At 41.8% G+C, this 142450-nt stretch overlaps 2 protein-coding genes and 1 non-coding gene across 4 annotated transcripts; 1 reads left to right on the top strand and 2 right to left on the bottom strand.

Moving 5' to 3' along the window:
* Positions 1 to 38444: 38444 nt before the first annotated feature.
* On the top strand, positions 38445 to 72380 carry SBSPON (somatomedin B and thrombospondin type 1 domain containing). Its single transcript, XM_055432475.2, has 5 exons — positions 38445 to 38982; positions 51280 to 51474; positions 62722 to 62812; positions 64461 to 64637; positions 68955 to 72380. The coding sequence occupies exons 1-5, from the start codon at positions 38445 to 38447 to the stop codon at positions 69070 to 69072; spliced, it is 1119 nt and encodes a 372-aa protein (XP_055288450.2). The 3' UTR covers positions 69073 to 72380.
* A 6411-nt stretch (positions 72381 to 78791) lies between these two features.
* Positions 78792 to 120653, bottom strand: TERF1 (telomeric repeat binding factor 1). 2 transcript variants are annotated; one of them, XM_055432013.2, is made up of 10 exons: positions 120301 to 120653; positions 113758 to 113853; positions 107699 to 107820; positions 103995 to 104081; positions 99698 to 99847; positions 98721 to 98833; positions 95621 to 95680; positions 93832 to 93920; positions 86743 to 86849; positions 78792 to 79964 (listed from the first exon to the last, which is right to left on the bottom strand). In XM_055432013.2, exons 1-10 carry the CDS (start codon positions 120605 to 120607, stop codon positions 79788 to 79790), a joined length of 1308 nt encoding a protein of 435 aa, XP_055287988.2. In that variant the 5' UTR covers positions 120608 to 120653; the 3' UTR covers positions 78792 to 79787. The 2 variants fall into 2 exon arrangements, with proteins under 2 accessions (XP_055287988.2, XP_088700923.1); XM_088844797.1 differs by lacking the exon at positions 95621 to 95680.
* An 8695-nt stretch (positions 120654 to 129348) lies between these two features.
* On the bottom strand, positions 129349 to 129459 carry LOC129560564 (U6 spliceosomal RNA). The gene has a single exon (XR_008686797.2). It is a non-coding gene; the product is annotated as a U6 spliceosomal RNA (small nuclear RNA).
* Between the last annotated feature and the right edge of the window lie 12991 nt (positions 129460 to 142450).

Here is a 142450-nt window from a genome sequence, read left to right on the forward strand (position 1 = left end):
CTTCACAGTTGTGTCAATTCAAACTGTTTTCCTAACAGTATGTTTGAATGCTGACGGCAGTTTTCTAGTGAAGAGGAGAAAACTGATGATTCGGGGTCGGGGGAGGGATGATTTCTGGAGAAATGTCCCTGAGAGGCAAGAAGGTGTGTGATTAATCCAGGGCCATCGACTCAGAGAGACCTTTGGACCCAGGCCAGTCTACAAAGTGTTTGTTAACAAGGTAAGTGAAGAAGTTGAAAGTATACATTCTGAAATAGCAATTTGAGAGAGTAATTTGATGCCCACTGACTCTAATCATTTTAAAATGAGGCTTATAAAAAAGATGGGTTTTCTGTTACTTATAACTGATGTAATATTTCTTACTTTGCCATCACTCTTTCTGCGCTTCTTAACCCAAGTCTTAGATGGGTTATATCTAAGACAACCATTATTGAACAAGGGAGTTGCCCACAAATATACACATAAATATATTCATGCATGTATCATACACGTGTCACACACATCTGAAGACAGCTTTCATCAGATGCCTGTAGTGGTCCATGACCCACGAAACGCTGAAGCAGCCTTGCCCCGGGTTGCCTTGGACGAATCCTCTGTACTCTCCTTTGACTTGCAAGTGTGGATACTTTCTTTCCCAGATTTCCAAGTCTTAAACTTAAATGCCATTTCCCAGTCCTACATATTTGTGTGGCCCCATCACTGATAGTCATTTAAGCACAAATGTCTTTGGTTGTCCCCTCCTTACTCTGCCAAAAGGGAGCTTTGAGGCTGCACATTACAAGAAAACCAAGTTTCCCCCATGTTGGTCAAGCTCCCTCCTACCCACGGTAGGGGAAGGGGCACTGGGAGAGCCCTTCTAAATCCTCAGGCTCTCACCCATCTTGGTCCTTGGGACACAATTCTTTTTGGCTTGGCTGCTCACCACACGATTCACTGTTTAAACAAATTCCAGAAAGCACATCAATTATTACTAATGAATTCCAAATCAAATCATCCAGAACTACAAAGGGCCGCCAGATGTTTAGGGCAAGGAGTAAAGAGCGGGTGGGAGGCGTGGGGAGAGAGAGAATTCTTTCCCACCGCTCTATTAACTTGGATCTGAAAGCTATAATTTATCAGGCACCTGACATAAAGAAGGATCACACACATTTTAAAATATTTCTTGGAGATTGTCCAAACATTAATTTTATTGTGGAATATTGCTTTGTATTGATGTCGTGTCTAGCAAAAACTTTTCAGATCTCTTTTTGTATTTAGGTCTAATTTTATCCTTATAGTGTCTGAGTGAAGAAGCAAGGGTATGACAAGTTCTTGTTTTTCCAGATGAGCAAATTACAGCAAAGGTTTTGGGGGGTTTGTTTTATAGTAGGACTTTGTTTAGAAACCAGATGTTCTGAGAATAGGACACTGCCATTTCCAAACAACCGGTGAGCTAATAGACATGAAAACTTTGCAAGGTAGAAAGTCGCTAGGGCTCATGTGAAAGGCTCCCGACAGGTTTCAAGGTGTGTATCTGAATGAGATATAACCAGAAATAGGGGTCAGCTCTGCAGTGGTGAGTCTGAGGTTCAAAGTTGGAAAGTGGGGTGGCCATGGGCAGTTGAAGGTCTCTGAGGTTGGGGCCCCTGACAGGGGGAGAAGGAGCAGAGTTTCTTTAAACACTAGGATACCCATCAGCAAAGACATGGGAAGGTTTTTCCCTAGTGCACCTAAGGTCAGCTGGTCAGCAGTAAAGCGTTCCTAAGCTGGTCCCTCTCTGAGCAGTTTAATTTCCCCCAGAAGCTTCTTCCATCATCAGGCTGATGTCAAGATTTCCAGTGGCATCCTTGGGTCTCAAACAAAACCCTTCAAATGGCTGTAATCAGTCTACTGCAAAATATGGATGACTTTTGAGGTGGTTAATGGACTTCAGAGTGAGAAAGAGGGAATCATGGTGTGTGAGATGAAGAAGGGAGGTTTTTCCAGGTGAAGGACCTGGGACGCAGAGAGGATCAGGGATTCACCGAGGACCTACGCTTTCTTTCTGGATGTTGAGGTGATTGTCGGTTTATGAATTGCTTTATTCTGCTTTAGCTTCATTTTTATGCTCATTCAAAATACTTTTACCTCCAGTGGGTTTTATGGGCTTCCCTGGCGGCTCAGATGGTAAAGAATCTACCTGCACTGCAGCAGACTAGGGTTCGATCCCTGGGTTGGGAAGATCCCCTGGAGAAGGGAATGGCTACCCACTCCAGTATTCTTGCCTGGAGAATCCCATGGACAGAGGAGCCTGGCAGGGCTATAGTCCATAGGGTTGCAAAGAGTCAGACATGACTGAACAATTGACAATTTCACTTCCAGTGGGTATTACATATTTAAAACTCGTGGTCTCAATTGTTGGAATGAATAAGAATAAAGTTTTGGTTTTTGCCTTTCCTGCTACATATTAGTTCAAATAACCAAATTTTCTTTAAAAGTAGATTTCTTTCTTCCTCTTCTTCCCCTTCCTCCTGCTCCTCCTCCTCCTCTTCTTTTTACAATAACAAATGTTAACTATCTCAAGAAGTGTTCATAGTTACAGCCTCGTGGAGAGAGAAGTCACAGTGGCTGCACTTTGGTTTCTGCTGAAAGGACTGCTGAATAAGACCGGGGTTTTGTTTGCAAGTGCATTTCATGCTGCATTCCATCTCGACAATACATTTGATTTATCAACTCTAAAAAATAAGACATGCTTTAGAGAAAAGATGTGGGCTTGGTCGGGGTAAAGTAATGAAATAAACAATCTCTTGCAATCACTAACATTCCCAAATCATTTTCCATGGTGACCATCAAGCCAAGAGCTACCGAAACCATTTTCTTTCATTTGCACTGTACATATCAATGCAAAACAAAAAAGAAAAGAAAAACCCTACTTATAGAGTCAAAGATGTATTTGTTTGTCTTTTAACTCTAAGATCAACTTTCTAATCATCCATTTCTTTTAGAAACAATGGGATGATCATATAGTTAGAGCAACACCTTCCTTCTTTCTCTTCCTTCTCTCCTCTTCTTGACTAGATTTTATTTTTATTTGTTAATTTCTAAAAGTTTTTGGCTACACTGTGTGACTTGCAGAATCTTAGTTCCCCAGCCAGGGAGCGAACATAGGCCCTCCACAGTGAAAGTGTAAAGTCCTAACCACTGGACCACCAGGGAATTCCCTTGACTGAATTTTAAATTAACTCTTACTTTAAAATAATACATAAACATGTTCATTAAAAATTTTAAGTTTTTGAGGCAAGTATCATATGATATTTCTTATATGTGGAATCTAAAAAAACACACAAATGAACTTATTTACAAAACTGAAATAGACCTACAGACGTAGAAAATAAACTCATGGTTACTAAAGGGGAAAAGGCAATTAAAATAAATTAGGAGGTTGGTATTAACACATACACACGACTGTCTATAGAATAGATAACCAACAAGGGCCTACCATATAGCACAGGGAACAATACTCAGTATCTTATAATAATCTATAATGGAAGAGAGTATAAAATATATGTATTTATATGTATATGTGTAACTGAATCACTTTGCTATGTCCCTGAAACTGCTACATCGTAAATTAACTATATTTCAATAAAAATTGGAAAATAAATGTTTACTTAAAGCTGAAAAAATGTAAAAAAATTTTAAAGTGCTTAACATGTAGATTATTATTTTGAATTTTAAAAATAGAAACATATCAAAGGGCAGAGAAAATTGTCTCTCCCTCAAGTTCTCTTCTGACAAGTATCACGACTCTCTTCATTTCCGTTGGTGCCAGTCGCCAAGTTCCATGCCCGAAGTAACCAAAACCTGATGTTTCGGCAGAGTGATGGCTTTGAAGAACTGTGCCAGCCCTTTTGAGAAACAGAAGTGCTGAGTGGAAGCCCCCACCAGACCTTCTGAATCATCAAAACCTTGTGTTGGAGGCCGACTTTCCAACAGAGTAGTCATTCAACAAACATTTATTGGGTGTCAACCCATGTGCCAGGAGTTGAATTTTAGAGACGAGGGAGATGTGGTCCCTGTCTTACAGGAGTTTACAGTCTCGGTTTCTTCCCCTGTGAAAGTGAACTGCAAGTTCCTAACCAGCAAGGCTGCTGCTGGAATTAAATGAGAGATGTGTCAAGATTGGCAACCAGCACGTAATAGTCAAAATGGGTAGCTATTTTTTGTTGTCATTATTCAGTCACTCTCTGGCCTCCAGATGACAGCCCAACACCCTGACATCTGGGGCTCAGAGTGGATTCCTGTATTCAGCGTGTATATACGTGTGTGTGAGTGTGTGTGTGTCCATGCATGTGGAGCATTGGGAAGAAAGAAAAAGACACGTCAGTCTCTTCCAGAGATTCTCAGTCTTGGTCCAATTGGCATTTTAGACTGGATGAACCTTTGCTGGGGTGTCCTGAGCATTGGAGGGTGGTTAGCGGCATCCCCATTCTCTACTGACTAGACTCCAATAGCATTGCCCCCCACTCATCAATAGTTCCCATCAGAACTATTCCCAGACACTGCCAAGTGTCCTCTGGGAGGGGCAGAAGACCCACTGCTCTACCTGGTGGTCTTTAACCCCTCTTGTTGCCAACCAAATACATCACAGAGAAGGGGATGATAATTAACCTGTGTCGATTACTGTTGCATTGAAGTTTTCCAACATGTGCTGACTTAAACAGAGACCTGCTTCAAAGGGCAGACCTTGTCGAGGTTATCTGCAGGATTTCACTCACACTGTTAGCAGCACAATGCTCTTGACTTTTTGAGTCCAAAATGCTGCTCCGGAATATCTCACTCTGCAGGCTTCCTGACCCAGGCACACCTCTCTTTTCCTGCTCACAAGTCCGCTATCTTCTCTGCATCTGTGCACGTGACATTGTGATGCTCTCGTCAAGCTCCCTTTCTCATTTTTCCCAAGCAGACACATTCTTGACCTCCCCCTGGTTCCTCAGGATGTCTCTGTTCTTACCCCCACCGTGGCTGGAAGAGCCTCCCACATCCTTCCTGCCTGATCACCCCTGTCTCTTCCTTACAGATCCTTTTCCAGACCATACTCCTCAGGGACGGCTTTCCTAACTCTCTGTCTAGCAATCTCTCTTCCCTCCAGCAGCTTTCCCATGGATCATATCTATCCACCCGTCGATGAAACAGGCTCTGAAAAGAGCATCATTTGACATACCTAATGGAATAACAGGTGATTTCATTAAAGACAAGGAAACTTTCACTGCTCTCTGCCCTTTTTCCTGAGCTGTATTTGCTTGGGTAGTTGTGAATTTCATAGTTGTCTCTAACATGTATCTTGGTCAAACATCCACTTGTTATAGGCCTACTGATATTTCAAAAATGGAAGTCTCTATGCTAGATGCCTGGCTGTTTACAAAGTCCATTTAATATCAGGCATGAACCACAGACTCAAACTCCTGAACAATTTGCTCTCAACCTGTTCTGTGCCAGTTTTACTCTCTGCTTTGCTCCAAATCAATGTTGTTTTCCAAACTCCTTTCTATTTCCTGGCATTTAGTTCTCTAGTTTATGACAGTTTCTTATAGACTTCAATTCTTGCTAAAAAGTTATAAGTAATTTTTAATGAGAGGAAAAAACTTAAAAGAAAGGGGTTGGGAGGAAGTATAAGGCATGGAAGTGGGTGGGAGAAAGATGGCTTTGGGGTGAATAAGGTGTATCTCATGCTGATGACTCACTCATATTAAAACATATTAAAGTTTTTAGGTTTATTAATAAATTTCATTGAGCCAATAATATCCTCAAAGGCTACTTAGCATACTTTTGGGAACAAGTTTGGGCACATCCTGTGCTTAATGAATCTAGTCACAAAAAACTTTTCTCCGTGTAATTGGATTGACTTTTTGACTTTTTCTTCTGGGTTAAGTATAGAGCAGATTGATGAGCTTTCTTTTTTTTTTAAATCCCTGGTGAACAAATTTGGTGCTCTGGTTTTCTTTAGGTTATACCTGATGACTTTTTATTTTTTTCTCAATTTATTTATTGTTCAGTTCAGTTCAGTCGCTCAGTCGTGTCCGACTCTCCGCGACCCCATGAATCACAGCACGCCAGGCCTCCCTGTCCATCACCAACTCCCGGAGTTCACTCAAACTCATGTCCATCGAGCTGATGATGCCATCCAGCCATCTCATTCTCTGTTGTCCCCTTCTCCTCCCGCTCCCAATCCCTCCCAGCATCAGATCCAGTGACTTGAAAGATAATTATTCTGTTGATTTCTGTCATACATCAACATGGATCAATCACAGGTATACGTATGTCCCCTCTTCCTTGAGCCTCCCTCCCACCCCATCCCACCCCTCTAGGTTGTCACAGAGTCCCAGTTTGAGCTCCCTGAGTCAAACAGCAAATCCCCACTGACTATCCATTTTGCATATGGTAGTGTGTGTGTTTCCACGCTCCTCCCTCCTTTCACCCCACCCTTTCCTTCCTAGCCCGTGCACTGGGCCCACAAGTCTGTTCTCTACGTCTGTGTCTCCACTACTGCCCTGTAAACAGATTCCTCAGTACCATCTTTCTACTGACGACCTTTGAAAGATTTATCTATTTGGCTGTGCTGGGTCTTAGTGGTGGCATGTGGGATCTATTCATAGTTCACTGACCAGGGATGGAACCTGGGCCACCAGCGTTGGGAGCACAGAGTCTTAGCTCCTGACCACCAGGGAAGTCCCTATACCCAATGACTTTTTTACGAGGCATTTAGTAGGTTCACCTATTTTCCCAATGACAGTGGAAAGAACAGTCATAGTTCTTTTCATGGAGTAGCTGGTTTTAGTCCTCCAAAAGCTGCACCCCTATTCTTCATATGTCCTCTATCACTAATCCCATTCATTACTGAAAATTCTTCATTTTTCACTAAAATTTGTCCATTTTACCTGCAGGGGTGCTTATTTTTGCTCACACCTATTTTTGTAGATAAAATGTAAAGGCTCTCACATGCTGGCTGCTGTCTTGAGAAAGTTTAGTTCTGTACAAAGTAGCTCATCTTCCTGTCCTCATAACCTTCAAAAATTCTGGAGTAAAAACCGACCTGGAAACCACCTTTTAGAAACAGCAAAAATTTGAGCTGAGGACTGACTTAGTCTAACATTGTCCCTCTCCTGATGCCTGTCATCTGAATTGGGTTTAAATCCCAGCTCCACCACTTTCTAGCTAGAGGATCTGAAGCAAAGTCACTTAATGCTTTTTAAATCTTTGTTTTCTCCTCTATGGAATGTATTGCATTGAATTTTCATGATGATTAGATGAGTTAATAAAGGTTGTTGTTGTTTAGTTGCTGTGTCGTGTCTGACTCTGCAACCCCATGGACTATATAGCCTGCCAGGCTCCTCTGTCCATGGAATTTCCCAGGCAAGAATACTAGAGTGGGTTGCCATTTCCTCCTCCAGGGGATCTTCCTGATCCAGGGACTGAACTCGTGTCTCTTGCATTGGCAGGTGGATTCTTTACAACTCAGCCACCAAGAAAGCCTGTTAATGAAGGTAAAAGCACTTAAAACAGTGTCTAGCACATAGGAAACACACAGGGGGCTTCCCTGGTGGCTCAGATGGTTAAGAATATGCCTGAAATGCAGGAGACCTGCGTTCAATCCCTGGGTTGGGAAGATCCCCTGGAGAAGGAAATGGCAACCCACTCCACTATTCTTGCCTGGGAAATCCCAGGGACAGAAGAGCTTCAGTTCAGTTCAGTTCAGTTGCTCAGTCGTGTCCAACTCTTTGCGACCCCATGAATCACAGCATGCCAGGCCTCCCTGTCCATCACCAATGCCCGGAGCTCACTCAAACTCATGTCCATCGAGCTGGTGATGCCATCCAGCCATCTCATCCTCTGTCATCCCCTTCTCCTCCTGCCCCCAATCCCTCCCAGCATCAGGGTCTTTTCCAGTGAGTCAACTCTTCACATGAGGTGGCCAAAGTATTGGAGTTTCAGCTTGAGCATCAGTCCTTCCAATGAACACCCAGGACTGATCTCCATTCGTCATCAGGGAAAGGCAAATTACAACCACAGCGAGACATCACTTCACATTCACTAGGATGGCTATAACCGAACTAAAACAAAGAAGCAAACGAAAACCAACACTGAACAAAAGGGGAAATAACAGGTATCAGTGAGGCTGTGAAGGAATTGAGACATGGTGGGATGTAAGATGGTGCAGCTCCTGTGAAAAATGTTTTGGCAATTCCTCAACAAGTTAGCGTAGAATTACCACGTGATTCTATAATTCCACTCCCAAGGTATATACCCAAAAGAATTGAAACTAGGCATTCAAACAAATACACGTGTCTATGTGTGTTCACAGCAGTGTTACTCACAATGGCCCAAACAGCCTAAATGTCCATCAACAGATGAATAGACAAACAAAATACAGTATCTCCATACAATAGAACATTATTCAATCATTAAAAAAGAATGAACTATGCAAACATACTTTTATATAACCTGGATGAACTGTGAAAATACTATGATACGGGAAAGAAACTAGACCCCTAAAAGTCTCACATAGCATGATTCCATTTACATGAAATACTCAGAATAGGTAAATCCACTGAGACAGAAGGCAGGTTGGTCTTGGTCAAGAGCTAGAGGTAGGCAGATTTCGGAGTACCTGCTTAATAGGTCAGACTCGACTTCACTTTCAAGCATTGGAGAAGGAAATGGCAACCCACTCCAGTGTTCTTGCCTGGAGAATCCCAGGGACGGGGGAGCCTGGTGGGCTGCCGTCTATGGGGTCGCACAGAGTCGGACACGACTGAAGTGACTTAGCAGCAGCTTAATAGGTACAGGGTTTCCTTTAGAGATTATGAAAATGTTTTGGAACTAGATAGAAGTGATGATCTCACAATATCATGACTGTGCTAAGTACCACTGCTGCTACTGCTACTGCTGCTAAGTCACTTCAGTCGTGTCCGACTCTGTGTGACCCCATAGACGGAAGCCCATCAGGCTCCCCCATCCCTGGGATTCTCCAGGCAAGAACACTGGAGTGGGTTGCCATTTCCTTCTCCAATGTGTGAACGTGAAAAGTGAAAGTGAAGTCACTCAGTCATGTCTGACTCGTAGCGACCCCATGGACTGCAGCCTACCAGGCTCCTCTGTCCATGGGATTTTCTAGGCAAGAGTACTGGAGTGGCTTGCCATTGCCTTCTCCGAAGTAACACTACAGTCTAGCTTTTATTATTCCCGTGACAGCCTCAAATATTCTGGTGGTAACTAAATATTGTTTTTTTTCTTCATCATCTGTCCAGCTGCATAAAACCAAATTGCATTGAGTCTTGGGTTGAGTTAGCCAACAGTTTAGTTGGCTGAATTGTTCATGTTAAAGTGGTTGATTTTATGTTATGTGATTTTCACCTACATTTTAAAAAACTGGAGTGAGTTACTCACTTGCCAGTGAGGGTGATTTTTGTAGGGGATTTAATACGACATTGAGATGGAAGATGTATTTTCTAATGTATTTCAGTCAACATTAGAAAAGTTTGCAGAAATATTTTCTTTAAAAAGTGAAAATCCAAAACAAAACTGGTAGTAAACTGTGGACTTTAAGTGACTTTGCTATTCTCTTTGCCATGGCACAACAGTACTGAGTATGTGGCCTCTCTTGCTGTGAGAGCTGTCATAGCACTGAAATCTTCCAAGATGTTCTGAAGGTGTGCATTGTAATAGACACATTGAGTGCTCTAATCCAGAAGGGAAACTAACTGGTGGGGAGAATTTGGTTGTGCATTTGTGAGGATAGGGCTTTCCACTCATTTCATGATGCCCTATTGGAACAGAACTGATTTCAGAACAATCATTAGCATCAATAGATGGAAGGATAAAGAAGACATGGCACATGTATACAATGGACCAGTTCAGTTCAGTTCAGTCGCTCAGTCGTGTCCGACTCTCCGTGACCCCATGAATCAGAGCACGCCAGGCCTCCCTGTCCATCACCAACTCCCGGAGTTCACTCAAACTCATGTCCACAGAGTCGGTGATGCCATCCAGCCATCTCATTCTCTGTCGTCCCCTTCTCCTCCCGCCCCCAACCTTTCCCAGCATCAGAGTCTTTTCCAGTGAGTCAGCTCGTTGCATGAGGTGGCCAACAGTAATTAGCCATAAAAAGAAACGAAGTTGTGTCAACTGCAGAAATGTGGATGAACCAAAAGTCTGTCAAACCAAACGAAGTATGTCAGAAAGAGAAAAATACCGTATATTAACATGTGTATATGGAATCTAGAAAAATGGTACAGATGAACCTATTTGCAGGTCATGAATAGAGATGCAGATGCAGAGATCGGACGTGTGGATGTGAGGAGGGAAGGGGGTGAGTTGGGAGACTGGGATTAACATATATATGCACTATCACGTATAAAATAGCCAGTGGGAACCTGCCATGTAGCACAGGGAGCTCAGCTTGCTGCTTTGTGATGACCTAATTGGGTGGGATGGGGATGGAGTGGGAGGGAGGTCCAAGAGGGAGGGCATATGTGTTTATTTATAGCTGATTCACTTTGTTGTACAGGAGAAACTAACACAACATTGTAAACCAACTATACCCCAATTTAAAAAAAAAAAAAGAACAATTGTTAGCTAATCCAAATGCCCCTTTTGACTGCCAACATAGAACCTATGAAAGCTCAGTGAGATCTGTGATTTTAACCACATAAAGCCTCCCACTGTCCGCAGGCCACACCGTATTTCCCACTATGTCCCACCTCCAATTTATGTGTTGCTTCAGCTTAGCTGTCCTTGTTCACATTGAGATTTGCACTTTCCTATCTCCTATCTTTGGTTATTGTCCAGATTTTATGACTACGCTAAAGCCCAAATACTCCAGTGATGACTAAATGTTCTTTTCTTTATTATTTGTCCAGCTCAATGAAACCAAATTACACTGAGTCTGGCTTTGATGCCAGTTGACTGGCTCCTTTCCAGGTGATAATTATTGAAGAATTTGTCTTACTATTCGATATTAATTACTCTGTGTGGGTTTCAGTGGAAAAAATAGTCCAGAGATGGAATGTGACATTGGAAACAGGCCCAAATCTTGAATATTCTTCCCACCACACCAGGGTGTGCTGAGATTTTTAACCCTGGGAGGAATGATGGAACGCTCACGGGTGGCTTTAGAAGACTTAAGAACTTAAAGAAAAAAATGGGAAGAGCAAACAGAGAAGGTACAAAGAAGTGGATGGGTGTGGAGGACACAGGAAGGCAATGACTCTTGGAACATCACATGGGCAATAAATGGTTACTTTACACGTATTTGCTTTTAGGAGGCATAATGATTAACATGAACTTGGGAATCAGAACATTATGGGTTATAACTGAAGCCCTACTAGATACTCGCATAAAGGCAGGCTATCTAACCCCTTAGATCCCTAGTTTTCTCATATGTGAGATGAGGATAAAATTGACAATAGCGTATTTTAAAAAATTTTTTGGCTGCACCCCATAGTATGTGGGATCTTAGTTCCCCGACCATGGATTGAACTCATACCCCTTGAATTGAAAGGTGGAGCCTTAACCACTGAATTGCTGGGGGAGTCCTCAGCATATCTTTATTATGAGGGATGTTTCAGCTAATGCATGCAGGATCTCACCACATGATAGGTAATCAATAACTGATGCCTCTTACTATAATTACTGTAGCAGTTGCTGTTTGTGCAGCCATTTACCTTTTTTCTCCCGCTTTATGGATAACTTTATAGAAAAGGAGCCTTGCTGAGGTACTTAAGATGACCTCTTTATTTAATTTTGAGCTATTAATACTGAGCTAAGCAAGTATTCTTTTTTACATATTATTTATTTTTGGTTGTGCTGTGTCTTTGTTGCTAGCCACTGGTTTCTCTAGTTGCGGTGAGTGGGGGCTACTCTTCATTACAGTCCATGGGTTTATTGCAGTGGCTTCTCTTGTGAAGCAGGGGCTCTAGGCCCCCTAACTTCAGTCTGCAGCACCTAGGCTCAGTAGTTGAGGTTCCTGGGCTCTAGAACACAGGCTCAGTAGTTGTGGCACATAGCTTAGTTGTTCTGCAGCATGTGAAATCTTCCCGGAAGAGGGCTCGAACCCTTGTCCCCTGCATTGGCAGCTGGATTCTTATCCACTGGATCACCAGTGGAATCCTATGCAAGTATTCTTAAAACAAATGTTTGTTTTTGGTGTGCTGATTCTTTTTTTTTTTTTGGTTTTGCTCTAAACTCAGTCTGAGTTCGAAGATGCTTGTCTGGAAAAGAGGGAAGGGATGAAACTGAACCTTGGAGAGTCACTGTGGAGCCAAGAGGCCACACAGGAGACTGGACAGCAGACAGGTGCCCCAGAAGGTGCCATGGAGGAGAAACAAGAGGGAACAGCATGGAGAAGCGGGAAGAATGTTGGCACCTGAAAGACCCCCTGGGCCGTGGTCTTCAGGCTGGAACACGGTAATAGAAAAGCTCAATTTTTCCTCTGTGTGTTTCTTCCCTGTGTGTCTTCTTTCTTGCTCACACAAGACATTTCATTTCTGACACTTTGGTCACGAAATATGTGGAGGGTTTTCTCCACAAGAAGAAGCAAGTCTTCATGACACCAGCTGAGTGTCCCACAATTGAATCAATTCTGACACTATCTGCCCAGATACGGCATCATATTCCACAGGGTGAGGGTTCAGTCCTACAAGACTGTCTGTCCCACCCCCTACAACACACACATACACACCCACACACTTCAGATGCCAGTTGAAAGCCAAAAGTTGTTATCTGGGCTTCTGACCACCCAGCTGTAGATGGGAGGTTCTAATAATCCCGTCCTTGGGTTTGATTACTTTGCTAGAGACAGTTCACAGAATCCAGAAAAAGAGTTTACTTGACTCTTACCAGTTTATTATCAAAGAATATGATAAAGGATATAGGTGAACCTCCAGATGGAAGAGGTATATGTGGCAATCTAGGAGGGAAGTGTGTGTGCAGCATCCATGTTCTGTCTGGGTACCACTCTCTCAGCTCTAAAACCTGTTCACCAACCCAGAACCTTCTTGGAACCTGTGATTTGGGGATTTTATGGAGGCTTCATCACAGAAGCATGATCAGTTGTCAACTTTATCTGCAGCCCTTCTCCTTTCTCAAGAGAAGGGGGAGCGGAGCGGCACTCCTCTCACCCAGGAAACGACAAGGGTTTCAGGGCCTCTGTGCCAGGACCTGGGGGCAGAGACAAATGTACATTTTTCCATTATTTCATAAACACATTACCCTGGAATATGCAAAATCTTTCCAAGAGGCTAACAGATATCTCTTAAAAAAATATTTATTTTGGCTGTGTGGGGTCTTAGTTGTGGCATGTGAGTTCTTTTAGTTGGCACTCGAACTCTTAGTTGCAGCATGTGGGACCCAGTTCCCTGACCAGGGATAAAACCCGGGACCCTTGCATTGGGAGTACGGAGTCTTAGCCACTAGACCAACAGGGAAGTCCCGCAAATAGCTAAAGCTATCAAATTCAGTCATCAACAGCCACTCCAGTAACTCTTGCTTAGAAAATCCCATGGATGGAGGAGCCTGGTAGGCTACAGTCCATGGGATTGCTATGAGTTGGACATGACTGAGTGACTTCACTTTCACTTTTCACTTTCACACATTAGAGAAGGAAATGGCAACCCACTTCAGTGTTCTTGCCTGGAGAATCCCAGGGACAGGGGAGCCTGGTGGGCTGCCGTCTGTGGGGTCACACAGAGTCGGACACTACTGAAGTGACTTAGCAGCAGCAGCAGCAACATTCACATATATACTTCTTCGTATGTCTTTGTGAGCAAGGGACCTGTAGGCCAGAAGATGCTCAGGCTACCTCCACTGAGCATCTGTCCTTCATCCATTTTACAAAGTAAAGATATCATCCATCTCTAACCTAGCAACACTGCACTGTCCTGCGTCTGACAACCTCTAGAATCTCTAACAAAGGACCTTTCGATGTATCGTATTGGCAATCATGGACTTCCCAGGTGGATCAGTGGTCAAGAATCCACTTCCCAATGCAGGAGATACGGGTTCGATCCCTGGGTCAGGAATTTCGGCTGGGGAAAGAAATGGCAACCCACTCCAGTGTTCTTGCCTGGGAAATCCCATGGACAGAGGAACCTGGAGGGCTACAGTCCATGGGGTTGCAAAAGAGTCAAACATGACCTAGCGACTAAAGAACAATGATTGGCAATGGTGTGGAGAAAGTGAGTGATTCTAACAATCAAGGGACATACATTTTTCCAACTCAGATGGTTTCCAAATACTTACTTTCAACAAAATTGAAGGATGACTTTTTCAGTTGTAAGCTGATGATAAAAAGACTCTAAAGGAGTTCAAAGAGTTGAGGGACTTTGCTATAACAATCTTTCATTTTCATATACTTATTTATATGAACATTTTCCCAGTTCTCACATAAAAACAAGAATAAAATATATACCAAGCCCATCTCATTATAGCAATATGGCTACATGAATGAATTTAAAAAAAACCGAGCTAAGTCATTATCAAGTGATATATTTAGGCTGCCTTAATTTACAGGCAACCCACTCTGGTTCTCCTTAGCTCTTTCACACAGCTCAGTTGAGTTAATTAAAGGAAGAGTTCTGCTTTTTCAGTGGAAAGATGTTATGTAAGTGGTCTCTTGAACAGTCAGAACTCGGTTAATTACAAACACAAAATAGTTCAATTTTTCTTACCTAATTGTTGCCTTTAAAAATACTCTGTCAAATCCCCTACCCTCACAGCTTTTGGGTCATCTTCAGCTTTTAAAAAGTTGGATCAAGTTCAGTCCAAAATGAAGCCTCATATCCAAATTGGCTTTGTTCTGTGCTACTCCACTGAAAGTGTCTCTTTCCCATTAAATAATTCATTAAGAAACATACCCTTCACGGCGTCTTCCATCCTCAGATGAGGCCTTGGGTACTCTGATGCATTGGTTTTCAAAATGTTTGTTTATGCACCACCCCCCTCCAAAGGATGTTTTAAACTTGGGGTAAACCCTCATGAGGGTTTATCTATAAACCCTCGTGTGTGTGTGTGTCAGTCACTCAGTCGTGTTCGACTCTTTGTGACCCCATGGACTATAGCCCACCAGGCTCCTTTGTCCATGGAATTCTCCAGGCAACACTACTGGAGTGGGTTGCATTTCTTTCTCCATTAAACCCTCATGGTTCAAGATAATTTGACTTTTAAAATTTTTTCTCAGTGATACAATTTGTTGTAACTGATACAATTTCTATTGTAGTATAAATATTGGTACTCAAACATACACTATTGTATTACTCTTTTAAATATATTCATTGAACTATGAATACCATAGTTATTTTATAACCACTGTGATTCATTTGTAAAACTGGAAAAATCCTTCTCTCATCATGGGAAAGTTTGCAATGTTCCTTTGCTTCTGTGAACTTGTATTTCCATTCCGCTTCTCCCATAGAATTTTATCTTATTATCTTGTTATGCTTGAAAGTTTATGCTTGATAGTTCCACCCTATCACAATGTTTTATAATAAAAATATGTGTATAAACTTAAATGTCTAGGGCTCTTATGTCTCTAAGACAGTATTTAACTTTTATTCGACAGTGAGTTTTCAAATATTATAAGGATTGATCAAAATGACATATACATGTTAAAATATTTAAATAAATAATATTGTTAAAACATAAAACATACAATTTTATTAGAAATATATTTTGTTTATTTTTTCTTTTACTCCCCTAGCCCTATATTGCCCCACCCCCATCACTGATGACCACTGGTGTTTTCTTTACATGTGGAGTCTGCTTTTTTTTTATATCCACTAATTTGTTGTAATTTTTTAGATTTCACACGTAAGTGATATCATATAGTATTTGTCTTTGTCTGACTGGTTTTACTCAGCATTGTTCTGTTCTGTTCTGTTCAGTCGCTCAGTCGTGTCCGACTCTTTGCGACCCCGTGGACTGTAGCCTACCAGGCTTCTCCGTCCATGGGATTCTCCAGGCAAGAATACTGGAGTGGGTTACCATTTCCTTCTCCAGGGTATCTTCCCGACCCAGGGATCGAACCCGGGTCTCCTGCATTGGAGGCAGACGCTTTAACCTCTGAGCCACCAGGGAAGCCCACTCAGCATAATGCCCTCCAAATCCCTCCATGTTTGTTGTAAATGGCAAAATTCTATTCTTTTATATATTCCCAGGTGGCACTAGTGGTAAAGAATCTGCCTGCCAATGCAGGAGACATGAGACTCAGGTTTGATCCATGGGTCAGGAAGATCCCCTGCAGGAGGGCACGGCAACCCACTCCAGTATTCTTGCCTAGAGAATCCCATGGACAGAAGAGCCTGGAAGGCTGCAGTCCAGTTCAGTTCAGTTCAGTTCAGTCGCTCAGTCGTGTCCGACTCTTTGCGACCCCATGAATCACAGCATGCCAGGCCTCCCTGTCCATCATGGGGTCACAAAAAGTTGGACATGACTGAAGCAAATTTGCACTCATGCACACAAATATATACCACATCTTAATCCATTCATCTGATGAACACTTAGGTTGGTTTCATATCTTGGCTATTATAAATAATACTGCTATGAACATTAGGGTTCATGCAATCTTTTTGAATTAGTGGGTTTTTTTTTTATTTTAGATTCCTGGGAGTGGAGCATCTGGGTCTTATGGTGGTTCTAATTTAGTTTTTTGAGAGCCCTCTGTAAGATTTTCCACAGTGGCTGCAATTTACATTCCCACCAACAGTGTACAGGGGTTTCCTTTTCTCCACATCCTCACCAATATTTATTAGTTGTATTCTTTTTGATAATAGTCATTCTGACAGGTGTGAGGTGATTTCTCATTGTGGTTTTTGATTTACATTTCCTTGATGTGATGTTGAGCATCTTTTCATGTGCCTGTTGGCCATCTGCATTTCCTCTTTGGAAAAAAAACATGAAACACACAATTTTATTGGAAATATGTTTTAGAGAGCTTCCAGCTTCTTTCCCAGCACCATCCTGATCATGATGATCTGCAGACAGTGAAACAAATTCCAGGAGAAGAGCTTCTTTCTTTCTAAGAACAGGGCTGAGTGGTGGTGGGCATGAAAAACCATGCCCAGTCATGTCCCAGAAGTTACCTTCTCCCATGGGTCATTAAACTTTTTAAAATTTCTGTTTCCCATCTTTGTAAGCTGAAGGTAAAACAATACAGGCCCTGTTTCCTGCTCAGGATCATAGAAAGGTTCACTTAAGATAATGTAGAAATGCCTTGTATGCAAACAAAACACAATTTCTAATGACTGTTATTAGTAAAGGAGAGAAATGCCCATCTCTGAAATGCTGGCCTCTGAGGCCTGGAATTTAAATTGCAGTTTTGATCACTATAATGCTCACTTAAGCTTGACCTGTTTGAAGTTTATCAGTATACAAGATATTAAAATAAATTAATTTTTCTAAGAAAACGACAAGAGTCCTTTAGAGATCTTTGAAATAATCTTAAAAATAAAATTTAAAGGATTCCTGTAAGCGGAAGAAAAAAAAAAGAACCAAAAAGCCTGGTGAACTGCAGTCCACGGAGTCGCAAAGAGTCGGTCATGACGTAGCAACTGAACAACAACAAAAAGCCAAAATGACTCAGGGTGCATGCTAGTGAGAAGCTGGCTCTGGGTTAGCCCCCAGCTAGGGCCTGGGACCCAGAGAAGCCACCCACTCCTCAATCGGGAATGAACTGTGAGTCACAGACTCAACACCCTGTGTGCACACAGCCCTGCAGCTTCTGGTTTGAAGGACCTTTCATCCTAGGCTCTTGGATGTGAGAGAAAGAGAGGGATCTCTGAAGAGTAAACAGACAAGGAAATAAGCAAGTGAGGGAAAGAAAAGGAAAAGAAAAATACAGACAAGCAGCACGTTTGAAGTCTCCCATCTTGATTCCATCAGTGAAATCCCCCAGAGAACCTACAAAGTGACTGGGAAGGCTGGGGGAGGAGGTGGAGGTGAGCTGGGGCCCGCACTCCGCTGACAGATCCCCCATCCCAGCTCCGCTTTGAAGTTGACCTGAACGATCCTTTCATCGGGTTCTCAATATCGCCATGGCTATAATTTAAACTTGAAACAGGAACAAAGTGTTTGCACTATTGAGTAAAGCCTCTGCTCCAAGAGCAGCTCCTCCGGTGCACATGGCTTCTCTCTGCTCTTCTCGGGGGTGCATTTTGCCTCCACGCTTCACACACACAGCTTGAGGAAGCTTCACTCTGCAGAGCAAGGGGACACATACTTTACGACTGAACATGGCTACAAACGGCGAATAATTAATAGTAATTTTCAGAAGTTTTTCTTCCTCCTCCCTCCTTTCTTTCTTCTTTCCTTCTTCCCTTCCTTTTTTTCTTAGAAAAAAATTGTTCTCAGTCTTTTGTTTTCCTTCCATACTGCTGCTGCTGCTGCTCCTAAGTCGCTTCAGTCGTGTCCAACTCTGTGCAACCCCATAGACGGCAGCCCACCAGGCTCCGCCGTCCCTGGGATTCTCCAGGCAAGAACACTGGAGCGGGCTGCCATTTCCTTCTCCAATGTGTGCAAGTGAAAAGTGAAAGTGAAGTCACTCAGTCGTGTCCAACTAGTAGCGACCCCATGGACTGCAGCCCATCAGCACACTGCTATTACAAATGTAATGCTCCTTACAAAATATTAGGAAAAATACAAACAAGCAAATGCAAAAAGATCAAAACAAAACCGTAGACTACCCCATGCTAAAGTAATCTCAATTAACATTCTGGTGAAAATTCTTCTAGACCATCCATCTCCCTGTGTCTCTCTAACAGTGTGTGTCTGTCTGTATGTGTGTGTATGCTTAGTTGCTTCAGTCATGTCTGACTCTTTGTGACCCCATGGACTGTAGCCCGCCAGGCTCCTCTGTCTGTGGGATTCTCCAGGCAAGAATATTGGAGTGGGGTGTCGTGCCTTCCTCCAGGGGATCTTCCTGACTCAGGGATCGAACCTATGTCTCTTACATCTCCTGCATTGATAGGGGGATTCTCCACTAATGCCAGCTGGGAAGCCCTTGTATGTGTGTATTCACCTATTAATGATTCCTTGACTAGAAATGAAGTTTCTTGGGGCTGATAACTTTTCTTCCCCTCATTTTGAGCCTTTAAAAAATATTTTATTTATTTATTTGGGTTCCCTGGGTCTTAGTTGTTGCAGGATTTTTATTTGTGGTATTCAGGATTGTAGTTGTGACATGTGGGACCTTTGGCTAACTCTTGGACCGCATAATTTTCACATGATTTTCAGATTAAATGATCTGAATAGATATGGAAATCAGAACTTTCTGAACAGGGTTTGTCTGATTTCATCTATGTGGTATGATTTAAAAGTGTGAAGTAAGGGAGCCCCCAGCGAGGCCATCATAAATAGCCCCCTCCCTAGCCCTCTCTGGTCGCTGCACTTTCCAAGAGCCTGTCATTTTTGTGCTACAGGAATCCTGGGAAGATTCTCAAAGAGAAATATGCCTGCTTATAGATAGTACACCAAACTCTTATCAGGCTTTTAGTAACCATCAGTTTCTGGGAGGAGAGGAAGGCTTTGATCAAGGTCTGTGTTGGGGCGGAAGAAATGAGGAAGAAAAGAGAGTTAAGGGAGGGGAAGGTTAGGGAAGAGGCTGAGTCTAGAGACCTCCTCCAGTGTGATGGATGTTACAACAGCAAGGAAACACACAAATGCACGCATGCATGCGTGCGCATGCACACACACGCACACACACAGGACATTGGAAGGAAGGATTAGTATAAAGATCCAATATTATTAGAACTATGGGGAAATAGCTCAGCTGGTAAAGAATCTGCCTGCAATGCAGGAGACCTGGGTTCGATCCCCTGGGTTGGGAAGATCCCCTGGAGAAGGGAAAGGCTACCCACTCCAGTATTCTGGCCTGGAGAATTCCATGGACTGTATAGTCCATGGGGTCGCAAAGAGTCAGACATGACTGAGTGACTTTCACTTTCATGAGGAAATGAAATGAAATATAATAGATCTTGAGCAGATGGAAATTCAAGAACAGAGGTCCCTCTTTTCTTCTGCGTCTCTTGTTCCTCTACCCCTCAAGCGATGTCTTCTAATCACTCACTTGGCATTTGGCCCCAGATGGTCTCAGGCCCTAACATCATGACCATCCTGGTCTGGTACCCACTACCACTGACAGTTGTTTCTGAGTCTCTCAGTTCAAATTCCACAGGGTGGTGGCTCTGAAATCTAGCCGACCATTGAAATCATTTGAGGCTTTGTAAACATAGATTCCTAGAGGTCTGTCCCAGGCACTCAGACAGGATCTCTGAGGAGAGAATAGGAGACTTACTGCTCTGACTCTGTCAGAACTGCTGATGGTTGCCCTGGGTCAAGTGTTCATCCAAGGACACTGAACTGTGGCCAGGGGGGTGGGCTTCAGGACGAATGTGGGGCCATTTCAGGGTTGAGATCAAGGAAAACACAATAACACTTCTTTGTGACTCTGTTCCTTCCGATCCATCTTCTACTTGCCACTGGGAGTTTTTTTTTTTTTTAATTTATATATCAGGTCATGCTCACAATCCTTCAGTGGATTTCTTATCTTTTTAAGATAAGGATCAAAATCCTTAATATGGCTCACATAGACAGAGAGGTGAGGGTGGAACAGAAACAAACAAAACCCAGGAAACACTAACTGCAAAACTGAATATCTTGGGACCTAAATTCTGCCTTGGATTCTGCCTAATCTTGTCAGTCCTATAACTTCTCTGGCCTTAGTTTTCTCACTGTAAGAGGGTGTGGTTGGATAAGATAATCTCTAACTTTCAACTTCAACATTTTGATATTTCTTGAGTCTGCACCACTGTTTGGGGGATAAGAAACCATTCTAGGGTTGGAGATAGGATTTGGTTGATGGGGTAACATGGCTTGTGAATACTTTCACATCATATTAACTGGGGAGAAGTAACAGTGAGAAGTCAGTGGTAATAGAGGACTCTGTTTACAAGACACTGACCAAGTCAAAGACAACAAACAAAACAAGCATATTCTTTCTGGCTTTGAGGACACAGTCAAATGACGAAGGTGAAAAATTATGATTCTGAGACTGCTTTTGCAGAAGACTCACTCTAAAGCCTGCTTACTAGTGTGTCCAGGTTTTAGCTCCGACAGTACATGGTAAATGCTGAAACAATTTAGTTCCAAACAAACTGAAGAATTGGTCCAGGAGGAAATGATGTGAAACTAACTACTAAGAGAAAATTAAAAGTCTCTAAGGATGACTGGTCACATTGCCGCTCATAATAGTCATCTGTAGAGTAGATGAATTAGTGTGTCAACAATTCATTGGTTGAATGATTATAATGACTCTTGTAAGCTGATGAAGAGGCTTGAGTTGCAATTTTTTAAGCAAGTTCAGAAGTACTTCATTCATTTCCACTGGTCAATGTCCGTGTCCCTGAGGTCAAAGATGGCATCCATCACTTTAACATACTTGGGCCTTCAATAAATTCCAACAAATCCATAGCAGTAGATGGAGACCAGTGGTTGGGTGGAAGATGCTCAAAGACTCTTTCATCCAATATCCCACTTTCCAATCTTCCATCTACTTTTGAGATTGCACCCAACGGTTCCCCAGTTTTGAGGAATGCCCTTTTCTTCTGTAGGCCAGCCTTTCTCTCTCATCATTCAACCTGCTATGAAGTTTTACCTTCATCCTGAATGCTGTCCTTGACACTTCCCTGGTAGTCCAGCGGCTAAGACACTGCACTCCCAATGTAGGGGGCCTGGGTTCAATTTCTGGTCAGAGAACTGGATCCTGAATACTACAGCGACTAAGAGTTCCCATGCTGCAACTAAAATCCCGTGTGCTGCAACCGAGAACTGGAACATTCAAATAAATAAATATTCTTTAAAAAAAGAAAAAATGTGGTCCTTTACTAGATAGGTTGGGGATGATGCCTTCTGATTCTTAATGTTTAATTGGTGGCGCTAGTGGTGAAGAACTTTCCTGCCAATGCAGGGGACGTAAGAGATGCAGGTTCCATCCCTAGGCTGGGAAGATTCCCCTGGAAGAGAGCATGGCAACCCACTCCAGTGTTCTTGCCTGGAGAATCCCATGGACAGAGGAGCCTGGAGGGCTACAGTCCATAGTGTCGCTAAGAGTCTGACACAACTGAAGCGGCTGAGCACACATGCACGTGCCATCTTGTGTGCTGCCACAGCATCTTATCAATACTGTAAGGCTTAGAGTGTGTTATGTCCATCTGCTCCTCTCGATTGGATGGCTCTTTGTAGCAGACATCATGACCGCCTATGTTTGTACTTCCCACACCTACCACAGTGTGTGCTTCGTGCTGAGTCACTTCAGTCGGGTCCGACTCTTGGCGACCCCGTCAGGCTGCTCTGTCCACAGGAGTCTCCAAGCAAAGATACTGGAGTGGGCTGCCATTTCCTCCTCCAGGGTATCTTCCCAACCCAGGGATCAAACCCACATCTCTTACGTCTCCTGCGTTAGCAGACAGGTTCTTTACCACTAGTGCCACCAGGGAAACCCTGCCACAGTGGCCAGCAGACACTTTGAGAAGGAGAGCTGGAGCCAGAAAGGGGCGGTGGCGAGGAGGAGTTTCCATCTCAAACGGACTTTTCTACCAACTTAGTTTATACCAGTTAACACGCTACACACTGACGGTGAAAATAGAGCAGAATACAATATCGTCTGAACACAGCGATTCAAGCAGAAAAACTCTGTGTGGGAAATATCTATTTTGAACGTTGGTGCTAGGAAAAGAGAACAAACTGATTTAAATAAATGAGAGTGAGGAAGTGAGGAGGCTCTGGAGAGAGATCCTGAGTGTCCTAGGGAGTCGCTCACATCTCCCCCCAGGTCAGGCTTCAAATCACATGGCCTTCTTTTCCCTAGACATGCCCATTCTTTTTTAGATAAACATATCCTTACATTTTAATGCTTACTGCATTTTATTTATTTATTTTAGGCCTCACCCCAAGCCATGTTTTCCAACCTGGGATCTAACCTGTACCCCCTTCACTAGGAATGCAGAGTCTTAACCACTGGACTTGCCCAATCTTACGTGTTTCCATCATATAAGATAATTTTCAGATTGACAAGGCAGGTAGAAGGAAGAACAGAGGAGAAAATGAGAGTTTAAAAAAAATGCCTGAAGGGATCTGAGCAAGTTGGAAGGAAAGAGGAGGGAAGTTGCTACGGGTTGAATTCTGTCCCTACCCCTACCCCCAAATTCATGCACTGAAGTCCTAGTCCCCAGAACCTCAGCATGTGCCCTTATTTGGAAATAAGGTCATTTCAGATATAACTAGTTAAGTTGAAGTCATGAGGGGGGGACCCGAGCCAATATGACTGGTGTCATTATAAAAAGCAGAAATTTGGACACAGAGACCCCCCAACAAGAAGAACATCATGTGACTATGGAGACGACCGTCCACAAGCCAAGGAGAGAGGCCTGGCACAGATCTTTCCCTCACAGCCTCAGAAGGAACCAACCCACTGACACCTTGATTTCTGACTTCTGGCCCCCAGAACAGTGAGAGATGATAGATGATAAATTTCTGTTGTTTAAACCACCCAGTTTGTGGTATTTTGTTATGGGAAGCCCTAGAAAATCAATCTAGGGATGAAAGAGAACGTATGTATACACATAAAAGAATGATTTCTTGGGAGGGAATGAACAGAATTGTGAACTGTGAAATACAGAGGCAGAGAAGGACTGCTGCTGAAAGCCAGGTCTGATGAAGAAAAGGAAACATTTCCCAGAGATAGCCAGCAGATGGCGATGTTGATCGGAACAGCTCATGGTGCTGGGAAGAGAAACCCTGTCTTTACTATTTGTTGGACTTTTGCCAAGTGAAGTAGCCCAGACCCGTAATTGCTGGACATGCAGACTGCTGCCAAGCTGTGCCCAGCATCTTCTGTGATTCTTGGAAGGCTGTGAACAAGGAATTTTGGGAAATATTTCTGATGGCTCTAATTTAGACGGGCTGCGCAGAGTGGTATGTGTGCATGGAATTTAAACTTTTGCTGTATCTGACAAAAATGCAAACTCCTAGAGGCTTTGAGACAGTGGCTGCACCATTCTCTTTGCACAGAATCTTACACAAAATTAGAACATGGATGTTCGTGGTGGTAATAATTTTATCCTTTTGAGTTTACTAAAAGGATCTTTTTTTCCTTAAAAAATTACATTTTTAAGTCAATAGTATTTACATCTCGGAGAAGGCAATGGCAAGCCACTCCAGTACTATCGCCTAGAAAATCCCATGGATGGAGGAGCCTGGTAGGCTGCAGTCCGTGGGGTCGCTAAGGGTCAGACACGACTGAGCGACTTCACTTTCACACATTGGAGAAGGAAATGGCAACCACTCCAGTGTTCTTGCCTGGAGAGTCCCAGGGAAGGGGGAGCCTGGTGGGCTTCCATCTATGGGGTCACACAGAGTCGGACATGACTGAAGTGACTTAGCAACAGCAGCAGCATTTACATCTACTTAAATCTCTGAGGCATGCTTTCCAGTTTACTTCTAAGAATATTAACAGCTAACATTTTAATATAAATGTTATATATGTGAGGACTTCCCTGGTGGCTCAGTGGTTAAGATTCTGGGCTTCCAGTGCAAAGGGTATGGGTTCCATCCCTGGTCAGGGAACTAAGAGCCCACATGCTGTGTGACATAACCAAAAATGATAATAAATAGATAAAAGTTATTTATATGATGAATCCCACAGTGACCAAGTAAAAACAGTAAGTGCTTACCAAGCTCTTTCATCCAAGAGCTTTGTTATCAAGGTAGATCTTATGGTTCCTGAGACTCATGGAGTTTAAGTACACGTAGGGGCAAGGAGCAACAAAACAAAAGACTCAGTTCTTCCAACTCCGAATTCAGTATTCTGTTTATCTTTAATTAAATGTTTAAGAATTTTAGAAACGGCTGGAAATATAAATCAAAACCACAATGGGATATGACACTTGTCAGAATGGTTGTTATCAAGAAGAAAGAAGTGTGGGTGAGAAGGAGGAGGAAAGATGCCCTTGTCCACTGTTGGTGGGAATGTAAATTGGTGCAGCCACTACAGAAAGCAGTATGGAGGTTTCTTGAATTAAAACTAGAACAGCCATAGAGTCCAGCAAGTCCACTTCTGGGTATTTATCCAGAGGAAATGGAAAGATTAACTAGAAAAGATATCTGTAGTTCCATGTTCATTGCAGTTATTTACAATAACCAAGACAGGGAGTCTTCGTAGGTGTCCATTAATGGATGAACGAATAAAGAACCATGCATTCATGCTAAGTCACTTTAATTGTGTCTGACTCTTTGTGATCCTATGGACCAGGGCCTGCCAGGCTCCTCTGTCAATCGGTTTCTCCAGGCAAGAATACTGGAGTGCAGAAAAATAAATGACCCAATCAAAAAATGGGCCAAAGAACTAAACAGACATTTCTCCAAAGAAGACATAAAGATGGCTAACAAACACATGAAAAAATGCTCAACATCCCTCATAATCAGAGAAATGCAAATCAAAACCACAATGAGATACCATTTCACACCAGTCAGAATGGCTGCTATCCAAAAGTCTACATGCAATAAATGCTGGAGAGGGTGTGGAGAAAAGGGAACCCTCTTACACTGTTGGTGGGAATGCAAACTAGTACAGCCACTATGGACAAAGTGTGGAGATTCCTCAAAAAACTGGAGATAGAACTGCCATATGATCCAGCAATTGCCCTCCTGGGCATACACACTGAGGAAACCAGAATTGAAAGAGACACATGTACTCCAATGTTCATTGCAGCACTGTTTATAATAGCCAGGACATGGAAGCAACCTAGATGTCCATCTGCAGACGAATGGATAAGAAAGCTTTGGTACATATACACAATGGAGTATTTTTCAGCCATCAAAAAGAATGCATTTGAATCAGTTCTAAAGAGATGGATGAAATTGGAGCCTATTATACAGAGTGAAGTAAACCAGAAAGAAAAACATCAATACAGTATACTAATGCATATATATGGAATTTAGAAAGATGGTAACCTTAACCCTGTATATAAGACTGCAAAAGAGACACAGGTATATAGAACAGTCTTTGGGACTCTGTGGGAGAGGGTGAAGGTGGGATGATTTGGGAGAATGGCATTGTAGCATGTATATTATCATATGTGAAATGAATCACCAGTCCAGGTTCGATGCATGATACAGGATGCTTGGGGCTGGTGCACGGGAATGACCTGGAGGGAGGATATGGGGAAGAGGGAGGTGGGAGGGGGGTTCAAGATAGGGAACACATGTACACCCTGGGCGGATTCGTGTCAATGTATGGCAAAACCAACCAATATATTAATGTAAGGTAACTTGCCTCCAATAAGATAAAAAAAAAAAAAAGAATACTGGAGTGGATTGCCATGCCCTCCTCCAGGGGATCTTGACCCAGAAATTGAACCTGTGGCTCTTGTCTCCTGCATCAGCAGGTGGGTTCTTTACCACTAGGGCCACCTGGGAAGCCTGAATAAAGAATATGTAGTATATATTATATATACAGTGGAATACTACTCAGACATGAAAAAGAGGAAATGCCTGCCATTTGCAATAGCTTGGGTGGACCCTGAGGGCATTATGCTAAGTGAAATAAATCAGGCAGAGAAAGACAAATACTATGTAATCTCACTTATATGTGGCTTCCCTGATGGATCAGACAGTAAAGGATTCGCCTGCCGTGCAGGAGACCTGGGCTCGATCCCTGGGTCAGAAAGATCCCCTGGAGAAGGAAGTGGCAACCCACTCCAGTATTCCTCCATGGAAAATCCTATGGGTTGAAGAGCCTGGTGGGCAGTTCATGGTGTCACAAAGAGTCAGACATGACTGAGTGACAAAGCACTCACAGACATCCCTGGTAGTCCAGCAATTAAGAATCCATCTTCCCATGTGGGAGACACAGATTCTATCCCTGGATGGGAACTAAGATCCCACAAGCCTCAGGGCAACCAAGCCCATGCGCTCTGGAGTCCACGCTGCAATGAAGGAAGATCCTTTATGCTGCAACTAAGACCTGATGCAGCCAAATATATAAATTAAAAAAACAAAAGAAACTGAGCTCATCACTACAGATGATGGTTCCCAAAGGTGGAGTGTGGGAGGTGGGCAAAATGAGTAAACATGGGCAAAAGGTATAAATTTCCAGATATAAAATAAATAAGCCATGTAAATAAGGCATAGAATGTACTGAATGGTGACTATAATTAGTAATACCATATGTACATTCAAACTTGCTAAGGGAGCGACTGAACTGAACTGAACTGAAGGGAGTAAATCTTAAAAGATCTCATCACAGGAAAAAAAAATTATAACTAAAAAAAAGAGAATTTAAGGAACTGATAATTGAAAATAATACCATAGGGTTCAATGTCTTCAGTTATCTCATAGTCTAAGTATGCACCCTCTGTCAAGATATTTATCATAAAGAACCTATGAAATTGTAATAGAAATCCGGTGTTGATTATATAATTAGTTCTCTGAGTAGAAAAAAATGTAGACTCTTGAAATTGCACAAAACAGGTTTGAACATCTCAAGTTTGGGCAAGTTCTTTAACACCATCAATCTTCAGTTTCTTTAACTGTCAAAAATAAGTAGTAATACTTTCCTCATAAGAGTCAAAAAACTAAGATACAATTAAGTACGTAATATGGTGTGGAGAAGGCAATGGCAAGCCACTCCAGTACTCTTGCCTAGAAAATCGCATGGACAGAGGAGCCTGGTGGGCTGCAGTCCATGGGGTTGCTACTAGTCGGACGCGACTGAGTGACTTCACTTTCACACATTGGAGAAGGAAATGGCAACCCACTCCAGTGTTCTTGCCTGGAGAATCCCAGGGACGGTGGAGCCTGGTCGGCTGCCGTCTATGGGGTCGCACAGAGTCGGACACGACTGAAGCGACTTAGCAGCAGCAGCAGCAGCATGGTGTGGTGTGCTTCCCAGGTGGCGCTAGTTGGAAAGAACCTGCCTGCCAATGCAGGAGCCATATGAGAAGTGGGTTTGATCCCTGGGTCTGGAAGACTCCCTGGAGGAGGAAATGGCAACCCACTTCAGTATTCTTGCCTGAAGAATCCCATGGACAGAGGAGCCTAGTGGGCTACAGTCCATAGGGTCCCAAAGAGTGGGAAATGTCCAAGGTGACTTAGCACATGTGCACACGTAGTTTGTGGAACCGAGTAGGCCTTAATAAATGGTGGTTCCTTTATTCTCTGTGAAGAAGTGAGTATCTGGAGGATTAGCGTGCAAAGAACACATTTTCTCTGTAGCAAACTTCTAGGATCATAGTCAAAGTCATAGGTCAAAGCCATAATATGCAGCATGGACTGCCTCACACCCACACAGGGCTCCAGACATGGCAGTGAGCACACTGGTTTCCCACTTGCCTCTTAGAACAAGTGGAGTAGGAACATTCTTCTCCCTTGAATGGGGCACGTTTCTCTCTGGCTTATAGGGCAGGAACTTCTGGGGACTTTGTGCTTTTGCTGACTTAGTGGGAGTTGTACACGTAGAAAGAAAAAACAATCCACTATAAAAATCCCCACTGTGGCTCAGAGAAGGTAATTTTACCGTAAAAGGAGTAAATTACTTGACTTCTTTAATGTTATCCAGATGATTTTTTCCTCTTCATTTTTTAAGCTTTGCTTATAATTCCACACTATTTCCTCACAGCTCGGGCCCAACTTGGGCACAAGCCAGAGCTTCAACCCTTGTCCTAAACAAGTAGTGCCGAGCAGAAGTTTTCTGGCTGTGCCTTTTAGATTTCAGAATACCATTTTACATGAACCCGTTTCATGTGGAGGAATGCTATGTAGTTTCCAAAGTGTTTAAGGTATATTAATTCATAAGTTTTAGAGCTGGGGGTACTGAGTAGGAGTCAGACAGACATTTTCTGTAAATACTCAGGTAATAAATACTTCCGGGCTTCCCAGTAAAGAACCCACCTGCCAATGCAAGAGACATAAAGGATCTGGGTTTGATCCCTGGGTGGGGAAGATCCCCTGAAGAAAGAAACAGTTACCCCCTCCAGTATTCTTGCTGGAGAATCCCACATACAGAGAAGCCTGGCGGGCTACGGTCCATAGGGTCTCAAAGAGTCTGACACAACTAAAGCGACTTAGTAGGCACGCAGTAAATATTTCAGACTTTGCGGGCAGTACAGTTTCTATCGTCTGCAACTGCTCTGCCCTTGAAAGTGAAAAAAGCTATAAACAATGGGTGTGGTCATGTCCCCATAAAATTTTTAGGGACACTGAAGAGTGAGATTCATTTGATTTTCATGTGATACCAAAAAGTCTCTACAAACATTTTCCCCTCACTTCACAAGCTGTACAAAAATCGACATAATTTGTCTAGCCCTGAACTAGATGATTATAGTTCACAGAATCAGTGTTGGAGCCATGGAAGATTTTAAAGTTTCTAAAAGCCTTTCATTTGATAGCTGAGATTCTGGAACACAGAAAAATAGTTTCCTCAGAGTCATACCTTAGAGATTTATGGGCCAAAATTCCCATTATGGGCCATAATTCCCATCTCCTAATTCCTAAATAAGATTTTTTTTTTTTTTTTTGACTGTACCTTGTGGCATGTGGGATCTTAGTTGCCCAGCCAGGGATCGAACCCATGTTGCTTGCATTGGAAAGCAGAGTCTTAATCTTTGAACCTCTGGAGAAGACCCTAAATCAGATTTTTTAAAGTATTTTTAAAATTTTATTTCATTTTTTAAATATTTTGATTGCACTGTAAGGCATGCAGGATCTTAGTTCCCTGACCAAGGATTGAATCCCTGCCCCCTGCAATGGAAGCTCGGAGTCTTAACCACTGGACCACCAGGGAAGTCCCTAGATCAGATTTTTCAAAACCATATCATTCTACAATAATCTCTATGACTCATACACATTCATGCAAGCATCTGCAATGAATCCGTAATTAGTCTGTGGACATAAATGTCTGTTTCCAAATAAGCCGTTCTGATTTCAACTTGGAGAGTTTTGGACTCTGCAAAAGGACTCCTTCAACTGTGTTACTTGCAGCCTAGTATTAGGGGTAATGAAAGCATACGAGACCTCTCTGTCATGACTTATATCTCTACTTAAGTTGAATATTAGTATTTTTGAGCTAAAAGGGTCACTGGAGATTTTCTTGGCTCACACCTTCAGATTCTTTAATAGAAATCAAGGTCCGGAGAGCCTAAATGAGCTGCCCAAGGTCATTCAGTGACAAGATTTAGAAGCCAGGTCTTTGGATTCCCCATGAAGAGCTGTTGCAATTGTACTTTATAGTCTGACAGCTTATGAATATGAAATGGTTTATGAAAAGCAATTTTATTGCTTATAATTAAAGCATGTCTTGTGTTAAAGTCCAGAGAACACGTATAATAATCATTGATTACCAAATTGTTCTTATATATCAGGAACTAAACTAGACATTATATAATCCTTTCCTTCTTTATCTCTTTATTTAATTTTGCAGATCAGGAAGCGGAAGCTTAAAGTGTTTGCATCTATCTATTTCGTATTATGTAGCCAGTAAGTGACAGAACCACAGTTCAAATTCACTCTTCTATTTAAAACCTGAACTCTTCACTTTCCAGGTCACCTCTGTTGGGTGCTGTTGTTTTAAGCCACAATTTCTTCTTTTAAGAAATTGCAACAAACTGGTATAAATATAAGGGGGATTTATTGGGGCAGGGAATTGCAAGATGAAAATGTGACTTCAAATGTCATTCAGTCAGAGCCCTGTAAGCCCTGGCTTTCTCTTCCCTGGCTTGTTGGCTAAGATCTCAGGTGGCTTCACATAGGTCACATCTGTTCCTCAGGCATATCCAGTGAGGGTAAAGGTGAAACTAAATCATCTACAGGCCAAACAAGCATCCCAGTCCTGAGCCTCTGATTGCACAATCCCATGACTGGTCCATAGGTTGAGGATGAAATTAACCTCAGAACTCATCACTAGTACTCCAGGTGAGGTTAAGCCACCCAAAATGAATTGCTGTCGCATAAGAGAGGGAAGAGGTACTCCTTCTGGAAGGGAAAACCTGGGGGCTGTTAAAAAAGAAGTGAAGAATGAATATTTTATAGGCAACCAGTGAATTTACCACCTTTACAGCCACTCTACATTTATTTAGTTGATAAGGTCAAAGATACAAAATTGGCAGCATAAACCTTGATGATGGTAACCTTGACTGCTTTCTATAAGGTGGTAGGGGAGGAACTGCTCAAGGTCCATGAAGCACACCAATCTTTAGCAAGCATCTTTGGATTCTTGCCTGCACTTTAGGCATTATTGAACAAATAGGTATCAGCCGATTCAGTCATACCTCCCAGGTATGTGAGGTTTTCCTGGGGACTAAGTCTGCACTTTGCAGACAGACAGAAAGGAAATAATAGTGACCCAATTCAATCTCCCCTTGCCTGCCCAGCTCCCCTGTCAGTCATCTCAGACACTCCCATCACCTCTTTTTAGAATAGTCCTCATCACAACATGCTGTGATGAACTGTTATAAGTCTACTCTTTCCATGAGATCTCAGTCTCCTTAGGGAAGGGCCAGCTTTTGCCTATCTCTGTCCATCAGTCCGGAGTAACATCACACCCACAGGAAGGGAATGACTGCACAGCTAGAATGACTACAGTGCCAGCCATGAAGGAAGGCTCGACTTGAGCCCTGGAGTGCTGGGGAGGTCACTTAGCTCCTCTGAGCCTGCTGTGCTGTGTGTGTGCTCAGCGTGTCTAACTCTTTGGAACTCCATGGACTGTAGCCCTCCAGTCCATGGAATTTCCAGGCAAGAACACTGTAGTGGGTTGCCATTTTCTACTCCAGGGGATCTTCCCGACCCAGGGATCAATCCCGTGTCTCCTGTCTCTCCTGCATTGTCAGGCAGATTCTTTTCTACTGCTCCACCTAGGAAGCCTCCCCTCTGAGTCTCTTCTCCAACAAAATGAGAAAATTACCAATACCTGCTCCATAGGGTTTCCTGCTAAGCACATTATAAAATGTAAAGTGATGAAAGTGCTGTTTTTTTAGATTTTTCATTAATTCTCAGATGCATATTTTCACATTTTACCAACTCTGAAACTGAGATCCATTCTTGCTGTGTACTGAATGCATATGTTTCCCCTGTATTCATATGTTGAAATCTATGGATTTCCCTGGTGGTCCAGTGGCTAAGACTCTGTGCTCCCAGTGCATGAGGCCTGGGTTCCATCCTTGGTCAGGGAACATAACTAAAAGTTCACATGCTGCAACTAAAAATCCTGCATGCCACAGAAAAAATCGAAGACCCAAGTGCCACAACTAAGACTTGGGGTAGTCAAACAAATAAACAAATAAAAATTAAAGTATTTTTAAAAAAGAAATCTAATGCCCAAAGCAATGGTATTAGGAAACAGGGCCTTTGGGAGGTTATAGGTCCTTGGGAGGGAAATGAGTGCCCTCATGGAAGAGACCCCAGAGATCCTAGTCCTTTGCCATGTGAGGGTACAGCTAGAAGGCACTATCTATGAACTAAAAAGCAGGCTCTCACCATACACGGAGAAGGCAATGGCAAGCCACTCCAGTACTCTTGCCTGGAGAATCCCATGGATGGAGGAGCCTGGTAGGCTGCAGTCCGTGGGGTCGCTAAGGGTTGGACACGACTGAGCGACTTCACTTTCACTTTTCACTTTCACACATTGGAGAAGGAAATGGCAACCCACTCCAGTGTTCTTGCCTGGAGAATCCCAGGGATCGGGGAGCCTGGTGGGCTTCTGTCTATGGGGTCACACAGAGTCGGACACGACTGAAGTGACTTAGCAGCAGCAGCAGCAGTACCATACACTGATCTTGGGCCCACAGACAGGTGAGGGATAAATTTTTGTGGTTTATAAGCCACCTGAAAAGAAAGTAAAAGTGAAAGTCACTCAGTTGTGTCTGACTCTTTGAACCCTATGGACTATAGAGTTCATGGAATTCTCCAGGCCAGAATACTGGAGTGGGTAGCCTTTCCCTTCTTCAGGGGATCTTCCCAACCCAAGGATCAAACCCAGGTCTCCCAGATTGCAGGTGGATTTTTTTTTACCAGCTGAGCCACAAGGGAAGTCCAAGAATACTGGAGTGGGTAGCCTGTCCCTTCTCCAGGGGATCTTCCCGACCCAGGAATCAAACCAGGGTCTCCTACATTGCAGGTGGATTCTTTACGAAGTGAGCTATCAAGGACCACAACAGTCGATGGTAAGCCACCTAGTTGACAGTATTTTGTTATGGCAGCTTGAATATACTGAGACAATATGGCAATCCACGAATAAGTACGCACCACACTTTAATCAACAGTGTTTTGTCTTGTATATTATATCTTAGTAGTATAACATAAAGTAATGGTGAATCTTGCTTCCCTGGTGGCTCAGAGGTTAAAGCGTCTGCCTCCAATGCGGGAGACCCGGGTTCGATCCCTGGGTCGGGAAGATCCCGTGGAGAAGGAAACGGTAACCCACTCCAGTATTCTTGCCTGGAGAATCCCATGGACGGAGAAGCCTGGTAGGCTACAGTCCACGGGGTCTCAAAGAGTCGGAGACGACTGAGCGACGGAACGGAACGGAACGGAATGGTGAATCTTACAATTAACTATGTCTGACTGTCAATAAAATATGGGTTTTCCTGGTGACTCAGATGGTAAGGAATCTGCCTGCAGTGCAGGAGACCAGGTTTGATCCCTGGGTCAGGAAGTTCCCCTGGAGAAGGGAATGGCACCCCACTCCAGTATTATCTGGGAAGTCCCATGTGCAGAGGAGCCTGGTGAGCTATGGTCCACGGGGTCACAAAAGTCAGAGACAACTGAACAGCTAACACTTTCACTTTCAGATATCCATGAAGTACGTTGCCTCTGACAAATGCCCCAAAACCTGCCTAAGAATCAACTATTCAATTTCATGTGTAATCTAAAACAAAAACAAAAACACACCAAACAAAGGGCTTCCTTGGTGACAGTGAGTAGGAATCCTCCTACCAATACAGGGGATGTGGGTTTGATCCCTGGTCCAGGAAGATCCAATGTGCTGCAGGGCAACTAAGCCCCTGAGTCACGATTACTGAGTCTGTGCTCTCGAACCCCAGAGCTGCAATGACTGAAGCCCTTAGGCCTGGAGCCTGTGCTCCCCAGCAAGAGAAGCTACTGCAATGAGCCCACACATCATAAGGAAGAGTAACCCCCCCACTCACTACAACTAGAGAAAGCCCATACACAACAACAAAGACCATTACAACCAAAAATAAATAATTTTAAAGGGCAAATAAATAAACATAAGTGAATAGGAACAGAGACACAGATTACAGAGAACAAACAGGTGGTTGCTAGAGGCAAGAGGGCTTTGGGGAGGATATGAAATGGTGAGGGAAATTAAAAGGTGCAAACTTTCAGTTATGAAATAAATGAGTCATGGATATGAAATGTACAATGTGGAGAATACAGTCAATACTTGTGTGATAGCATTGTAGGGTGACAGATGACAACTAGACTTACAATGGTGATGATTTTGAGATGTATAGAAATACTGAACCATTATGTTGAATACCAGGAACTAACATAGTGTTTCAGTCAATTATAATTAAAAAAAAAACAGATGAAACTATTTGCAAAGCAGAAATAGAGACACAGATTCAGAGAACAAATGTATGGACACCAGGAGGGGAAAGTGGGGTTGGGATAAACTGGGAGATTGGGATTGACATCTATACACTGCTTTGTATAAAATGGGCTTCCCTGGTGGCTCAGACGATGAAGAATCACTTGCAGTGCGGGAGACCTGGAACAGGTAACTAATGAGAGCCTACTGTACAGTATAGGGAAAAACAAATTCATAGAAAAAGAGATCAGATTTGTGGCTACTGGAGGCAGGGGATGAGGCGGGGTGGGAAATTGACAGGCAAAAGCTACAAACTTCCAGTTATAAGATAAATAAGTACTTGGGATGTAATGTACAATATGATAAAGATAATTAACACTGCTCTTCATTACATATTAAAGAGAGTAAACACCTTGAGTCCTCATCACAAGGAAAATTTGTTGTTCTATTTTGTAAATGTTGCATCTGTATGAGATGATGGGTGTTCACGAAATCTGTTGTGATGATCAGGTGATGACGTGTGTGGTCACATCGTTACGTTGTACACCTTAAACCTATCCACTGCTCTATCTTAATTGTTGTTTAGCTGCTAAGTTGTGTTCGACTCCTTTTTGACCCCATGGACTGTAGCTCATCAGACTCATCTGTCCATGGAATTTCTCAAGCAAGAATACTGGAGTGGGTTGCCATTTCTTCCTCCAGAGGATCTTCCCGACTCAGGGATTAAACCCATATCTCCTGCATTGGCAGGCAGATTTTTTTTACCACTGCACTACCAGGAAAGCCCTGTATGTCAATTATATCTCAGTAAAACTGGAAGGAAGAAAAAAAGAATCAATTCTTCTATTTATCAACCTCAAGAGATTGCCTCCATAGCTCTCATAGCATCCTGGATGCCTTTTATGACTCCCTGTCCACCCATCTGACATATATCCAAACCTTTCTGGAAATTATTCAGATTTTCATTTCCACATATTTAGTGCAGCGCTTAATCTTACTTGTTCCTCTGTTCCATTACCCTCTCACCATCACCACTATCCAGCTTTAAGTAATGGGAAGAACTCTTCAATATTTTGGAAATATTTAGTTCAGGTCTAGTTTTGTCACTAATTAGCTAGATGTCTAATCTCTGTCATCTGTGGCACAGGGGTGCCAAAATTTTCCTCACAGTTGTGCAAGGTTGAATGAGATCATATATGTGGACGTCCTTTAAAATGACTGCCTTCTGAAATCCACTGAACAGAAAGGCCTCCCTCCCCGTCTGTAATTTTACCAGTCTTGGGCAACTTCCAAAAACAACACTTTAGAAGAAAGTGTTTTTTAAGGTGAGTTTCGTGAATTCCTATACTCACCACACATTCACTGGGATGATTTCTGTTCTCCCAAGATCTACAGGACATGGAAAACAAAGTGACTGATTGTTGCATTCGACTGCACCCAGTTTCCAGTAAGAATGTGAACTCCACAGCTTTAAATGTCAGTGTCCCCTCGACTCTGCCTTCCCGCGAGAACTGCTTCCCTTGCAGGGGCCGGCTGGAGAATCTTATCTTGATGGTTTCAAGGACAAGATATAACTTGAAATTGTGAGTTTTCTTTCAACATCACCTACCACAGACAACCTCCTTTTTATGTTTGGTAATAGGAAGTAATCATTTACATCCAGCTCTATGGACAGAGGAGCCTGGTGGGCTGTCATCCCTGGGGTCGCAAAGAGTTGGATGAATGCATGCACCCACAGTACTCGACTGACTAGTGGTTGGTTGAATCTGTGGATGCAGAATCCATGGATACTGGGGTGGGGCGACTGTACTATCCCATTGTATTTAAGACACTCAAACACCTGTGTATTTTGATGTCTGCGGGAGAGAAGCGGGGGCGGTGTCAGTCATGGAACCAATTCCCTCACCACTGGCAGACAGAGGGATGGCTATATTTGCAGTTTCTTCTTTTTAACTTTGTGCTTCCCCCTACTTTGTGTGCTAGTTTCTCAGTCGTGTCCAACTCTTTGCGACCCCACTAACTGTAGCCTGCCAGGCTTCTGTCTATGGATTTCTCCAGACAAGAATACTAGAGTATCGGATTGCCATTCCTCTTCTGAAGAGGATCTTCCTGACCCAGGGATGGAACCCTGGTCTCCTGCATCGCAGGCAGATTTTTTACTGTGTAAAGAAGTCCTTCCCCCTACTTTGCACACAGTTAAAATGGAAGTTTGTCTCTTACTTGGTTGGTTTTAGGCTTTAAAAGACATAGTGGGAGTGGCCTGGGCATTAGGACACGATATAATTGATACTTAATGACCACTTTGTTCTCAATTTACCCACATCACCTCATTTCTATAGACAACACACAGCGATCTTAAAAGTTAGTATTCTTTATTTGAGATGAGAACACTGGAGGCTAACTGTCCAAGATCATAGTCAGAACTGGACCCAACCTTTCTGAACACAGACTCCCAACTTCCTGTTTTTGATTTTAGATTTTGGGTTTTGTCTGGGTATAAGGAGAAAGGGATGATAAAAAGTATTTGAGGAAGCATTGGGCATTGTATTCTTAATTCTCTTAAACCGGAGGTCATCTTCTTCTACTTTCTGTATCTGAAAATGAATTTGTCAGTGGAGCATTTATGTTTTCCTGGAACAAGTCCAGATTCTTAAGACATTACAGAACAAGTCTCTAGCTAAAGGCATTCCATAAAGCAGACAGCCTTAGGGAAGATGTGGAGATAAATTACATGAATGAGTTAGTATGAAGATGCTAATAAAATGTACACACACAGGTAAAAGCAAAGGGTATAATTTGCTGCCAAAGTTATTTAATATCAACTACCAAGAACTAAAATATTAAAAAGTAAATCTTTTTAAATTAAATTGCAAAAAGAGAGACTTACCTAAAGAGGAAAACAAGATTATTTCCAAGCCTGAGATTTATTAGTATAAATAACCACAGAGAAAAGATTTCTTTTTTATTTTAGAGTGTGTTTTCTTTGGACAGGGGGGAAAAATTGCTTTGTACCCTTGTCAAACTTCATCTGTGATTTCAGTTTATAAGATACAATTCTTATAAAAGATTCAATCTTTTTCATGTCACAGCTTTTTTGCTTAATTTTTTATGTGTGATTATTGTATTGTTTATTTTCACAGCCAAGTTTTTTTTTTTTCCTTTTGTTACCTTTCTAGTCTCTGAAGAGTAATGGGAATTCTTTGAGAAGTCTTCATATGAGAAAGGAAAAAAATTATTCTGAAATTAATTAGATTTCTCAGATACAACTTTATGGTCTCAGTTTCTTACAAAAACCATGAATAGTTTAAATGTTTGAAAACATAAAAGAAAATGAAACTTCCAGAACTTTTTGGTTAACAAAAGGAATACAGAAAATATATTTGGAGAAAAAGGTGGAAGAAAATGTCTATGCGAAGTCAGGCTGGTGCTTGATTAAAGCGGAAATTAATTCTACGATACCATTAATCTGAATTTCTTTGGGGAAATCTGCTTTAACAGAAAGCCAGGCACCGTTGGTAGTCTATGTATCACTAATTGATTCTTCGGTGAAACAAAGTGCCATTTTCCTGGGGCAGGAAAAACCCATTAGAAAATGCTGCAGAAAGAAAGGACGTTTCTTCTGTCTTATCTCTCGATTCAGTGGCCTGGGGAGGTTGTGGAGGGGAACTGGGTGTCCTGGGAAAAGCACATCGTGGCTTTCTGGGCTAAGTCTGGGCGAGCCGTGCGACTGAGCCCGGCTCGTGCCCATAGAGTGCTATCCGGCTCCTGGCTTCGGAGTCAAGCTGCCCACTGGCTAACCTGTCCCCAGACGTCAGGAAGCAGAGTCTGGAGCCAGGAGATGCGGCCGCCCTGGCGGGGCGGCTGGCGGGCCCGGTCGCTCCCTGAGATCCCAGAGCACCTGCTTTTCCGCTGCCTCCGGGCCGTCCGCGCGGGCTGGGCCGTGGGCGCCGCGGGCAGGGGGCCGGTGTCGCGCGCGTCGGTCGCGGGCGCCCCGGGCGGAGGCGCCCTCCCCGCCGGTCCCCGCCCGGCTCCCGACGGGCGCGCCGCCAGGGCCGGGGAGGGGCGGGGGCCGGCGCGGGGCAGGGCCGGGCCGGGCTGCTCCGGGGCCGGCGCTCTCCGAGGAGCCCCGGCACTTGCCCCGAAGGTGTGCGGAGCGCGCGCCATGGGGCCGCTGTGGATGGCGCTGTGCGTGTTGGCGCGGCTGTGGCCTGGGGCCCTGGCCGGCTGCGCCGACGCCGGCCGCTGCTGCCCCGGCCGGGACCCCTCCTGCTTCGCCAGCGGCTGGAGGCAGGACCGGGTCTACGGGACGTGCTTCTGCGACCAAGCCTGCCGCCTCACCGGGGACTGCTGCTTCGACTATGCCAGGGCGTGCCCAGGTGGGTGGCGGGCCCGAGGGTGGGCAGCTGGCAGTTCGCCCGCAGCAGAGGGGCTTAGGTCCCACACCCGGGACCGCTATCCTGGAGCCAGGTTTTCCCGGGCTTGTCTATTCCACCCTAGACCCCCCGCCCCGCCTCGCCCCGAGCATTCTGGTCCACCCAACTCTCTTCAGGCTAGGGTCCTCCAGCCCCTAGCATCCAGGTCCACCCAGCTCTCTTTGTCCTAGGTTTCTCAGCCCCCTCTCTCTAGGTGCTCCCCAGACTCGCCATCCTAGGGTCCCCCTGCCCCCTCCATCCAGGGATCTCCAGTCTTCTGGACATACAGTTCCAAAGCACCCCTTCCCACCAGGGCCTGGCCATAGGGACAAGAGCCTGTGTTCTGGAAGGGTACAGGCCATCTCTGCCTACTGAGGCCCTCCACTTGGGAGCTCCAGGCCTGGTCCTGCCACCTCCTGCCTGGAGACATGATGCTGACAGTTGCCAGGGGAACGCCCCAGGCCAGGTTCCACAGGGGTGCTTTCTGTTAACCCTTAGCTTTCAATCAAGAGGGGATGAGGGGAGGAATGTGGCACCAAGGCCTGGCTCTGGGAGGGTGCTTTCTTCTGGAGAAGGAGTCCCTGGAGGACCACAGTTGTCCTCACCTGCACTCTGGCCTGTTGCACAGCCCCTTCCTCCTACGAGTTGTTCCATATATTCTTTAAATTCAGTTGTATCCATATAACATGATTAAGGGTTTTATCTCAGGGTTCCTAGTATGTTTCATTCTTGCTGGTTTTCCTTTAGAGGTTCAGTCCTTTTGATCTTTATAAACCACACACAGTATAGGCTCCTGATATAGATGGAATAAATGCCAACTTAATTAAAAGGTTAAGGAAGATGTGGTGAGAATAATCCTGAAGAACAAGGCATACTTGAGAAGAAGCTCCTGGAAAAGGAACCTGCAGGGCTGTTATTCCCCAGGTACTTGGATGCCTGGTAGAGAGTAGCACTCTTTCTGCCTCTTTTTAGGCAGGGAGAGGCCACGGGCTCATGGCAGGATGGTCACCCAGGCCTGCTGCTGAAAGAACACAGTTGAAAAAACATGAAGATTTTTTTTTATCTTGACTGAAAGCTAATGATACATCTGAGAATATATATATATATATTTTTTGGATAAACTGCTTTCCTGCTTCTGCACCAAAGCCAGGGCACTTTACTACCCAAGTAAGGTGAAGAGTCAATTACTTAGGAAATGTGGTAGCCTCTGGCCAGGTGCCCCTGCTCCTCACAGCATCCCTCCCAAACTCCTGTTTGTCTCGGTTCCCTGGATCACTCGAGCGAAGCCTTCCCACTATGGCAGTCTCTCTTTCCAAATCTTTTTTCTCTCTTGAGCATTCTACCTACATTTTAAAGGGCAATACAGAATTCCTACAGTTCAGATAATGGGACCCAGTCTGTGGTAAGCACAGTGACACAAAAACCATGAAGACACAGTTTCTGCCCTCCTGAAAGTTCAGAGTCCAGCAGGCAAACACACATACAAAACCATCTGCAACAAGCTCAGTGCCAAAATAATGGATCAGGGGGCCAGAGAGGAAAAGCTCAGAAGACCGGAGGAATTCAAGGAAGGCTTCTCAGAGGAAGTAATGGGCAAGCCTACTCACAGAGAATGAACGAGAAGCCTCTAGAAGGGGAATGGGGGTTCTAGAAGGAAAGCATCCATGGCTGTTCAGTGTTACCTGTGGGCAGCAGCCTTTTGTGCCAGTGCTAGGCCAGGCCCTGACAGTCACCTGGTGAACAGGACAGACAGTGAACACAGCTAGAAAGGTGAGTGTCAGGAGGAAAACTGGCCTTTTCATGAGCCCTAACAATGCTGTGAGGAATTCCAGAATCCTCCAAGTCTCTATTTGGTCAAAAATAAATCCCTCCTTTTTAGTCTAGGAAGTAGAAATACTAAAACAAAGTCCTGTCATTTCAGAGTAAAGATTTTTTGGGAAGGTGATAGCAGAAGAGCGAAGACTTTACCATCTCCCAGAGAACTCAAAAAAAAAAAAAAAAAAAAATCCTGGGCTCTTTGTGCTTAGGGAGGGCTGGGGTGGCAGACAAAGAAACCCAAACCAGAAAAGGGAATGGGGCCTGATAGGATTTTTAAAGGAGTATTTTCAGGAACCTTAAATGCCCTTCCCAAGGGAGTTAGCAGAGGCTCTCCCAGGCCTAAGGCAGAAACAGACTTGGGATGGAAAAGGCTCCTCCGTGATAGATTCTCTGCATCTGGAGTTTTGGGGACAAGGCAGCAAGAAAACAGACAACTGGGACTTCCCTGGTGGTCCAATGGCTAAGCATCCTCCCGCCCAGTGCTGGGGGCCTGGGTTCCATTCCTAGTTTGGGAACTAGATCTCGGAGAATGCTGCAACTACAACCTGGTACAGCCAAATAAATAAATAAAACTATTTTTTTTTAAAAAAAGAAGAAAGAAAATAGAGACAGTTGGAAGGCAGCCACTCTGTGAGCCTGAGCCTTCTCAGGCCTCAGAGCTGAGGGACAGCGAGGGGCAGGACGGAGCTGAGATGCTCGGTTCGCTCAGCCCTGGACCAGCATCAGAACCATGCTGTGTGTTTGGGGGAAAGGTGAGGTGGGCTTGTATTGGTGTTTCTCAGCTGTAGGAGCTGCGGCTTTCAGAGGGCTCTCCCATCACCAAGTTAACACTAGTGGCGAACAGAATGAGGTCAGAACCCATGACTGCCTGCTTTCAAGCTGCCATCAGCCCCATCTGTCTGTGCCAACTCATCGCTATGATTTACTCCTGGATAAATCAAGGTGCAGCAGCTCAGAGCTCTCAGTGACTTGGTGTACATAGAACTGCTCTGCCTCTGAGAATCTTGTTTACTTCTTATCTAAGGATATATTACCTGCCGATGCTGCTGGAAGCAGTTTTGACTGAAATGACATTACATGTGAATGAAAAAGGTAACTGTGTCAATGGAACTTACCTCTAGCCCTTCTGATTTTTTCATCTTGATAAGTGCATTATTATTATTATTATTTTGATTTGGCTAAGAGATGAAGTACTGGAAATTTTTTTCTAAATAGAAAGTTATTTTTTTACTCAGTAAAAATAAGTTGACTCTAAAGACTGACTAAACTTTCAGGACTTTCCTGGCAGCACAGAGGTTAAGCCTCTATCCTACCAATGCAGGAGGTGCAGGTTTGATCCCTGGGCAGGAAACTAAGATCTCACATGCCCCACAGCACAGCCAAGAAAAACACACACACACACACAAACCCAGAATGACTAAGCTTTCCAACAAAAAATAAGTTCTGAAACTAATCATCTCAGAAAATCTCATTAGGGTGATGGCATGGGTTTCAACACCAATAATGTATGTCCGTAACCACTCCACATCCCCAAATGATAGAAAATTCACCATTGGCTGAGCCTGATCAGATATGAGAAAAGGCCGAGGAGGGGGCAGATCCAAGTTACCCTGCCCTGAAAGAACTTCCTGGAAGATTTGCTTATCAGGCTTCTAATGCCCAGGCTCCAGCTCATCAGCTGTGTTCACAGAGTCTGCCTTTTAAGACCATAGAAGCAATAAGTTGCACTAGATCTTGGATGAGCAACTTCAGAAAGAGTAATCATAAACTCAAGTGAAGCAGGACAAAAAAATGAGTAGCCTATATAGGCCAGTCTCTTCTGCCAGATTGATGGGAATCTAGGAAACCAACTAGGGCTTCCCAGGTGGTGCTAGTGGTAAAGAACCTGCCTGCCAATGTAAGGAGATGTAAGAGACCACGTTGGATCCCTGGGTCTGGAAGATCCCCCTGGAGGAGGAAATGGCAGCCCACTCCAGTATACTGGCCTGGAGAATCCCATGGACAGAGGAACCTAGCAGGTTACAGTCTGTGGGTTCCAGAGAGTCAGACACAACTAAAACGGCTTAGCACGCAGCACTAGGAAATCAAGTAGCCAAAATCTGCTGACATCTTAACTGGAGGGAGCAGGGGCACCATGCTGGAAAATACATGCTCCCAAACTCACCCCCCAAAAAGGATGGCACAGTCCACGATGATTTAGAAAGTCAAGACTTCACTGGAGCCGTCATGGCCTGAGAGACAGTGTGTGGCTTCCCCTGCCTTTGTCCCTGCGGAAATAACGAGCAGGGACCGGCGCCAGAATTTGACATGATTTGGCTGCAGCCCTGGGTGTGCAGTCCAGGAGGGGAAAGTCATCCGTGCTTACCCAGCACTTACTCTGTGCCAGGCCCTCCTCTCTAAGGAGCCTCACAGCTCTCAATTTACTTAGGTCTCACAACCCACCAAGGGATTCTCCTTTTTGACCTCGTTCTATGAATGAGCTAAACAAGCACAGAAAGGTCAAGCAGTTTGTCCAAAGTCACATAGCTAAAAAGTGATGAAGTGAGATTTGAACCCAGGGGCTCTGGATCCAGAGCCCACAGGTTTAAACATTAGGTTTTCACTGCCTCAGGGAAATGAGGCTTTATGAGAAGCTGTGGACTTCGAGAGCAGGCATCATATAAATACTGGTAGAGTCTTTTTTTCTCCATCAACTCTGTGCCTTTCAAGGGCAAGAAAATGTGTCCTGCTCCTCTTTGCAATCCCCTAAGAGTTATTGCAGGGCTTCCCAGGTGGCACTAGAGGTAAAGAACTTGCCTGCCAATGCAGGAGACATAAGAGACAGCCGGTTCAATCCCTGGGTTGGGAAGATCCCCTAGAGGAGAGCATGGCAACCCACTCCAGTATTCTTGCCTGGAGAATCCCCTGGACAGAGGAGCCTCGCAGGTTACACTCCATAGAATCACAAAGAGTCAGACACGACTGAATCAACTGAACATGCACACACTCAAGAGCTATTGCAGTGTTGCTAACAAACAATTGTCCAAAAAAAATGAGACCACTCAGTGCCTCTGAGGCATATCCACATGTCCTTTTAAAAAATGATATTTTCCTTCCTTATCACAAAATATATGTTTGTTGCAGAAATTGTGGGAATGCACAAAAGAAGAAAAGAACTCACCTTAGAAACTTAACTACCTAGAAAAGTATCATTATCTTTATTATGTTTATCCCCTTCCCCCACCCCCAGGTTTGCATGGTGTCTACAATCCTGTTTTTCTAAGGTGACGGTTCATTTCACTGTCTTGCTAGCATTTCATAGACTTGTCCAGTTAATATCTCAAAAGAGAGAAAAAAAAAAAACCTATCAGGGACCAATAACATGGTTTCTGCAAGAGGAAACAAAATACTTGATCATTTTATTTATGCTTTTTGAGGGGCTCCATAGGCACTTGGGCAATTTTTATGGTCCTGTTTGACTTTCAGAGAAGTTGTGATAAGTTTCCTGGGAAAGGGGCACATAAGCATAAGGAGAGAGAAAAAGGCAGATGACATAAATTTAAAATTGTGTCACCCAGGGGCTTCCCTGGCAGTCAGTGGTTAAGACTTCATCTTCCAATGCAGGGGGTGTGGGTTCGGTCCCTGCTCAGGGAGCTAAGATTCCCACATACTTTGCAGCCAAAAAATTGAAACATAAAACGGAAGTACTATTGTAACAAATTCAATAAAAACTTTAAAAGTGGTCCACATAAAAGAAAAAGATCTTTAAAAAAATAAATAAAATTGTGTCACCCTGAGGAGTGTGTGTGTGTGTGTGTGTGTGTAAGGGACTGTTTTATTTTTCCTTCATAGACCTTTTTTTTCAGTTTTTGGCTGTGCTGTGCAGCTCGTGGGATTTTAGTTCTCCATCCAGGGATCAAACCCAGACCCTCAGCAGTGAGAGTATGGAGTCCTAACCACAAGCACCAGGGAAAGAAAAAGATCTTTAAAAAAATAAATAAAATTGTGTCACCCTGAGGAGTGTGTGTGTGTGTGTGTGTAAGGGACTGTTTTATTTTTCCTTCATAGACCTTTTTTTTCAGTTTTTGGCTGTGCTGTGCAGCTCGTGGGATTTTAGTTCTCCATCCAGGGATCAAACCCAGATTCTTAGCAGTGAGAGTATGGAGTCCTAACCACAACCACCAGGGAATTCCCTTCCGTAGACTGTCAAGAAACAGAAGCCAAGCGTCAATGCTGCTCCTGTGCATAAAGTGCAAAAAAGAATATTTCCTTAGAAATGGTTAGGGCTAAGAACTGATTGGAACTTAACAAAGTGAGGGAGAAAGTGCTTGATCGTGGGTGGCCTTCACCTTTTAGGTGGCAAAGAGCCAGACAGGCAGGGCCGGATTGCAGAGAGGAAAGTTTGAGTGTCTGATTAACCAAGGAGAGGCTACAGGAAGATAACCAGGCCTTACATTAAGAAGAAATAATCCAGACTGTATTCATGAAATGAAGGCGCTTGCCTTTCAGCTCAGTTTGCTGCTGCTGCTGCTCCTGCTGCGGTGTGTGTGTATTTGGCATCGTCAAAGAAAAGCATTAGAAAAAATATTTTAGATTACCCTTTAATAGCTATAGGACTTCCCTGGTGGCTCGGATGGTAAAGAATCTGTCTGCAGAGCAGCAGACCTGGGTTCAGTCCCTGGGTGGGGAAGATCCCCTGCAGAAGGGAATGGCAACCCAATCCAGTATTCTTGCCTGGAGAATCCTATGGACAGAGGAGCCTGGCAGGACACAATCCATGGGGTCACAAAGAGTCCGACACAGCTGAGTGACTAACACTTGATACTTACAGTTGAAAATGGTGTGTGTAATTCTGGTTTCCACCTTTCTGGACTGGGAATGGGCCTGGAGAAAGTTGAGTGGGAAATCTGAGAGGGAAAGCGTCTATAGAAAGATGCGTCCAAACGCTGCAGGGCAGGGGTCTACTGGAACATTAAGTCCATGAGTGGCTCAGATGAGATACACACAGGGGTTTTCCCACCATATTCTGAAATTCTTGAGTGAGGGAAATCAGGCTCAAATAAAAGGAAACACCACTTCACTCCATAGATATTAATGCTGAAAGAGCTTGTTACTTTCAAGATGTGGTAATGCCAGGAGATATAAATGGATTAAGAAGGACTTGAGGGACTGTGGCTGCTGGGAGAAACTGGACTCTACTTAACCTTAAGGAGCAGAGAAGCAGTGCTCCTTCCAGGGGGCACTTTTTGGGGCCACCGTTGCCAGGAGACCCCAGGCAACTCTGGCCCAGGTTAGGAATTTCTTCTGTGTTTGGCTCTGGGAGTTTCTGACTTTGTTCTTCTATCAGCTTTCCTTCACACCCTGGAGCCTCTGTCAGTCCTTTGGCTTCTTGTTGGGTTGGGCAAAAAGTTCATTACAGAAAAACCCAAATGAACTTTTAACCCAACACAATACTTATGATGTGGGTAGGCCAGAGTCTGTTTCAATGTAGAATTTAATTTAGGGAGGAGGAGGACCTGGTCTAATGCCATTTCATTCATCCATCCAACAATTTATGGAGCACCTGCCATCTGCCAAGTGCTAGGGATGAAATACAAAATTAACAATAAACAAAATAAATACATATGTATTCTGAATTATCGGCTTCCCTGGTGGCTTAGAAGGTAAAGAGTCTGCCTGTAATGCGGGAGACCCAGGTTCAATCCCTAGGTCAGGAAGATCCCCTGGAGAAGAGAATGGCAACCCACTCTACTACAGTATTCTTGCCTGGAAAAATCCCATGGGCTGAGGAGCCTGGCAAGCTACAGTCTATGGGGTTGCAAAGAGTCAGACACAGCGGAGCGACTTCATTTGGTTGGTATTCTGAATTATGGAGATTGCTAGAAGGCAGGAAACACTGAGCTCTGAGAGGAAATAATTTTGTGGGGTGTGTGTATGTGTGTGTGTGATAAGCCGGTCAGGGAAGGTCTCCCTGGAAAGGAAATAGTTCAGCTGGGACCTCAAAGATGAGCCGAACCCAGCCATGCCCAGTGTGGGAGGAACATTCCAGCAGAGGGAACGCACAGCCAAAGGTCCTGAAAAAGCACGAGTGGGTGTGGCCAGGGGCAAAGGGGCCACTGTGGGCAGAGCTTGGAAAGAGATGGTGGGGAGTGGGGGCTGGCTCCCAGTGGGAGTGACAGGCAGGCACAGGCAGGTCACCCAGGACCTGGTGGGCCACTCAGGGAGTTTGAACTCTATTCCAAATTCAATGGCGAAACCTTGGAAGGAGTTTTCAAAGCCATTGAGAGAGAAAAAAGTAATTCTACTTGGATCCTACTTGAGTTCAGTCACTCGGTGGTGTCCAACTCTTTGCGACTCGATGGACTGTAGCCCGCCTGGCTCTTTTGTCCATGGGATTTTCCAGGCAAGAATACTGGAGTCGGTTCTCATTTCCTTCTCCAGGGAATCTTTCTGATCCAGGGATCAAACCCGCATCTCTTGAGTCTCCTGCATTGGCAGGCAGATTCTTTACCACTGAGCTACCCAGGAAGCTCAATTTTACTTTGATATGACTGGCTGTTCCCCTTAGAACATGGGGAAATATCCCCTACTCTTGTGTGAAGATTCATTACCGAATTGTTTAACTTACTTTTCTGCTCTTGGCCATTCTCCCTGTGGCTGTGGTGGGGATGTCTAATAACCAGAAGGCTCCAGAGGAAGGGACATGAGCTGGCGTATGGGGAAAGGCTTGACGGTTCCTTGCAGTCCGGATCTGTCCACTTGCCACTCCCCAGTGACCCCAGAGCCAGAGGCGTTCACCGCACTCAAAGTAGAAGCTTAGACATCTGCTTCCTACCTCTATTCTCTTCCATGTCTGATTCTGTCTCCGTTTCCCATTCCCTTATACTTCCTGGGATCACCTCCCAAATAAATTGCTCTCAGTCAGATCCATGTCTCAAGGTCCCCTTCTGGGGAAACTCAACCTGAATGTTATGTGGAGTTGAAACAAAGGAGAAGAAAAAGGCTTGCAGTGCTTCTAGGCACCCATTAAATCTAGGCTTCTTTCCTTTAAAACGGGTAGGACAGTTCCATTAAATTCGAACAAAGACCCGGGAAAGCTGCAGTGAGCTTGGAGTCAGGAGCTCTTTCTGCTGGCTAGGTGAGAGTCTGCCAGCCCCCAGTGACAGCCAGTGAAATGTGAAGGATGAGAAAGTCATATGAAGAAAGACTGTTTTGTTATGCTGTATACAGATGTGAGTTAGGTGAGCTTTAGTGGGAAGGGAACAAGAACACTAATGGAAGAGTTCAAAAGGAAGCCTGTGTCAAGCAGCTGAGATATATGACTTGTGGTAATAAATCTGTCAGAAGTTTCTGTTCTCCCAACCTCTGTGACCAGAGATTGCTTGTGATCTGTGACAAATTGCAATCCAAAGAATCAAAAGTTCATGTTAATCAAGATGAGAATCTCTTGTGCAGAACAGGAATAAATACTTCAGACTCATCTTCCAACTCAAAATATTTTGTGGAACACCTGTCTACTGGTGAAACTCTACATGAACTTTTTTCACTTTGTCTGACAATGAAGACCCCAAGATGTTCTTGTTTGGGGTCCAGAACTTTCTGATTCTCTTTATGAGGCTGTTAAAATCCTAAATTGGGCTTCTCAGGTAGCGCTAGTGGTAAAGAACCCTGACTGCCAATGCAAGAGACTTAAGAAATGTGGGTCCAATGCCTGGGTTGGGAACATGCCCTGGAGGAGGCATGGCAACCCACTCCAGTATTCCTGCCTGGAGAATCCCATGGACAGAGGATCCTGGCAGTAGGGTGACAAAGAGTTGGACATGATGGAAGCCACTTAGCACATACATACAAAGTCATAGATTAGGAAGAAAGGGCATAGCATTTTGCCAAGGACAAATATTAACCAGTTGATTCAATGACTCTGTGATTTGAGGACTTTACCTACGATTCAAACCAAATAAAATAAATAAAGATTTATGAGACAAGACATAAATGTTGAAGAAGTACTGGGAGACTAAATTCATCCTCCTGTGTCAACTGTTACCCTATGGATAACATATTGCTGTCCTGGTTCAGTCACACAGTAGTGTCCAACTCTGCGACCCCGTGGAGTGCAGCACACCAGGCTTCCCTGTCTTTCGCCATCTCCCGGACCTCTGCTCAAACTCATGTCCATTGAGTCGGTGATGGATAGGGTACAACCAAGGCCATATAACTAAATTTTGGGTTAAAGCCATGGCAAAATTGTATTTTATAGTGCCTCCAAATGTTTAATCTTTGAAACAAATGTATATTTTTAAAGGTGTATTATTAAGTGTAGTTCAAGCATACTGCTGCTGCTGCTAAGTTGCTTCAGTCGTGTCCGACTCTGTGCGACCCCACAGACGGCAGCCCACCAGGCTCCCCCCGTCCCTGGGATTCTCCTGGCAAGAATACTGGAGTGGGTTGACATTTCCTTCAAGCATAGGACTAACTAAACTCAGGGATGAAGAGATTTGGGGAAGAAAAAGAGTTATTAAAGGAATTAAGGACAGGAGGTGTCCTTCTCAACCAGTTCCTAACCTGAAATCTCCTTAAATGCCTTCTGGTTCGATGGGCCAGTTGAATCAAAGGGCTGTGAAAATAAAAAGGGAAGGTTAACAAGAGAGATAATGAGCAGGAAGTGACCTGTTATTGATTTTCCAAAGGCTGTGTGCATGGCAGATATTGGAAATGAATTCTGGTGTGGCTCATTCTTGCTTCCTTAGGTTGTTGACATGTGATACCTATAAGGTTTTTTGTCTGTTTTGTTTTTAGGTTCACAGGATTTTATTTATTTGCCACATTGCAAGGCATATATGATCTTAGTTTCCTGACCAAGGATCAAATCTGGAACCCCTGCAGTGGAAGCACAGAGTCTTAACCACTGGACCATCAGGGAAGTCCTACCTATAAGTTTTTAGATGATTAATAAAAGCAGTTTTAGAGCAGTTTGACACTCTTAGTTACTGACCGAACTTTATGTTGTATGTGACCCTTTTCATGTCATGGGTAGTGCTACCGAATGATGTGGCTTCCAGATACCATGAACCCTAAACTAGAGTGTGCTGAGAGGCAAAATGTGTTTTCAAGTACAAATTGTGAGAAGTCTCATCAGATTTCAAAGAAGTTTGGGTGTTTTCTTGGTGAAGACTTTGAAAACTTGAGCGTATGAGGGTGATTGGAAAAAGTGGGTCACATTTTGTGGGAAAGGAATTTTGGCATCCAGTTCAGGGTACATCTTCTGTTTCTTTGTTTTTCTCTTTTCTTATATCCAGTTTCAAGTCTTCAAGTAATTCAATTTGAAAACTCAGTAGAGTCCTTTTAAAAGACTCATTAGGATTTTAAATGAAAAAGTTAAATATGCAACCACATTGATTTTTACAGTCATGGGCAGAGAATTGAGAACCAAATTCATCCCCTGACTCTGCCTCCATGCCTGACCATGGATATTCTTACCCTCTGTGGGCCCTGCTTGCTGATCTCTAAATGTCACCTCGTGTAGTGTATGAGTCCCTGAGCCATGGAAGGTGAGAATAGGGCACCAGGAGAAACCTACCGGATGGGGTCATTGGTGCGGCCCTATGCCATGTCTTAAGGAGGCACACTTCCTGATAAGAATTGGCTTGGGTAAGTGATGGGATGGTGGGGAAGTGACTGGTGGGGGAAACACCCGTTTTTTTTTTTTTTCCTGGCTGCACTGGGTCTTTGTTGCTGCATATTGGCTTTTTCTAGTCTCAGGGAGCAGGGGCTATCTCTGGTGCGGGGTCTTCTCATTCTGATGGCTTCTGTTGTTACTGAGCAGGGTTCTAGGGCCACTAGGCTTCAGTAGTTGCCAGCTAGGGCTTAGCTGCTCTGCAGTATGTGGAATTTTCCCAGACCAGGGGTGGAACCTGTGACCCCTCCATTGACAGACAGATTCTTAACCGCCAGACCACCAGGGAAGTCCCACCTTTTCTTTTTAAGAATTTATTTCCTTTATGTTTTCTACAATGAAGGTGTATTACTGTTGTTGTTTAGTCGCTACCTTGTGTCCAACTCTTGGCGACCCCATGAACTGCAGCGCGTCAGACTTCCCTCTCCTCCACCAATGAGTGTGTATTACTGTTGCCCTAAAAATATTCTGGACAGAGGAGGATAAAGTTACAATCAAAGGGAAACAAGGGCAAAGAGCTGATCTAACACCGGACTGTAAGAGGAAGTACCTTGAAGGCATCAGTCTCTTACTTGGGTGGGTCCTGGCTTAGACCCACCTTCCTGATCCGGGAACGTCCGCCCTTCTCTAAGGGATACCCATTTATCAGTTCACCATCAGGGCGGGTGGCGTCAATGTCAACGTTGTGCGTTCCTCCTGATCCACCTGAACTTGAATGTGTGTCTTGGCGGGAACGACCTGGCAGGCGCTGGCTGTGCTCAGGTGTGCGTCCCCGTCGTGCTGTTTTTCAGCTCGCCCGTGCATCGTTGGGGAGTGGAGCCCTTGGAGCGGTTGTGCCGGCCAGTGTCGGCCCACGGCGCGCGTGCGGAGGCGCGCGGTGCAGCAGGAGCCTCAGAACGGCGGCGCGCCCTGCCCGGCCCTGGAGGAGAGAGCCGGCTGCCTGGAGTACGCGACTCCGCAGGGCCAGGACTGCGGGCATGCCTTCGGTACTGCGCTTTCCTTAATTGCTGTCCCTGGGTGGTGAGCATCCAAGCCAGGCACTGCAGGGAGGGGGGTGGGCCAGGCTGCGCAGAGGAGACAGGAAGCTCAGGAAGTGTTAGATAATGCCTTTATCCATTGGCTGCATTAAAGCCCTCCCCAACACCCGACCCAGCCCTTCCCATTTATAGCTTGTAGGTGGGCCTCTCCCGCACTGCAGGCGCCAGCTGTAAGGGATGTGCACTGTGGTGTTTAGCAAACTCTGTCAAGCTGACCACAAAGGACTTAAGGTAGGATGAGGCTATTGCACACAGGATAAGATGCGTCCAGTAAGGATAACTGGATTTCACCTTTCACCGCCATCCCTGTTTAATCAGGGACACTCGCATACCTGTGAAAATAATAGAAAAATTAGAAATTCCTGTTGTTGTTTAGTTGCTCAGTCGTGTCTGACTCTTTGTGACCACATGGACTGTAGCCCCTGAGGCTGCCCTGTCCATGGGGTTCTCCAGGCAAGAATACTGGAGTGGGTTGCCATGCCCTCCTCCAGGGGATCTTCCCAAGCCAGAGGTGGAACCTGTGTCTCTTGCATTGCCCTCGGATTCTTCACCACTGAGCCACCTGGGAAGCTCAACAAATTCCTAAAGCATGATAAAATGATTCTCTTAAAAAACCTGTTTCTCCTCCCAAACCAACTGGATTGGGGCTGATGTGATGAGATTTGTGATTTGGGAAGATTGTTTTGGTTGTGGGTTGGCCCAGGAGACCCAGAGTCATATCCTTCATGAGTCGGGAGCCATAGGAAACTCACAAAGAAATAAACAAAAAGGCCAAAACCGGTGTGTTGGTAGGGGTTGAATCTGATAGAGCAAAACACTGACTTCTCAGGGTAGCAGAGATCATGTTTTTTCGTAGGAACCTAGAAAATTCCATGTCAACGTGATCCTCCCTGAGTCATTTTGCTCCTTTGTTCTTTCCACACACAAGTGTTTATTGAGAATCTCCTGGATGCCAGGCACTGGGCTGGGTGCCCGTTACAGTGGGGAGAAAAGTTGCTGTGGAACCTGCTGTCAGGTAGATCACAGTGTAGCGGGAGGGGAAGATGATAAGCAGATCATCCTAGGAAACTAGTCCCAGAAAATTACCACTGCAATTTGATCAAATGGGGTATGGAACAAGGGCTTCTCCATTGGCTCAGTGGGTAAAAATCTGCCTGCAATGCAGGAGACACAGGACATGCGGGTTCGATCCCTGGATCGGTAAGATACCCTGGAGGAGGAAAATGGCAACCCACTCCAGTATTCCTGCTTGGAGAAACCCACGGACAGAGGAGCTTGGCAGGCTACAGTCCGTGGCGTCACAAAGTCAGATGCGACTGAGTGACTAAGCATTGCAAGCATAGGATATCATGTATGGAACAAGGGAGAGGTGTAGTGAGCTGTGAGTGTGTGTTGTAAATACACAAGGAGGTCCCATGTGTGTTGTAAATAGATTCCTTGGTGGAGGAGGGGATCCATAGAGTCTAGGAGAGGAGGGACTTCCCTGAGGATATGATGAGGCTGAAAAATGCAGAACCATCCAGGTAGAGGGAACAGCGTGGTGAGCCAGACACTCATGTGTAGTGGGGTTTGAGGATCTGGGGACCAGTCTAGGAAAAACTCATGACCGCAAGAGGCAGTAACACACGGGTCATGTGAGAGAGGATGATCGAAGATTGCGATATGGCGACCACCATCCAGAGGGGGAACAGAAGAGTCTGCCAGGAGCTCGTGTATCCAGCTAATGTCAACTAAGCAGCATGGTTTGGAGTCCCTGGGTGAAAGGGCTTCAGAGGGCAGGTGTCATGGCGGCTTGGGGTCTTGCAACCATAAAGATTTACCTAATCATTGGCCAGCAGACGTTGGGTATATTTCACAGGATATGCAAAATAAGTAGGATCTAAATGGCTAAAAATCTGCTTGTTTGGCTATTTTAAAAACAATTGAATGTATAACAATTTTAGTTTAGTGCCAGTAGGGTTTTGTCTCATTTTTATTTTTGGCTGTGCTCAGGCTTTCTCTAGTTGCAGAGATTGGGGGCTACTCTCTTGTTGTGGAGCACGGGCCCTAGGGTGCAGGCTCAGTAGTTGTGGCACATAGGCTTAGTTGCTCTGTGGCATGTGGAATCTTCCCTGACTGAGGATCAAACCCATGTTCCCTGCACTGGCTGCTGCTGCTGCTGCTAAGTCGCTTCAGTCGTGTCCGACTCTGTGTGACCCCACAGACGGCAGCCCACCAGGCTCCCCCATCCATGCGATTCTCAAGGCAAGAACACTGGAGTGGGTTGCCATTTCCTTCTCCAATGCATGAAAGTGAAAAGTGAAAGTGAAGTTGCTCAGTTGTGTCCAACTCTTAGCGACTGCAGCCTACCAGGCTCCTCTGTCCATGGGATTTTCCAGGCAAGAGTACTGGAGTGGGGTGCCATTGCCTTCTCTGCCCTGCACTGGCAGCTGGATCCATTAGAAAAAACAACGGCACCGCTTAGTTACAGGGATGGGCTGCTAGAACGTATTCCTGCAGCACAGGCTGAGCCTTCAGCGTGGCACCAGGGTGCTCAGCCCCCTTCCCAGGCCTGGGTCTGTTCAAAGCGGGACGATAATGCGTATCCTTCCATCTGTTTGTATTGTCTTCAGTTTCTTCATCAGTGTCTTACAGTTTTCAGACTTTCACTTCCTTGGTTCATTTATTCTTAGGCATTAGATTCTTTTTGAGGCAGTTGTAAGTGAGATTGTTATGTTAATTCCTCTTATAGTTTGTTACTGGCCACAATGTATTTTTGTGTATTGAATTTTTGGGTTGTACTGGGTCTCCATTGCTCTGTGGGCTCTTTTTCTAGTTACCTCAAGCAGGGGCTACTCTAGTTGTGATCTGTGGGCTTCTCGCTGTGGTAGCTTCTCTCGTTGTCAAGCGTGGGCTCGTGGGCTTGTGGGCTTCAGTAGCTGCATCATGTGGGCTCAGTAGTTGTGTCTCCCAGGCTCTGGAGCACAGGCTCAACAATTGTGGCACACGGGCTTAGTTGCCCCACACTGTATGGGATGTTCTCAGATCAGGGGAACCTGTGTCTTCTGCATTGGCAGGCAGATTCTCTACCACTGAGCTACCAGGGAAGTCCTTGTTTATTGATTTTGTATCTTAAAACTTTACTGAATTCATTAGTTTGAACAGTTTTTGTTTTTTTTGGTGGAGTCTTCAAGGTTCTCTATGTATTAATAGTATCATGTCATTTGCAAATAGTTATCAGTTTTATTACTTCCTTTTCGACTTAAATTTATTTTTTTAATTTTTTCTTGACTCATTGCTGGGACTCTTACTTCCAATACTTTGTTGAATAAAAGTGGCAAGAGTGGGCATCCTTGTCTTACTTTTCTCTTAGAAAAGTTTTCAGCTTTTCGCCACTGAGTGTGTTAGCTGTGGGCTTGTCATATACAGCCTTTATATGCTGAGGTACATTCCTACTGTATCCAATTTGTTGATATCAACATCATAAATGGATTTTGAATTTTGTCAAATGTTTTTGCACATCATATGGTTTTTAATCCTTCATTTTATGAATGTCTCACATTGGTTGATTTGCAGAATCAATGAAACCATCCTTGCATCCCTGGAATAAATCCCGCTTGATTGTGGTGTATGATCCTTTTACTTTATAATTAATTTCAGTTTGTTAATATTTTGCTGAGGATTTTTGCATCTGTGTTCATCAAGGATATTGGCCTGTAATTTTCTTTTTTTGTAGTGTACTTGTCAGGTTTTGGTATCAGGGTAATGCAGGCTTCATAAAATTTGTTTGGAAAATTTTCCTCCTCTTTGATTTTTAGGAAATGTTTGAGAAGGATATTAAATATTTTTTTTTAATGTTTTGTGGAATTTGCCAGTAAAGCCATCTAGGCCTGGGCTTTTGTTTTTTGGGAGATTTTGTTTTTTATTACTGTTTCAATTTCCCTATTAGTAGTCAGCCTATTCAGATTTTCTGTTTCTTCATAATTCAGTCTTGTATGAATTTATTTGTCTAATTTGTTGATGTATAGTTATCTGTAATAGTGTCTTATGATCCTTTATATTTCTGTGGTATTAGTTGTAACTTCTTTTTCATTTCTAATTTAACCTATTGGAATCGCATCTTTCTTTCTTGGTGAGTCTAGCTAAAGTTTGTCTATTTGGTCTGTCTTTGGAAAACCAGTCCTTAGTTTCATGGGTATATTCTACTAATTTTTTAGTCTCTATTTTGTTTATTTTCACTCTGATCTTTATTATTGCAGGAAGCAGTGAAATAATATTTTTAATCCTCTTGGAACAAGGACTTGATAAACTGTGAAACAGCCTACCAAAATGCAGAAAAAATAAGATTAAGAGATTCACTCACAGAAAAACACCTTTTAGAGAAAAACACGCTTGGTGTTTTTGTATTATTGTTATTCAGTCACTGAGTCGTGTCTGACTCTTTTCGATCCCATGAACTGCAGCACGCTAGGCTTCCCTGTCCTTCACAATCTCCCGGAGCTTGCTTAAACTCAAGGCCATCGAGTCGGTGATGCCATCCAACCATCTCATCCTCTGTCACCTCCTTCTCCTGCCCTCAATCTTTCCTAGCATCAGGGTCTCTTTCAATGAGTTGGTTCTTTGCATCAGGTGGTCAAAATACTGAAGCTTCAGTATTGGTCCTTCCAATGGGGTTGATTTCCTTTAGGATTGTGTTAGCTTTTGTCAGTACCTCAGAAAGCTGGAGGCAGTACATTACCACAAACTTAGTGACTTAAACAACACAAATGTATCATCATTCAGTTCTATAGTCAGAAGTCAGACACAGGTCTTACTGAACTTAAACCAAGGTTGTCAACAGGGCTGCATTCCTTTCTGATGGCTCTGAGGGAGAATCAGTTTCTTTGCATTTTCCATCATATCAGAGGCTTCCTTTTCTCATGGTCCCCTTCCTCCACCTTCCCAACCAGATCATAGCATCTTTCTGGCCTCTCTTCAGTCATAACATCTTCCTCTAACTCTTTGAAGGACCATTGTGCTTACATTCAACCCATCTGGATAATCCAGAATAATCTCCCTATTTTAAGTTCAATTGGGTAACATCTTTAATTTCTCTTTGCCATGGAACATAACATATTCACAGCTTCTGGGGATTTGGACATGTACATCTTGAGGGAGGCATTATTTTTCCTGTGATGGACAGGGAGGCCTGGCGTGCTGCGGTTCATGGGGTCGCAAAGAGTTGGACATGACTGAGTGACTGAACTGAACTGATGGATATAGGACAATGTCATCTCTCTGGGTTTACACATGAGGACACTGGAGCTCAGTGTGGTGACAGCATGACAGGTGATCTCATTTCCCTAAATCTCATGAGTCCCCCCAAAATAGTGTTTTTGCTTTTAAGTATTATCACTAGTTGTCATTATTATTATATTGAAAATTAACATTGATAATGTAAAGCAGTGAATTTACATTATCAATATGAATATTCAATTGATATTAATATATTATTATAATATGAGTGTTAATAATATAGAAATGTTAATACTATATCAGTTCAGTTCAGTTCAGTCGCTCAGTCATGTCCGACCCTTTGCGACCCTATGAATCACAGCACACCAGGCCTCCCTGTCCATCACCAACTCCCGGAGTTCACTCAAAATAAATGCTAATAATATTGATACATTATTATTATATTGGGTTGGCCATAAAGTTCATTCAGATTTTCCCATGATATCTAACAGAAAAACCTAAACAAACTTTTTGACCAATCCAATATTTTAAAATCACAGTTACAGAGTCTGATAACTAAGTAGATATATAAAGGCCATGCAAGGCCAGTGAATAAAATGTGATCATGAAGACACTCTAATTAATGATCAAGTCGCCACTGGTGGCTCAGCAGCAAAGAATCTGCCTGCTAAGGCAGGAGACACGAGTTTGATCATTGGGTTGGGAGGATCCCCTGGAGAAGGAAATGGCAACCCACTCCAGTATTCTTGCTTGGGAAATCCCATAGGCAGAGGAGTCTGGTGGGCTGCAGTTCATGGGGTTGCAAAAGCACTGAACACAACTTAGTGACTAAACTCACATACAGCCTTTGCCCTCTTCCAGTTTCATTTAATGTGTATCATAAGTATATTTTTTATCATAAAAGCAGATCCAGAAGCATATTAATGTGTTTGTTGCCCATACTGACTATTATTTATATGGGTTTTCCTTCTGTAAGATCACTGTGCATTATTATGAACCGTATGATTCTAGGCTGGCATTATTTGTCAAATTTTCATTCCATTCTCTTCGACACCATATCTGCAGACTAGTGGTTCAAAGCCTGCTTTTGTGACACCCCGTTGTGTCAGAGGGCTTTATGAAATTCTCAAAGCAAATTTAATTTACTTTCACGTTCAAAGTAAGTACGTGTGGTACCACTCTTTTAGAAGTGGAAGTTGCTGTAAAAGCGAACAATGGTAGGTTGATGGGATGCCAGAAAAGTTGGCAAATAGTCTGTTAACAAAGAATCTATTAAAATTGAATATTGTTGCCAGGAAGGGGAGAGGCGGGGGAATGGGCATTTATTGAAAGCTTTTGTCCTGGAGCACCAGCTATGTGCTGCCACACAGAAGCAGAGGGGAGACTGGAGGCAAAAGTAGTTTCTAAATTACCTACTGTTCTTAGTGAAAAATTAAATTTGTGGGGGATGGTAAAAAAATGGAGCTAGCTCAGAGTCCTCCAGGTGACCTGGCTCTTGGCTTGTTTACTTTAGCCTCAGGCCAAAGGGAAGGACACCCCCTTAGTAGAATGTGCCATCCAACCAAGCTTGGGCTGGAGAGGCCAGGACACAGAGGTGACAAAGTCCAGGGTTACCTGCTTAATTCTGTGATTGGTCATAACCACAGAGACTCAACACTGAATTTGAATTGTTACAGTTGTTCAGTTGCTAAGTCATGTCCCACTCTTTGCAACCCCATGGACTGCTACACACCAGACTCCTCTGTCCTCCACTATCTCTTGAAGTTTGCTGAAATTTGTGTCCAGTGAGTCAGTGATGTTATCTAACCGTCTTATCCTCTGCTGCCTCCTTCTCCTCCTGCCCTCAATCTTTCCCAGCATCAGGGTCTTTTCCAGTGAGTCAGTTCTTCGCATCAGGTGGCCAAAGTATTGGAGCTTCAACTTCAGCATCAGTCCTTCCAATGAGTATTCAGGACTGATTTCCTTTAGGATGGACTGGTTTGATCTCTCTGCAGTCCAAGGGACTCTTAAGAGCCTTCTCCAACACCACAGTTCAAAAGCATCAATTCTTTGGCACTCAGCCTTCTTTATGGTCCAATTCTCACATCCGTACACGACTACTGGAAAAACCATAGCCTTGACTATGTGGACCTTTGTCTACAAAGTGATGTCTCTGCTTTTGAATAGTCAGTCTTTAAAAACAGACTTGATTGTCTGTACTGGGGCCCCTGTTGGTCATTTACTTATTTTTCCTTGACTTGCATGAGCCTGTTTTCTGATGAGAAAACCTCATCAGAATACCTCTAGACAGAGCTTTGGTGAAGATCGGTGATGTGGAATATGAAAGCACTTTGCAAATACACAAGGTGCCCTCCTGCTCTATGCCCCCCCCCACCCCTGAGCTGTACCTCGTGCCCATGCCCCAGCCTGAGGGGCCTCAGAGTGTCAGGGCTGACCTTCCCCCCCGTCCTCTCTCTGCTCTCACTTCACAAAGGGACAGAAAGGGAAAATGAAACCAAATTTAAGCAATTTATCAGTAATATGCTGCCGTATTGAAACATTAATTTTAATAAACTAGTGAAACTTTGTCATCTGTGTTGTAATAGGGTCAAACTGCCACATTTTTGAGCCTTGAACATGTTCCTTACACTCTCTGGACCACAGTTTCCTCATCTGTGAAAGGTGGAAATAATTGGACCTATCTCAAAGGGTGGATGTGAAAATTAAATGACTAAAGAGATGGGAATACCAGACCACCTGACCTGCTTCCTGAGAAATCTGTATGCAGGTGAGGAAGCAATAGAACTGGACATGGAACAACAGACTGGTTCCAAATCGGAAAAGGAGTGCGTCAAGGCTGTATTTTATCACCCTGTTTATTTAACTTATATGCAGAGTACATCATGAGAAACGCTGGGCTGGAAGAAGCACAAGCTGGAATCAAGATTGCCAGGACAAATATCAATAACCTCAGATATGCAGATGACACCACCCTTATGGTAGAAAGTGAAGAAGAACTGAAGAGCTCCTTGATCAAAGTGAGAGAGGAGAGCGAAAAAGTTGGCTTAAAAGTTAATATTCAGAAAACTAAGATCATGGTATCTGGTCCCATCACTTCATGGGAAATAGATGGGGAAACAATGGAAACAGTGAGAGATTTTATTTTTTGGGGCTCCAAAATCACTGCAGGTGGTGCTGCAGCCATGAAATTAAAAGATGCTTGCTCCTTGGAAGAAAAGTTATGACCAACTTAGACAACATATTAAAAAGCAGAGACATTACTTTGCCAACAAAGATCTGTCTAGTCAAAGCTATGGTTTTTCCAGTAGTCATATATGGATGTGAGAGTTGGACTATAAAGAAAGCTGAGCACCGAAGAATTGATGCATTTGAACTGTGGTGTTGGAGAAGACTCTTGAGAGTCCCTTGGACTGCAAGGAGATCCATCAAATCCATCCTATAGGAAAATCAGTCCTGAATATTCATTGGAAGGACTGATGCTGAAGCTGAAGCTCCAATACTTTGGCCACCTGATGTGAAGAACTGACTCATTGGAAAAGACCCTGATGCTGGGAAAGATTGAAGGTGGGAGGAGAAGGGGACAATGGAGGATGAGATGGTTGGATGGCATCACTGACTCAATAGACATGAGTTTGAGTCGACTCCAGGAGTTGGTGATGGACAGGGAGGCCTGGTGTGCGGCAGTCCATGGGGTCGCAAAGAGTCGGACACGACTGAGTGACTGAACTGAACTGAATGCATAGCTGTTAGTTTTATTATCTCAGAACTTTTTCTTCAGATTTCATATGAGAAACTGTAGTCTTACACTTACCCTCAACTTTTTAACCAAGTGGTTTTTCCCTTGAGTTTTATATTAAGTGCATTGCCTTTGAACTTTTGTAATAACATGCGCAGTACAAATTAGGAGCTCAGGTAAATGTTTTGAGCTAAAGAAACATATTCTGAAAATGCTATAGTGTGACTGGTAGGATGCTACAAGGATTTAGCAGTAAGCGTATTCTTTACTTAGTGAATAAGTCCATATGTGTGTCAAAAGAACAGAAATGAAAACAGTACGTGAGAAAATGAAAACCCTTTTGATGTTTGTTTCTGATGATTAGGTCTAAGAGAAACAGAAGGATCCTGACATACATGCGTTCACTTGTCCTTTTTGATTCGGTCCATGAATTTTGGAAGTTCCAAAGCTACAGTCACATTTAGAAAGAATGACATGTTCTCTTCGGAAAACAAACATGTCAGCACGGCAGGAAAGAGCCACTCAGCTGGGTGTCTAGAGCTTACACAAGATGTGGGAAATGTTCAGACGAGAGATTAGGTGCCTAGCCACATGGGACAAGAATGTGCCTACAACTCTTAGGACCAAGTGGCTGTGCTTGCCTTATGTTTCCATGTAATAGAAAAATGACATCTCATTCAGAAAATCTAAAGAATTCAGGCTGCCACCTCGTGGCCGGAAGGAACTTAGCAAGATGAACATCCAGGCTTGAAGCATCTATTTTGCTGCTGGTTCTCCCGTGCCCTTGTGCTCTTGTTGATGACTTGGGCATCTCACAAGCCAATCTCAGTTGGTATCTCCTCTTCCAGGGATGGTCCAATTTCTGAAATAAGAGGTCGATAGGATAGTAGAGCTTTCTCAGATGCAATTTTCAGTATAGGAACAGAAGACCTCAGGGGAATAGGACCCATGAACCTCACAGCAGTTTCATGACTTCATTTCTTCATTCATTCATCGACCCATTCATCCCTTGAACACATATTTGTTGAGCATGTGAATGTGTGAGGGCTGCCATGATGATCAAGGCAAAACCCTGTCTTCCTTGAACTGACAGCAGGATGGAATCAAGAGATCGTCCCCAGGGGCTACACAGAGCAACAGATGCCCCCACCCCAGACTTAGGGATGAAATAGGAGGAAGACAAAATAAGAGGGAAGAGGTGGAAGGAAAGGGTTTCTGGCTGTTTTTTTTTTTTTTTCCCCTCCGACCCAGAGCATCAGAAGTGAGGGTGTGGGGGGATGGGGTGAGGGGGAGAGACCCTTCAAGACCTTCCTTCCCTGAAGTTGGAGTGGGGACAGCACTGTGCTGGCCAGCACCTGATGGTCACACCCTGGGTTGTGCGGTTGGTGGCAAAGCATCCAGGCTGTGTTTATCAGAAAAGCTGGGAGCTTTCACTCCTCCCTCCTCTGCTGTTCCTGATTTTCCCTTTCTCATTTAGTCTCTCTGGCTGCCTTTTTCTTTCCTTATCCTTCTACTCCACTGTCTCTCTTGTCTTCTTCCTCTCGCCTTTGTTCCTTTTCTCTCTTACTTTATTCTTTCTACTTTTCACTTTTCTTCTCTGTTTCTCTCTTTAAAAAAAAAAAAAAACTCCCTCTATTACCTTACTTTTTCCCTTGGTTCCCCCTACCCACCCATCTTTTTATTATTCCCTCTGCTTCCTGCCCCTGCGCCTCCCTTCACCTCCGGCCCCCACCCCCCCATTTTCTTTTCCACATGGTGAGATCACTGCAGACAAGCGTGCCCCTCCCTGCCCAACTGTGCTGCATGAGGCTTTGTGGAATTTGGTTCTGGGGCCTCTGGCTTCACCTCCTTCACTCCCTGGTGGTGTCCCATAGATTTAGGGGTGGAGGGATTTATTTATTTTTTTAACACCCAAAACATTTTGTATTGGGGTTTAGCCTATAAACAATGTTGTTATAGTTTCAGGTGGACAATAAAGGGACTCAGCCATACATATACACGAATCCATTCTCCCCCAAACTCCCCCTCCCATCTAGGCTGGCACATAACATTGAGCAGAGTTCCCTGTGCTCTATGGTAGGTCCTTTTTGGTTATCCATTTTCAATGTAGCTGTGTGTCCATGACACTCCCTGAGTCCTTAACTATCTAGGACTGGAGGGCTTTGGATGGGTTTGAAACCAAGTTTGGGAACACTTGCTCTGGAGACTTCAAGGTGCACGTGTTCAAGGTCATTCTCCTTTTCCAGTCCCTGCCTTTATAACTACCTCTGCGTTCAACAAGGAGAGAACTAGACAGGCGGCCTCCCCACACTGGACCACGGACACAGAGGATGCTGGGTAATTTGGTATTATTTGTTTTTCACATGTTTTTTTCCAGTCGGATGATCAAGTCAGCTCACGAAGGTAACTTGTTGGGGTGGAATTTCTTCTGTTATTGTTCATGTACTTTGAACAAATAAAATGTGACTCTTTATCCCAGAGCTGAGAAATACTTGTCCCTTCTCTGTTTTTTTTTTTTTGCGGAGGGTCTAGAAATATTTTGTCTCTGATCCCTAAGAGGAAACATGCTGTATAGAAATGAGATGGTGTTATTTTGTCATTCACACTAAGGATGCTCAGCTTATAGTCTTTATGGAACTGTGGACTCCAGCACCACCTCTGTTTGTGAATTTGAACATGGCCCCCACCTGAGTTCTGAGCATTTCTATCAAGACCTAATGGCTCAGAAGGAACCTCCATGCTCATTAGAAGCCCACTCTTCTGCTGTTAGAATAGGGACTCCAGACAGCTGCATGTTCAACTCCCCACACCACCTCTTACTGCGCCTCAATTTTTCCTTCTTATAAAATGAGAATATTGATTCCTACTGCGTGGGGTTGCTGTGAGAATTTAATGAGCAAATATCCTTGAAAAGATGTCAGGGTTAAGCTGTCTAAAGCTGACTGAAGCTGCATCATAGATTTCCTACCTTAGTACCTTAAGGTACCAACTAAACTTTACCTTCCACTGTTGAAGATCTTCTTTGAGACAGTCTCTCTAAACACTTTTCATCTAACTTATTACACTTCCTAATTATATGGATTAAAAAACAAGAGCCCGTTTTCGCATAGTTAGAGCCTAAAATGCCATGTTGTTTGTTTCCCTGAAGAATTGTAAAATTGTGTTGCTTTTCAGTACAAAACTCTGAAATATTCATCCATGTCTGAATGCATCCCTGGGGCCTTCAGGGTCTAGTCGCATAATATAATGTTAGAGTTTTCCACAGCTCAGTGTAAGGCGAGTCTAGTCTGTTACAGAGAAGCATGTCTCAGATTCCCGTGTCCTTTCATCTGTGATGTCCAGTATAACTTTGATGCTTGACGCTGAGTCAAAACTCATCTCATTGCCCCAGATTATGTAGGTGAGCCGGGAGAGCGGGTATAGGGAAGGTCCCGGGAATGTTGGTGAGGCAGAAAAACACAGGTGCTGGCCTGGACATCCGGGACCAGCCTTCCTGGGCTCACATGTTCTGAGACTCAAGCAAGTTCTTGTTCCATTTCTGTAACTCATTAAAATCTCCGCAAAGTTATCAAGGGCAATTTTCCTACTGAAATGTGTTCTGAGACATAATTTCACAGTCAAACTAGACAGGACACGAGATAAAATTTGTGTAGTATGGTGTTGACCAAATAATTCAGCCATGGATTGAAAAACAGCAAAGAGGTCAAGAGTTCAGCGAGTGAGAAACTTGACCAGGCCTTCTGTGATCTGTGACAAGGCAACACCCTGCCTTCCCCGGGCTGTCAGGTGTCCTCAGGGGGTCCCAGCCTCCCTAAGACTTTCTACAACATCAGGGCACTTCTTGTTGCTGTTCCTGTTGACCAAAAAGTTCGTTTGGATATTTTCATAAAGTGGTATGGGAACATGCGAGTGAACTTTTTGGCCAATCCAATAATTACAATTACAGCAAGTGAAATTGCTCCTTTTTTTTTTTTTTTGGCTCTAGATACTGTATGGAGTTCAAGACAGAGTCATTGACTCATCACTGTGCCATGGAAAATCGCCCCCTGACCCGATGGATGCAATATCTCCGAGAGGGCTACACAGTGTGTGTGGATTGTCAGCCTCCAGCTATGAACTCTGTGAGCCTTCGTTGTTCTGGTGATGGCTTGGACTCTGATGGGTAAGGGAGAGAAACTGGTTGGAGGATTTTTCTTGGCCCTCATTTGGGGAGATATGTCCTTTTCATGTCATGCACAGCAGATCAGTATTCGATTTGGGGAGTCACAACAGTGGGAAGAAACTTCCATTTGGCCATTCCAGAGTCCAGGACCCAGTTCACACTCTAGGAGTTAGAGGCTCTGTACCAGAGAGGTGTGGGTGAATTTGGATATTGGGGTTCAGACCAAGGTCTCCAGGGACTGTCAGAGACCTGCCCCCAAAGCAGCCACAGACACTATGCAAACAGATGAGCTTATCTTTGTTCTAGTAATACTGAATTAATGGACACTAAAACTTCAATTTTATAGAGTTTTTATGTATCATGAAATATTCTATGAATTGCTTTCAACTCTTTAAAAACATAAAAATCATTATTTTTACTTCTATTTTTTAAAAGTCGAGGTAGAGTTGATTTACAATATTATATTAGGTTCAGGTGTGAAAGTGAAGTGAAGTGAAAGTTGCTCAGTGGTGTCTGACTCTTTGCGACCCCATGGATTATACAGTCCATGGAATTCTCCAGGCCAGAATACCAGAGTGGGTAGCCTTTCCCTTCTCCAGGGGTTCTTCCCAACCCAGGGATTGAACCCAGGTCTCCCAAATTGCAGGCAGATTCGTTACCAGCTGAGCCACAAGTTCAGGTGTACAACACAGCAATTCAAAAATTTTATATCTTATACTCCATTTATGGTTATTGTAAAATATGTGCTGTATTCTTGTGGCTTATTTATTGTCTGCATAGTAGTTTGTGCCTCTTAACCCCCTGCCCCCAGTTGTCCCTTTCTCATCCCTCTCCCCACTGGTAACCACTAGTTTGTTCTCTATATCTGTGAGTCTGTTTCTTTGTTATTTTCACTAGTTTGTTTTAATTTGCAGAATCCACATACACATGATAATACACAGTATTTGTCTTTCTCTGTCTGACTTATTTCACCAAGCATAATACCCTGCAGGTCCACCCATGTTGCAACTGGCCGGATTTCACTTCTTTTATGTCTAAGTTGTAATATGCATACCACATATTCTTTATTCATTCAACCATTGGTAAACACTTTTATGCTTTCATGTCTTGGCTATTGTAAGTAATGCTGCTATGAACATTGGGGTACATGTATGTTTTTGAATTACTGTTTTCATTTTCTTTGGATATATATATATATACAGGAGTAGAATTTCTGGATCATATGTAATAATCATTCTTAACCTGTAGACTACACAAGGGGTGGGTGGGCTGGATTTGGCCCATGGGTCACAGTTTGCTGAACCCTGTCCAGATGATTCATACCCACAGCAAAATTTCGGAACCACTCCTCAGTGAGGCAATCATAGTCATGACTAAGATAGTATTGGTAGGCCTAGTTTTGCAGGATCATAAACTCTTTTGATGTTCTAAGCACTCAATTTTAATATGCGGGGGTGGGATTCCCTCACACAACATGAAGCAATTCATGGGACACCAGGTTGGCATCCAACAATTTAACTTAATTCTGACACTATCAGTCCTACTGCTCCCTCCTGCCACCCCCTTCAAATACCAGTTTCCAGCTCAGTCTGTGTTACCTGTTACCTGTGCTTCTGACTGACTGGCTATAGATCAGAGATTCCATGATCTCTTCCTCTGCTGCTGCTGCTGCTAAGTCACTTCAGTCGTGTCCGACTCTGTGTGACCCCATAGACGGAAGCCCACCAGGCTCCCCCTTCCCTGGGATTCTCCAGGCAAGAACACTGGAGTGGGTTGCCATTTCCTTCTCCAATGTGTGAAAGTGAAAAGTGAAAGTGAAGTCGCTTCCGACGGGTAGGACTGCAGCCTACCAGGCTCCTCCATCCATGGGATTTTCTAGGCAAGAGTACTGGAGTGGCTTGCCATTGCCTTCTCCGGATCTCTTCCTCAGGTCTGATTAATTTGCTAGAGTGGCTCACAGAACTCAGAGACACATTGGCTGACTAGATGACCGTTCATGTGTGCATGCTAAGTCACTTCAGTTGTGTCTGACTCGCTGAAACCCTGTTGACTGTAACTGGCCAGGCTCCTCTGTCCATGGGAATCTCCAGGCAAGAATACTGCTGAAGTGGGTTGCCATGCCCTCCTCCAGGGGGTCTTCCCGACCCAGGGATCGAACTTGTGTCTCTTATATCTCCTGCTTTGGCATACCGGTTCTTTACTGCCAGTGCCACCTGGGAAGCCTGACTAGATGACCAGTTTATTGTAAAAGGATATAATTCAGTAACAGCCCGATGAGAGACAAGGAAGAAGTGTCGGAAGGGGTGTCATTCTCCCCACCTCTCCATGGTTCACTCACCTAGACACCCTCTAAACCCTGTCTTTTTGGCTTTTCTGGATGTCTCACTATGGAGGTGTCATTGATTAAGGCATTGGCTATTGACTGATTCAACTTCTAGCCCCTTTCCCATCCCTGGGGATGGGAGTTGGGGTTGCAAGTGTGGAGCCAATCTGCTAACCACCTGGTTAATTCTCCTGGCAACCAACTCTCAACTTCAGGTGCTTCCAAAAATCTGCCCATTCACATAACAAGACACCTTTATCACTCTCAACATTTAAGAAATTCCAATGGCTTTGGGGACTGTCAGTTAAAAACTGGACAAAAACCAAATACACATGAGAAATATAGTTTAGTTGCCTGAATGGCCAAATATGTTTCTTGTAAATCATAATATTGCATAAATCTATAGAAATCTAGATTGTCCAAAAGAATTGACCCTGGAAAACATTTTACCTTTTTAAAAACCTATTCCAGCCCTGTACTTATCTACCAGTTAAATCCAATAACATATATTCATAACTAAGAGACGGGTAGAATTTGTGATGGTATGGTTTATGGCTTTTAAAAATGTCAGGTAGAATTGGTAAAAATATAGATTAGAAAGAAAAATGTGGACCTTTCTAGTTAATCATTATTCCCAGAGCATATTTTAATATTTAATAACTTGAATTTATGTTTATTAGTCTCTTGTGTCCAACAGCCTCTATATCAAGTATGCACATGAAGAGTAAAGTGGGTAAAGAATTCACATGAAACAGAAACTTAATATGTAGATTTAATATTTTCCTGAGTACCTCATCCATATTTTGACTTTCAAATGAATATTATAATTTAATATGTACCCATAAAGCACCTTCAACCCTGGCTGAAGTTCCAGTGACTTAAAAAATAATAATATAATAGGGCTTTTTTCTTTTCACTGCTCACATTTTTCATTATGGAATCAAAGAGTTGGAAAGGATTACAAGGAATCATTTGGTTTAGTCCCCTCCAATTTAAATGTACACAAAACAGTACCCAGCAATCCCACTACTGGGCATATACCCAGAGAAAACCATAGTTCAGAAAAACACATCACTCCAATATTCATTGCAGCACTATTTAAATAGTCAGGACATGGAAACAACCTAAATGACCATCAACAGAGGAATGGATAAAGATGTGTTACATGTATACATTGGAATATTATTCAGCCATAAAAAGGAATGAAATTTGGTCATTTGTAGAGATGTGGGTGGACCTAGGGACTGATTGTCATACAGGGTGAAGTAAGTCAGAAAGAGAAAAACAAATATCATATATTACTGCATATATGTCGGATCTAGAAAAATGGCACAGATGATCTTATTTGTAAAACAGAAAAGAGACAGACATAGGGAACAAACATCTGGATGCCAGTGTGGGGAACAGTGGGAGATGGGATGAATTGGGGAGATTGGGATCGACATATACACACTATTGATACTATGCATAAAATAGGTAACTAATGAGAACCTACTGTATAGCTCAGGGAAACCTACTCAGTGCTCAGTGGTGACCTAAATGGGAAGGAAATCCAAAAAAGAGCCAATATATGCATACGTGGAGCTGATTCACTTTGTTGTACAGTAGAAACTAACACGACACTGTAAAGCAACTACACTCTAATAAAACGTACACAAAACAGAAAGTCATTTCCTTTACGCAGCACTTCATATACTCAGAGCAACTGAGAGACACGAACACAGTGACCTCAAACTACTATTTTCAATGTGCAGGGTTGGGGGAGGTCCTCAAATAAGGATTGATTGGTAACTTGTTTTGACAGAACCCAAAGAAAAGAAACAGTTGTGAGTTGTGATCATGTTTGTTTTTTAATTTCAATTTGTAATGCACTTCAAAACTTCAAGTGTTAACCTTTTTTTAAAAAAAAAAACCACCTTAATTTATAATTCTGTTAATTAGAATCATCTTTGGTTTGCTTTAGTGTAACTCAGATTTTCAAAATATCATTTCAGAAATCAGACCCTCCATTGGCAAGCAATTGGCAATCCTCGATGTCAAGGAACTTGGAAAAAAGTTCGGCGGGTAGAACAGTGTTCTTGTCCAGCTGTTCACAGTTTCATTTTTATATAGATCATGATATAAATATTTCAAAATGTGTTTGTAAACATGCTAAATACTAGCAAGTCATGTTTGACGCTGCATAATCCTTTGAAAACTCTTTGGCCTAAAGTTCCTAAATGTATGTCATTGCCACATTCTGAAGCAGAGAAAGGAAATTCAGGGGCAAGTTCTTAAGAAACACAGTGCCTTTATTTTTATTTTTTACTATGTTGAGGACCCATTCTAAAGTCTCCTGTGGTTTTTTGACTTTGGCCTGTCACTTGGAGTCTCCTCATTGAACAGGTAGACCTCTGAACACAGAGTAAGTCTGTTGGAACTAAAATGACTACATTTTGTTGGTCCACTTACTGGTAAGTTGTCATTTAAGGGTACTCATGCTTTGAATGTTCTTTCTTTCTATTCTATAATCTCTTAAAAACTTACTGCCTTAAAAAATGTCTACAGATATATGTATACTCACACATGCATTTCCCATATATTATTCCACAAATTCTGCAATAATAATTTCAAGCAAATTTGTCACAAGTAATTTTCCACAGGACAAGTTGTTTGAGATTTAGTAAGCAAAACCAACAGCTCTACTAAATATACTTTTTATTTTAAAAATAGAAGAAATTTTCTTCTGTTAACTGAAAAGCATCAATCAAATTTTCATTTGAAGTCAGTACAATTCCTTTAAATGTTTTAATTTCCATGAAGTGAAAATTTGGCAACGATAAGTGAAACAATTGCTTTAATTATGAACATTCTACCATCATTAGCATTGAAAATTATTTCCAAGGCATAAAGCTTGAAATTGACTACAATAATTTTGGAGTTCAACTTCAAGTTTAATTGAGGTAAACTTACTACTTTTTTCCCCCCTATAGCACAGGTTTTCTTTTGTTTGGAGTAGAAGGTAGAGGTATAGATTATGGAAGGCATAGATTTATTACAAATGCTATGATCGCCATCCCTACCCCACCTCTACAAACACAGAAGTATTAGTTTCCTTATCGTATGATTGGCAAATCAATGAACCAGAGGCAAAAAGCCTTGTTGAAGGATCTGGACTGACAGAGCCAAATCTTAGCTTCTCATTCAGAATTTAGCTTTGATAAAGAGCCTAATGTTGCCAAAGATTGTTCTGTAAAAGCAAAGCCCTTTTTATTTCTGAAGCAAATTTTAAATTCAGAATATTTTCTTCAGAGAACTGAATCTGGAGATTCAAACAACAGGTAAACCTCGGAGATATTTGAGTTTGGTTCTAGACCACCACAATGAAGTGAGCCACAAGATAGTTTTGGTTTCCCAGTGCATAAAAAAGTTACATATACACCATGTTTGCAGTCTATTGTGTACAATAGCATTATGTCTTAAAAAAGTACATAATTTAATTAAAAAATACTTTATTGCCCAAAACTACTAACCATCATCTGAGTCTTTAGTGAGTAGTAACATCAAAGATCACTGATCACAGATCACCTGAACAAGTATAGTAATAATGATGGAAAAGTTTGAAATATGCTGAGAATTACCAAAATGTAACACAGACACACAAAGTGAGCAAATGATCTTGGAAAAATGGCACCAATAGATTTACTCAATCTAGGGTTGCCACAAACTTTCAATTTGTAAAAAAAAAAAAAAGTAATATCTGCAAAGCACTAAAAAATGAGGTGTGCCTGTGTATGAAATTCCTTTGATTTCATATGTATAAAATATTATTTACTAAGAAATGATTTACTAAAATACCTATTTCTTGGCATTTATCATGTAATGATATAATGACAATAGCAAGTTTAATAGGGATGGAAAAGTCCCCAATATTTAATGATGAGAGTAGCAATATTTCTGAGAATGTATTTGTTTAAATGTCAGGACTGTTTTGTGATAAACTAAATTCTTCATAAATTAACAATAAAAATTTGAGTCTCATCAAAGTTAGAAACTTCAACTATCAGTTTAGTATTAACATTTCAAGACCATTTCTAACATTTGTAAAACAAAACTTTTGAAGGCATACCTGGGTAATTTTCAATGTTACTTAAAATTTTATACCAGTAAATAAACTTTCTGTTCACATTTTGAAAATCTCTTTACTTGTTTGGCTAGAAAATACCCAAGTTTTCTGGACAAGTCAGAGAATAAAAAATTTCACAAAAGCCAAAAGAAAACATTTTAGAATTGATAGGCGTATGTATGATGACTAACAGCAATAAAGCTATGATGTATTTATGGTTCCAATATGTTATAACATTCAGTATATTTGAGTTGCATAAAATCAGTTTTTCAAATTACATATTTAGCTTTCACTACATGACCATTAATTACTTTCATATTGAAGCATATTTTTGTTATTTCTATTCTTATGAAGACTTTCAAGGGCTGGAAGACATAACTACTAAATAATGATCTTGAAAAGCTTGTTATTACTTCTAGCGAAGCCCAAGGAAACAGTACAAAACCAAAACAAATTGAAACATGTGGTCTAAATGATGAATGAAGAGCCCCCAATTTTTTATTTTCAGAGATAAAGATCAAGGAATTTAAGACTTCTTTGGTATTCCTTTTTAATGAGTACGTTAGAGTTGGGGTCCTTTCCAATGACACTCTACAGTGATTTACAGGCTCTAAAAGTAAGTTGCTCAGTCATATCCGACTCTTTGCGACCCTGTGGACTGTAGCCCACCAGGCTCCTCCGTCCGTGGGATTCTCCAGGCAAGAGAACTGGAGTGGGTTGCCATTTCCTTCTCCAGGGATCTTCCCAATCCAGGGATTGAACCTGGGTCTCCCGCATTGCAGGCAGACACTTTAACCTCTGAGCCACCAGGGAAACTCTAGCACTACTTAATACGCTGCTTTTCAAAAGTGCGTGAGAAAAGTAATTTGAACAAAAGTAAATATACCCACTCAGGAAAGAAGGGGAAAGGAATTAAGGATGGTGATCATTTAGTAGAGAAAACCTGGGGGAGGGGAAATGAGAAGAGAAAAGAAAAGAGTAGAAAAAGGAGCAAAGTAAACTATAATCTCATTGTTCTTTTTTTAGGGTCTTTCTTGGAATTAAAAAAAATTATTTCTTTATTTTTGTCTGTGCTGGGTTTCGGTTTCTGTGCCAGCTCTCTCTACCAGCTTTCTCTGGTTGCAATGTGCAGGTTTCCAGCTGCAGTGGCGTCTCTTGCCGTGGAGCACAGGCTCCAGAGTGTGCAGGCTTCAGCAGTAGTTGTGTGTGGGCTCAGTAGTTGTGGCGCACGGATTATTTGCCCTGCAGCATGTGGGATCTTAGTTCCCAGACCAGGGATCACACTCACGTCCCCTGAATTGGCAGGCCTATTCTTAACCACTGGACCACCAGGGAGTTCCCTTTCTTGGTATGTTTTTATCTGAGAATGTTGAAATTATGCATAAATAGCAATAGCAATAACTTAAATTGTTTAGTTCTACTCTGGCATAAAAATTGTAATTACCATCTCTTCTAGGAATGCACCAACATGATGTAAAATAAAACTAGTTCTGCCCTCTAAGACGATTTTGGTGAAGGTTTGTACAAATAAGTATAAGATGGTTTAGAAAACCTGAATATTCTGATGAATATATTGAGAGAAGTGAAACTTCTAGGTCAAGGTGACAGATGGATAAACATGTTTATCTTCTCCTTCAACTCCCATTGAGATTATAGGATTCGTGGAAGAGTCTGTAACACAGAGTCTATAACACAGATGAGAAGGCAGGGATAGAATCAGCTCATAGATTTTGAAGAAACTCTTTGAAGAGTGAAAGCACATAGGATTCTATGGATGGATGTGCCAGAATAGAGGGACCATGCCCTTTAAAATATGTAGAAAAGAAGATGGAAGTAGAGCCATTCTTCTTGGGTTGTGGCAGTCCCACCAAACACAAACAAAATGGATTTGAAAACTCCCCACCCCTAGAGACAAACTTGTGAAATTTAAAATCAAGGATAAAGAAAAGACTATAAAATCTTTCAAAGAAAGAAAAGCAGATTACCTACAAAGAAACAAGAATTCCCACGAGAAACAGCAGTCTTCTCATCAGCATCAGTGGATACTTGAAGTCTAATAGAATAAAGCCGCCAAGTTCTGAAGGACAGTAATTTTCAAACTAGAATTTCTGTATTCAAGGCACTAATTAAAGTGTGAAGGCAAAGATTCAGCCTTTCAGAGGTGTAGAGATTCAGAAGCCTTGTGAAATGGTCCTCAACAGGGTATTTTTTTCTTTCTAACTTTTTATTTTGTATTGGAGTATATCTGATTAGCAATAGCAAACAATGTTGTGCTAGTTTTAGGTGAACAGTGAAGGGACTCAGCCATACATACACATGTATCCATTCTCCCCCGAACTCCCCTCCCGTCCAGGCTGCCACATAACACTGAGCAGAGTTCCCTGTGCTCTACAGTAGGTCCTTGTTAGTTATCCATTTTAAATATAGCAGTGTGTACATGTCGATCCCAAACACTAGGATACTCAATTAAACATGGCAATTAAATTAAACATGGCAGGTCGACAATATATTTACCTCCTTTACCTCCAGATTCCCAATAAAATTACGGTTAAAGGATTTTTTTTAAAAAAAGACAAAGAGTATACTGATAAGGAGATTGAGAGGGAAGAACTTGAAAAAAGGTGGCTGTAAAATTTCAGGACCAGTAAAGCAGAAGAAAGGAGAGTCAGATGCCTAGAAGAGGGAATTTCGGTAAGCAAGGTCCTCTCCAGTATCCCAGGAATGTAGTCTTAGCCACTAGACCACCAGGGAAGTCCTGGGGGACCCATTTTACAGTGCCATTTCCCTTGCCACCCTCCCTTCTTCAGCAAGGAGGGCTGCCCAAATGCACAGCACACGCCCAGACTGAGATGGAGTATAATTAAACAGGGACGCCGAACGACTGTCTTCTTAGAGGAAGACTGAACTGGAAACAAATCCCAAACTCTCTCCTTCTCCCCAAGGAATTGTGGGAACACTGCTTTAGGTCTAAGAGGTTGTCACAGTCAGTCGTCCTGTGAATCTGCAGCCCAAATTCTTCACCAGGCTGGACTTTAAAAATCTCAAACTGCTAATTCAGTTTCAAAGTGGTTCGAACTGACTTAAAAAAAAAGAGAATTAAGAGAAGTTCCCAGATTTGGAATTAACTGCCTATCAGAACAAAGTCCAACATAGTTCAGAGGAAGAAAACAAAATCTTGAACTCAAAGTCATGGGTCAGCAAACTACAACCTGCAGGCTAAATCTTGCCTGTAGTTTCGTAAATATAATTTCTTTGGAACACAGTCACGCCCATTCATTTGCATGTTTATGTCTATGGACCATTTCAAGCAGAGTTGACAGAAACCCAGTGGCCCACAAGGCCTAAAATATTTCATCTGGCCCTTTACAGAAAGCTTGCTTACCCTGGCTTAGATCATTGACACTTAATGTAATTATTTGTGTGGTTGCATTCAGGAGCACCATTTGTTTTTTTGTTAGTCCTTGTGGTTTTGTTGGTTTTTGCTTCCTGTTCCACCTTCTCCCTGCTTTTGCTTTCTTAGGGATTATTTAAATAATTTTTCTATTTCAATTTATATATTAGTTATATATGTGTATTTTTTAAATGGTTGCTCTAGGGGTTACAGTATCATACCTAATATTTTATAATAAATGTAACAGTTAATATTATTCCTCTTTAAACATTTATTCAGCTGCATTGGGTCTTAGTTGTGGCATGTGAACTCTTAGCTGTGGCATTTGGGACCTAGTTTCCTGACAAGGGATTAAACCTGGGCCTTCTGCATTGGAAGGGCAGTCTTAGCCACTGCACAACCAGGAAGTCCCTAATATTATTCTTAATATTACACTTCATGTAAATTGGAAAAGCCTTGCAGGCATAAACTAGAAACTCAGAGAATGAATTTAAAAATTGACAATGGGCAGAACTTACATGACAATGCTGAGCCATAACCTCTGTGGCAATCAGTTTAGAAAGAGGAACTGAATTCCCAAAGCTATCTACCCAGAATGGGCAGGACTCAGTTGATGACTACCAACATCCCAATTTTTTTGTCCCTACTTTCAACTTAAGAGCAGAGAAAGCCAACTATGTTCCCCAAAACAATCATTTAAGATGCCTGCTGCTAGCTGGCCGGCCTCCAGCTTCCTCATGCCAACAAGCTCCAATCAGAGCATGCCTGAAGCCTGTTTTTGACTACAAAGCTTTCCCACTATAAACATCTGCCTGCATCTCTGCCAAACACAGGTGATGGTGGCTGGCTTTCTTGCTATAGCAAGCTCTGAATAAACAGCCTATTTGTTTTCATTTTTGAGTGGCTTCATTTATTTCTACAAATCAAATAGTTGTGGTATAAGGAGGAAGCACTAGCTGGAATCAAGATTGCTGGGAGAAATATCAATAATCTCAGATATGCAGATGACACCACCCTTATGGCAGAAAGAGAAGATCTAAACAGCCTCTTGATGAAAGTGAAAGAGGAGAGTGAAAAAGTTGGCTTAAAACTCAACATTCAGAAAACTAAGATCATGGCATCCAGTCACATCACTTCATGGCAAATAGAGGGGGAAACAGTGGAAACAGTGGCTGACTTTATTTTTCTGGGATCCAAAATCACTTCAGATGGTGATTGCAGCCATGAAATTAAAAGACGCTTACTCCTTCGAAGGAAAGTTATGACCAACCTAGACAGCGTATTAAAAAGCAGAGACATTACTTTGTCAACAAAGGTCTGGCTAGTCAAGGCTATGGTTTTTCCAGTGGTCATGTATGGATGTGAGAATTGGACTATAAAGAAAGCTGAGCGCCAAAGAATTGATGCTTTTGAACTGTGGTGTTGGAGAAGACTCTTGAGAGTCCCTTGGACTGCAAGGAGATCCAACCAATCCATCCTATAGGAAATCAGTCCTGAATATTCATTGGAAGGACTGAAACTCCAATACTTTGGCCACCTGATGCGAAGAGCTGACTCATTTGAAAAGACCCTGATGCTGGGAAAGATTGAGGGCAGGAAGAGAAGGGGACGACAGAGGATGAGATGTTTGGATGGCATCACCAACTCAATGGTCGTGGGTTTGGGTGGACTCCAGAAGTTGATGATGGACAGGGAGGCCTGGTGTGCTGCAGTTCATGGGGTCGCAGAATCAGACACAACTGAGCGACTGAACTGAATTGTATAACCTTACTTTGTAGAAATGCAAATGAACAAGTATGGCTATATACAACATGACTACGTTGAGTGGGGGGAAAAAAGACAAAGAATACATAGTAGTTCATTTCCTTAAATCAAAAACAGGACTTCCCTAGTGATCCAGCAGTTAAGAATCCACCTGGCTATGCAGGGGACATGGGGTCAATCCCTGGTCTGGGAAGATCCCACATGCATGGGGGAACTAAGCCCATGTATAAGCCCACGTGTCTAAGGCCATGCTCCACAAGAGAAGCCACCACAATGAGAAGCTTGTGTTCTGCAACTAGAAGGTAGCCCCTGCTCACACTCACACCAACTAGAGAAATAAAAAATAAATAAAATTAATTAATCAATTAAGGAAAAAAACAAGATACTCTCTTAACCTTTGTAGCTTGGCTCTGAGTTGGGTTAACTCATTCAACGCTGAACCAAGCCACCTATAACTAACTCTGCCTTAGCCTCCATCTCCGGCACTTAAGAAGCCTAAAGATCACACAGCATAGAAGCCGAGCGTGCTTCCAGGTCTTTCCTGAGACTGAGCCTAGTCCTGGACACAGGTGCCTGGTCTTCTGGATTCTCTGATTTACTCACGACTTTCAAAGCCTTTACCTACCATGTACCTTAATTATGAAATTAAAAGATGCCATGAAATTAACGGATGCTTGTTCCTTGGAAGAAAAGCTATGACCAACCTAGACAGCATATTAAAAAGCAGAGACATTACTTTCCAAACAAAGGTCCATCTAGTCAAAGCTATGGTTTTTCCAGTAGTCATGTATGGATGTGAGAGTTGGACTATAAAGCTGAGCGCCAAAGAATTGATGCTTTTGAACTGCGGTGTTGGAGAGACTCTTGAGTCCCTTGGACTGCAAGGAGATCCAACCAGTCCATCCTAAAGGAAATCAGTCCTGAATATTCATTGGAAGGACTGATGCTGAAGTTGAAGCTCCAATACTTTGGTCACCTGATGGGAAGAGCTGACTCATTGGAAAAGACTCTGATGCTGGGAAAGATTGAAGGCAGAAGGGTATGAGAAGATGAGATGGTTGGAAGGCATCACCGACTTGATGGACATGAGTTTGAACAAGCTCTGGGAGTTGGTGATGGACAGGGAAGCCTGGCATGCTGCAGTCCATGGGGTCGCAGTTGGACACTACTGAGCAACTGAACTGACTTTCTTCTCCAGGCTCTTCAATGTGTCTGCTGTCCCTGACCCCAGGCAGATATAGGCACTACTTTTAAAGCCCATGAGTTCAGAGGGGGCAAAACAAAGGCAAATCTCTGAACCCTCAGGGAACTGCCAGACATGGAAACACCCCACCACAATCCTGAGCACAAGGTCAGTGTTGGCCTCTCCCACATCATCACACTGCACCCTGACAACACAGATCACTGCTTGAGAGCAGGGTACGGAAAACCACCAGAATGCTCTACAATTTAGCAGCCTCTTTTTTTCACTGAGCACTCCCCATTTATTAGATTCATTTCAAAAAGTTTTCTAAGTTTTTTTTTTGCCAGCTTAATATTTGCTTCAGAAAAAGGAAGGCTCTCTGGAACTCCCCACTTTGTCACTCTCTATGCAACCTTTTTAATGATTGTTTTAGAAGTGAAGGGCAGATTAGTGGTTGCCAAGGGTTGGAGGAATGATGTAGGAGAGAGATGAGTGGCAACAGAAGGGATCCTCACGGTGTTGGAATATCTTGCCTGTGGTAGATACATGCACCTACACAAATGATAAATTGTTTGGAATTGCATACACCGTACACACAAGGTACAAGACTGGGAAAATCCAGGTAAAACTGAAAGCTGGAGCAGGTGTACAAGGACCTATTATTTCTTACAACTGTATGTGAGTCTAGATGTCTGAACAAATTTCAGTTTAAAAATTCAAAATATTCAGATAAAAATGAGGAAGCATTTAGGAATACAATAACCCAATTTATTTCATTTTTCCTTTTTATGTGTCCACAAGTTTACAATAAAAATCTATGCTTACATAAATCTATAACAGTTCTTTAATTAAAAATAAAATTCTAAATAAGAAAACACCAAATTATAGCATAATTCATAGTGATCTTTTTTAGTGGCACATGAAATAACTGAGCATCTTACAGTTCCTATCAGTTTGTGTGCGTTAGTCACTCAATCGTGCCCGACTCTTTGCGACCCCGCGGACTGCAGCCCATCAGGCTCCTATGTCCATGAGATTTTCCAGGCAAGGATACTGGAGTGAGTTGCCATTTCCTTCTCCAGGGGATCTTCCCAACCCAGGTATCGAACCTGGGTCTCCTGCACTGCAGGCAGATTCTTTACCAACTGAGCTACTAGCTCCTATTAGTTTAGATTTGATGATTTAGGGTGTTTGGAAAGAGGTTGACAAACTGGTTTATTTTGGCTCATAAATAAAAGCCATCAGCTTTGGCATTGATCATTGAAATATCTGCAGTAAACACAATGACACTGACCAGTACTGTAGTAGGACAGATAGAATCAGGGAACATTATCCACATTTTAATTTATTATACATGTAAGACAACAAACTCAGGAACAATGAGAAAGTAATGTATAAAACTTTAATAAGAAAAACAAATAACAAAAAAATCATTTAATTTTTTATGCAAATACTTAAGCATTTTCACATACTTGTTAATAAAACATACATAACTCAAAATGCTAAATAATTCTAGTTTTTGACAAAATTCTCTAAAGAATATGTTGGTAAAAACTCAAAAATTGTCTAATAAGGTGTGCAGGATCTTATGTATTTACTATTTATCATAGATGTTAAAATGATTATGTTTAAAGTCAATTTAAACATTTACAGAATGCCATTTAAGCCCGATATTTATCTAATTAAATGAAAATATCGGAGAAATTGATATTTATGGCACCAGGTTATAAATAAGCTTTATTTAAACTATCTCTGTCAAAGTTTTAACACCAGAACCAAAGTCAAATGTGCCTCAGTGAAACATAAGCTATTCTTGGTAGCAGTATAAACTTTGTCCTATGGGTATTACATTTCAAGTTTTTTCCTTTATGTGAAACTACTTAAAAGGAAAATTTAAGTATATCTCATAGATTACTTTGTACATTTATCATTCTATAAGCAAATGTGTTAGTAATTAATATATTAAGGTCATAGATCATTACTCCTTATGTCAAAGGCCTCTTATTCACTGATTTAGAAACTTCACTTTTATGTGTGGCACAGAGTTGAAGTCAGCCCACACATATACAGCAGGTTAACAACAATATATTTTCCCTCTAATCAGGCTTTCACTTTTTTATTGGAATAGCCTTTGGAGGTAGGAGGATTGAAAAGCACTAGGGTTCAAATAAATTTTTTTTTTTTAATCAAAGGAAAAAGATTCTTGAAGAATACAATGATGGTAATGCTCTTACAGCACAAATCCTCATACTGAATGACTGTGCCACAGAAAAAATACTGTAATGCTTTAAATAGAATTTTAAACTACATTAATGACCAACTTTCAAACAACATGCAGTGATTAGAGTGTTAAACTGTCATCTCATCAAGCTCTGCAAACACTCTCAGTCTTCACTGTCTGAACAGATCAGTTTTAGCTTCTTCATAGTCCTCCATCTATCTTTCAACATGACGCTTGTTCGGTTGTTGAATTCATAATGTGACAGTATTTTAGACCAATTTCCCTCTCCGTATTTCCTCACGCCAGATCTCAGATTCTTGTCTTCTTCCCAAAGCCATGCCTTTTGATGAAAAGCAGGATAGTTAATCACAGAGCCAGTTCTTGACAATAGCATTAGTTTCAGGTGTACAATATAATGATCCAGTATTCATATATACTGTGAAATGATCATCACAATAAGTCTAGTTAACATCTGTCAAAAGTGGATAAAAAGTAGAACAGTTATTCACAGAAACAATTCTTTAACATATCTAAATACAAATTTTTAAAAACAAGTATGTTACAGTTTCTTAATGAGGGAAGAAATTCTGTGAACATATCTTAGATTTCTGTAAGAGCTTGTTGTGGTGCTACTGTCAAGGGTCCTGACTATATTACTGTTCATTTTACATGACACACTATGACTGCTGCCCCAAATCAGACAGCTATAAGGTGTGAGAACTAAACACAAACCCAATTTGTCTGACTTAAGCCCACAATGTCTCTTAAAATTCTACAGCTGTTAAAAGATTAGAGATGTGCCTCTCTCCCTCTTCCTCTCTCTCATGCGTGCTCAGTCATGTCCAACTCTTTGCGACCCCATGAACTGTAGCCGGCCAGGTTCCTCTGTCCATGGAATTCTCCAGGCAAGAATACTGGAGTATTTCTTCCTCCAGGGGATCTTTCCGACCCAGGGATTGAACCTGAGTCTCCTGTGTCTCCAGCACCGGCAGGCGAGTTCTTTACCACTAGTGCCCACCTGGGAAGCCTTAGAGATGTGTAGGATTCACATAATACCAAATAGAACTCATGAATATTTAATTCTTCCCTAATGAACTCAGTGAAAACCCTGTTCTATGTTGGGCAAAGTACACACACACATAAAACTCAAATCTTCTCACTTTCTCCAATAGATTTCTGAGAACACAACTAACACAAACTAATTAAAGATATATTATTTTGTTTTTGGAGAAAATGATTGAAAAAATTTTAAAATCAAATCCAGTATTATACATAGAAAAAGATTACTGATACTTGGCATTTGCTAGAGGTGACCAACTAACTATTCCTTCTGATGACATGCTGAGGAGTAATATGTACAGTCATCTGAATGATTATTTACTGTCTGTGAACTATGAATGATTTCCCCAGCTGACTCACATTTGGTTTAAAAATTCATCCATCATCAGTCATGAAAGGGCAAATACTGTATGATTTCACTTACGTGAATATCTACAGTAGTCAGATTCCCAGAAACAGAAAGAAGAATGATGGTTGACGTGAACGGGAGGAAGGGAAATAGGGGGCTGTCTAATGAGCATAGTGTTTCAGTTTCGCAAGATGAAAAAGCTCTGGAGGCTGTTGTACGACAAGGTGGATGCATTTAATGCCAGTGAATCATACACTTAAAAAACAATTAAGGTGACAAATTTTATGCTATGCTTTACTACAAATACATTTTTGAAATGAATAAAGGTCTTGAGTAGACAATTCTCCAAGAAAGATATATAAATAACCAATAAGCACTTGAAAACATGCTCAATGTCACTTAATCATTACGGAAAAGCAAATCCAAAATCCTAGAAGATATTGCCTCAAACCCATTAGGAGGTACACCATGAAACAAACAACCAAACACAGAAAATAACATGTGCTGGTGAGGATGTGGAGAAACTGGATCTCTTCTGTGCTACTGGTGGGAATGAAAACTTGTGTGACTGCTAGGGAAAACAGTGTGGTGGTTCCTTAAAAATTAAAAGCATCATGTGACCCAACAACCTTAGCTGTGAGTAAAATTCTATTTTCTTTTGTATACAGCCAAAAGAACTAAGTGCAGAGACTTGAAATTTGCACACCCCTGCTGACAGCAGTATTACACATGACAGACAAAAAGTGGTATATAAATACAATATTATTAGCCTTAAAAAAGGAAGATTCTGACACATACTACAATGGAAGTGATATTTATCTTGTCCTCAAGGTAAATGAGGACATTATGCTAAGTGCAAGGAGTCAAATACAAAAGAAAAAATACTGTAGATTTCCACTTATATGAGGTACCTACAATAGTCAAATTGACAAAGTAGAAAGTTGGTTGCCAGATGCTTGTGGGGGCGGGGTGAATGAGGTGTTACTGTTTAATGGGTACAGAGTTTCAGTTTTGTAAAAAGAGCTCTGTGGATGAATGGTGGTAATGGTAGCACAGGAAGTGTTTAATGACACTTAACTATACACTTTAAAATGGCTAAGATGGCAATTGAATATTCATTGGAATACTGGACTGATGCCGAAGCTCCAAAACTTTGGCCACTTGATGTGAGGAGCTAAAAGACCCTGATGCTGGGAAAGATTGAGGGCAAGAGGAGAAGGGGACAACAGAGGATGAGATGGTTGGATGGCATCACTTGACTCAATGGACATGGTTTGCGCAAACTCTGAGAAAATCAAGGCCAGAAGACTGGTGTGCTGCAGTGCATGGGGTCACAAAGGGCTGGACATTACTTAATGACTGAACAATAACAAGATGGCAATTTAAAAAAAGAGGAAAAAAAAGAATCCAGCTCAACTGTCTGACATACCAAAAAGAAACTCAAGGTGCTTGTAGACAAACACGAGATCAAAATTATCTTGTGTACGACTCAATGCCATAAAACTGGCAGTGAGCATCATCATACCTCCTGCAGAAGTTTGTTTGAGCTGTCACCTATCAGCAATGGTGCTGCCTACAAGTGTAAGGCTACTCACCCGCTAGACAAAGACCGACATCTGTCCTGACCTTCTGTCCTGAGAAGCCAGCCTGCTTCCCTCACCAGTCACCTCTCCTAAAAGCCTCACCACACTGCTCATTACTAACTGACACAAAACCAAAGGAGATATAAATTCTGCATGTGTGCAGTAAGGAGTTTAAAAGGGAGAGGGATGTACTTACTGATTAATCTCTGGGTTCACGTAAATCTTTTGAGAATGTGATGAAAGCTACGGATCCATTTTGCAGACAAGTGAAGGTACATAAAATTTTACATGAAATTTCAGGAGCCATTTAGAATCCCCTTAAGAAAACCTATCAATTTTATGGTCCTTCAAGTTAAGAATTTTTGTTGTGTAAGAAGCTGCCACACATTTATCTTCTTTTAAAAATCAGCCTTTGATTTATGCAAATCTAATATACATAGCACTGTTTCCTTGTTTTAATATCAGTAATATTTAATAGAAAACACAGATGATATCTGATAAAATACAAAAGCCCATTTCTCTGAAGAAATAACATTCTCTGCTTGAATACCATTTAGATTCCTGAGTGCAACCAAAGTTTAAATGGTACTTCCAGTGGATCATATACAGCAAGGGTTAGGCAGGCTACTGCCCCCTGTACACTACAGGAGCTAACCAATGGTTTTTACATTTTAGAAAGTTATTTTCAATGAAAAGAAGAATATGTGACAGAAACTGTATATGGCTCACTGCCTAGTCCTTTATAGAAAGTCTGTCAACCTCTGATCTAGAAGTTATAATTTTGCCAGTAAAAGTTAATTGAAAAACACAATGTTTAACATTAAACATTTAATTTTTTTTCTTCTATTGAAAAGGAGAAACCATAACTTGATATATTATTGTTACTTCATGATTATGGATTATTTTGTTTGATCTGAATGCTTTTTTTTTATAGTCCTTGCTTAATTTCATCTATGATTTAAAAAAGGGGAGAGTCTTAAAAAACACCATATGGAATATATCAGTAATCATATAGCAAACAGAAACTATACTCTTCCATCCCTGGTTGGGGAACTAGGATCACCCAAGCCACACAGCGTAGCCAAAAACAAAAATAAAAGTTTAGAAAATTTAAAGAGGTCAGTCTCTATTGTTCATAGATGGAACTGAATAAGTGGCACAATGGACTTATCAGTGTTAAGATTAGAAAGAAGTTATAAGGACAGAACACTTTCATAAGTCTACTTTTTTGCTTAAAACTCTTTCATTTCTTTATTTTGTACAGGTGACCTATTATACTAGATTCCTTTCATAATGACACATGATTAACTAAGAGTTTAAGATAATGTATTTCAGGACAAAAGCAAAAACTGTGCCCTTGGTACTATTCTCTTTTGTCTTTTGCTTTTCTTGAGAAAAATAAAATTAAATCTAGCCATGCCCATAACTCAAGAGTACAGACAGCATCCGTTCCGTTGCTCAGTCGTGTCCGACTCTTTGCGACCCCGTGGACTGTAGCCTACCAGGCTTCTCTGTCCATGGGATTCTCCAGGCAAGAATACTGGAGTGGGTTACCATTTCCTTCTCCAATAGACAGCATAGGACAAATTAAAATGCACCAATCTTTTCTTTCCTTAAGGCTAAAAAGTTATACAACTTTTTAAAAATTGCATATCATTTTTAATGCCTTTTAGAAAAAAACCCAATGCTTTAAAAATGGTATCGTTTATTTACACCAAGAGTCCTTGGATCTAGTATAGCACTATATGTCAGTAAATGGCACAGGCATTTTGCACTTATCTATTGAAATGTATACATTCTAGCCTAGTTGGGTCTATTTTTAAAGCCTGATTTGGTGTGAATAATCAAGTCAAAAATCGAAACTTTGAAATATGTAATGAGCAACTATCTTCCACTGGTCCATGTAAATCATTTCAAAGGCATCTATTTTATCTGATAAATAATAAGTCTATACTTTGGAGAAGGGATTGTTCCTTACAAGGCCACCAGGCAAGCTATCGGCTTGCTCTACTGTATTCTCCAGCAATGACTTGATGACTCAAAGGTCTGCTCCTACCTACCCCCTTTATTTCTCTCAGATGAGAGAAAGTCAGAGCTAAAGTGGTGACCTCTCTCTCCCATGACACAAAAACCTTCAGATTGGCTTTGTTCAGGAATATGGATATCTCAGACCATGATGCTGAGGAAGCTGCCAGAGGCTCAACTGTTTAGAAACTGAGAACCATCGTCGTCCCCAAACAGAAAGAAACCTTGTGTGCATCTCTGAGAATAGAACCTACCAGTTTTCTACCCGTTTCCTTTCTGCCTCAGAGGAAAGATATGGGAGGCAAACATAATCATATAAAATACTAATTTTTAAAAAAAGCAGCTGGATTTAGAGACCTGATTTCTAGTCTTCATTATAAAGCAGATATTCTTGTGGGTTCACAACTGAGTATCATGTATTGGCACCATCCAACATAGGACATTTTTTCCCAAGGGCCAACTGAATTTTTCCCCCTAAACAAAGTTTTTATACTGAGCAGATGTTGTGTCACGATTGTGGTGGTGCAGTTCTGATATCCTCTAAACTTTATGGGTTCATAAAACAGGAAAGAGTAAACTATTAGTCTGAGAGCACAGTCCATTCCTCCCATTGTCTGCAGTAACATGTGGATGTTATTTTAAACAGTATGCCCTTGTGCTGCTCAAGTCCAGCTGGTCTCCCACCCTAGGGTCCATATTTAAACATCATCTGACTGAGAGAAGGGGCTTTGAAGAGCTTTATAAACTGAAATATCCATCCAGTTCATCACTCAGATTCCTCAGCAGGAGTTGGGAATAACGTTCTTTTCATCTTTCCTATCTTTTTTCTCTTACTGTGAAAAATAACAGTTGACCTCAAGACACAGACTGAACTCACTGCTGCTGAGACAGGACTGTGGGTTTGCTTCCTGGTCATACCTGCATTTGGTGCTCAGTGTAGTGTAGACATGTTTTAAAATAAAACAGATGATGTATATTAAACAATGATATCATTTATAATTTAAAAATACTGTATAATAATTCCCATTACATACCATCCATGGGAAAAAAGTATTGTTGAAAGCTACTTACTTTTCTTCTGAATAAATTTACAAAGGAAGGCCTCTTTTTAAATTGTGATAAGACAGGCAAAAACACCTTTGTTTGTTTAACATACAAATGCAGGAGAAAGAAACTGTCCAAGACTACTGCAATCAAAATTTTTAAAGAATCCAAATCTCAATACAAAATAAGATAAAATTGGTCGCTCATCTAACAAGTTATCCCACCAAAATGCCAACAGTAGAAAGCTAAAAATAAAACCAGACACAGAATTTTTGGCATAATAAATAGTGATAGACAATATCACCTATATTCTATTCTTTAATTGTGCAGTTGATATCCCACATGTTGTTTCAAATATTAAAAACAAGAGAAACTGTTTTCTTGACGTATATCTCTAAGTAACACCTATAATTCCATTTAGAAGAACCACAGGGAAAGATAAATATATAAGGCAGAGACTTCTGGATTTTAGACCAACCTGGAGGGTCCAGGACTTGATCCTATCCCAACATATCAACAACGAACCATTTGCAAATAGCTTATCAAAAAAGAAAATCATCTTAAATAATTTACTCATCTACTGCAAACAACTAGACAACCAGATAAAATACAGTAAACAATGGTTTCAGAAACTAGAGATAGCACAGGACTATAATCACTGAGAGGAAAAACAAATGAGTCCTAAAACTGACTTGGCTTTCTGAACAGAAAAATTCTATATCAAATGGTATCTCCTTTTTTAAAGCACACAAAAATCTTATTTAAACTGAACCTCTGTTAGGAAGATATGAAAATAAGTTTATCATGTGGATTTAAGCTTTACCCTACATTTGATGAATGGACTGTAGGATGGATAATTCTAAATAAATGTCATTAATACTGAGCTTAAGATTATCTTTAAAAAGTGAGTGAACTCTAAACAGGCATTTTCTGGCAAAGAGGAAACATTTTATTCTCAAGATTTTTTACAGTTGAACAGAAATAATGTGAAATAATCACAATTACTCCTTATGACTTTAATATACATTCAGCATTATTAAATTAAAATAAACAAGTACCTGTTTTTTCCTAGAGCGATGCTTTTCAGGAGTTACAGGCTGACTTTTTAAAATACGTGTTCTCTTACTTTCAGTGGCTCGTCTACTGTTCTTTTTCTTTCTTCCACCTAAAAGCAGAAACACTGTCATCAAAAACTGTTCCACTTTAAAAGAATGATATTTTTAAAGATTATCATGAAATTCCTATTTATTTTATAGCTATTAAAAAAACCTGTTTAATCTTTTTCCTTTGAATCTGGAAGCAGTATGGTATAAATGCAAAAATCAGCCTTTGAAAATCAGGGGGCATGTGTTTCTTTCCCAACAAGGGCCTGGCAGAATCGCTCCTGCAGAGGGTGGCAAGAAGGGGCACTCTGCCATCAATGAGATGGTGATCAGAGATGACACCATCAACATCCACAAACATATCAATGGAGTAGGTTTCAAGAAGCACCTGTAGGGGCTTCCCTGGTAGTCCAGTGATTGAGAATTTATGTGCCAATGCAGGAGACAGAGGGTTCAATTCTTGCTCTGGGAGGACCCCATATGCTGTGGGCAGCTAAGCCCAGGTGCCCTGAGCCCAGGCTCTGCAATCAGAGAAGTCACAACGAGAAGCCCATACACCGCAACTAGAGTCACCCTGAAGCCTGCACACAGTAACAAAGACCCAGTGCAGCCAAAATGAAAGAAAGAAGTCCCTCTGGCACTCAGAGAGATCTGGAAATACGCCATGAAGGAGATGAGAACTCCATATGGATGCACTGACACTGGCTCAACAAAGCTGTCTGGGCCAAAAAAATAGGGAATGTCTCATACTCCATCTAGCTGTGTGCGGTTGTCTCAGAAAATGTAATGAGGATTTATCAAAGAAGATTTATATATTAGTTACCTATTTATCTACCACCACTTAAAAAAAAATCTAGATAGTGTGAATGAGGACTAACTGCTGATTGTCAAAGTTACAGAGCTGCTAAAAAAAAAAAAAGAAAAGAAAAAAAGAAATCAGAGGGGATGTGCTTTGAATCTTGATTCTTTCATGCCTTTGAACAAGTCATTTCACCTCCCAATGCTTGTCTTTACATCATTTGCTAAAAAAGGAATATTTACCTTATAGGATCATTGTAGTTTCTTAAAATAATTTTTAAGGAATATCTGACACAGTGTAAGAAATAAATCTTTCTCTGTTATTTACAGTTTAGTAAGATAAATGTATATGCAACTGAAAAGAAACAGAATGGTCATTATTGAAAGAAAATTGTTTATATATAGTTGATCTTTGAATGATGCGGTTTTTAACTATATAGGTTCACTTATACAGATTTTTAAAAATAAATATAGTATCTATGTTTTCATTTTACAAATCTTTTTAAATGTGCAGAACATTTCATGTTCAATTAGAGATTACAATAGGTGGAATCAAAAGAACTAGGGTTTGAGTTCTGATTTTACGCCACCTGTTTCAGCTGCCTACCCTCAGGTAAGTCACTTATCAATCCCTTTGTTTCTGAGGCAGAGATGGCAGTATGTGTTGACTGCACAGAGTTGGAGCCCCTCATCCCTACTGTACTGTACAGAAACCTAAAAGAATCTACACACAGAATTAAAAAAGGGTTTAGCAAGATGGTTCCATACAAGATCAATAAACAAAACTCAACAGTATTTCTGTATATTAGCAACAGTTAAAATATTTAAATAATCAAAAAATATTTACAATAGTAACAAAATATAAAACATTCTTAGGGATAAATCTAGCAAAAGTAGTCAACATCTACATGCAGTAAATTATAAAGTTTTACTATATTTGTAAGTGTGTACACACACACATACATGCTGTAAGAAAAACAGAAGACAATCTAAATAGAGAAATGCTTTTGTGCATAGGAAGACAATATAAATGTGTCAGCTCTCCAAAATTATCTATTACAATGTAATTTCAAATAAATTTCAACAGGGCTCTTTGTAGAACTTAACAAGATTATTCTAAAATGATGTCTTCCGTTCCGTTCTGTTGCTCAGTCGTGTCCGACTCTTTGCGACCCCGTGGACTGTAGCCTACCAGGCTTCTCCGTCCATGGGATTCTCCAGGCAAGAATACTGGAGTGGGTTACCGTTTCCTTCTCCAGGGGATCTTCCCGACCCAGGGATCGAACCCGGGTCTCCCGCATTGGAGGCAGACGCTTTAACCTCTGAGCCACCAGGGAAGCCCAAAAATGATGTCTTAGGAGAGGTAATTAATCATGAGCTCTGAGCATCCCTGTAGTTCTTGCTAAGACTTTACTAAACAGTTTCTGCAGTCAGTCAGGTACCTAAATAGGTCATGGGAACCACAGGCTGACCACCATGTAAATGCTCTCTCCTGGAGAAGGGAGCTACAACGTTTTGCTTGTCGCTTACTCAAAAAGTACCCTTGGCCCCAAGTTCCTCTTTGCAGTACAACCTGCTGCCTGTGCAGCATCCACCTGGGCGCATTGTGCTGTCTTTGGGACCTGGTGAGGGAAACCAGCACAACTATGCTATTGCCATACACAACCTGCTGTACTGCAGCAGACTGTCCTGCTCCGGCCCATTACATCTCGTTGTACACTTTTTGGCACCTATGGAGTGATAGGAGCCTCACTGCTTGCGATCTTTTATGAAGTTTCCTCCCACCCCCGACAATATGGAAGAACAAAACACCAAGAATACGTAAGATGTTCCTAAAGAGTAACAGTATGATGAAGGAAATTACTCTGTCACATACTGAGTTATTTCTAAACTACAGTAATACAGACGATATGGTATCACTACAGGGGGAGACCATATGTGTTGGTAAGGCTAATGGAAACCACACCAGTGATGAACAGAGATTTTCATATTGTGAATTGTTCAAACAGGTGCTAGAGGACTAAAAAGGCAAAAAAGAAACAATAAATTAACAGATTAACAATGAAGAGAAATTCATAATCACAGCCGGAGACTTCTGAAAAGCACTATGAATCAATTTGACCTAATCGACATTTATAACACTGTACACTCAACGATATCAGAATTCACATTCTTAAGTGTACATCAAAAGTCACCAAGATAGATCATATTCTAGGCCATAAAGCTAGTCTTAATAAAGAAAAAGAAATCCTACAAAGTATACCTTCAGGCTGGAACAGAATTAACTGTAAATCATTAATAGAAAAATACCTAGAATATCTTTAAATATTTGAAAATTTAACAAACAGCTTCTTAATAAGTCCAGATGATCAAAGAGGAAAGTCTCAAGTGAAATAAAAAATATATTTTGATGAAAATAAAAATGCAACATATAGGGATGAAACAAGGCAGTAATGAAAGGACAATTTATAGCATTAAACGTACAAATTAGAAAAACTGGGCATCTACGAAGAAAAGGCCACTCATATACAAAGGGAGGCAAGTCAGGTTGATATCAGACTGTCCACAGCAACACTCATCAAGTTAGAAAATAAACAAAATCTGCAAAGTTGTGAGGAAGAGTATTTCCAAAGAATACTATACTTAGTCAAATCTTTTATTTTTTTGCTAATCTCACCCATTACAGCTGAAATCAATCAGTAAAGTTGATATTTACTGTTATAGAGGCAATCTGACCCAAGCTATCAAAGTATTTCTTATTGTTTATTCATTTTGAAGGAATCATAGTTTACTGATATATTTCTTATGAGATAGCATTTATGTGAACTTCATTGAATCCTTCAGTTTCACCGCTTAAAAATTAAATGTAAATATACTTTTAAGTACATATGTGAGAGGGTAACAGACAGGAAGGCCAGGGGTCTCCAAATGCCTCCATTCTAACACTCTGCAAGTGTCAGACATTTTTATCTCTCTTATATTTTTTTCTTCTCTATACAAATTTAAAAGGAGGTTTCTCTTAAAATACTGTGTTGCCATGACACCCGGTTTCACCTGAAGTTAACTATTCTCAAACCCTGAGTTAACCAATGCATTTTTCTTATGGAAATGTTTGTCTTAAGCTATGTTAATGTACTATGCATTTACCCCAGACTCTGTCTTCAAGTTGGTTCTGCCTAATGGCTCAGAATCTACTTGACAAACCAGTATGTTATACTCAGATATTGTTCCCCTAATCTATGTAAATGAAACTATTTGTATGGTAATCTGCCCTTCTACAAGATTCAAATCAATCGTTTTATGGCCCAGGATGAATCATCTGGTGCCAAGATTATCCCAAAATGCATTTTATGGATGAAGGGCTTGATGCCAATCTGAGTTTTAAGACATTCCTTTCTTTCATTAACAGACTGCTAGTGACTATATACGGAGAAGCAATGGCACCCCACTCCAGTACTCTTGCCTGGAAAATCCCATGGATGGAGGAGCCTGGTGGGCTACAGTCCGTGGGGTCGCTAAGAGTCGTACACGGCTCAGCCACTGAACTTTCACTTTTCACTTTCCTGCATTGGAGAAGGAAATGGCAACCCACTCCAGTGTTCTTGCCTTAAGGATCCCAGGATCCTTAAGGGGGAGCCTGGTGGGCTGCTGTCTATGGGGTTGCACAGTCGGACACGACTGAAGTGACTTAGCAGCAGCAGCAGTGACTATATAACATCCAGCTAAAGAAAAGCAGGGGGTACTCTTTCTGTCCCCTTCTGATGCCTATGTCAGAAGTTTTCTCTATCTCCTTTATACTTTAATAAAACTTTATTACACAAAAGCGCTGAGCGATCAAGCCTTGTCTCTGGCCCCGGATTGAATTCTTCTCCTCTGGAGGCCAAGAATCCTGGCATCTTTTCGTTCAGCAACAACCTTTTATCTGTAACCTCATCACTTTTTAATAAATTTTTATTTGCTTTGATTCTATCCTTCCCTTGAGGCAGTTTATCTATCTCAGCATTTAAGGAGATGGGCTCTAAAAAGTCAGAAATGTTATTGTGGCTCTGGTTCTGTTCATGATCTATATGACCAAGGGCTTTCTACACTTAACCTCTTTTTGTCTTGGCTTTCTCATCTGTAAAATGGGGGTGATTAAAAAACAAATGCACTGATTTAGATTGTTTTGAGGATTAAGTGAGTTTATGGGTAAAAAGCTTCTAATTCAAATATTAATCATTTCACTGACTACTGGTGAAATTTTTTTGCATAGAACTCAGGTGATGCAAGAGATGCAACAGATGTGGGTTTGATCCATGGGTCAGGAAGATTCCCCGAAGGAGGAAATGGCAACCCATTCCAGTATTCTTGCCTGAAAACTTGCATGGACAATGGGGTCGTAAAGAGTCGGACATGACTGATGGACTAAGCATGTGCGTGCATGCATGCACGCACACACGCACGCACACACACACACATATATATTACTAACAGCTAACAAAAAGTTAAGAAATGTACTAAAACTCATAGGATAGCCTGTTTAATATCCACAGTCACTGTCAAACCACTCTACAAAGAGATTATGGTCTTCATCAGTCTAATTACTGATCAACTACAGTGTAGACAAGTATATGCTTCCATTTCTCTGAGCTCTGTATTATGAAATTAAAAGTCCAGGAAAAACCCCCCAATTATTTTAGTTTAGAATTATGACTCCAGTGCTCACTTTGGCAGCACATACACTAAAATTAAAATTTTGATTCCTAGTCATTCCTAGGAGCTTTGCACCAACATGAACCAAGTATTTCTTTGCCCTATCACTGGCCATCTGCTATGAATAAATTTATTCAATTAATATTTACTGCATATATTACAGCACAAGGAGCTCTACTCAGTACTCTGCAATGGTCTATATAGGAAAACAATGTAATACAGAGTGTATATATGTACTTGTAAAACAGATTCACTTTGCTGTACACCTGAAACTAACACAACACTGTAAATCAATTATACATCAATAAAAATTTTTAAAAAGTTTTACTGCAGGTCTACCATGTACCTGCCATCAGGTGGTACATCCACTATTTTTATATTGATCATTAAGTATTTAGATTTGAGTCAAAAAGATTTAAAAATCTTTGCGTTAGAACACAATAGGTTCAATAAACATTTTTTGAATGAATGCATACCAAGGAGGAACTTACAGTCAAATTGTAACTGAAAATAATTATGGACTGCTTTTAGGATTTTTTTGGTTACTGTTGTCTTTTTAATCTAGCAATGTTTTTTATAAGGATAATAAACTAAATGCAATAAGGAGAGTAGTTAGATTCTATATATAGCCATCCTCATAACAGTCATGGATTCTGGTATTTGAAAATTCACCTACCTGTTGAAAGCTGTAAATCAAAAATCAAAACTAGCAGTGCTTTTGTGGACATGCACAGAGTGGCAAAATATCTGAGTCATGTTCCCAGCTGAGGTTTAACAAGGTGAAGCTCTGTCTTCCTATTTCAGTTCCCACACTAGAAATAATTCTTTTTACAGTCTATTTAGTGCTGTATTTTTGCACTTTCAGGAGGTAATTTTGCTGTTTAAAATGGTTCCCAAGTGTATTCTGGAAGTGCTATCTAGGGTTCCTAAGTGCAAGAAGGCTACGTATGATGTTCCTTATAGAAAAAAGTATGTGTGTTACATAAGCATCATTTAGGCATGAGTTACAGGACTGTTGGCTGTGGGTTCAATGTTAATGAATCAATGGTGGTGGTGGTTTAGTTGTTAAGTCGTGTCTGACTCTTGCGACCCCATGGACCGTAGCCTGCCAGGCTCCTCTGCCCATGGGATTCTCCAGGCAAGAATACTGGAGTGGGTTGCCATTTCCTTCTCCAGTAATGAATTAGTAATATATACTAATTAAGGTGTCTTTCAACAAAAACACATAGAACAAAGTTATATTTTGAACAGTTGACCAAAAAGCTGTCACCAGAGGCTCAAAAGAACCTAATGCTGTACTCCTCTGTAAGTATTTAGTATTCACTAAGTGTTCAGAATGATTTTACAAAATATTACCATAAATAACAAGCACCAACTCTAACTTTCTAAATTAAGCACCACCTCTAATTAACTCTATGAACCCAAGGCATTTAATCCCCTAGCAGCTTTCATTTTCTGAAGTATGTCTGCGTGTTGAGGTGTTAGGTCAAGGGTTGGACTGCTCTCAAGGAAGTATCAATTCTCCACTCCTAAACCTGTAATAAATGTACTTACTTTGAAGAGTTTCCACTCTTTCCTCTTTCTTATTAAAATCTTGTTGTTGGCTTCCACGTTTCAACTTAGATAAGAGATTTTTGTGAGACCTAAATGAAACACAAAAGCTTGTGATTTGTTCTGCGAAGACTAGAAACGCTATGGGAAAAGGTAGAGGATTTGTCTCAATCTCTATCTAGGACCTGCTTCTACTTCGGCCTGTTTCCTTTGGTGTTCCCCTTGCTCAGTACCCCATCTTAATGTTTGGTCTCTAAGATTTTTGTTGTCAAGACTTTCTGCTCTCCCATCATTTATTTTCTCGATTTCATTTACTCAGAAATCAAGATCCTTCTGGCTTTTCAACTGAAGAAATTTCAAAATTCTTTTATACATGATGGTAGATATCACAATTATAGATTCTGAAAAAAGGGGTTTTTGGAAAGGTAAGATTATTTGGAAATATAGGAAGGGGCAGAAATTTTGGACAATTCTGCAAAGTTTGTATTATTACAATTTATAAAGGGGCAAACTGAGAGGGAAAAAAGTTCACTTAAGCTTAGGCAGCTCGTTTATCATCACCTAAAATCTATACTTTTACCCCTGTAAATGCTAATGCAACCAAAAATGTTCCCTCCACATTCTCAAACTTTCTGTGTGCTCTGGAATGCCAGTCTCAACTTCTATGCCTTGTCTAAAGTCTAGCTCTCCCCTGGGGACAACATTTCTCTGTTCGTGGCCTAGAGTAGAGATTAGCTTCATCTTCCACATTCCATGAATCTCGGGATTTCGCAGGTGGGTCTCTATACTTCCTGTTTCCTAATGTCACTTTCAGGATCCTGTTTCCATGGAAACCTCAGCTTTTGATGATTCATGCCATTGAGGCGTATCACCATTTACTATTTTCCATAATCATTTGTTATCCTTCCAAAGCACTTCCCATCACTCACAGATCTTTTTCTGAGTGCTGCCATTACCATGAATTATTTCCATGTTTACATGAATAAACCAGATAACATCCTGGCCCCTTAATTCCTCATCTCCAGTGACCTCCTCCACACCAAATCAGCCACCCACTTCCAAGGTTCCATTTAGCATTCCACTGGCAATGGCAAGCCACTCCAGTACTCTTGCCTGGAAAATCAAATGGATGGAGGAGCCTGGTAGGCTGCAGTCCGTGGGGCTGCTAAGGGTCGGACACGACTTCACTTTCACTTTTCACTTTCACACACTGGAGAAGGAAATGGCAACCCACTCCAGTGTTCTTGCCTGGAGAATCCCAGGGATGGGGGAGCCTGGTGGGCTGCCGTCTATGGGGTCACAGAGTCGGATATGACTGAAGTGACTTAGCAGCAGCAGCAGCAGCTCTATACTTGGCAATCACTCATGCAGACTTTCTGCTCTCTGAATATGCTACACTGTTACAAAATTTCTAGCAGATTAAACAGTTTTTAAAATAATTTCTTAAAATCAGGATCTGGGACATTATCAGAAATGTAACCTCCATCCCTTTCCTGCCCTAGCATCATGCCCTAGTTTCTGATAGAATCAAGTTTACTAATCATCTGCTTTAAATTCAAGGACTCCCTGCTTGTGTGCTCCTTGTAGAAACAATGTGAAACAACCCAAGATCTGAAGAGGCAGGTCTCCAGTTTGCCATTTCAAGGGTCTTAATATCTGCTGAGGTAAGTAAGACTTTGTGACATTCCTCAAATCATAGTGTTTGCATGCAGCTATTATAATCTACCTAGGTTTGCATGAATTGCTTCAAAGATTTGAAAAACAGAGAAGAAAAATGTCAAATTTACTTCACCTCAATAAGGATACTGTATCCCCTGAGGATTCAGTTACCGCAGACTGTCTGTCACTAACACTTTAAAAGAAGAAAACATTTGTAAGAATGCAAACATAAGAAATTGTTCATAAGGATAGTACGTTCCACACAGTCAGGTCAAATTTCAATTTATAAAAAGCATCTCTGGAAAAAAACTCTGGTAAAAAACCTTTACAGTCCACTACAACATGGCTCATTTTTGCCCAGATATGCTTTCCAAAGACACCAAATCAGTGTCTTTCTCAAACATAAGTTCAGCAGAGGTGATGCTGTAACTGAACATTCACAATGTCACTCTTTCAGAAACTCTCTCAAGGATCTTTATTACTATGAATTTCTTATCCTACCTAGCAATAAGATAAGAAATTTTTATAAAATTCTCCTTTGCTATAGTTAAAATTAGTTCCAACAAACACAGCAGGATCATTTACAGTTTCATGCCTTCATCTGGAACTGTTCCTCTCTACTGAAAGGACATTTTCTCTTCCACCCACCAGTAAACCATCTTCTGAGGCAAAGCTCCATGCTCACACTTTCTAGAAGCAGATCGTCAACTCCTTCAGCATTTAAGTTTATTGTTAAAGTAAACTTTAACAACAAATTATGTAATGTCTACTACTGTTTCTGTTTCAAGTCTATAATTCTTATCGCCTCAAACAGTTTATCAGCTTTGCCAGAAGAAAATATTTCTTTCATCTAGTACCGACAGCATAAGCATTTCATCTCTCCTAGCATTTGTCTGACTTCGAAATCACACTTTTGATCCTATCCTTGTTTTACTTGCATCTTATTGATTCTTGCTTTGAAACTGGTGAATTTGATTCCCAGGATGGTTTTAATATTTGCTTGATTCCTAATCTTTACTCTGTATCTAGTTTTTGGTTTTTCTCCTGGTGTCCAGTACCCTACAAGACTTAATGTATGTCTGGTAATGAACTAGGCATCAAGGATTCAAAGCTATTTAAGAACTTTCAAAGAATTCTCCATCTAGAGAGAAATCTACAGGTAAACAGGTATGTTACTATCCAAGATAAGCCCTCCTAAAGAGGCATAACTTGGTGCTATGGGAATACAGGAAAAGACAACTGCTCAGAGCTTAGCTATTTCTTATAGGTGATCTTTAAGCTAGGCTTTGAAGGGCAAACAAAAGCTTACCTTGCAGAGGATAGAAAAGGAGGAAATTTAAAACTGAAGCAAGAGTCAAGGTATGAAAGAGCTTGTAGTATTTGAAAACCAGGGAGAAGTTGTGTTGTTAGAAAGTGCCATTATGTGGGCAGGGAGGGGTTAATGCTTAGGGACAAGGTGTATATGGAAAAAAGCAAACAAACAAAAAACCAGAAAGGGCCTATGTAAGGCTTTGTAACCCATGCAATAAAATCTAATCCATTTAGTAGCAAACAGAAAGCTAAGAGAGGTTATTAAGCTGGGAAATGAGTAAAACAGATTTATTTTAATGGAAAGCTAACTCTGGAAGTGATGTTTGTGGCACAAAGCTAAGTAATAATCTAGGCTATGAATGATAAGAATGGATTAGAGAAACATTTCTAAGATGGAATTTATATAACACTCGGGGAGATAACTAGATGTGTGAGGGAAAGGAGGAGAGTCAGTGTACAGACAGACAAAAACTGTTTTACACAATGACTGAACTGTGTACCTAGAAGGGCATCTGAAATAAGTGATGGCACTATATTAAGAGAGTATATAGGAAACATTCATTATCTGCAAGAATCATGATAAGTTCTAATTTTATTTTACTTTAAAGCAGTACTATACATGGCAAGAAGTCTGGGCCACAGAATTTATTGGGTCTTAGTATTACTAAACTTTGATTTCCTAAACAAAATGAAATAAACAAGCCAATAAAAGTGAAAATCCCTACTTCTCAAAATGGGTCCTAGAAAAACGTCAATGAGAAATAAGACTTCAACGGAGCAGCGAGGAGATCATGTTTTGACAGGCAGGGACAAGAAGAACTGTAAGACTGAGGTCAGTCCTGAGGTGTGACCAATGCCACATCCATCCAATTCAGACTCCAACTCCCACCTCTTAATCAGTAGTTAAGATGGAGGCTCACAGCGCTTAAGCCATGGTCCTGAGAAGAGAGTAATACTACATCCACTGCCAAATACATCCATACAGAGACCACAAGGATTTGACTATTTGGCCTTGGTTTAAGGGTAGATGAAGAGAAGGAATGGACCATAGGTTCAATATAAAAGATCTTTATAATGGTAGATTTTATTGTCTTCAATAGTTAGTTTCTAAAGCCAAAGCAAAAGATAAAAGTTAATTCTGCAAAAATTACCCTTGAAAATCCCTAAAGAAGATATAATTTTAGATACTGAATTCTTTTCTCTCAATATGTAGGAATGGCACAGCCTGCTTCCTTCCAACACTGGAGCAAATCCGTGTCTGCACTTGTCCACCAGATGAAGAGTTAGCTTGCCCTTAGACAAAATGAAGGGCTTCCCAGGTGGCTCAGTGGTAAAGAATCTGCTTGCCAATGCAGGAGACACAGGAGAGGCGGGTTCGATCCCTGAGATGGGAAGATCCCCTGGAGGAGGGCATGGCAACCCACTCCAGTATTCTTGCCTGGGAATCCCATGGACAGAGGAACCTGATGGGCTACAGTATACAGGGTCGCAAAGAGTTGGACACCACTGAAGTGACTGAGCACACATTATGCACAGAGAAGATGAACAATATTTTAACATATCAGAATAACCTTCAGTGCAACACTCACATGAGGGCATGTAGGATTTGAGAACTAAGGGACACAGATGATTCAGGCTTCCAGCCTCAGTACTGTTCTACAGCTCATGTTCCCTGAGAACAGTAAATGATATCACACTGTCTACACAGTACTGTTTTCTCTCTACTCTTGCTTAGCATATGTAACAGAATTTGCATAAGCCATGATGTAACTCTACAGTACTTCCAAATATACAAATGTTAGTCATCAGTAAGATAATATACCTACTGCTCAAAAATTATTTTTTTAACAACAGCTCACTACCATCACTTTTACATAGGTATTACATTCCTAACACAAAAATGTACTTATGAATTTACAAACCTTTTTCCTGTATCCAAATTAGTTTCAGTTGCCATTTCAACATCTTTACCATTAGGTTTATCTTCAGAATATGTTGTTCTTGCTCTTTTAGTTTCCACTACTTTTGCTGCTGCCTTAAAAAAACGGGGATGTGGGAGAGGAAGGAATGCAATAAGCCATTAAAAATAAATAGTATTAAATCAAGCCTTCTAGTCATTTGATAGTCATAACAAAAGTATCTCTTCACAGACCAATAAAGGGCAGTATATTGTTTCCCCAAGTAACTGTGACATAACAGCCACCTGCTTGGCTTATAAGCATTATGGAGAAAGGCTTTCCTTGTAAATGTACTTGATACACACAATGCGCTGCAGAATATTTTCTCCCCCTTTGAGTGTGCTGGGTCTTAGCTGAGGCATGTGGGATCTTTAGTTGTGGCCCGTGGGATCTAGTTCCCTGACCAGGGATTGAACCCTAGTCCCCCTACTTTGGGAGTGCAGAGCCTTAGCCACTAGATCACCAGAGAAGTCCCTATAGACAATTTTAAGATAAAAGATTACTTAAAAGATTAAATATATATATATATATAATTTATTAAAACTTTCTGGGGCTAAGACAGGATAAAATGTGATTAAAAAAAATTTCTGTAGTAGCCCTTCTTCAGTCCAACTTGACTTTTCCCAAAAATATGCTAAAATTTTCTTTTAAATTTAATTAAAACTATTTCTTTTTCACTTATTTCTCATTTCATTTTGGTAAGTTTTCCCCTCAACTTTATTGTGAAAAATTTCCCCAAGCCTTCTTTGAAAAGTAGAAAATATTACATAGATCAGAAATAAACTTTCTTTTAGATGCACTAACTGTAACATTTCACCACACTATTCTATAAAATCACTAAGTAAAATTCTGATTAGTTTTTAAGGATTTCTATTTCAAGTATTCTCCTTTTGTTATAACAATGTAAGCCTATGTTTAGAGCTTCTCTGAAATATGCATACCTTCATTAGAAACGTTGATGATTTTTCATTTAGCACACAATTCACATAACTCTTAATTTTCTCCATCATATCGTTGTAGCTGAAGTGTTGAAAAAAGGAATGGAATGTATCTTTCTGAGAGATTATTGTAAGCAATTTCCTTTTAAAAGGCTAAAGAAAACATAAGAAACATAAATCACAAATAAGATACTAGAAATTCTGTCACATTATGATGAAAGTGAAAGAGGAGAGTGAAAAGGTTGGCGTGAAGCTCAACATTCAGAAAACAAAGATCATGGCATCTGGTCCCATCACTTCATGGGAAATAGATGGAAAAACAGTGGAAACAGTGTCAGACTTTATTTTTTGGGGCTCCAAAATCACTGCAGATGCTGATTGCAGCCATGAAATTAAAAGACGCTTGCTCCTTGGAAGGAAAGTTATGACCAACCTTGATAGTATATTAAAAAGCAGAGACATTACTTTGCCAACCAAGGTCCATCTAGTCAAGGCAATGGTTTTTCCCGTGGTCATGTATGGATGTGAGAGTTGGACTGTGAAGAAAGCTGATCGCCGAAGAATCGATGCTTTTGAACTGTGGTGCTGGAGAAGACTCTTGAGAGTCCCTTGTACTGCAAGGAGATCCAACCAGTCCATTCTAAAGGAGATCAATCCTGGATGTTCATTGGAGGGACTGATGCTAAAGCTGAAACTGCAATACTTTGTTTGGCCACCTCATGCGACAAGTTGACTCACTGGAAAAGACTCTGATGCTGGGAAAGGTTGGGGGCAGGAGGAGAAGGGGACAACGGAGAATGAGATGGCTGGATGGCATCACCGACTCTGTGGACATGAGTTTGAGTGTACTCCGGGAGTTGGTGATGGACAGGGAGGCCTGGCGTGCTGTGATTCATGGGGTCGTGGAGAGTCAGACACGACTGAGCGACTGAACTGAACTGAACTGAACTGAAGCCAAAACTCCGGAGAAGGCAATGGCAAGCCACTCCAGTACTATTGCCTAGAAAATCCCATGGATGGAGGAGCCTGGTAGGCTGCAGTCCGTGGGGTCGCTAAGGGTCGGACACGACTGAGTGACTTCACTTTCACTTTCCACTTTCACACATTGGAGAAGGAAATGGCAACCCACTCCAGTGTTCTTGCCTGGAGAATCCCAGGGACAGGGGAGCCTGGTGGGCTTCCGTCTATGGGGTCACACAGAGTCGGACACGACTGAAGTGACTTAGCAGCAGTGGTAGCAGCAAGCCAAAAACTCAAGATTTTACAAATTCTCCCATTTTAAATGCCCACCAATACATTTTTGACAAAAAAATTCTATATTTTACACATATACAAAAGGATTAAAATAACTTGTAAACCTAAATATCTATGATCTAGTTTAAGAAATAAAACATTATCTATTCAACTGAAGTCTTATTACCATAATCTGATGGCACTCCTCGTCCTTCCTGGCCTTCTTCTCAAGGTAAGCAGTATCCTGAATTTAGAATTTAGCATATCCATGCATTCCTTTACACTTGTACTACAAATGTATGCATCCATAAACAATGTATAGTATTGTTTAGCATGGTTTTAACTTTATACAAATGGTGTTACACTATGTGTATTCTTCTGAAACTTTCTCTATTCTGCTCAACTCTGTGTTTATGATATTTATCCACATTGATTTGATACTTACATAATTACTAGTTACTTTCACTGTTAAACAGTATTCCATTATCAAAAATACTATTCATCTTTCCTTCCAGCCTGTGTAAGTATTTAGGTTATTTTCTATTTCCACAATTCTATTAAACATTTTTCTACATGTCTTCTTGTGAACAGTACAAATTTTTCTTAGTTCTTTCAATGCTGATTGCATAATTACGCTATAAAACTTAACAGAAAATTTTACTTCTAGAGCCCTATCTCAGAGCAATTTCCACAGTTGGGCCTGAATTTTTTTTTTTTTTTTTTACTTTTTAAATAAGACTTCACGACTTTAAAAGCACATAGTGAAAGTAAGAACAGTTACTCTAGGGTATTTATCTAGAAGTGGAATTGCTGGAATGCATGCTTATCGATTTTGCTAAAATACTCTCTGAAGCTTAAGTACAATTTATAGTCCTGAGACGAAGGTATAGCAGTGCTATAATTTCTCCACATTTTGAGCCAACTGTTGGTGTTCTAAGACATTTTAATCATCGCCACTCTGAGGTACAGAAAATGTTATTTCAAAATATTATTTGCTGCATGCGTGGTGCGTGTTTAAGTCGCTACAGCTGCGTCTGATTATTTGCAACTCTGTGGACTGTAGCCTACCAAGCTCCTCTGTCCATGGGATTCTCCAGGCAAGAAAACTGTAGTGGGTTGCCATGCCCTGCTCCAGCGGATTTTCCCGACCCAGGGACAGAACTGTGCCACCTGCGGCTCCTGCATTTCAGGTGGATTCTTTACTGCTAAGCCACTAGGGCAGCCCATATTACTTGGTACTGCCCTGATAACAAGTATTAATGAGGTTAGCATTTTCTCTTTATGTTTACTGGCCATAAAATTTCCTCTTCTGTGAAGTACAAGCAGAGTGGAGTTTTTAGTCACCTCACAGTGCTAAGGCAAAAAAGTTAGGACAAGGAACCCAATAAACATCAGGTTTTCAGCTGAAATCTCTGGAGGAGTACACCCTAGGAACAGGGGCAAATTAGAGACAGAATGAGCCTTACTAAAAGCTCTGTTTCTCAATGAATTTAAGTGATTCCCCTCTCCCCAATACCAGTATGTGAAAAGGTACTCAGCTTCATTAATCATGAAAGAAACAGAAATTAAAACCTGATAAGGTAGCACTACCTCACTGCCAGAATGACTAAATACTTGCCAGAGTGACTAAAATGAAAACCACAGACATGGTCCGTGAAGCAACCGGAACTCTTTTACAATGCTGAAAGATCTGATATTGCTCCTCTGGAAGACTGTTTCACCTTATTTACTAAAACTGAATACGTGCATATATTTGTAACCTATCAAATCTATTCCTAAGTATTATCCAATAGAAACACATATATTTGTTGTACAAAAGACATGTAAAGGAATCTAACAGCCAAAACCTGGAAATAACTCAAATGACCATCAACAATACAATGGTTAAACTGTAGTATATTCCTACAATGGAGCGATGAGAATAAGCAAACAATTGTTACAAGCAATGTTGTGGATCTTTCTGACAAACAGAAACCTGCTATATGATTATATTATATAAAGTTCAGAAATAAATAAAGCTAATCTTGGATGTTACACGTTAGGAGAGTGGTTACCCTTGAGACGGCGGGAAGGACAGTGACTAGAGAGTGCTGGTGATGTTGGGTCATCACACAAAGTGTGTTCCTTTGTGAAAATACATCTACTTATGCTGTAAGTATTCTACTAAAGGTATGCCACTGTTCAATTACAAGTTTACTAAAAACTGTATGAAACTATCTTTACTTCTTTGATAAGCTTAATTGATTCCCACACCACTTTGTTTTTAATACTTAAAAATTAACTTCCATTGACCTTAATATTATACATACACAGAAAGACTAGTGATCACATAAGAAACCATTAGAAAAACAGGCAAGTTATAATGCATTCTTCCATACCTGTGCTGCTCAATATGGCAGCCACTAGTCACGGAGTCCTTGAAATATATGAGCCCTGAATTTAGATTTAAGTGTAAAATACACCTCCGATTTCAAAGACTTCGTATAGCTGTTGCTCAGTATTGGTAGGGAATTGGCCCCAGAACTCCCCTCTGACACCAAAATCCAAGGATGCTGAAGTCTTCTATATAAAATGGTGCAGTATTTGCATATAACCTACATACATCCTTCTGAAACTTTAAATATATCTAGATAACCTATAAAACCTAACACAATGTAAACGCTAGGTAAATAGTTACCAGAGTGTGGCAAACTCAAGTTTTTCTTTTTGAAACATTTGGAACTTTCCCCCCAAATATTTTACATCTGCAGTTGGTTGAATCCCTGGATATGGAACCCAGGATACAGAGGGCTGACTGTCCAAAAAAGGGAGCGCAAAATATCTCACCAATGCTTTTTCACATGGATTGCTAAAAAAAATTAGCTTTACTTGTTTCTTCTTACTTTTTTAATGTGGCCACTAGAAAGTTTAAAAATCACATCCATCACTGGCATTACATTTCTATTGAACTACACTTTTATTTTTAAACTATAGTTTGAAAGAGAAAGCATTTCTTTTCCCTCCCCATGTCCTTTCAATTTTTCTTATTCCATATAAACAGTTCTAAAATTCTAATGTAAATAATTACCATGTAAGAATTTGGGTCACCAAATACTCTTTCAAAGACTTCTTCTGCTTCTTTAAAATCGCCATTTTCCATGCAAACGGCTATAGCCTAAAAATCAGAATGACAAATACATACCTTAGATTGCTTTTTAAAATATCTAATTGCTGCTTAATATTAAAATAACTCAGGTAAGATCTAAACTACTTCATCTAAAATATTCTTACACAGTTTAAAAATTTTGATTTAATACATGATATAGCTTTTCAAAGACGAAGTAACTGTGGTCCAAAAAGACATGAAAAATTTTCACTGGCTTCTTCTATTTAATTATTAATAAATTAGGAGCTACATTATATATATTGAGGACTCACCAAAATAATAATTTTAAACAAAAGGGAAATAAGACAGGAACCAGATGGATGGTATTTGAGATGATTAGGAGATATAAATATATATATATATATAAATATAAAATTTGCCATTTAGGAGCCTAGGAAAATCACTAATAGAAACCCAGGAAGCCAGATGCTTTTGAATAAGCATTTTATAAACAGGCCTTTTTTATTTCCCCCAATTGATTAAAAAAAGAAAACAAAACTATTCTGTATTCTAAAATCAGCAAAAACAAGACCAGGAGCTGACTGTGGCTCAGATCATGAACTCATTATTGAAAAATTCAGACTTAAATTGAAAAATGCAGGGAAAACCACTAGACCATTCAGGTATGACCTAAATCAAATCCCTTATGATTATACAGTGAAAGTGACAAATAGATTCAAGTGGATTATATGTGATAAATGGAGTGCCTGAAGAACTATGAACAGAGGTTCATGCAATTGTACAGGAGACAGTGATCAAAACCATCCCCAAGAAAAAGAAATGCAAAAAGGGAAAATGGTTGTCTGAGGAGGCCTTACAAGTAGCTGAGAAAAGAAGGGAAGCAAAAGTCAAAGAAGAAAAGGAAAGGTATACCCATTTGAATGCAGAGTTCCAAAGAATAGCAAGGAGAGATAAGAAAGCCTTCTTCAGTGATCAGTGCAAAGAAATAGAGGAAAACAACAGAATGGGAACGACTAGAGATCTCTTCAAGAAAATTAGAGATACCAAGGGAACATTTCATGCAAAGACGGGCTCAATAAAGGACAGAAACAGTATGGACCTAACAGAAGCAGAAGATATTGGGAAGAGGTAGAAAAAAAACTCAGAAGGACTAAACAAAAAAGATCTTCACGATCCAGATAACCATGATGGTGTGATCACTTACCTAGAGCCAGACATCCTGGAATGTGAAGTCAAGTGGGCCTTAGGAAGCATCACTATGAACAAAGGCAGTGGAGGTAATGGAATTCCAGCTGAGCTATTTCAAATCCTAAAAGATGATGCTGTGAAAAGTGCTGCACTCCATATGGCAGTGAATTTGGAAAACTCAGCAGTGGCCAAAGGACTGGAAAAGGTCAGTTTTCATTCCAATCCCAAAGAAAGGCAATGCCAAAGAATGTTCAAACCATAGCACAATTGTACTCATCTTACTCGCTAGTAAAGTAATGCTCAAAAATTTCCAAGCCAGGCTTCAACAGTACGTGAACAATGAACTTCCAGATGTTCAAGCTGGATTCAGAAAAGGCACAGGAACCAGAGATCAAATTGCCAACATTGGCTAGATCATAGAAAAAGCAAGAGAATTTCAGAAAAATGTCTACTTCTGCTATATCGACTACTTCTGCCAAAGCCTTTGACTGTGTGGATCACAACAAACTGGAAAATTCTTCACGAGATGGTAATACCAGACCACCTGACCTGCCTCCTGAGAAATCTGTATGCAGGTCAAGAAGCAACAGTTAGATCTGGACATGGAACAAGGACTGGTTCCAAATTGGGAAAGGGGTAGGAGAAGGCTGTATATTGTCACCCTGCTTATTTAACTTATATGCAGAGTACATCATGCAAAATGCTGGGTTGGATGAAGCACAAGCTGGAATCAAGGTTGCTGGGAAAAATATCAATACCTCAGATGCAGACACCACCCTTATGGCAGAAAGCAAACAGGAACTAAACAGCTTCTTTAGTTTAAAGTGATGAAAGTGAAAGAGGAAAGTGAAAAAGCTGGCTTAAAACTCAACATTCAAAAACTAAAATCATGGCATCTGGTCCCATCACTTCAAGGCAAACAGATGGGGAAACAACGGAAACAGTGACAGACTTTATTTTCTTGGGGTCCAAAATCACTGCAGATGGTGACTGCAGCCATGAAATTAAAAGATGCTTGCTCCTTGGAAGAAAAGCTATGACCAACCTAGACAGCATATTAAAAAGCAGAGATGTTACTTTGCTAACAAAGATCTGTCTAGTCAAAGATGTTGTTTTTCCAGTCGTCATGTATAGATGTGAGAGGTGACCATCAAGAAAGCTAAGTGCCGAAGAACTGATGTTTTTGAACTGTGGTGTTGGAGAAGACTCTTGAGAGTCCCTTGGACACAAGGAGATCAAACCAGTCGATCCTAAAGGAAATCAGTCCTGAATATTCATTGGAAGGACTGATGCTAAAGCTGAAACTCCAATACTTTGGCCACCTGATGCGAAGAACTGGCTCATTTGAAAAGACCCTGACACTGGGAAAGACTGATGGCAGGAGGAGAAGGGGACTGTAGGAGGAGAAAGGGATGATATAGGATGAGATGGTTGGATGGCATCACTGACTCGATGGACATGAGTTTGAGCAAACTGCAGGAGTTAGTGATGGACAGGGAAGCCTGCGGGCTGCAGTCCGTGGGGTCAAAAAGAGGGACTGAACTGACTGACTGATGAAAGTACTTAGAACAATATCTTCAAATAGTAAGCAATACATTATTATATGTTTGCTATGCATTTCATGGCAACTTGCTCAACTTTATACTAGCATATTTAACAAAGGCTGCTTTCCCTAGACCTCCAAAAGTTTGGGATAACATGATAGATCCCTTTGGCCTGAGTTGAAATTCTTAAAAGCAGCAGTCATGTTTTTGCCCATTTTCTTCAGGCTTAATTCTACTTGATAGTTACCACACGATCAACGATTAACTCTTGAGAAGGTGGGACACCACCTGGATTTTAGTTTAACTATGAAAATCTTGAGAATGTGCTTTGTCTGTAAGCAAAACATATTTTCCCTTCTGTCTCTGGATGACTTTCTTGAGTTTCTCACTCTTCAATAGGCTACTTGTAAAATGCTGTTATCTATACAGTTAAAATTTTACATTCTCTCTTTTTAATTTTACATTCTCTTAATCACAAAAATCCACTTCATTTTCTATCATTTGATAACCTTGAGTGGGAGAGCACAAACCACTGGTTTTTTAAGTTTAGTGATCTTTAAATAGATCTGATGGACTGTAGCCCGCCAGCCTCCTCTGACCATGAAATTTTCCAGGCAAGAATCCTGGAATGGGTTACCATTTCCTACTCCAGGGGATCTTTCCAACCCAAGGATCAAACCCATGTCTCTTGCACCTCCTGCATTGGCAGGTGGATTCTTTACCACTCACGCCACCTGGGAAGCCCCTATTTTCCAAAGTGGGGGCAATATGCACTTAGGTAACAAACATTAACTCCAGTTCTTAGAGCTCATGTCAAATTGCTAAAGAGAATAATTATATTGAATTTTAGATTGTCCAACAGTAGCTCTTAGTTTCTTTAAACGTCATGCTTTTATTTTCTAGGAAAATAATAATTATAAAGAATACTCATACCTGAATTTTAATTAAATTCTCTATTTCTTCATGAAGCTTGTCATGTTCCTTTTCAATTGAAGCCCAAATCATCAGGGCTGATTCCAAGGGTGTAATTCGTTCATCACTTTCAAACTGTGCATCTTTTAAACCAAAATAAAAACAAGTACCTTAGAAAACTATTAAGAACTCAACTTTGTTAATTTTTTATAAATTATTTTCTTTAAATATTGACTGATTGTATTCTATTTGCCAGGCACTGCTCTTATATATGCCAGTTTAGGAAAGATTTTTCAAGTTAATTTCCTCATTAAAATCAACTTAAAATAGAAAATGCTAGATGAGTTCACAAAACATTTGAAGCTATCCTCTGTTCAAATATTTCTTTTAAGGACTTCCTTGGTGGTCCAGTAGTTCGAGAATCTGCCTTCCGATGCAGGGGATTCAGGTTTGATCCCTGGTTCAGGACCTGGGATCCCGTGTGTGGGGCAGCTAAGCCCAAATGACACAGGTATTGGGCCCGTACTGAAACTAGGGAAAGCCCACACACCGCAACAAGAGAAGCCTGTGTGCCACAAGGAAGACCCAGAGCAGCAGTATATGTGCACATGCACTGATTTTAGGAGCTGAAAGAAGCACTTTACATAAAGTATCCCAGTAACAGAATTCTTACATGGTTTATAAGTCTAACCGCAGTGCAACAAACCTCAAACAGAAATCTGATCTTAGCATATACTAACTGAAATCCTTATTATATATTTTGTAGATATTTGAAACAGGCATTCAGGTTATCTCTCTACCAACATTCTCCGAATTATCAAGGCTTAAAAATCTAAGGAGTTATTGTTTTACTCCTCTTTCTCATCACCGTATCTGTTGCAATATATTATACAGTGGTTTTTAAAAACTCCGGAGTTTATTCCAGACTCTATCATTTATCATCTTTGGGGTGCTGAAAAGCTATTTCACCTAAGTCTCAGTTTTCTCACCTATAAAATGCCACAATTGTAAATACTATGTGAATATTTAATGAGATAATATTTGTACTACTGTTAAACTTTCTTAAAACAGAATTTTGATCAGGTTATCCTCATGAAACACTCACTGTGGCTGATAACAGAATAACTGTATGTATGTTAGATCTTAACTTAAAAAACTTTACAGTGTAGAAAAATAAGTATTGTATATTAACACACATATATGGAATCTAGAAAAATGGTACTGATGAACCTATCTGCAGGATAGGAACAGAGACTCAGCTATAGAGAACAGACATATGGACACAGCAGGGGAAGGAGAGGGTGGAACAAATTGAGAGCAGCACTGAAACATACACATTACCATGTATAAAATAGATAGCTAATGAGAAGCTGCTATAAAGTGCAGGGAGCTCAGTCCGGTGCTATGTGACAACCCACAGGGGTGGGATAGGGTGGGAGGTGGGAGGGAGGTCCGAGAGGGAGGAGACTTGTATCCCTATGGCTGATTCACATTGTTGCATGGCAGAAACCAACACAACATTGTAAAGCAATTAGGCCTCAATTAGAAATCAAAAAATCCAAAAGAAAAATGATAAAAAAACTTTACAGTGTAGACTTTCACTTTCAGGTAGGATGCATGACACTGCAGCAGGGCAACGCTCTCACCATGACCAGAAAAAGAAATGGGGACAAACTGCAAAATCATGTTGCTGAAGACAGGAGACAGCTGTGGAAGCTCTGAGAACTAGATGGAATTCATCCTACAAAGAGATTCCTTCTCAGATGAGCTGATGATTCACAGCTCTTTTCTTCCCTGGGCTAATTTGCTGAAAAGGCTGAAGATCCAGTGTGCTCCAGGTAGGGGGGCTTTATTGGGGGTAAGAGAAAGAAGAGCTTCTGGTGGTTTCCTTGGGGCTAGCATGGTGGACTGGAAACGAGAGGAACTGAAAACACATGGCTAGCATTTCCCCACAAAGCTTCTGCTGAGTTCTGGGGCAGTGCAGGAAGCTGGGGTAGAAAAGTATGGAAAACTTTCAGTTGCACAGATCTTAAGATAAAGTCCCATGAGAGGGTGGAGCCTGCCATAAACAAAAGTTTCCCCTTTAAGACATGTGCCATATTTTAAAACCAGGTGGAGCAGGAGACTATAAAGTTAATAAGGCAACCACTAGCTATATGTAATTACTGGACAGTTAAAGCATTGCTAATCCAAATTGAGATGTACTTTAAGTATGAAATACAAACCAGATTTCAAAGATTTACTGCAAAAAAATAAAAATAAAGGTGGTAAAATATCTTGTTTTATATCAATCATATGTTGGCATATATTTTAGAAATACCGGGTTAAATAAGACATTGCTAAAATTCTACCTATTTCTACTTTACTTAATATAGCTATTAGAAAGTTTTGATTATATATGAGGCATACTTTGGGCTTCCCAGGTGGCAATAGTGGTAAAAGAACCTGCCTGCCAATGCAGGAGATATAAGAGACTCTGGTTCGACCCCAGGGTGGGAAAGAACCCTTGGAGAAGGGCATGGCAACCCACTCTAGTACTCCTGCCTGGAGAATCCCATGGACAAAGGAACCTGGTGGGCTATAATCCATAGGGTTGCAAAGAGTCAGACACGACTGAGTCGACTTAGCTTGCATGCACGTGGCCTACTTTACATTTCTATTAGGCAGTGCTGCTATACAGCACCACTAAAAAAATAAGCAGAAGGGTTATATATAGCTGAAAATCCAATATAAATTAAAATGAAATTTTAAATGCTGCCTGACTCATTTGAAATATACTGATTCTTGTTCACTAACCCCAGCCTATTATATCTAAGATGTGCTCTGGGGAACTTCAAGATTAAACCATGGAGTCACACACAAAATAGGAAATTTTTTTACCCTTTTTTGATATCTTAAAGATATTAGTCATTTGGACTATGGTAACTTTGTGGTGACTCTTATTACTGTCACACATTACTAGCAACTATCATATTTGTAACCTCTCGTTGAGCTTGATTTCAGCACTTATTCAATAAGGGAATATGACTTAAACTATAATATCTCTTTCTCTTGTCCTCATAGTTTATTTTAGATTATAATGGCCAAGCCTTGTTCAGTTTATCAGTAATGGCTAATATTTACAGCACAGTCATTTAAAGGACCTTCTGATGCTACACAAGCCAGAGCTGGATTAGTGAGAGTCCTGGGAATGGTACTAACAGGCTGGGATTTCCTGTAACACAACATGTTCATAAGTAAACAGCTTCATGTAATACTGTCTACCACTAGAGACTGTTGGGAAAGCCTTTTGTAAATTGCAAACCCCAATATAAATATGCAATTATTTGCATCAGAAGGTCCTTTAAATGACCATGTTGTAAATATCAGCCATTACTGATAAACTGAACCAGGCTTGGTCATTACAGTCTAAAATAATCTATGAAGACAAAGTAAAGAGATATTATAGCTTAAATCATATTACCTTATTAAAGTGCTGAAGTCAAAGTCAAATAAGAGGTTTCAAATATGCTCGTTGCCAGTAATGTATGACAGTAGTAAGAGACACCACAAAGTTACCATAGTCTAACTGAGTGATTATGCACTCAACTCCTTATTGCAAAATTCAGACTTAAATTGAAGAAGGTATGCAAAACCACTAGACCATTCAGGTATGACCTAAATCAAATCCCTTACGATAATACAGTGGAAGTAACAAATAGATTCAAGGGATTAGATCTGATAGAGTGCCTGAAGAACTATGGACAGAAGTTTGTGACACTGTACTGGAGGCAGTGATCAAGACCATCCCCAAGAAAAAGAAATGCAAAAAGGCAAAATGGTTGTCTGAAGAGGCCTTACAAATAGCTGAGAAAAGAAGAGAAGCAAAAGGCAAAGAAGAAAAGGAAAGATATATCCATCTGAATGCAGCGTTCCAAAGAATAGCAAGGAGAGATAAGAAAGCCTTCCTCATCGATCAATGCAAAGACATAGAGGAAAACAATAGAATGGGAAAGACTAGAGATCTCTTCAAGAAAATTAGAGATACCAAGGGAACATTTCATGCAAAGATGGGCACAATTAAAGACAGAAACAGTACGGACCTAACAGAAGCAGAAGATATTAAGAAGAGGTGGCAAGAATACACAGAAGAATTGTACACAAAGAAGATTTTCATGACCCAGATAACCACAATGGTGTGATCTCTTACCTAGAGCCAGACATCCTGGAATGTGAAGTCAAGTGGGCCTTAGGAAGCATCACTACGAACAAAGGCAGTGGAGGTGATGGAATTCCAGCTGAGCTATTTCAAATCCTAAAAGATGATGCTGTGAAAGTGCTGCATTCCATATGGCAGTGAATTTGGAAAACTCAGCAGTGGCCAAAGGACTGGAAAAGGTCAGTTTTCACTCCAATGCCAAAGAATGTTCAAACTATAGCACAATTGTACTCATCTCACTCGCTAGCAAAGTGATGCTCAAAATTCTTCAAGCCAGGCTTCAACAGTACGTGAACTGTGAACTTCCAGATGTTCAAGCTGGATTTAGAATAGGCAGAGGAACCAGAGATCAAATTGCTGACATCCATTGGATCATCGAGAAAGCAAGAGAGTTCCAGAAAAACATCTACTTCTGCTTTATGGACTATACCAAAGCCTTTGACTGTGTGGATCACAACAAACGGTAGACAATTCTTCAAGAGATGGGAATACCAGACCACCTGACCTGGCTCCTGAGAAATCTGTATACAGGTCAAGAAGCAACAGTTAGAACTGGACATGGAACAACAGATTGGTTCCAAACTGGGAATGGATTATGACAAGGCTGTATATTGTCACCTTGCTTATTTAACTTATATGCAGAGTACATCATGAGAAATGCTGGGTTAGATGAAGCACAAGCTGGAATCAAGATTGCCAGGAGAAATAGCAATAACCTCAGATATGCAGATGACACCACCTTTAAGGCAGAAAGCGAAGAACTAAAGAGCTTCTTGTCTGTCTAGTCAAACCTATGGTTTTTCCTGTGGTCATGTATGGATGTGAGAGTTGGACTATAAAGAAAGTTGAGTGCCGAAGAATTGATGCTTTTGAACTGTGGTTTTGGAGAAGACTCTTGAGAGTCCCTTGGACACAAGGAGATCAAACCAGTCCATCCTAAAGGAAATCAACCCTGAATATTCATTGGAAGGACTGATGCTGAAGATGAAAAACTCCAATACTTTGGCCACCTGATGCAAAGAACTGACTCACTGGAAAAGACCCTGATGTTGGCAAAGATTGAAGGAAAAAGAGGAGAAGGGGAAGACAAAGGACGAGATGGCTGGATGGCATCACCAACTCAATGGACATGAGTCTGAGTAAGCTCCGGGACTTGGTGATGGAGAGGGAAGCCTGGCGTGCTGCAGTCCATGGGGTTGCAAAGAGTCAGACACGACTGAGTGACTGAATTGAATTGAACTGAATGTTATCTTTAAAACAGAGTATATGGAGTATGGTTTCCTAACAGCAGCATCAGAATCATCTGGGGACTTATTGGAAATGTAACTCATCCTACCAAATCAGAAATTCATGATGGGGAAGGGGATACATCATTCTGTTTCTTAACAAGTTCTGTAATAATTCTGACGTAAGCAAAAATATGAGAATCATTGCTCCAAGGAGATAGAGATATTTCCTTTACTAGTTTTAAATATGCTTGTGTATAGATGTACAGGCCAAATACAAGTGGGCAAACTCTCAAAAACAAATGATAGCTCCCATCTCTTTCTGGAGAAGGCAATGGCAACCCACGCTGGTACTCCTGCCTGGAAAATTCCATGGATGGAAGAGCCTCGTAGGTGTGCAGTCCACGGGGTCACTAAGAGTTGGACATGACTGGGCGTCTTCACTTTCATGCATTGGAGAAGGAAATGGCAACCCAATCCAGTGTTCTTGCCTGGAGAATCCCAGGGACAGAGGAGCCTGGTGGGCTGCCGTCTATGGGGTCGCCGAGTCGGACATGACTGAAATGACTTAGCAACAGCAGCATCTCTTTCTTCTCATCATCACACCTTCAGACATAGACTGAAATATATCCCATATAAGATAAAAACATACATACCAAGGGTTTTTCCAGCTGCAATTCTTGTCAAAAATTGACATATGTATATAGTTCTGAGTTGATAAGCTGTTAGACTGGACAGTCCATGAATAATAGCTGAAAGTGAATAAAGTAAATTTTATTAAAACATTAAAACAAAACTCCAAACTTGGCCCTGCAGTACCTTTGCGTGGTTTGTTGAGTAATAAGTTAACAAACATCACCCAAAGATTATCATAAATTTATAACTGTATGCTTTATTCATAGACAATTTTTAAGAAATCAGAACAAAAGTGAGTAATGATAAACACTTAACCTTCAAAATAAAACTGATGTTTCATACACAGCATAATAGATCTTTTAAAACTACATACTTTCACAGGTACCATTCTGTACTAATGAAAAGGGAGATTTAGATCCAAACTGTAAAATATGTCAAATCATTAGGTGGAAACTTACTTTATACCTTAAGATGCCTAATGTAACAGGAAATATATTATTTCTCTCAAGGTTTCAGCTGAATGAGAGTCTCTTTAGTTTATAAAACTTTATTTTAAAAACATGTATTTATATTAATCTCCCCAATATTTGAACACCCACCCAGATGTTATGCTAGGTAGTGAGTATGTATAATGATGAGTAAACCATAATCTTGGTTTTCAGTGAGTTTACTATGTACAATAAAAGACAAAGATTAATTAGTCCTGCAGCTGCTAAGCAGATGAAACAAATACTTATTTTCATTTATTTCCTCAAGTTTAATATGCCATAACATTATGCTATACCAGAAATTATCTGTACCAAATACAGTCATAAAGTGACAAGATTCAAAAAGAGAACAAAACTTATATAAAATTTAAACACAACTTATTCAATATTTACAGAATATCTACTGCTGGCCAATGGTAGGGATTCATGACTGAATGATAGATAGCCCCCTAGGAAGGTTTTAGTCTGAAGAGACACAAATTAAACAAAAAGGTAGGCAGGTGACTAACTAAAATTTAATAGTCATAAAGGGTAAATATGGTATGGAGCAAAACAGAAGAAAAGCCCAATCTATTCTAGAGAAGAATTGCTCTTTGTGCCTATTAGGCATAAAACGAAACAATGAAAATCTACCCAAGTTGAAGCCAGTTATCTGCTTTTTCTATACCTGTAACCAAATACTACTGACAGACACCAGAGGATCTAGTGACCAACAACAACTATATTTAAGCAATTACTAAAATACCAGGTACCTACTTTAAGCCGTGAGCAGTGGTTTTCAACTGGGGGTGTTGTGACTCTGTCCCCTAAGGGACATTTGGCAATGTCCACAGACATTTCTGATTGTCACATTGAGACATTTTGAGTGGGAGGGTGGTGCTACTGGCACCTAGTGGTTGAGGTCAGGGATCCTACAATGCACCAGTGAACCTCCACCCTGTCCCCTCTTCACCCTCATGCATACACAGAATAAAGAATTATGTGGTCCAAAATGTCAACGTGCTGAGGTTGAGAAACCCTGCTTTACAAATATCAGTTCATTTGCTTCACTTAACAGCTCTGTGAGGTAGATGCCATTATTACTACCATTTTACAGATGTGCAAACTGTGGTAATATCAAGTCCCTGCTTCAAGGCTTGTGACGATAAACAAGCAGAGCCAAGAATCAAACTCAGACAATTTACAAGGATTCCATGGTGGTCCGGTGGTTAGGACTCTGTGCTTCCACTGCAGGGGGCACAAATTCCACCCCTGGTCAGGGAATCACGGAACTAAGATCCCACAAGCCGTGCAGCCAAAAACACACAGACACACACTCACAAAAACAAAAAACCGCAGACAACTAACGATGGAGCCCAAGCTCTTAATCACAATCCTACACTGCCTCCCATGAATGGAGACAGGTTAGGGGTATCAGTCTGGAAAAGGCATTATCTGACAGAAGTGAGGTGGGAGAACAATTCTGAGTTTGAATGAAAAAGCTAAGAATTTTCTAGTAAGCATCTAGAGTTGCATATGCTTACATTCTTGAAAAGTGTAGTAAATGTAATTCTATAAGAGATAAAATGGAGTCCTGTCAGTCAAAAATGGCATACAGAGACAATGTTAAGTTCACAGTTTGTGTATCTGTCACTGATTTAGCAATGCAACTTGGAATAGTTTACTCTTTCTGGATTTTGGTGCCTTTAACCTTAAAATAATGGAGGTGACCTAGATTATTCCTTGGTTCTTGGGCTAGAACCTTAAAAGGTCTTTGTTTTTTAACTTTTTTTTAGAATGGCTTTAAATTTACAGAATGTTGGGAAGATAGTAGAGTGCGTGCATGCAAGGTTGCTTCAATCGTGTCCAACTCTTTGCGCCCCATGGACCATAGCCCACCAGGCTCTTCTGTCCATGAGATTCTCCAGACAAGAATACTGGAGTGGGTTGCCCTGTCCTCCAGGGGATCTTCCCGCCCAGGGATCAAACCCGTGTCTCTTACATCTCCTTCACTGGCAGATGGGTTCTTTACCACTAGCGCCACCCGGGAAGCCCCAAGATAGTAGAGATTCCATATAATACTCTCCACCCAGTATACCCTGTTATTAGCATCTTACATTAGCACTGTTACATTAATTAAGCAATATCGATACATTATTATCTAAAGTCCATGCTTTACTCAGATTTCTTTAGTTTTTATTTAATGTCCTTTTTCTGCTGCAGGTTCCCACACAGGGTTCAGTTCAGTTCAGTCACTCAGCTGTGTCCAACTCTTTGCGATCCCATGGACTACAGCACGCCAGGCCTCCCTGTTTGTTACCAACTCCTGGAGTTTTCTCAAACTCATGCCTATTTAGTTGGTGATGCCATCCAACCACCTCATCCTCTGTCATCCCCTTCTCCTCCCACCTTCAACCTTTCCCAGAATCAGGGCTTTTTCAAATGAATCAGTTCTTCACATCAGGTGGCCAAAGTATTAGAGTTTCAGCTTCAGCATCAGTCCTTCCAATGAATATTCAGGACTGATTTCCTTTAGAATGGACTGGTTAGATCTACTTGTGTCCAAGGGATTCTCAAGAGTCTTCTCCAACACCACAGTTCAAAAGCATCAATTCTTTGGCGCTCAGCTTTCTTTATAGTCCAACTATCACATCCATATATAACTACTGGAAAAACCATAGCTTTGACTAGACAGACCTTTGTTGGCAAAGTAATGTCTCCTCTTTTTAATATGCTGTCTAGGTTGGTCATAGCTTTTCTTCCAAGGAGCAAGCGTCTTTTACTTTCATGGCTGCATTCACCATCTGTAATGATTTTGGAGCCCAAAAAAATAAAGTCTTTCACTGTTTCCATTGTTTCCCAGTCTATTTTCCATGAAGTGATGGGACCAGATGCCATGATCTTAGCTTTCAGAATGTTGAGTTTTAAGCCAACTTTTTCACTCTCCTTTCACTTTCAAGAGGCTCTTTAGCTCTTTGCTTTGTGACATAAGGGTGGTGTCATCTGCATTTCTTTATTGATATTTCTCCTGGTAATCTTGATTCCAGCTTGTGCTTCATCCAATCCAGCATTTCTCATTGGGTACTCTGCATATAAGTTAAATAAGCAGGGTGACAATATACTGCCTTGATGTATTCCTTTCCCGATTTGGAACTCGTCTGTTGTTCCATGTTTGGTTCTAACCGTTGGTTCTTGACCTGCATACAGATTTCTCAGGAGAAAGGTGAGGTGATCTAGTAGTCCCATCTCTTGAAGAATTTTCCACAGTTTGTTGTGATCCACACAGTCAAAGGATACCACATTACATTTAGTCATCATGTCACTTTGGGCATCTCCTGGTTATAACAGTTTCTCAGTCTTTCCTTGGTTTTGATGACCTTGGGGGTTTTGAGGTGTTTTGTAAACTGAATCTCTCTATTGGGATTTGTCTGATATTTTTCTTGTGATTAGACTAGAGTTATGGGGTTTGGAGAGGAAGATCACAGTGGTAAAGTCCCACTTTCACCACATTATATCAAGTGTACATGCTACCAACTATCACTGTTGATGCTGACCTTGAGTACTTGGGTGAGGCAGTATTTGTCAGTTTTCTCTACTTTCTTCCCCGTTCTATCCTGTGCTCTATACAGCCCACACTTTAGGAATGGGGACTTACACTCCACCTCCTTGAGAACAGAGCATAAACCTGAATTACCTGGAATTCTTCTGCATTGGAGATCTGTCTTTTCTCCCACTTATATATTTATCCCAGCATTTATTTTCATCAGTGTGGACTTTACGGATATTTTAAAATTTGGGTTATAATCCAACACTACAGTTGACCCTTTAACAACGAGGGGGTTAGAGACACTGACCCTTCAAGCAGTTGAAAATTCCAGTGTTGGTCCTCTGAATGCACGGTTTAACCAACCAGATTGTGTAGTATTTTAGTATTTACTACTGAGAAAAAAAAGAAAACTGGCTTGTAAGTGGACAAGTGCAGTTCAAACCTGTGCTGTTTAAGGGTCAACCATATTTTTATTTTCTTGCTTATGTCTTTTTGGGCTATTGGGAACTCTTGCAGTTGGCTCCTATGCACCTTTGTGCCCCCATAATTGTGGAGCTTTGTTTCTTTGGGGGTTTTGTTTTGCCTTTAGCACCGCCCTACTTTTTGTAACAAGATGCTCCAGATTCAAGCTGTATATTTCCTGTCCCTATCCTGGAATCAGGCCATTTCTATGGAAAATGGTATTGGAAACCAATACCTGAATGCACTGGAAGGACTGATGCTGAAGCTCCAAAACTTTGGCCACCTGATGAGAAGAACTGACTCACTGGAAAAGACTCTGATGCTGGGAAAGACTGAAGGCAGGAGAAGGGGATGACAGAGGATGGGATGGTTGGATGGCATTCGGACTCAATGGACATGAGTGAGCAAACTCCAGAAGACAGTGAAGGACAGGGGAGTCTGGTGTGCTGCAGTCCATGTGGCTGCAGAGTCGGACACCACTGAGGGACTGAACTGAACTGAACCCTCTCTCTGTGACATAGGGGAAAGGTTGTTGGACTGGAAGATAAGGCAGGTGTCTGGACCAACCCTCTTAACCTATCAATGCTTTAGGTTGTTTAGATCCATAAACTGAGATTACTCGCCTCACTCATGGGATAACCGTGAAGCTAAAATGTGTCAACATGGTTTTCTGAAGTATTTAATTTTCTATTAAATTCTATCATGGGGTTGCGGTCCACTGCAATAAGCTGAGAGCCAACTCCAATAAATATTAATACCGGAGTATCTTTCGGTTATCATTCAAAAAGCCAGCTAGCCTTCTGTAGGCATCAATGTGTTTGCCCATCATTCACAGGCTGTCTTGCGTGGGTGGTAGACTTCACTGTCAGTTACTTTCATTTTGAAGCCTATACTGAGCAACAGGCTCAATGAGAGCTTCCCTGTGGCTCAGCTGGTAAGGTATCCGCTGGCAATAGGGGAGCCCCAGGTTCGATCCCTGGGTTGGGAAGATCCCGTGGAGAAGGGAAAGGCTACTCACTCCAGTATTCTGGCCTGGAGAATTTCATGAACTATGGTCCATGGGGTCGCAAAGAGTTGGACACGACTGAGCGACTTTCACACACACAGGGTCAATGAAGTTTAAACAGCTCATGATGCTGCTGCTGCGATTTAAGTCGCTTCAGTCGTGTACCACTCTGTGCGACCCCACAGACGGCAGCCCACCAGGCTCCCCCGTTGATGGAATTCTCCAGGCAAGAACACTGGAGTGGGTTGCCATTTCCTTCTCCAATGCATGTAAGTGAAAAGTGAAAGTGAAGTCGCTCAGTCGTGTCCGACTCTTAGCGACCCCATGGACTGCAGCCTACCAGGCTCCTCCATCCATGGGATTTTCCAGGCAAGAGTATTGGGGTAATACAAAACAAGGTCTCAGGGACTTGCTAAAAGAAAAAAAAAAAAAAAAAAAGGCTTTACAGGAGTACCTCAGAAAAAAGCAAGAAATGCAAGCGCCTAAGGAGACAAAAGGAACTGGACCCTGGGTTAAGCGCAATTTCGTACATTTTACCTCACTTAATCCTCTTATCCGGAGAAGGCAATGGCAAGCCACTCCAGTACTCTTGCCTAGAAAATCCCATGGACGGAGGAGCCTGGTAGGCTGCAGTCCATGGGGTCGCTACGAGTCAGACATGACTGAGCGACTTCACTTTCCCTTTTCACTTTCACACATTGGAGAAGGAAATGGCAACCCACTCCAGTGTTCTTGCCTGGAGAATCCCAGGGACGGGGGAGCCTGATGGGCTGCCCTCTATGGGGTCACACAGAGTCGGACACGACTGAAGTGACTTAGCAGCAGCAGCAGCAGCAATCCTCTTATCAACTCAACGGGTTATTCTCATTTTCAGTTCAGCTCAGCTAGTAAAATGTATGAATTTGAGAAAAACTGAGAAGCCGATGAGAGGCGGAGGCGGGATTCGAACCAACAACTGACTCCGAGTCCGGGGCCCTCAGCAAGCAGCCCGATCGCCGACCCCTGAGGGACAGCGCTGCAAACCAGGCCTCAGTCGCCCGCCGCGGTTCCCGCTCCCGGCCCGGACGCGCCCAGCACTCACCCTCGGCGCTGTCGCGGGTGCGGTGGAAGTCGTCGGAGCGGCCGTCACGGAAAGCCCGGCAAAGCGAAACGCAGAGGAAATCGAGCATCCAGCCGGCAGCTACTGCCTCTGCCTCAGCCACCAGGCCCGCGTCTTCCTCCTCCTCCGGGGCCCCCCGCTGTACCTGGCACTCGAGCAGTTCTTGGCATTCAAACTGCTCCTGATCATCTGTCATCGTGTCCGCCAGCCGCTCCTCCGGGGAACCCGCATCCTCCCCGTCCGCACGCCCGCGCGGGCTCAGAGCCGCACAGGCGGTATCCTCCGCCATGTTAAACAGCTCGCGCAGCTTCTGGCCTTTCCGGCTCAGAGAGACTACTCGCTCGCGCAGCGCGGGACGGCGCCCCCGGGGGCGGGTTCTTCCGCCTGAGGGAAAACACCAATCAGACACCGCCGGGATGGGCGAGCGGCTCGAGCCTGGCTTCGGATTGGCCGAGACCTGCTGCAGCCTCTGCAAGTTGAATTCACCCGCCACCCTGTAGCGCCGCTGTGTTGGTAAACCGGTCAAGTTCCGGCTAGACCCGGAGAGAGGACGGGAGGTGGGTGTCGTTCAGAGGCTCAGTCGTGTCCGACTCTTTGCGACCCCATGGACTGCAGCACCGCAGGCTTCCCTGTCCTTTACCGTCTCTCGGAGCTTGCACAAACGCTTGTCTGTTGAGTCGGTGATGTCATCCAACCCTCTCGTCCTCTGTTGTCAGCCTGCCTTTTAGTCTTTCCCAGCATCAGGGTCTTTTACATTTTAACTAACCGTGTTGTTCTAGACGATGTTGCATTTTAGCACAAGAATAGAATAGTTCCCCCACCTCCAGGTGGGGGAGGTGTTTTAACCAGAAAAATAAAAATTTTAACTCTTCCAGTTAAAATGGAAAAACATTTTACCCGTTTGTGCTTCAAAAGAGATAATTAAAATGTCACTATTTTTCGAGCATAACACTTTAAATCCTAGTATACTCTTAACAGTTACTATGCAATCAGAAAGCAAAACTCTTGCAACAGACAGATCCGTTCTTTTCCAATCTTAAGGAGCGTCAGAATCAGTCCCCAGGCTTAAGGGCATCAGCCTATAATTTTTGTCCTGTAGGTATGGATTGGGATTTTTGAATCTACAAGTCCTTTGTTCACAGGTGAGTGATATTAAAGCTGCCAGTTTGGGGACCACATTTTGAAATTATTGCTCTAGAAGGAGTATGTTATTATGGAAGAGAATTTCAGTCAGGACCTGAAATAGACTATAAAAATTCAGCTTGTACAACAGTAAAGTGAAAGTGTTAGTAGCCTCTGACTCTTTGCAACCGTGTGGACTGTAGCCTCCCAGACTCCTCTGTCCATGGGATTCTCCAGGCAAGAATACTGGAGTGGGTTGCCATTCCCTTCTCTAGGGGATCTTCCCAACCCAAGGATCCAACCCAGGTCTCCCACATTGCAGGCAGATTCTTTACAGTCTGAGCCCCCAGGGAAGCCCAGTGGCTTCCTGTATATACAATAAGTGAATACCTATTTTGAATTTTCAAACTTACCTTGGAGCACAAGAGGGGACTGAGGGGAGGGGGTCAGGTTATGTTCTGTTTCTCTATGTAGGTGACAGTTGAATCAATGGTCACTTTAAGAACGTTCATGGAACATGATATATGCACTTTTCACTATATAAGTTATAATTGAATAAAAAGTTTCCTTTAAAACCCTGTTTATAACATATCCAGTGTTATTAAACCCTTTATATTTTAATTTTTCACATTTATTATTGCCTTAAGGCTGAAATGTTGAGTCATCAAAGGACTATTTTGTCGCCCTTAAGAATGCCTAAGTTGGGGACTTTCCCAGTGATGCAGTGGCTAAGAGTTTGTGCTGCTAATGCAGGGGACCTAGTTGGAAACCTGGCACAATGATCATTGAAGATCCTGCCCACTGCAGCTAAGACCTGGCACGTTTGTGTGTGTTAAGTCACTTGAATTGTGTCCAACTTTTTGTGACCCTATGGACCATAGCCTGCCAAGTTCTTCTGTCCATGGAATTCTTCAGGCAAGAATACTGGAGTGGGCTGTCATTTCCTTCTCTGGGGGATCTTCCTGATCCAGGAATTCAACCCATGTCTCTTATGTGTCCTGCATTGGCAGACTGATTCTTTATCACTGGCACATCCAAATAAATAAATATATTAAAAAAAAAAAAGAATACCTAGGTTGGAATTCCCCTACCATATATACCCAGTAGCTGTGTGACCTTGGATTAACTATGCCTCAGTTTTCTCTCTGTTTACTGGGTATACTAGTAATACCATCATCACAGTCTCCTTGGAAAGATGAAAGGAATTGATAAATGTAAAGACTTTAAAAGGAAACCAAGTACTAGGTAAGTGCTCAGTAACATTAGCTGGAAAAGCAGGACGTTTGTGCTACTCCGAAAAAGAGTAGTGAGTCAGAAGGAATTATTCCTTCAGACTCCAGTAGTCCCATGGAAAGTAAGTCCTATTTGTAAACAATATAGAGGATTGCTGCTGCTGCTGCTAAGTCACTTCAGTTGTGTCCGACTCTGTGCGACCCCATACACGGAAGCCCACCAGGCTCCCCCGTCCCTGGGATTCTCCAGGGAAGAACACTGGAGTGGGTTGCCATTTCCTTCTCCAATGTGTGAAAGTGAACAGTGAAAGTGAAGTCGCTCAGTTGTGTCCGACTCTTAGCGACCTCATGGACTGCAGCCTCCCAGGCTCCTCCGTCCATGGGATTTTCCACGCAAGAGTACTGGAGTGGGGTGCCATTGCCTTCTCCGAATATAGAGGACTAGGCCTAAGGAAATAAAAGATAAGGTATAAAGAAAATAACCATAGATGAGTGTCAGATTTCCACTCCTCTCTGAGGCAGTGGACACAATGTAACGTTACTAGTAAAGAAGCTTCTTACTCATGAAGAGTTCTTCCCTTTGGAGAGTCAGTTAGTGAGGACTGAAGGAATTGTGTGCCAAAGAATTGATGCTTTTGAACTGTGGTGCTGGAGAAGACTCTTGAGAGTCCCTTGTACTGCAAGGAGATCCAACCAGTCCATTCTAAAGGAGATCAATCCTGGGTGTTCATTGGAAGGACTGATGCTAAAGCTGAAACTGCAATACTTTGGCTACCTCATGCGACGAGTTGACTCACTGGAAAAGACTCTGATGCTGGGAAAGATTGGGGGCGGGAGGAGAAGGGGATGACAGAGAATGAGATAGATGGCTGGATGGCATCACCGACTCGATGGACATGAGTTTGAGTGAACTCTGGGAGTTGGTGATGGACACGAGGCCTGGCGTGCTGTGATTCATAGGGTCGCAAAGAGTCGGACAGGACTGAGTGACTGAACTGAACTGAAGGAATTGTGTAGAACTAAAATGAAACACATTTCAGGATTGGAAACATGTTAGACAATTCTAATCCTAGGCTTTCCTAGTGATTCAGATGGTAAAGAATCTGCCTGCAATTCGGGAGACCTGGATTGGATCCTTGGGTTGGGAAGATACCCTGGAGAAAGGAATGGCAACTCACTCCAGTATTCTTGCCTGGAGAATTCCATGGACAGAGGAACCTGGCAGGCTACAGTTCATGGGGTTACAAAGAGTCGAACACGACTGAGTGGCTAACACAATCCTTTAGAGCTTTGAAAATATTTAGAAGATCTTGGTAGCCCCTTGAGATTTTTTAGACTGGTATTTCATGTATTATAGGATTAGTATGTGACTGTCAGACAATAGGCATCAGTGTTGTACTGTCTCACCCTGTAAGGGCATGCAGTTTGTTAAATGCTGAAGTCCAGGCTGACTCTTCGTGATCACATAATTTTGTTGCTTTACTAAAAAATTAAAACCTTCTTGTGTATGTCTTGAACAAGTCGCCAGTTAGCCAGTATTTTTAATAGAATGCATTTGTCCAAAGTGAAAGCGATAAGAACATTGTATAGGAGTATAAGGATACAGCTACAAACAGCTGGGGACCCAGGGGAAGAATGCTGTTTCCATTTCCTCCTGGAAATGAGCCAACTCTGTATGACGCAAGTTATCCTGGTGATGTTTTCTACCCCTGAATAAAAAATAAGGGGAAATCTGTATGACACAAGTTATCCTGGTGATGTTTTCTACCCCTGAATAAAAAATAAGGGGAAATCTCTTGACCACACAGCACTAAGAAATACATTCTATGGACAGTCTCTACTTAATTTTTTCAACGTTCTTTTTAAAAAACAATTTTTTTTTTTTTGGTTTTGCCTCACGGCATGTGGAATTTTAGTTTCCTGACCAGGATAGAACCCACACGCCCTGCACTGGAAGCTAGGAGTCTTAACCAATGGACTGCTGGGCAAGTCCCAAGTCTCTTGAGAGTCCCTTGTACTGCAAGGAGCTCCATATGAAAATTTCAATTTTCTAGGCGCTTCATTTAAAAAAGAAAAAGCTGAAATTCATTTTAATATCATAGTTTATTTAACCCAACATATCCAAAATATCAGGGCTTCCCTGGTGACTCAGTGGTAAAGAACGTGCCTGCCAATGCAAGAGACTCAGGTTGGATCCCTGGGTTGGGAAGATCCCCTGGAGAAGGAAATGACAACTCACTCCAGTATTCTTGCCTGGTAATTCTCATGGAAAGAGGGAGCCTGGAGGGTTATAGTTCATGGGGTCACAAAAGTCGGATACAACTTAGTGACTAAACAACAAAAATATCAACAACCCAAAATATCATTTCAACCTGTAATCAATATAAAAATGATTGAGATATTTTACATTGTTTAAATGTCTTTGAAATACAGTGTCTATTTTACATTTATAAACATCTGTTTGGAGTTGTCATGTTTCACATGCTCAAATAGCCAAATATGGCTAGTGGCTATAACTGTAGGGCAATTTAATACAGTACAGATAGAAATTCAGGCTCTGGAGTCAGAGATTTTGATTCGAATTCTTTCTCCACCGCTTTCTAAAGCACAATTAGGGAAATCTCTGGTTTTAAAAAAGTATCAGTTTTTTACTTCTCAGAGCTACATACTAATCTATACACTAATATGGATTATGAATTTCTAAGAAAAACAGCATAAAACATATGCTCTAATATATCATTACACTCTTTTTTTCACATGACAACCTATGTAATTATTGTACCAATAAATACACTTTGATGCCGTAAACTACTATACCAATATATACAGATACCAGCTATTAAGATAATTCCATGATCTCTAAAGGGTCTTCCCCGGTGGCTCAGTGGTAAAGAACTCACCTGCAGTGCAGATGCTGCTGCAGATGTGGGTTCAATCCCTGGCTCAAGAAGATCCCTGGAGGAGGGCATGGCAGCCCACTCCAGTATTCTTGCCTGGAGAATCCCATGGACAGAGGAGCCTGGCGGGCTACCGTCCATAGGATTGCAAAGAGTTAAACACATGTGGACGTGGGACTTGATTTCTAAGGGTTATAGAAAACTCAATATCACTTGATCCAGTGGATCATACCCTCTTCCTAGATACATTTTCTTTATTTGACTTACAGGATCCATCCTTTTTAAATTTTCCTCGCTTCTCACTAGTCACGTCTCTTCAGTTTTTAAACTTCTGAATACTCACTATAATTTTCTAGTTGATCTCCTCTCCTCCCATTGTTTAAAATTGTCAACGGGAATTCCCTGGTTGTCTGGTGGTTAGCACTCTGCACTCTCCGAGCTGAGGGCCTGGGTTCAATCCCTAGTCAGGGAACTAAAATTCCACAAGCTGCACATGTCAGAGCCAAAAAAACTAAAAAATGAAATAAAATTGTCAAGATCCCGTTGAGGGACTTCCATGGTTATCCTCCAGGGGTTAAGAATTTGCCTGCCAATGCAGGGAACACAGGTTTGGGAAGAGCCCACATGCCTGAGTAACTAAGCCTGCTGCTGCTAAGTCACTTCAGTCATGTCCGACTCTGTGTGACCCCATAGACAGAAGCCCACCAGGCTCCCCCGTCCCTGGGATTCTCCAGGCAAGAACACTGGAGTGGGTTGCCATTTCCTTCTCCAACGTGTGAAAGTGAAAAGTGAAAGTGAAGTAGCTCAGTCGTGTCCGACCCTTAGCGACCCCACGGACTGCAGCCTACCAGGCTCCTCCGTCCATGGGATTTTCTAGGCAAGAGTACTGGAGTGGCTTGCCATTGCCTTCTCCGGTAACTAAGCCTAATGTGCCACAACTACCGAGCCCATGTGCAGCAATGCAATACTGAAGCCCATGCACCTAGAGCCACACAGTGCAAGCAGAGAGCGGCCCGCTTTCAGAAACTAGAGAAAGTGAGAAGGTAACAGGCAGGAAGACCAGAAGTCCCCAAGCGGCAGGAGAAAATAAACTGCAACTGGCAGACGTTTTTTCCCTACTCTACACAAAATTAAAAGAGCCTTCTTTTGATTCTGTGTTGATGACACTTGGTTCTGCCTTGAACTAAACAATGCATTTTTCTTATATTAATGAAACTATGTATTTGTTTTGGAATTTGCCTTTCTTCAAAATTGTTCTGCCTAATTTTTTCTTTTCTCAAACCTTGGGCTGATAATGGCTCAATAAACCAGTGTTCCTCTCAGTTGTTATATGGCCAGGGGGATGACACACCTCATGCCATCCTGTCTCAAAAGTGTATATTGTGGGAGAGGGGTCTGGTGAGATGGATAAACTCCCTCTAGCCTTGAGATGTCTCTCTTATCTGATTAATAACTTTCTAACAGACATAAGAAGCACAAGCTGGAATCAAGATTGCTGGGAGAAAAATCAATAACCTCAGATATGCAGATGACACTACCCTTATGGCAGAAAGTGAAGAGGAACTCAAAAGCCTCTTGATGAAAGTGAAAGAGGAGAGTGAAAAGGTTGGCTTGAAGCTCAACATTCAGAAAACAAAGATCATGGCATCTGGTCCCATCACTTCATGGGAAATAGATGGGGAAACAGTGGAAACAGTGTCAGACTTTATTTTTTTGGGCTCCAAAATCACTGCAGATGCTGACTGCAGCCATGAAATTAAAAGATGCTTACTCCTTGGAAGGAAAGTTATGACCAACCTAGATAGTATATTAAAAAGCAGAGACATTACTTTGCCAACAAAGGTTCGTCTAGTCAAGGCAATGGTTTTTCCGGTGGTCATGTATGGATGTGAGAGTTGGACTGTGAAGAAAGCTGATCGCCGAAGAATCGATGCTTTTGAACTGTGGTGTTGGAGAAGACTCTTGAGAGTCCCTTGGACTGCAAGGAGATCCAACCAGTCCATTCTAAAGGAGATCAACCCTGGATGTTCATTGGAGGGACTGATGCTAAAGCTGAAACTGCAATACTTTGGCCACCTCATGCGACGAGTTGACTCACTGGAAAAGACTCTGATGCTGGGAAAGGTTGGGGGCGGGAGGAGAAGGGGACGACGGAAAATGAGATGGCTGGATGACATCACCGACTCTGTGGACATGAGTTTGAGTGAACTCCAGGAGTTGGTGATGGACAGGGAGGCCTGGCATGCTGTGATTCATGGGGTCGCAGAGAGTCGGACACGACTGAGTGACTGAACTGAACTGAACTGAACAGACATAATGGGCTTCCCTGTGGCCCCAATGGTAAAGAATCTGCCTGCAATGCAGGAGAACAGGGTTCGATCCCTGGGTTGGGAAGATCCCCTGGAAAAGGAAATCGCAACCCACTCCAGTATTCTTGCCTAGAGAATTCCATGGACAAGGGAGCTTGGTGGGCTACAATCTATGGGGTTGCAGAGAGTCGGATATGATTGAGCGACTAACCCAAGCAACAGACATAAAACACCTTGCTGAAAACTAGCAAAGGGGCACTATTTCTGTTCCCTTCTAATGTCTATGTCAGAAGCTTTCCCTATCTCTATTACACTTTAATACAACTTTGCTACACAGAAAGCTCTAAGTCGTCAAGCCTTGTCTCTGACCCTGGATCAAAATCCTTTCCTCTGAAGGTCGCGATCCTGGCATAACACATGCCTGGAAGCAGTAGCCTTTCAAAAGGCTGCACACCAGTGAAGGCTGCTACCCTCCCTTGTGGTGCACAGGCCCTTGGATGCTAGGGCTCCAGTAGTTGCAACCCTCGGGCTCAACAGCGTGGACTCAGTAGTTGTGCCTTGGGCTACTTAAGTGGCAGGCAGATTCTTAACCACTGGACCACCAGAGAAGTCCCATAAAATCGTCCTAAAAAGAAAAAATTCAGAGTATAACTGGCCCTTGTGTGTGTGCTAAGTTGCTTCAGTCATGTCTGACTCTTTGCGACCTCATAGGCTGTAGCCACCAGGGTCCTCTGTCCATGGGATTCTCCAGGCAAGAATACTGGAGTGGGTAGCCATGCCTTCCTCCAGGGGACCTTCCCGATCCCTAAGGGATCCAGTGAGGCTCCTGCATTGCAGGCAGATTCTTTACCACTGAACCACCAGGAGAGCCCACAACTGGACCTTAGTACTAAATCAAGATTTGACCAGCATTAGCTTTCCAAATTAACCAATTATTTGACTAAGCAGACTGAATTGACTAATTTTTGTCGGCCCTGGTGATACCTTTACTCTTCCCAGTAGAGGTCACTATGTAACAAATTCTTTGATTAAAAAAAATACATAGTATAATTCTTCCCATGCAAAGATTGTCAATTAAAAAAAAAAACTATGAAATTCTTTCTTACTAGCTCCCTTGTAATCCAAGTAGGCAGAGAAGCCAAACACGAGATGGGATGAGGGCCAGAGATCCAAGAAGCTGGTGTGAAAGCTACTGCACAAATACGAGTAACATTCATGCATGTGGCTTAGTGTGTTTGCTCTTTTGGTTTCAGGAATTTCTTCTGATTTCAAAAATCTAAGATTCCTCTCTCTGCTCTCCACAGAGCACCAATGTGATACCTGCTCGGACTAAACCCATATGAATCAGGAAGCTTACAGCAGGGCACCACTCATTTGGAGGATGGTGTCTTCTTCCGAGCCTGTCTTTCATGGCCTTTCTTTTGAGTAGGAGAGCCTGGACTTCTTTCTGTGACAGCTATTTTTTTTTTTTTTAATATGGAACGCTTCACAAATTTGCATGTCATCCTTGTGCAGGGGCCATGCTAATCTTCTCTATATTGTTTCAATTTTAGGATATGTGCCACCAAATGAATCGAGCATGACAGCTATATTTTTTTAAAAAGCAAAAGTATGGGAATTTCCTGGTAACCCAGTGCTTAGGCCTCTGTGCTTTCACTGCCAAGGCCCGGGTTCAATCTTTAGTCAGGGAACTAAAATCCTGCAAGCCACACAGCAAAAAATAAATAAGTAAAATAAGTAAAAGCAAACACTTTCAGGCCTCTGGAAGCCCAAACCCAGAACAGCACAGTGTCATTTCTTCCATGCTTAGTTGGTCAAACAGAGCCATAAAGCCATTGCAGATTCAGTGGTGGACAAGTAGGCTTCACTTCTTGATTGGAGGAGGAATATGCCTGCATCAGGATGAGATGAACTGTTGAAGGCTAGCCTTGTGAACAGGGCTTCCTAGGTGACGCTAGTGGTAAAGAACCTGGCTGCCAATGTAGGAAACGTAAGAGATGAGGGTTTGATCCCTGAGTTGGGAACATCCCCTGGAGGAGGGCATGTCAATCCACTCTAGTATTCTTGCCTGGAGAATTCCATGGACAGAGGAGCCCGGCGGGCTAAGGTCCTAGGGTAGAAAAGGGTCAGACACGACTGAAGCAACTTAGCACGCACCCACACATTCTTGTGAACCACGTACCAGAGTGTCTGACTGAATGTGGAAAAATTAGACACTGAAGTTAAAGGGTTAGTCTAGGGTGGTTACCCAAGCAGAGTTGTATCTAACAACCAAAATGACACAACATGAGAGAGGGCAGCTAATACATGTTGTTGTTCAGTCATTCAGTCGTATCCAACTCTTTGTGACACCATGGACTGCAACACACCAGGCTTCCCTGTTCTTCGCCATCTCCTGGAGTTTGCTCAAACTCATGTCCATTGGGTTGCTGATGCCATCCAATCATCTCACCCTCTGTCATCCCCTTCTCCCACCTTCAATCCTTCCCAGCATCAGGATCTTTTCTAATGAGCCAACTGTTCAAATTGGGTGGCCAAAGTATGGGAGCTTCAGCTTCAGCGTCGGTCCTTCCAATGAATATTCAGGGTTGATTTCCTTAAGGATTGTCCTGTTTGATCTCCTTGCAGTCCAAAGGACTCAAGAGTCTTCTCCAGCACCACAGTTCAAAAGCATCAGTTCTTTGGCTCTTAGCCTTCTTTATAGTCCAGCTCTCACATCTCACATCCATAGGTGACTGCTGGAAAAACCATAGCTTTGACTATTCATTTGTTCTAGCTACATTTCAAATCCTTAGCAGCCACCTGTGGCTGTGCTGTGCTGTGCTTGGTTGCTTCAGTCATGTCTGGCTGTTTGCAACACCATGGACTGTAGCCCGCCAGGTTCCTCTGTCCACAGGATTCTCCAGGCAAGAATACTGGAGTGGGTTGCTGTGCCAGAATGCAAATGTTTCTGTCAAGTAGCAAATCAAGTAGAAGGAGACAACATAAGAACAACAGTTGAGTGTAGGTAGACTGCTCTGCATATGGCATTTTCCTGCTAGCTGGCTGTGAGATGGTCAGATAGGAACCTCTACCACCTCTGTAGCTGGGGGGAATGTTTAGCTTTTACACAACAAGCACCATGGGGGCCCATGTGTCTTCCCCAAAGGTCTTTCATCCTGACCAGACTAATGTAGAATCTATCCTCCCACTAAAAGGATGAGATCATAAAATACCCCTTTCATTACCACAACCTGGGCAGAACCCAGAAGCAGATGGCCAGACAATATGGAAGCTCTAATTAGGGAGAGAAAGTTGCAGGACCACCCAAATAGAAGGAGACAGCTTCCTTTGGTAGTAACTAAGCAGTTGCAGGCATTTTGCAGAGCATTTTGGAAGAAAATAAAGGCTTGTTTTTGTCTTGAGTGTGCTATACAAGGTCCTGGTGAAATTCTACTGCTCCAAGTGCTTTTTTTTTTTTTAAACCATACATTCCACAAGGAAGTATTTTTGGTTTTGATTTTTAAAGGCTTTGAAGAACTTCTGCTATTCCTAACCCTGGAAGGACTGAAAGTGATAAACATTTCAGTTTTATGCACTTCATGTTCTGTGGTCCATGCAGACTCTCTTGACAACCTCTAGTATTATTATGACAGCAGCAAAGATAATAAGCAGCTGGTATTTAAGAGAGACATTTAGCTTTTGTAAACGGATGTTCACATTTATTATTTATTTTTTATCTTATTTTGTCTCCTTGGTGGAGCTGGGTTTCCCATGGCTCATGGAACTCTAGATATGCTGTAAGTATCAGAAACTGTGAAACAGGGAATTCCCTAGTGGTCCAGTGGTTAAGACTTGTGCTTTCACTGACAAGGGCCAGGGTTCAGTCCCTGATTGGGGAACTAAGATCTTGTAAGCCATGGTTAGCCAAAAACAAAAAACAGAGAGAGAGAGAAACTGTGCAAAAGGAAACGATGGCATCCTTGTGTCTATTTCCTTTTAATTATTTGGCCATTTTATTATTCTCTTCTCCTGTTTGAAAGTTCACTATTTTTAGTGAAAAGCAAAAATCATCACATTTGGAAGGCAAAATTTAATTAGAACCTAAAAATACTAGTTTTGTTCTGTTGAGAGTCATTATTTTAGTATTTCCTGTATGTGTTCCCATTAACGCACAAAATGAAAAGTGGTGTGTTACTGGCTTAATTAGGCTTACTATTTAAACTGTGTGTTCAGAGATTATTAAGGTGTGTTTATTAAAAAGAAGAGACATTACTTTGCCAACAAAGGTTCGTCTAGTCAAGGCTATGGTTTTTCCCAGTGGTCATGTATGGATGTGAGAGTTGGACTGTGAAGAAAGCTGATCGCCGAAGAATTGATGCTTTTGAACTGTGGTGTTGGAGAAGACTCTTGAGAGTCCCTTGGACTGCAAGGAGATCCAACCAGTTCATTCTAAAGGAGATCAATCCTGGGTGTTCATTGGAGGGACTGATGCTAAAGCTGAAACTCCAATACTTTGGCCACCTCATGCGAAGAGTTGATTCACTGGAAAAGACTCTGATGCTGGGAAAGATTGGGGGCAGGAGGAGACGGGGACAACAGAGAATGAGATGGCTGGATGGCATCACTGACTCAATGGACATGAGTTTGAGTGAACTCCAGGAGTTGGTGATGGACAGGGAGGTCTGGCGTGCTGTGATTCATGGGGTCGCAAGGAGTCGGACACGACTAAGTGACTGAACGGAACTGAACTGAACTGAACCCCTGAAATGGGACTTCCCTAGTGGTCTGGTGGTTAGGACTCCTTCCTCCCAAGGCAGGGGGCATGGGTTCAATCCCTGATTGGGGAAGATCCCGTATGCCCAGTCGCCTGGCCAAAAAAAAAAAAAAGATCCCCAGCTGTTCCCAGATTGCAGATCAAGACTGCGTGGGGCCTAAAGCTGTCACTCCTTCAGGGACTCAGAAGGGGTCTTGTAATGAGATGCTCTGAAGCTAATGCTGTACAGTTTTTTTTTAAACTATGTTAAGTAATTATCTCTATTCCTGAACGTGGTACAAATATGGATTTCTTTATTTGCTAGTGAAAAAACACCAGTTGACCAGTTAATCTGCAGCCTTAACTAATCTCCTAGGTGATAGCTCTAAAGATTTTTCTTCAAAACAAATAAGGAAATATTTGAGAGGTATCAACCCAACCAAAAATGTTACAAAAGAGAAAAAGTACTGTTAAGAAGGTTGTTATAAAAGTGATATCAAGTAACTCAGTTTTATTGTTGTTTCGTTGATAGGTTGTATCCGACTCTTTTGCGACTCCATGGCCTGTAGCCCTCCGGGCTTCTCTGTCCATGGGATTTCCCAGGCAAGAATACTGGAGTGGGTTGCCATTTCCTTCTCCACTCTGTACAGTGTTATAGGTAGTGGGTCCTGCTGGGGCTGGAAGAGCGATGAGGACTGGGCTCCAATGAGCAAGACAGGTGGGTGGGAGTAAAGACTGGAGGTGATAGATGGGAGCCAGTCTTCCAGAAAGATTGCTTTCCAAAACAAAGATGAATACTCTGCTTTTATTTTTCCAGTTTTTAGTCACAGCAATTAGAAAATAGCAACAATCGTAGGACACATTTCATGCCAGGACAGAAAACTTCAATGAAGTGAAAAATGGTCTCTGGGTCTTTCTGATACTTGAATATTTTCTGCATATTATTTTGTCCTTTTTTGAAAAAGAAACTTAAACTGTAGTGAAATAGTATCAATTGAAATTTGACTCTGTTTTGGGCATTTTTTTATCACAAGTTTAAAAGGAAAGAAATTACAAATTTGAGATCAGGCAGAGTGAAAAATTACACAGCAGCACTCAATCTGGTTGTCTTTTCCCTGCCTGAACCCAGCAGGGAAATTTCAGAAGCCTCAACACAGCTAAAGACTTCGTAGAAGAGAGTAGGTTGCTGTTCTGGAAAGCGGTGACTCCTCGTGCCGCCGTACTGAGCGGGTTACAAGACAGTAGCTGAAGACAGTGGTGTAAATGGCAATAAGATAACATTTGTTCAGTTCAGTTCAGTCGCTCAGTCGTGTCCGACTCTTTGCGACCCCATGAATCACAGCACGCCAGGCCTCCCTGTCCATCACCAACTCCTGGAGTTCACTCAAACTCATGTCCATCGAGTCGGTGATGCCATCCAGCCATCTCATTCTCTGTCGTCCCCTTCTCCTCCTACCCCCAATCCCTCCCAGCATCAGAGTCTTTTCCAGTGAGTCAACTCTTCTCGTGAGGCGGCCAAAGTATTGGAGTTTCAGCTTTAGCATCAGTCCTTCCAATGAACACCCAGGACTGATCTCCTTTAGGATGGACTGGTTGGATCTCCTTGCAGTCCAAGGGACTCTCGAGTCTTCTCCAGCACCACAGTTCAAAAGCATCAATTCTTTGGCTATCAGTTTTCTTAGCTCTCATTTATTCTCTGAGCCTTAGCCTGAATGTCTCATCCTCTAGAGACCTTCCCGGGAACTGCTGAGTGCTTATCCTCTGACCTCCCTTGTTCAAATTTTTTTTAGGTTACTCAATGACTTGCTCATTTAACCTTTAAGTCCAGAAGGATAAGGAGTATGCGTTAAGGCTTCCCACCAACCACCCTTTGCTTTTTAACAGCTCCCCCCCACACACACTCAGTTGCTAACTGGTTTATGATAGACTTTTAAAAATTCTATGGAGGCATTATTGTTTACATAAAATAAGATGCACTCATTTTAAGGCAGTTCTATGGATTTTTGCTAAAGGTGTATGCCTATACAACCAATAATTGTCTTTTTCTTTCAACACTTTAAATGTTCCACTTCATTTTCTTCTTGCACATGTGGTTTGTGATGTAATTTTTATCTGTGATTTTTATCCTTGTTCCTCTAGAGGTAAGGTTCTTTTTATTCTGAGAGATGTTGCTTGCTTAGTAATGGCCAACACTTCTACTAATATTACAGTATCAGACACTTCATGTATGAATTCTGTAATGCTCACACAGCCCTATGAGGCGGGCTCTTTTATTACATTTACAGAAAAGGCAACAGAGAGGTTAAGCAATTTGCCCAAAGTCACACAGGTGTAATGTCAGAGGTAGGTCTTGGACTAGACACTCTGAATCCAGTGTCTACCCTCTAAATCAATATACTCCAGTATCTTTGGCTTAGAGATAGGCTCCAAGGAACAAACCCAGATAAAAGGAAGACTTTTCTAGGGTTTATAGAATGATAATAACAAGCAAATTTTCTGTGGAGTCATTGCTATTGTTCTCAGAAATCACAGATGTTTAAAAGAGAATTTAGAAATTACGGAGGGCAATGCTTTCATTTTTACAAAGGAACTGAGACCCAGAAAAACCAAACACTACAGAGTCAAATGTGATAGGAACAAGTTGTTGCTTTTTTTTTTAAATACTCTGAAGTCGCAGATAAAATGAGTTTTAAAGATACAAAGTTAAATAAAAGAAGAAATTTCTTGATAAACAGTTAAGCACTGGAGCAAAGAAAATTATGGAAGCTCTTCAATTTCCCTAGTGATTGAAGAGGTGTTTGCCTAAACCAGAGGCGATAAACCTGGGACTGGTAGCCATCTGTTGTTTTCTTTGTCCAGTTTCCATTCACTTTTCCCTTAGCAATGACATCCTGGTTTTCCTCAGGGAAACATTGCCCTCCCACCCCCTCTGTCCACGTCCAACCATGGGTGGGGATGATCTTTCCCAACCTGGCCAACCAAGGCTGGGCCAGTCGGCTTTGCATTCCCTTGGGTGCAGTGATTGGTTCAGCATTGGACACAGCATGCAGGCAAGGAGGTTCATGTCTGGGAATATTAGGGAGGCATGCATTCTCATTCGAGTTTCTGAGAGAGCACTTTTGTTGGGAAGAAATTGCTTGAGAATGGAGCCAACGTAGAGAAAACTGAGGTGACAAAAGGGTATCATCAGAGCCACTGGATCCAGCCCTGCCTAAAGACAGAAATCCGTGCATTTTTGGATTCTTGAGTCCATGTGATTGTAGTCATAGGGAACATTTATCTGGTGCTTCTTAAGTGTCAGGCAATGATGTAAGTGCTGTAGGTGAATTATCTCATTTAGTTCTCACAACAGCCCTATTAAACTGTTATTATTTCCATTTTATAGAGGTGACAACTGTGGTATGGAAGGGAAATCAGTTGCTTAAGGTACAAAGATAAATAGTGGACAGGAATTTGAATTCAGGCCATCCAACCCTTGGACTCAAATTTTTAACCATCTACATTTTCATCAGAATCTAAAAAACAGCTCTGGAGACTTCCATGGTGGTCTAGTGTTTACAAATCTGCACTTCCACTGCAGGGCCTGTCAGTTTGATCCCTGGTCAGGGAACTAAGATCCTGCATGTAGCTCAAAGTGGCCAAAAATAAATAAAATTAAGTAAAATAAAAAACCAGCTCTGATTCAAAAAAAGACTAAAACCCACTACCATCCCCTTTTAATGCAGAGTAAATAATTTACTCCACATTTCTTCTATGATGATAACTGCAATTCTATATTGTGTTGCTTTTATAGTTTGCAAAAAAAACAGAGCTGATTTCATTTGTAAGTCTTTGCATCCTGGTTCATCTGATCAAAGAGAGTGGTTCAAACTTGCTAAAGCAATCTTTTCCTTCACAAATTTAAACCAGCCTGATTTTTCTATTGATGATTAAGCCACTAATAATATTTTGGGTTTGCTTGGCCCATTTAAAATTCATGTATCCTTTGAGTTCCCTCGCTGTTCACTTGAAACTATCACAACATTGTTAACTGGCTGTGCTGTGCTTAGTCACTCAGTCATGTCCCATAGACACGATTCCATGTTTGGCCCACCAGGCTCCTCTGTCAGTGGGAATTCTGCAGGCAAGAATACTGGAGTGGGTTGCCATGACCTCCTCCAGGGAATCTTCCCAACCCAGGGATCAAACCCAGGTCTCCCGCATTGCAGGTGGATTCTCTACCATCTAAGCCACCAAGAAAGCCCACGAATACTAGAGTGGGTAGCCTATCCCTTCTCCAGGGGATCTTCCCAACCCAGGAAATCAGGGTCTCCTGCATTGCAGGCAGATTCTTTGCCAGCTGAGCTACCAAGAAAGCCCCATTAATTGGCTATACCCCAGTACAAAATAAAAAATTTAAAGTTTGGAAAAAATAAAAAAATATTACAGCCTCATTGCTAATCAACTATACTCCAAAATAAAAGTTTTTTTTTTTTTTTTTAAATTGCAGCCTGAAAGGCAGCGTAGATCATTTCTCAGAACTAAAGGAATTCCCTCTAGTGCAAGTCCCTTATTTCCTGGGTCACTGCTTCCATCTTTATTGGTCTTTCTGAGGGTGGCTCATTCATAAAACAGTTACATTTATGAAGTCTCCGAAATGGGCTTCTGTTCTCACAAAGAGAAAATGGTTCTTTGGAGAATAATGGCTGATTACCTGTTCAGCGAGAGCAAAGTTTTCCATTAGCACAAAGAAGAATTTTTAGCCTGTTTTAATGAAACTTCTTTCAGTGCTTCAATATCTAGGAATTTCCCAGGGCAATTTCAAGTAAACTTAAAGAGAAAATTCAAGGGCCTAGAAAATGTTTATGAGAGGTGGTTTTGGAGGCACATTTGGAAGCATAATGTTCTCAGTTCAGAGTCAGCACTGCAGGGCATAGAATCCATGGCCTTACCTTCCTCTGCTCCTCAGTCTTTCTTACCTTTTTAATATTTCCCATTATACTCTGACCCTGACACAGAGATAAGAGCAAGGTGGGCTGTGATCAGGGTTAAAGAAAAGGAAGGAAGATGAGCCAGATGTAGCACCCCTACCTCCATGTTGTGCATATCGCTGTTTAGATTACCTGTTGCTCTCTTGTATCCAGCTGCAGCCTTTGTCATGTTGACTTAAAAAAGAAAAAATTGCACTGTGTGAGAATTGAGAGTTAAGTTTTATCTGGGGGCAAATGAGAACCGCAACCTGGGAGACACCCCTTCGGATAGCTCTGAGAAACTACTCCAGAAAGGCAGGGGGGGAAGGTCAGTATATATGTGATTTTGGTGCAGGGGGAATACATGCAACCAGGCACCTATTTTTCCAGATGGTTTTTCTAGTCTCATGAAGCTTTCTGCTAGTCACAAGAAACAGTTGTCACCATGAAGGATTTTCATGCTTTTCTAGGTATGCTGAGATAAAGAATTGGACTCATAAAATCAGTCCCTGAAAATACCTATCAGAAAACCTGTTCTGCCAGTTCCCCCACCCCCGCCACCTGGGACAGAGTACCTCATTTCTGCTGTCCACCCTGAACTCCTTCAGGGGCTATTGAAGGTCAGCATCTGCAGCAGCCCATGATTTAATCCTTATAGAGATAAATGGCAAGGGCTCGTGGCAAGTGCCAGTTTGTAGTTAGACACCCATTTTACTGAAACTTTTTCAACTTTTTTTTTTTTTTAAGTTTCAAGTGAAAAAAATCCAAATTGCACAAAAAATTCACAGCAAAAAGTACTAAATCTCCTCCCCCATCCAGCTCTCAATGCTTCAGAATCTTTCCTAGAGGCAACTGTGGTTACCATTTTCCTTTTTAGTTAGGAACCTGTTTTTGAAGTGGTGATCTAGGGACTTCCCTGGTGCTCCAGTGGTTAAGAATCTGCCTTCCAGTGCAGGGATGCAGGTTCAATTGCTGGTCAGGGGACTAAGATGCCACATGCTTTGGGGCAGCTAAGCCCATGTACATCTCTACTAGAGAGCCCACAGGCTGCAACTAAGATCTGACACAGTAAAAAATAAAATAGATACTTTTTTTTTTTTTAAAGAAGTACTAATCACTGCGGATGCTGATTGCAGCCATGAAATTAAAAGACACTTACTCCTTGGAAGGAAACTTATGACCAACCTAGATAGTATATTAAAAAGCAGAGAGATTACTTTGCCAACCAAGGTCCATCTAGTCAAGGCTGTGGTTTTTCCCGTGGTCATGTATGGACTGTGAGAGTTGGACTGTGAAGAAAGCTGATCACCGAAGAATTGATGCTTTTGAACTGTGGTGCTGGAGAAGACTCTTGAGAGTCCCTTGGACTGCAAGGAGATCCAACCAGTTCATTCTAAAGGAGATCAGTCCTGAGTGTTCATTGGAAGGACTGATGCTAAAGCTGAAACTCCAATACTTTGGCCACCTCATGCGCTGAGTTGACTCACTGGAAAAGACTCTGATGCTGGGAAGGTTTGAGGGTGGGAGGAGAAGGGGACGACAGAGAATGAGATGGCTGGATGGCATCACCGACTCGATGGACATGAGTTTGAGTGAACTCTGGGAGTTGGTGATGGACAGGGAGGCCTGGCGTGCTGTGATTCATGGGGTCGCAAAGAGTCAGACACGACTGAGCAACTGAACTGAACTGAACTACCTTAAATTTACTTACTTACTTTCTTTCTTTTTTTTTTTACAGCTTTAAAGAATTTATTCTCTGTATGGGATTAGTGTAACCACCTGGATATTCATGGTGCAGGGGAGGAAAGACTTTCTCTCTACCCTCCTAGATTTGATAGCTGGATCTATGAAACAAACTGACAATGGGCAAATTGATAGGAGAAAATGTCTACAAATTTATTTTTATTTTTTTAGGCTGAGCCCTGTGGCATGTGGGGTCTTACTTCCCCAACCAGAGGTTGGATCCATGCCTCCTGCATTGGGAACATGGAGTCTTAACCACTGGACCACCAGGGAAATCCCTACAAATTTATTAATTTTTAATATTACATGCACAGGAACATCACATGAAAAATGAAAAAGTGAATATAAAAAAAAAATCCAGGAGATGTGAGAGCTTATATATCATTTTAACTGGGGAAGATGAGAGATATTGGTCTTTTAGGGGAGAATAGTGGTTTTTAGTGATGATGGATGAATGGGTGCCAAGAAGGATAGAGGCGAAGTATGACAGTTTGTGACAAAGTTTGCCTGGGTGTGGTATCAATTTCTAGTCTCCTTCCCATGAGAAGAGTCCAGTCTTCCCCGGCTGATGAAAGGGGGGATGAGAGGATGGGGAAAAGTTGTGGGGAGGGGTCTTATGACAATTGAGTTCCTTTTGGAGGATCTGTCTTTAGGCAGATAGGAGAGTTCAGAGAAAGCCTTTCCCTACATTTGCTATTCTTTAACTACTTTCAGCTCAAAATAAGTCAATACATCAGCGTATTTGGGGTGGCAAGTGCTAAATTCCTTCAAAGGACATTTAGGTCTCTTCTAAACTAGGCTACAGTGGGATTTCCCTAGTGAGCCAGTGGTTACGACTCTGTGCTTCCACTGCAGGGGGTGCTGGTTCAATCACTGGTTGGGGAATTAAGATCTCACGTGCTGTGCTATGTTGCCAAAATTAAAAAAAAAAAACACCTAAAATAAACTAGGCTGCAGTGAACTTCATACACATGTATTTTTGCTCATATGGGAACATTTCTTTAAGATAAATTCCTAAAGTATGCATTCCTAGGGCAAATCAAATTTTCATCTTTTAATAGATATTGCTAAATTTTCCTCCAAATGATTTTCAAAATTTGTTTATTTTTGGCTGCACTAGGTCTTCCTTGCTGAGCTCGAGCTTTCTCTAGTTGCAGTAAGTGGGGGCTACTCTTCTTTGCTGCCCATGGGCCTCTCATAGTGGTGGCTTCTCTAGTGGAGCATAGGCTCTAGGTTTGCCAGCTTTAGTAGCTGTGGCTCATGGGCTTAGTTGCCCTGAAGCAGGTGGGGTCTTAATTCCTGGACCAGGGATTGAACCCAGGTCCCCTGCATTGGCAGGCAGATTCCTAACTACTAGACCATCAGGGATGTCCCTCCTCCATATAATTTATATGAATTGGCACTCCTACAGTGTATAAGAATGTCATTGTTTTATGTTCTAGATATGAGGAGATACAAGAATTAGGCTTATAAAATTTGCTTCTGAAATTATCTATTTGAAGACTTGTTTTGCCAGTTTTTCCCAGAGCACAGAGTGCCTTATTTTTGCTCTCCATCCTGAACACCCTTTTGGAGATGTGTTGAAGGTCAGCAGCTGCAGCAGCACATGATTTAATCCTGGTAGAGGTAGATGGCAAGTGTGAAGCTTACTGAAATGAATTAGAAATATCCAAGAATAATAGGATAGTTAATTAACCAGCAACTAACCCTAACCCTAAGTTCAGTTCAGTTGCTTAGTCGTGTCTGATTTTTTGCGACCCCATGGACTGTAGCACACCAGACTTCCCTGTCCATTACCAGCTCCTGGAGCTTGCTCAGACTCCTGACCATTGAGTCGGTGATGCCATCCCACCATCTCATCGTCTGTTATCCCCTTCTCCTTCTGCCTTCAATCTTTCCCAGCATCAGGGTCAATTTCTAAGGAGTCAATTCTAAGGAGTCATGTAATCTTTTTGAGTAGTTAGTTGGTATGTCAATCCTAAAGGAGATCAATGTTGAATATTCTTTGGAAAGACTGATGCTGAAGCTGAAACTCCAATACTTTGGCCACCTGATGTGAAGAGCAGACTCATTGGAAAAAACCTTGATGCTGGGAAAGATTGAAGACAGGAGGAGAAGGGGACGACAGAGGATGAGATGGTTGGATGGCATCACTGACTTGATGGACGTACATTTGAGCATGTTCCGGGAGATGGTGAAGGACAGGGAAGCCTGGCTTGCTGGAGTCCATGGGGTCCCTAAGATTTAGACATGACTGAGCGACTAAAGAGCAACAGCAGCAGTTTGTGTGTGTGCGCTCAGTCGTGTCTGACTCTATGAGACCCATGAGCTGTAGCCCACCAGGCTCCTCTGTCCATGGAATTCTCCAAGCAAGAATACGGGATTGGGTCACCATTCCCTTCTCCAGGGGATCTTCCAAATAAGACAACAGGCCCAAAACAGCTGCTTATACTACACCCCACATCACCAAGCTGAAATTTGATTACAGCTTCGACTCCTCCAGAAATAGAATCTTAAACCAGGTCCATTAGAAATTACCTGATCAGCACTAGTTAGGTCACCTGCCTTATAGATGTCCCCAAAATGAAAATAACTTGCAATCACCAACCCATTTTTAAAACTTAATATAACTTCCTTGTTCCTGTTCCCTTCTGCGTATGAAAGTTTTTAATTTTGGACAGCTCCTCTGAGCTCCTTGCTATCTGCTAGACTGGATACTGTCTGATTCAAAGGGATCTTTGCTCAAATAAACTCTTAGAGTTTTCAACACACTTTTTAAATTTTTTATCTTTTAACAAGAGGAACATTATTTAAACTTTACCAAAGAAAGCAATTCAAGGTATAACAGACTTATTCTGTGTCATCATTCTGAAAGGGATGAGTAAAGGCCACTCTAAAACATGCCACTTTGTTGTGTGAATTATTTTTAGCTGAAGGCAGCAAACTCAGGAAACACTTTTACTTCTCCCCTAACTACATAAAAGAATATAGATGGGGACCTGGCCCAGAAAGAGAGCGGTTACCAGATATTATTATTATTATTGTGGACTCGCAGCTGGTGGGATCTTAGTTCCTGGACCAGAAATCAGACCCAGGCCCCTGGCACTGAGAGCACCATGTCCTAACCACTGGACCATCAGGGAAT

The sequence above is a fragment of the Moschus berezovskii genome, chromosome 16, assembly GCF_049115385.1.
Source record: "Moschus berezovskii isolate FMDL1 chromosome 16, NW_MosBer_1.0, whole genome shotgun sequence".
NCBI lineage: Eukaryota > Metazoa > Chordata > Mammalia > Artiodactyla > Moschidae > Moschus > Moschus berezovskii.

Bases quoted from the DNA above. Each gene is read 5' to 3' on its own strand.
- SBSPON (XM_055432475.2), top strand. From the start codon at position 38,445: ATGCGGCCGCCCTGGCGGGGCGGCTGGCGGGCCCGGTCGCTCCCTGAG. The intron at 38,983-51,279 runs GTGGGTGGCGGG...GCTGTTTTTCAG, and splicing joins CTATGCCAGGGCGTGCCCAG to CTCGCCCGTGCATCGTTGGG. The intron at 62,813-64,460 runs GTAATTTGGTAT...TTTTGGCTCTAG, and splicing joins ACGGACACAGAGGATGCTGG to ATACTGTATGGAGTTCAAGA.
- TERF1 (XM_055432013.2), bottom strand. From the start codon at position 120,607: ATGGCGGAGGATACCGCCTGTGCGGCTCTGAGCCCGCGCGGGCGTGCG. The intron at 113,854-120,300 runs GTGAGTGCTGGG...ATTCACTTTCAG, and splicing joins CACCCGCGACAGCGCCGAGG to CTATTATTCATGGACTGTCC. The intron at 107,821-113,757 runs GTATGTATGTTT...TTGGTTTAAAAG, and splicing joins TGCAGCTGGAAAAACCCTTG to ATGCACAGTTTGAAAGTGAT.